This window comes from Acartia tonsa, chromosome 9 (assembly GCF_053477335.1).
Source record: "Acartia tonsa isolate MP-2025a chromosome 9, ASM5347733v1, whole genome shotgun sequence".
Lineage (NCBI taxonomy): Eukaryota > Metazoa > Arthropoda > Copepoda > Calanoida > Acartiidae > Acartia > Acartia tonsa.
Window position 1 is genome coordinate 4,430,223 of NC_137268.1, and position 121,896 is coordinate 4,552,118.

At 32.0% G+C, this 121,896-nt stretch overlaps 4 protein-coding genes across 4 annotated transcripts; all 4 read left to right on the forward strand.

The window, feature by feature from the left end:
* The first annotated feature begins 3,623 nt into the window (after positions 1–3,623).
* LOC145328051 (uncharacterized) lies at positions 3,624–7,156 on the forward strand. The gene is made up of 6 exons (XM_080171601.1): positions 3,624–3,761; positions 4,527–4,592; positions 5,768–5,860; positions 6,195–6,252; positions 6,392–6,689; positions 6,766–7,156. The coding sequence occupies exons 3-6, from the start codon at positions 5,768–5,770 to the stop codon at positions 7,034–7,036; spliced, it is 720 nt and encodes a 239-aa protein (XP_080027727.1). The 5' UTR covers positions 3,624–3,761; positions 4,527–4,592; the 3' UTR covers positions 7,037–7,156.
* Positions 7,157–8,664: 1,508 nt separating this feature from the next.
* LOC145328052 (uncharacterized) lies at positions 8,665–11,117 on the forward strand. The gene is made up of 4 exons (XM_080171603.1): positions 8,665–8,787; positions 8,882–9,542; positions 9,654–9,882; positions 10,172–11,117. The coding sequence occupies exons 2-4, from the start codon at positions 8,891–8,893 to the stop codon at positions 10,197–10,199; spliced, it is 909 nt and encodes a 302-aa protein (XP_080027729.1). The 5' UTR covers positions 8,665–8,787; positions 8,882–8,890; the 3' UTR covers positions 10,200–11,117.
* Positions 11,118–28,562: 17,445 nt separating this feature from the next.
* LOC145328053 (CD63 antigen-like) lies at positions 28,563–45,259 on the forward strand. The gene is made up of 10 exons (XM_080171604.1): positions 28,563–28,707; positions 29,536–29,629; positions 32,938–33,050; positions 33,414–33,516; positions 33,948–34,048; positions 34,696–34,732; positions 41,718–41,815; positions 42,432–42,529; positions 42,815–42,929; positions 44,046–45,259. The coding sequence occupies exons 1-10, from the start codon at positions 28,637–28,639 to the stop codon at positions 44,110–44,112; spliced, it is 897 nt and encodes a 298-aa protein (XP_080027730.1). The 5' UTR covers positions 28,563–28,636; the 3' UTR covers positions 44,113–45,259.
* Positions 45,260–45,442: 183 nt separating this feature from the next.
* On the forward strand, positions 45,443–121,671 carry rempA (intraflagellar transport protein rempA). Its single transcript, XM_080172129.1, has 54 exons — positions 45,443–45,463; positions 45,568–45,634; positions 52,630–52,734; positions 53,831–53,883; positions 54,787–54,913; positions 55,607–55,663; positions 56,315–56,408; positions 58,787–58,933; positions 59,176–59,277; positions 60,096–60,221; positions 61,031–61,116; positions 61,687–61,728; positions 62,964–63,023; positions 64,929–64,996; positions 70,379–70,479; positions 71,861–71,927; positions 75,269–75,337; positions 76,272–76,357; positions 76,952–77,057; positions 79,778–79,817; positions 80,404–80,470; positions 81,581–81,639; positions 82,965–83,044; positions 83,755–83,847; positions 84,295–84,340; positions 87,035–87,145; positions 87,951–88,060; positions 89,541–89,614; positions 90,075–90,157; positions 90,890–91,011; positions 91,298–91,359; positions 92,745–92,858; positions 93,420–93,534; positions 95,515–95,579; positions 95,977–96,089; positions 99,825–99,916; positions 100,704–100,790; positions 101,169–101,246; positions 101,740–101,853; positions 102,356–102,418; positions 102,954–103,026; positions 103,636–103,770; positions 105,340–105,434; positions 106,119–106,224; positions 110,045–110,121; positions 111,363–111,410; positions 114,037–114,098; positions 116,414–116,498; positions 116,992–117,052; positions 118,230–118,290; positions 119,434–119,484; positions 120,028–120,075; positions 120,711–120,817; positions 121,248–121,671. Exons 1-53 carry the CDS (start codon positions 45,443–45,445, stop codon positions 120,814–120,816), a joined length of 4,380 nt encoding a protein of 1,459 aa, XP_080028255.1. The 3' UTR covers position 120,817; positions 121,248–121,671.
* Positions 121,672–121,896: the final 225 nt, after the last annotated feature.

Genomic DNA, 121,896 nt, shown 5'->3' on the forward strand with positions numbered 1-121,896 from the left:
AATATAAATTCATGCTGGAATCGAAATTCTATAAACATTTCATGATTTAAATAGAAAAAGTCTTTATTCTGGTAAAAAAATACCTCTTCTTGGTCACTACACATAAAATAATGTGTCTGCTATTAAAAGGAAAGTCATCTCTCCTCCCTTTCTTTCTTTCTTCTTTCCTTTGGAATAGAAACCAAAAAAAGTGTTTCTTCACAAGAGCAAATCTATTAAAATAGGATCATTTAAAGTTTACTATATAATCCTTCTGGAGGCTGCGCCCCTATCAATTATAAGCCCTGTATTAGAAGGGATTGGAAGGGGTTTGAAAAATAAGGAAAACCTGCCCTGGACCTATGTGAAGCTTCCCTAAAATGAAGAACGCCAGTAGTTATTGAAATCTAAAGCTCCAGACAAAAAAACTAAATAATATAATAGCATTATTTAAATAACTGGTTTTATTTGTTTGTCAGTTGAAATCTCGCTAACCTCTGAACAAATTTCAATTCATATCTTTTAAAGGAAGTTTCATATAGTTCCTCTTGATGGTAATATGCGATTTTTTTTAGAATGTAATTCCTGCTATCTTTCTGCCTTTCCCTCTAAGATACTATGGGCTCATTAACAATTACCAAAAAATAACTTCAATGTATTTTAAAAAGATGTTTGCATATAATTTGTCCATATTTTTTTTTTAATCCAAGGTTTTTTTATTAGCATTTATTTTTATTCTTGAACAGGACGTGATAAATAACATCCACAAATCCCTGAATAAACCGAGGGGAATAATAAAAATCCCTATATATACGCTAAAATATTCCCCCAAAAAAACCGCTGTATTATATGAATACTGAAGGGGGAAACAACCAATATATTGATTTTTACATATTAAAAAGTAAGACGACATTTTTGTTTATTGTTAAAATCGAAGCTTTTCTAGGATTATTAAAAGCAAAGATTTTCTAATATAACGATCTGTAATGAATAGCTCTTAACGTAAATTTAGGCATGTTAGAATTGCCCTATTGATTACAAATTTGTTACGGTGATTCCTGTAATAGGTAAAATTTAGAAAGCTCATCATTACTACCCGAAGTCGATAAGTCCATAATAATCATTTCGATTTTAAACTATATTGAAACAATTTTTTCATATAATTATCATATTCATTTGATTTTTGAAAACCCATTCTTAGGACAACAAAGTATAAGTACTAGGGAAGTATCTTAATAAATCCGGTACTAAAAATGTAAGTATGTCCTTAAACACTCTACAAGTGATAATTTTCGTTTCTCATACCGTTTCAGGATTTCGATTTAATGGATGTTGTCATTCTTGTTAGTTTAAACTTTATTATAATTCCAAAAATTGTTGCTAGATGTGGTTAATAAATATTTGTAAACGTGTATACTGTATATAATAATTGGAACATGTTCAAACATTGACAAAAATTCTAAACGCAGCACAACAAAAACAATCTTTAATCATTCTATAATTAGGGTCGGTCCGTCCGTCCGTCTGGAACGAATAGCTTTTTTCGTTAATTTAGGCATGTTAGAATTTTCCTATCGAATTCAAACTTTGCATGGTAATTCCTGTAGTAGTTAGGTACGATTTAGAAAGCGTAGCAGGTAGTCTGTACAAATTATGGCACATTTAGCATTGTCAATTGAATATTACGCTTATTTTGTTGTAAAATCGCCAATAAATAAGGGTTCCAGTAATTTTAAAAACTCTTTTTACAATTAACAGAAAAAAACATAAGTTAGGAATAAATGTACCATGAAAATTATGGAAACAGCAAAACACGGTTTCATAACTTTTAGCTAAATCAGGAGTGGAGTGATAAGGGTATGAGTTTGATATACTTTAAGACTTTTTAAGAATATAATTTTGAATTAGATCTGTTTTAAGAGGATGAGTGTAAAATCTATTTAAATTGCGCGATCCGCAAGTTTGTGCAGTCTGAGAAATTTACAATTTAGATTTTAGATAATTGTTTACATATTGCAGGTATGGACTATTGGGATTGATATAGTATTGTGGTAAGCCGAAGCGTTTCAGCTCACCGGTTGCGAGTTCGAATCCAACGAGCCCTAGCCTTGAAGTATTCTACCAAAACAAACTAGCAGGATTTACTCATACAGAAATTATATATTTAACTGAATACATTTACAATGGGTGGTTACTATATATATGCAAATAGATTATAACAATAGGTTAGGTTTGAAGGGGGTGTGGGAGACAAGGGCGTAGCCCGCGGCGGTAGACATTCTGTGGGGTAAGCTGTAGTAAAAGGGAAGGCACCATCTCCCGGTTGTATAGTTGCCTGAGGGGCGCGGGGTTGCTAAGTGTCCGTGCCCCTCCCCTATTTAGCCAGTCCAATCTGACCGCTGCGCAACGGGGTCATCTGCGGTCATGAGGTGAATGGTGATATAATAGGATTAGTGCAGAAGGCTTGACGTGATAAGCCACTGCGTAGCAACTCTGTAAACTACCCGTCCGTCTGCTGCCGTATTACCACAGTATAATCAAGCACTCCTGGGCACTTTAATTTGAGAGGGAAGGTGGCAATATTTGGCTAAAAGTGAGATCAGTTGAAATTAACACTACCTTAAACAGCTAGCAATGCAGTCAAAATACGTATATAATTAGAACTAGAATAAAAAATAAAGACAAATTACAAAATATACACAAGAATTGCACAGCACACAAAAATGCGCGTAAAACTTTAGTTTTTTAGTTATATTTTGTACTATTAAATGATATGTTCTGCCAGGTTTTAGGGGCCTTGTTTTAAACGTGAATTCACAAATTTACATAATAAAACCAAATATATTACAGTTAAAAAATTTTTCTACTAAATATAACACGTAGAACAAACATTCTTAAAACAGTAAGATAGGCAAAAATAATTTGAATTCTTTTATTTGTTAACAGGGGACCTAAAATTAGTCAGGATAGTTAATAGTTATTTCTCGCATCGTATTAAAAACTTCAACTGCAATTATAACAGATGCAAAACGTCTTTACAATACTACTGGAATGTACTTGCTTTTATCTCCTAGATTATTATTCGTGCATATTTTCACATTTTGTAATCTCAATCTTAACAATTTTCTTATTACTTTATTTCAAACAGCCATTCAACCATACGCAAATAAATAATGGTATGATTAATTTAAGTCTCGAGCACGTAGAAAAATTTCACCACTGTAATTTTTTTGCAATCGTTTGTAAATATCATTCTAATTTTTATTAAATGCATATAGATTATTGTTTTAGTGCCTGTTATTGTTACCTTAAAATCTTAACCTAAAGACACACAGACATCCTTTTACTTTTAAAAGAGAGCAGTTTAATAATTCACATTTAGGAAAAGATAATCAAACTCGAGATAAAAACAAACACAAACCGGCATACAATGTAAAATAAAAATAGAATGTGATTTACTCACATACTTATAAATTATTACTTATAGCGCGTAATAAAGACTTTGATTTTTACAGTTCGAAATTTCCTAATGATAAATTTTAGCATAGTTTTTTGCGAATATTTGCATGATTTGTCATAATTATCGTTGAGCCGTGGAAACTTTCACAGACATATTTAACAATATGTTCCAGTATTAAATGGGATTAGTCACTAGTTAGATTTAAGAACTCATGGTCTTAAATCTTTTATTTTATTTCCTTTTTACATTCAAACATGTCACTTCAACATTTAATGTTTTATCTCATGTTTAAGTAACAATATAAGTTACAATATAGTAACAGGTAAGTGTCATTTGCTCAACGTGAAAACAATATATTGTTTACCTCCTAAAATGAGAAGCTTTTCTGTAATTAGGGTCGGTCCGTCCGTACGTCCGTCCGTAACGTTAGAATTGTCCTATTAATTCCAAACTTTGCATTCTGATTCCTTTAGTAGTTAGGTACGATTTAGAAAGCGTAGCAACTCTATAATCATTACAAGAATGTCCGTACGTCCATTTTAAACATGTCGTTTTTTTTACTTTTTTAACAACAAATTTTCTTGTGATCTAATCATCCGATTGATCTAATTTTTGGTATATTAATTCATTGGACAACAAAGTATAATGTTATAAGCGAAGCAACTATATAATCAAGTCCTAAAGATGTAAGTATGTCCATAAACATTATCTGTATCAAGCAGTTTTTCAACAAAATTTACTTACAATTTTGGTTTGACTCTAATACATTTATATTCTGATTATTCAGTTCTGACACTATACAAATGTTTATGTCCGTTTGTCCTACCGTTTCAGTGCTTCGCTTTTATGGATGTTGTCATCCTTGTTTTAGAGCATTTAGAATTAATAAAATTGGTCCAGAATTTATATTTATTAGAACACTTACAATTTGGATTGTATTTTTAGGTTTTTAGATTAAAAACTAACTTTAAAAAACAAATAGTTGTATTATTAATTTTTTTTATTTGTTAACCAAAATCTAAAGCTAAAGAATTTAATATGTATTGTACATATGCATTTTGGAAAAAAAAATAACTTATAATTACAGGTACCAGAAGCAGTATGATTGGGTCATTGCAAAATTTACATATTGAAAAGAGCAATTTTTCCTAAGGTAATTTTAATACTAAACCTTTTTATTTTTGTAGCGAAGCTACTCTATAATTAACATTGTTCACTGTCATTTAAGATAGATAGCTCATAGCTGAGATATTTGGTAGCGATCCCTTGGACAATGAGCATCCAGCATATAATTTATTTGGTCAGACAGTTTGTTTGTCATGCTCTAATAGACACATTAATATTTGTTTTCTTTGTTACGGAATTTTCTTGAATTATGTCATATTTTCTCTCATCCTTTTATTTTTTTATGGCAATTAAACATATGCTCCGTTTTTGCTTTGTCCGTTTGTCCATCCATGATTTTTTTTCTCCGATATGTATGGCACCTTTTAAACTTTTGGAAATATATTGAACTATTTCCCAATTAAGATTTAAACCACAAATTTGGGTTTTATAAGCACCCCCGACCATTTTGTGAGGGATATAACTCCCCCCAAACTTTTTGAACTCCAAAAAGTTATTAGTTTATACAAGAAAGGTTGGAAATAGTCCCTTTCGTAACATCGCCCCATAAGGGGCGATTCTTAGTATTTTTAAAATGGCTTTATAGGTTATTTTAGGGTTAGGTTATATTGGGTTAGGTTAGGTGATTGCACCACCTCGATTAGTATCTAACATTTATACTTGCATTTATCTATAATACAAAGTAGAACGATGTCAGTCTGTCTGTTTGTTTGTCTGTGTGTCTGTTTGTCTGTTTTTTTTGTAGCGAAGGATCTCGCTAACCGCTGAACCGATCGGGTTCTCCTTTACAGGGTAGCTTCTCATAGGTCCCGGGAAGGTTTATAACTATTTTCTTGGGGGGTGGGACACCCCAACCCCCCCATAAAATGAAAAATAACCCCCCCCAAAAAAAAATTTCTTTTTCTTTTTAAAACTAAAAATAAAATAGTGGGGTCAACTACCCCCCCCCCAAAAAAAAAAAAATTTCCCCCCCCCCAAAAAATTTTTTTTTCTTTTTTCTTTTAAATCTAAAATACGAAAATTGGTTTGATCAAACCTCTTGGGGCAAAGCCCCTAGAGGCTAGGAGCGAAGCCGCTAGTTTATAAATATAGTACCTGCTGCTACTCAATTTAGTAGATTTATACTTACTTATTGAACATAATTGTATGATTTCATTTTATTTTATGCCATCTTTGCGTGTTGTTTAAAATATTAACTCCTAGATGTCAACTTTACCCAAAACCCAAAAACCATCAAGACATAAATGCAGCTTAAAAGAGTCTAGAATAAGGTCTAGTAGCACCATAAAGGATGAGGTAAAAAAATTTGTAAATAATATCCTATATCCTATTATATAAAGTAGTAAGCGTTTTTTGGTCTGTCCAGAAGGATCTCGCTAACTGCTGAACCGATTTTGTTCTCCTTTACAGTGAAGCTTTTTAAAGGCCCTGGGAAGGTTTTTAACTATTTTTGGGAAAGGTGTCTTCACCCCCCTCCCCCCACAAAAATATCTTTTTTACTCTTTTGAAACTTAAATTTAAAATGGGATGAGGTCGACTTTTCCTTCTCCTACCTTAAGTGCCCCTAGAGGCTTCTATAAGGCGTAGCTGCTAGTTGTTTAAATAACACTAACACTTTCTAAAATTTCAGTTCGGGATCACTTTGATAGTTTTAGTTATGAAGTCAAGCTTTCATCTTTTAATGCCAGGTCTATTTTGCCTTATTTAGCTTTAAGCCTGTAACTGTGGTTATTTTTAAAATACAAATTACAAATTGAATCAATTTATAAGCAAATTATTATCTGATATAATCTCTTTCCAAAAATTATGATACATGTTTCTTTTTAGATCTTGTGTTTAAAATACGAGCAAAGGTAAAAAAATGGCTAAACATTCACAATATTGATGAAGTTCCTGAACAAACAGTATTCGCTAACATAGCTAAAATAGAATCTATGTTAAACCATATTCAAAATAATCTCATTATTCTATGCAAAGAAAATATTTCAAGGGCTGAACTTCTTAATATGATCAGAGATTCTGTAGTACAAAGAAATGAATTTTCTGTTCTTGAAATGCGGTACATTGTAGATGTTTTAAAAGATTTACACAAAGCAAACATTTCTTCAATGGAATCAATGGAAAGGTAAACTGATAAAAATTCTATGAAATTTAATTTTTGCTAATAATAAAATAATTTTTACATTTTAACTTTTGTATAGGCAAAAATCTGAGATAATTTTACTCATCAAAAAAATTGAAGAAAAAATTGATGAACAAATTGTATATAAGCCAGATATTCCATTGTTCACTTCTCAGACTTTGCTTAAACAATACAAGTTTTTGAGAGAGAAAGACAAGGATGACATCAAAAATCAATTGGTTGTGTTGGATTTGAAGAGTATAGAACCTGTATGTATTGATGTACAGAATGAAATTGAAATCATAAAAGACATTAAATCAACAGAACCAAAAATTAGGGATAAAACATGATTTATTTGAACATATTTATTTCTATGGTGTAATTTATTTCGGAATTTGAGTTGCATAGACAGCGTTTATATTTATGTTTTAACATTTTTGAGCAAATTTCTTATTTTTAGGTTCTATTAATGTATTTTCAATAAAAGTTCTGCACCACTGCATAACAGGCTATAAAGAATGACAGGCAAATAATTAGGTTAAGCTACTAAATGAAACAAGAATAAGCTTCACATCAGCCTCAATGAATGTATTTATATAAAAAAAAAGAGAAATACTGTAACATATTGATATATATTTTAACCCTTAACGGTCGGGGGGGGGGGGGCGTTGAACGCCCCCCCATCCGGTTTTTTCTATCTCATTTTCTGTGTGTGAAAGATAAAGAGCCCAAACTGCTTGACTTTTTAAGTATGGGTATGACACATAACTGAGAGTTGGAATTTTTTTAATATCTCCATCCTGGCGGGCACAGGATGCCAGCAAACCTGGCAGGGTCATCCAGGTAAAGAGCAAAAATATTTTTTTGACTAAAACAAAGCATTTATCATACCAAAATACTAAAAAATCCTCTAGTAGTACATCCTTATATGAAATACAGGTGTTCAAGTCACTTTCAGGTTCCAGGTATGATCCTGCAGGTCCTGATCCTCCAGGTCTCCAGAAATCTTTAAAAGGCTCCTGTGGCCGCAATTTTTGACTTAGAGACTTAAGCTTTTCTTACATGTCTACATAACATATTAAAATTTCATGAAGATCCGCCGCCGTTTTCCCGCCGACCGCCGACTGCGGCGGCTGGCAGCTGCCAAGTACAGCTGCGGCCGCTGAAATTTATATTTTGATATTCCTAATGTAAAATTTACATAAAAATAAACATTTTCTGGGAAAAAAATTTTCTTCTAGCTTCAAAAATAAGAAAATTACAGCCGTTTGAAATTTTTAAATAAAAAAGACCTAAAAACAAAGGTTGTTAAATAAAAGGGTGAAGGAAGCGAAAATTGACTTAGATTTATAAAAGGTCGGAAATTCATTATCAAACAGGGGACTTGCACAAAAAAATTTAGCCCTCTAGCTCTAATATGAACTAAGATAATTAGGGGGGGCGTTGAACGCCCCCCCCCCCCCCCCCCGACCGATTAAGGTGCGGCAAGGGGCCCGACTGTAAAGGGTTAATTACAAATATTTTTTTTCAGTACAAATCATGTAATATTTTATAGATTGATTTCTTCCGTAATTAAGAGTGCAGAACAGTTAGTAGAAGAAGTTGAAGATGAATTTAAAAACATTAATTACAATGCTACACTACATAATCTTAGAGACCATATTCAAATTCTTAAAAGCAAAAATGAAGTCCTTTCCAATGTTTTTGAAACTGCTTTGTTAAAACCAAAGATAAATAAAGCTCTCTTAGATGAAACTTTTCTTAATATCAAAAACAAATTATTAGAACTTGATAATAATTTTGATCAACAATTGAGCCGATTAGAAGAAAATATTAAAATTGAAAGAAACAACAATCGTTACAATTCCATTTTTGTCAGTTATTTGACTTGGTCTAACTCATCAGTCCTTGCACAGTTTAATCTTGAAATTTTAGATTCAGCCTTAAAGAAGTACAAAAACCATTTAAAGTTGCTTGATTTTTGAAAGTCTCAACATATATCAAATTTACAGTATATATACTTATTCATCATTCATATTTTTATTTCAGATATTTTAAAAATATATGTGTGTATTGTGATCTTAAGGGATAATTAGTTGAGGTAAATTTGGATGTATTCATTCCTTAAAATAAAAAGAAATTTGTAAAATTATTAGTAAAATGACAATAATATCAATTTCAATTAACTATTTTAGATTCATGAAATGGAGATAGAGTCTAACATGGAGGCAATTATTCCTACAATGTTATGTGGAGGTGTTTCTTGCTTAAGAAATGTCTATGCTTGTCTAGCAGACAATAAAAGTAGAGAACTTTTGAATGACTTGAATTCCTATCTTCATGATTTTCAGCCTACTTTCAAACATATGGAAAAACGAGAGAGTGAACTTGCCTTTAAAGCTTTTCATTTGGGTAGGGAAGCGCAGCGAGAGTTATTCAATGCCGATTCCAAACTGAATATTTCTGCCAACATGACAATACAATTTGTTGATGAATGTCAAAATCTTTTACAAGAAATACCAAACAACCCAAATAAGAAAGAGGAATTTTATAAGTACATAGAAAAACAAATGAAAAGCCTTGTTGATGAAAGTGAAAAAGACCTCAATAATGCAATCAATCAGTATGAAGAAATAAATGGTAAATTGAATCAAATTTGTAACAATGTAATGGAGTTTCATTTTAAATTAGATAAAGTAATGGTGGACCTCAAAAAAAAGGAAAAGGATGCAGTAAAATTGTCAAAGCGAAACCTTTTTGACTACTTGCGGATGGAAGACAAAAAACAAGAAAAAGCTGTTGCATCTGAATTTGCATTCCATGTTGATAATACTAAGAAGACACAGGAAAAAACTGGTAAGTTATAGTATTATATTTTTTCACTCAAATCATTAGATAATTTAGTATAATCAGAAATTAAATTCAAAACTAAAAATATTGTACACTATATTGAGCCTTTTATTTCAGACCAAATATACAAAAAATTAGAAGATATGAAACAAACAATAGAAAAAGCTCAAAGAGAGTTGGATGAATGGATTGCAATTGTCAAATTTAACAAAGCAAGCTACTCGAAGGGAAATCATGTTGCTGAACTGTATGAAATAAGCCCTGCAGCATTGAAGCAAGAATTTGTTAAGCTCCGAAATGTTTGCCTTGAGTACCTAAATTGTCCCAAACATGAAATGATTGACAAGTAAGTATTTGAAATTGTAGTTGATTAGTAATTTATTGGATTTCAACCTTGAGAGCACCCTAAAGCTTAGAGGAGAAATAAATATTAAATTAACTGTTATCATCTTTAATAGTAATTTTATTAATAAGGCTGAAGGGTATTGATCCCATCCCAAATAAATAAGACAAGAACTAGTACATATTTCCTATAAAAGCAGAACCCTATTGTTCCAGTAGTTGCATTATATTGCAAAAAAAAATTCTATTTTTAATTAAACTACATTGAAAAATTAATTTTATATATATTTTAGAATAACTGAGGACACTGAAAATTGTTAAAATGAAGCTTTCACACTGTAACAATTAATCGCTGAAAATAACATGAGATTTTATTTACTTTTACCAATTACTATGTGTAATTACTGAATGGTTATGTTTATTTCTATTGCATAGATTTTCTTTAAAATTAACAGACCTTTGTAAAAACCTGCAATATCAAAAAAATTATTGTGAAGTTTAATTAGTATGATTAATGAAAAAATATAAATTCTTTTATAGGTATACATTTTTTGGACTATTAAATGATAAAAATACAATTTCTAACTGATACAATATTCTTCTTACTATCATATTCATAAAGCTCAAATTTTCAAATTTCTTACCAAATGGTTTTATAAATTTTTTGAAAACAATATTATTACTGGTATGCAACTTCATATACCTCTTTTTACGCTGTTAATAATTGAATTATCCTTATACTAAAGTAACAGGATGTTTGTTTGTCTATGTGTGTATCTGTGTGTGCATCTGTGTGTCTGCACCGAAGGATCTCGCTAACCGCTGAACCGATTGGGTTCTCCTTAACAGGGTAGATTCTCATATGTCCCGGGAAGGTTTTTAACTATTTTGGGGGAGGGTACCACCACCCTCCCAAGAGAAATCACAATAAAATCGAGAAAATTTAAATATTTTCGCCGCATAGTGTCGCTAGCGTAGTCCCGCTGCGTAGAAGCATGAATTTAAGAGCTGATAACATAGACAAATTATTTCTCAAATTAGATATTTAAAATAAATTAAAAACATTTAAATGCCACTAGAGGCCTCTAGGGGCGTAGCCGCTAGTCTTATATAATTTACTATTATGTTTCTTATGTAATGTATGTTAAGTATTTATTTTTGTGAAATTTTTTCATTTGTACATAAAATATATATTTAGATCATGAATAAATCCATACTTTTTCTAAGTATTTCATTAAATAAGTATTCAATTAAATATTGTTTTTTTTCTCCAATGCAATGCAAAGGAAACTTGTAGGTCTTAAACCCTATTGATTTTTAAGTGGTGAAGCTACTCTATAATTCACTTTGTCTTTACGTCAGTAAGTCCCTAACGCTATGGGGAAAACGTAATTTTCTCGGCTCCTATTAAAGATAGACAAATGAAATACATTGTTTTGTCCATATGTCAGTTAATTGGGGTGCTATAACGATTCCTAGATTTTTATGTTTTTGTAATTTTTTTGACTCCTTTTCAAGACAGAGGACTAAAATTTTCAGGGATTAATTTATTTTACTTTCTACATATTTTCACCAAGTTTTATCAAGATTTGTTTTTTAATTGGGGTGCTAGATAGATTCCTAGATTTTTATGATTTTCTCTATTCCTATTCAGGATTGACGGCTGAAATTATCAGGGATATTTAATATGCTCATATTCTACATATTTCCATCAAGTTTCATTAAGATCGGTCTATTTATTGAGGTGCTAGATCGCTTCCTCGATTTTAAGTTTTCGTGATATAAAGGTTGCGCAATTTTAAAGGATTTGTGTTTTCACTATTTTATCAAGTTAAATTATTATTGCATTACACTGCTCTATAGTAAAATTTTTCCCGATATCCCTTCATCATTTCTGAGCTTTGCTACTTATGGATGTTGTCATCCTTGTTTTATTTACAAATAATTTGAAATGGGAATCCAACCCATATATGATTGCATACAACTAATAATAGTTTTAACAAGGATGACAACATCCGGATAAGCGAAGCTCTGAAACAGTAGGACAAACAAACATTAACACTTGTAGAATGTCAGAACTGAAAAATCCGATCTTAAATGTATAAATGTTGAATCAAAATTGTAAGTAAATTTGATGCTGCGCAAAATGGTACAAAAAAATTGACGTCATATGATAAAATAACCAATGAGAGGCGAGTATATATTTTATCATTGGTCAATTACAATGTATACTGACCTCTCATTGGACAACTTTATAGTATGACGTCATTATTTGTACCATTTTGCGCAGCATCAGTAAATTTGATAAAAAAACTACTTAATTACAGGATAATAATTAAGGACATACGTACATTTTTAGGACTTGATTATAGAAATACTTCTCTTATAACATTGTATTTTGTTGTCCTAGGAATCATTACTCCAAAAATCAAACCAATCGGATAACTAATCTAACCTACAACTAATAACTTTGCTTTTTGCAAGACAATGCAATAACACTTTCTCATTAGTAGCGTATATAAATCTTGAGTCCTCTAAAAGTAAATATAACAATGATGGTTGAAAAAAAAACTTTTTAAAAATATAATTTAATAAATTATGAAAATTAGCTTGTCTAAAGATTCAAAGAAAAATATTTTTTTTGAAAAAAATTTATTGACATAAAGATTGTAAGATAAAAATAACTCTTGAGAGTAAAGCTATTATGTCATGTCACATTAAATAAATATGTATAATTAAGGGTCTTTAACAATTTTTTTGTGGGAGCTTTTAAAATCTTACACTAGGGGAAGGACATTTTATTGACCTCCTGCAATGTCCAAAACAAACATGATAAACTAAACACAAATGGAAATTTTATGTTTTGATTATTCATCTTTTTTTACATTGCTGTAGTATAATTTTCAATCCTATGAACTATTTATCTATATAAGCTACTTTGTTTCAGCGATTGTATCAGAGGCTAGATAAGACTACCTTCCCCTACCTCCTCTAGCATAAGAAGTTTTAAAAACCACCCTCGATTTTATTTTAATTAGAAGATATTAAATTTGTTGGTGATGACAGACAAAGTATTGAAGATATTCACCATGCCATCAAACATTCCTAAGACTGATAATCCCAACCATAATCCTGTAAATTATATAATGCTTGACATCTTTGTTATTTTGTATTGTCTTTGTGAGGGACATGCAAGGGGGAGATAAAGGGGTTATTACGCCCCCCAAATAATTGCCCCCTCCCCCTTAAAGATTAAGAGAGGGTATTTATCCATCCCAACTGATTTCAGGGGTTGGTAATTACCCACCCCAAGCCATTGTTACCCTCAGATAACAATTTTTTGGTATACTGTTTGGTCTGCTTCATGCGCCATTTACCCCCCCCCCCCCACTCCCAATACAAATTAACCCCCCTTAAAATTTTTACCCCCCAAATAATAAAGCTTGGATGCTGCCCTTGAATTATTTGCAGTGAATTTAACAAAGTCTTTTCAGGACATCTTAGAATGAAATAAAACAAATCAGCTAAAAAAGTAAAATTCATCAGCAATGAAAAAAAAACTAAACAATGATGATAGGCAGAATCCTGTGGCACTTCCAAGGTCAACTACAAGGGTGAAGATATCTGAGACATATATAACTTGGTAATAGTCAACCTGTAATCAAGAAATTTGAATCTTATTTTCCTGTAATCTCTATGAATGTAATTTCAAATTATGTAAGATGTTCAAATTTTCTATTTGATTAGCAAACCTGTTTTGCTTTCCATATCCACAGAGAAGACATAGTTCCAGTTCCTGTTAATAAAGGTTTCAATTTGATGTCCATAGTTACACATGGTTTGGGACAATCTGGCATAATATCAAACATATCATTTAACTGAAGCTTTAACATCAAATTGTTGATTTTGTCCATAGAAGCAGATTCTATATTTTTTACATCCAAGTCAGTTTCACAAGTTTGGTTGTTATTAGTCAAGAGCCATGGTGCTTCACATCCATACAACAACATCACTTTTTCCTAAATAAATTGTTATGTTGATTATCTTTACAACAAATTAGTACATATTTATAAATAGATCTTTACAAAACTACCTTTAAAGCTTCTGTAACACATTTTTCATAGGTATTATGGTTTTCATAAATTCTGCAACTTACTCCATCATTGATAGAATTATCAGTGACAGCATATTCAACACCCACCTCAGCCCAGTCATACATGTCAACATTTCTTGGACCAACTGTAAAACTAGCTTTTGAGTCAAGATTTATCCTAACTTTGGTAAAAGTATTTGGATCTACTGCTAGTAACTTCACTGTTCTATTTGTGTGAATTCCTGTCAACATATCAGTACCAAGATCATCTAACTTTACACACATTCCAAGGTTTAGACTGAAGTATTGTTCTCCTAATTTTCCTTGATCAAAAACAATTCTAGAGTAATCATAATCAAATAACTCTTTAGTAAATGTACTGAAGTTAAGGTTTCCTGTTTTGCCCCTCCAGGTAACTTTTCTTTTATCATTTGATTTCAAGATACCACCCCAAAGATGTACCATCCAATCATATCCAAAACTCTTTGCTTTACTGTAGTTGTACTGGCTTGTTTGACATACAATCAAGTATGGTTCATATTCCATTTGCTTATTAGGAACATGCAATTTTGTAAGAGTTGTCAGGCTATAACTGTATTTCATTATTGATTGTTCCATTTGATAAAGAAAGAACACAATTGTAAAAGTTTGAAATCCCAGTCTTAATATCCTTTTGTTGAACATTGTTGCTGTTCAACTGTAAAAAAATTAATATCTTTTTAACCCTTAACGTTCAATGCCCCCCATCCGGTTTTTTCTATCTAATTTTCTGTGTGTAAAATATAAAGAGCCCAAACTTTTTAAGTATGGGTATGACACATAACTGAGAGTTGGAATTTTTTGAATATCTTCATCCTGGCGGGCACAGGATGCCAGCAAACCTGGCAGGGTCATCCAGGTAAAGAGCAAAAATATTTTTATGACTAAAACAAAGCATTTTATTATACCAAAATACTAAAATATCCTTTAGCAGTACATCCTTATATGAAATACAGGTGTTCAAGTCACTTTCAGGTTCCAGTTATGATCCTGCAGGTCCTGATCCTCCAGGTCTCCAGAAATCTTTAAAAGACTCCTGTGGCCGCAATTTTTGACTTAGAGACCTCAAATGGTGGTTTCCATTATTTGATGTTTTTCGGTGATGGTCAGAATAAGTAATTATTTTGTTATGAAAAATAAAAGTTTGTCCAAAAATTTGGTTATTATTCTAGCTTTAAAATTGGCCGCTCTACAGCTGTTTTAATATTTAGCAGCTGGCCACTAAAAAGTGGCTAAGGAGCGGTCTGGCTGCATTGACTAGAAAAAGTAATTTTCTCTAAAAATGAACATGAACCACCGGTAAAAATTGTATGTCTCTATCTGTAACAGGGGTCGAGATATAGGGGGGGGGGGGATAAATTAGCTAAATATAAGGGTTTACTACTAGATGATATTTCAGCATTTTGGTAAAATTAAATGCTTTGTTTATGTTCAAAACATATTTTTGCTCTTAACCTGGATCATCCTGCCAGGTTTGCTGGCATCCTGTGCCCGCCAGACAAACATTAAAATCGGTTTACTTACTCAATATTCATATGTGAATTTCTATATGAAAAAAGAAAACTGGGCACAAGTTACTTATAGGTTAAGTGCTTACCACATGTTACTTATTGTTTAAGCAACATGTTTAGTTTAACTCCCTTCCTTTCTATATAGATATATTAATATAATTGTAAATAACAACAATTAAGATTAATTTTTAGGTAAATAATTATTAGTAATGGTATTAAATAGATGCTATAAATATTTTTAAATTAAAACATATGATATTGAATAGCAATCTGGTTTCACAATTCGTTTATGATTAAAGACTACAAACAAAAATTGGCTGGTCTAGAGCTGTTTTAAAATATGGCAACTGGCAGCTTAAAAACGGCAAAACTACAGGTAGGAAATACAAAATCAGTCAAGGAAGGGTCAAACGGTCATGACTTTTCCATTCACAATATTCATGATATATGTCTATAGTAAAAGCTGGACAAATCAGGGAGCGGTCAAACGGTCAAAAGGTCATAACACCACTTTTCTCAGATGTTCATTAATATCTAAGCATTCACCAAAAAAATTGTAGGTCATTACCTTATACACAAAAGTCATAATGTAGAAATTAAAATTTATTTAGATTTTTTCTAATTTTGGTGCTACATAATGGACTTTGACCGGACACCACAACCAACACAGACCAGATATTATAAAATTAACTCTTGCCGACGTATAATTACAAAACTTAAAAAGTCATGAAGTCAAAGCTCTCTATCTTGCCTACGAAAAAACTGACATTGAAAAATCTAGAAAGGGGGGGGGGGCTAATTTAGCCCTTCCCCCAATCTGTAAGGGTTAAGGGTTAAGACCAGATAATAGTGTTAAAAAATTGAATAAAGTATTTTGGTGCAGCCTTACTTATACTACCTTATAATCTGGCAGTTCACCAAGGAATGATGTATATGCAGTAGTTAAACAAACAAAGAATAATTGTATATAATGAAAATGTTTATTTATTAACTGTTAATTGAAGGGGGTTTTGGTTGGTGGAGGGGGGGGGGGGGGGCGGGGGGTGTTGATTATCCTAATTCTGACCCCCTTTCTTGTTTTCTCTTTTTCTTTTTGTTAAAAAAATATAGAATTTGAATTAATTAATTTTTAAATCTAATGATTTGACAGTGAACCTAGTAATAGTGTCTAACTGTTTATCTTTGTGACGTAACAAAAATCCATCTCTTTTTTAGGGGTTTCCTTTCCCACCTCCCCTCTCATCCTTCGATATTTGTTACGTCACAAAGATAAAAAGTTAGACACTATTACTAGGTTCTTTGACAGTTCATTCAAAACTAAAGTAATAAAAACTTTTGGGCGTTCTCCTCTTATATACCCTTCCCCCTCTCCCCCCAACAGAACAACTATTTTAGGTTAGGTTTTAGGCTAGGGAGCCAAGCGCTGCGGCTAGGCAGGCAAGGAGGCCGAGCTCTGCGGCTAGGCAGGCAAGGGTGCTGAGCGCTGCGGTGTTCAACCCCTGAAATTGGTTAAATTGATTTTTTATGTATACCTATATTGGAAAATTAATAACAGACTTTATTTTTTGCATAATTTTTATTATAATCTAAAACATTATTTTGTACTTTATTACACACTTACACTAATATTTAAATCAAAAAAAAATTTAAGAATATATTTTTTGTCAGATATAAACTATGTTTATAATTAACCCTTAACAGTCGGGCCATTTGCAGCACCTATTATCTCAGCTCCTATTAGAGCTAGAGGGCTGTTTGATAATGAATTTCCGACTTTCAGTGAGTCGAAGTCAATTTTTGCTTCCTTCACCCTTTTATACTACAATACTTGTTTTTAGGTTCTTTTTTTAATAAAAAATTTCAAAAGGCTGCCATTTTCTTATTTTTGAAGCTAGAAAAATATTTTTTTTTTCAGAAAATGTTTATCTTCATGTAAATTTTATTTTAGAAATCTTAAAATATAAATTTTGGTGGCCGCATCTTTTCTTGGCAGCTGCCAGCCACTGCAGTCGGCGGGAAAACGGCGGAGGATGTTATGTAGACATGTAAGAAAAGCTTAAGTTTAAAATTTGAAGTCTCTAAGTCAAAAATTGCGGTCACAGGAGGCTTTTAAAAACTTCTGGAGACCTGGAGGATCATACATGGAACCTGAAATTAACCTGAACACCTATTTTCTATATAATGATTTACTACAAGAGGATATTTTAGTATTTTGGTAGGATAACATGCTTTGTTTAAGTAAAAAAATATTTTTGCTCTTTACCCAAATTACCCTGCCAGGTTTGCTGGCATCCTGTGCCCGCCAGGATGGAGATATTCAAAAAAATTTAACTCTCAGTTATGTGTCATACCAGTACTTAAAAAGTCACTCAGTTATAGCCCTCTAGATCTATCTTTTACACACAGACTCTCCCACCCACCCCAAACCGCCCGCTAAGGTATTAAAAAAAAATTCTATCGATTATCTAAGCCTATCCGTCCTATTATATAAAATATAAAGTTTTTTGTCTGTACGTTGAGAACTTGAGATCTTGCTGACAGCTGAAGTGATTGGGCTCTTTAAATTAAGGAGGCTTCACCCAGGCCCCTGGATGGTTTTAGGCTGTTTTTTTTTTAGATTTTTTGAATTGTTTTTAGACTATTTTATGCCCAAAACATACCCCTTAGAATACAGATTCTCTAGATACTAGGGGCGCAGCAGGTAGTTATATGTATAAAGTAGTAAGGTTTCTTTGTCTGCAGCTTAGGATTAACCACTAAACCGATTGAGTTCTCCATTTTATGTAAGTTTTTTACATGTCCCTGGATGGTTTTAGGCTACATGAGTTTTATTTTTAGGTTTGGTTTTAGGCTTTACAAATACAAAGATCCTAGGTGCTAGTCTATAATACAAAGTAGAACGATGTTTGTCCGTCTGTCTGTCTGAAACTTAAGATCTCAGTAACCGCTGAACCGATTGGACTCTAGATATATTTAAGGTTCTTCTTATTTTGATTTTCATAGACAAACCTAAGTTAATTAAAATGGGCTGTGTTGTTTTTTTATTATGATTAGTGAAATGACAACAATTTTCCACGAATGCTAAAATATAAATCATAAAGTTGATACCAGGTTCGTTAGCCGAGGTCTTCTGTCCCTCCGGTTTAACAAACTGGTTTTAATCTTACAATTTTTTTATTTTAATATCTATGGAAAGCTGTCTATAATACGATGCGATAAATAACTATTCTATGATAAATGTATTGAAGTACCTTGATATCAGTAACTATATGTCCAGTAAGATTATAAAAACCTGTAAACCTCGTAAAATTGTAACAAGGATGACGACATCCATTCAAACTTGTAGAGTATCAGAACTTAATATAAATTACGGGTCTCCAAAATTGTCAAAATTGTAGGTAATTTTGATAAAAAATTGCGTTTTATAAAATACGGTTTTAAGGACATACAAAAAAAACCAACATGGTTTAAATGGACGAACGAAGTTTCTGGTAACGAATGCAGAGTTGCTACGATTTATACATTGTTCCTATCTCATATATGTTACGAAAATAAGTTTAAAATCGATAGGACAGTTCTAAAATACCTAAAATTATCGATAATGGCAATGCGTAAAGGACGAACGGTCGTACGGACAGACTATAAGTATGGAAAAGCTTCACTTTTAAAAATTACAAATAATTGATGCAAATTTTAAGTTAAATGTATCATCAGCAAACTAATGTCATTTTTGACAAAAAAAAAATAATTTTTGACGAAAAGTCCTTTTTTAATGTGAATGAACTAAGTATAAAAATAAAGTCCTTTTAAGCCAGGGCAGGTATCTACATAGCTGCACAAAGGTGTGTTGTAAGGCATAAAATGAAAAGAGAGATAGAAGGTAGGGAGAGAGAGAGAGAGGGGGAGAACATTTTTACTGCCTATTCAAAGGAAAGAGTGGGGGGGGGAAGGGAAGTGGATCTCACTGCCGTACTGCCTGAATGCATGTGTGCGTGTGTGTGTGTGTGTGTGTGTGTGTGTGTGTGTGTGTGTGTTTATATAGTATGGTATATCTCACCAAATATCTAAACTAGTGCAACACAGATTTTTTAAGAAATTGTGATTATTAAGATCTTATTTTTTGGGTAATTTATTGTGAGTCATACTTAAATATGTCAGCGTGACTGTTAAATACTTTTTTTTATATTTATATATTTTTGTGACTGAAGAGAGCTTTTCTGCTTATAGGAAAACTACTTGTTATCTTAAAACCATTTTAGGTTTGAAGACAAAAACTTTTGATAGTTATTTTGTGAAAACTTAAATTAAATCTACATATATAATATATTATATAGTATGCTATATTATATTTCACCATCTTTCTATTTTTTAAGAAAGTGTGATTAACAAGATTTTATTTTTTTGGTAATTTATTGTGAGTCATACTTAAGTACTTTAGCGTGACTGTTGGTCTTTGTTAAATAGTTTTTTTTATATTTATATTTTTTGACTAAAGAGAGCTTTGGAAAACTACTTGTTATCTTAAAATAAAACTTTTGATTATTATTTTGTGAAAACTTTGTGAAATTAAATCTACATTAAGCAGAACTGAATCGTTAATCTAGTATTTTTTTATTTTTTTATGAAGCGTAGCTTTTTTAGTATTAAAATTATCAAAAGTTTTGGGCCTTACTTTCAAGGCTTGGTTTTGAAGGTAGGTGCTCCTAGGTTCTTACCAAAATTTTTAAAAAGCTAATTAATTAGTTTGAAATATATCTATCTATTTTTTTATTTTATTGTATACATTTAACTTTGAATAGTTCTATACAAGTTGCTATTTTACTAAGCTTTAGAAGAAAATGTTATTTATGGTTGTTTTGAAAGCACATTTGTCTACCATCTAAAAGATATTTGCACTCAAAAGCGGTTGGTTTTGAGTGTGTGTGTGTGTGTGTTTGTATGTGTTGAAACCGGCTTAAACTATGTAACCAATCCTATGCTTAGTAATAGTTAGTCCTGTTAGTTTTACCATTGTACCATAGCATGCAAGTTAATTTTATAGTGATTTTCCATCAAATAAGTGAGATTTTACACTCCTTACATTTCCTGTAATGGCTAAAGAGAAAGTGCTAAAAACACCTGTTTTATACCCTTTGCATTTCATGTTAAAATCCACCTGTTTTTTTTATATCCCCTTTCCTTATTTTGAAAAGCAATGTAATGGTTGTGCCTGAAGATCTCGCTAACCTCTAGGCTTATTTAAGTTTTCTTGATTTTATCTTTTTTTGGGTAGGGGATTTTTTTAAAGTGAAGCCCTTTAAGAAAAGGAGCAAAGCTGTTAACATTTTCTTTATTTAAAGGTGTATGTCCATTCGTTTGTCTGCCAAACTGACGGTAAAATGTCGTTAGGATAGACGTTTGTAACTTTTTGTTTATTTTCAGTTATTGTAAGTTTTTAACATTGAATTCAGAGAAAAAAAGCTAAAAAAATTAGACAATACTTAAATAGTTGCATATTTCCTTTTTGCTTAAGTTGTTACGATTTACTGTTCTTCTCATCATTAAATTACGCTATTCGCTTATTTCAGGTGTTTTTACTACACATATTCAATATAGAGACATATACTTAAAGAAAAGCTTTTCTACATCACGGTTGGTTTTTTATTAAATGAATAAGTTAGGGTACTTTTTGGCACTTTCGATATAAGTAAATGATAATAAAAAACCCATAGAATGCGATAATAACTTCAGAAAAATCGAAGAAAATAGTTTTCATACTTAATTAACGTTTTTAAGTTTTTCTTCAAAAAGTTTAGATAAGATGCCTTTAAAAGTCGTCTATGATTTTGTCAGGGATAAAAATGTAACTTTAAAATAAGAATTACAACATATTTTTTCAATTAGTACAAAGTAAAATTTTGAACATTTTATTGATAAATATATTTTTTAAAATGTGAAGTAGAAACCTGAATATTTTATCATGAAAATTGTGTTATGATTTGATTGTCTGCTAGATTACAAGAAAAAAGATACTGACAGTACTTGTTGGTTCTTTTAAAAAAATTAGGTAGATTACTTTCAGAACCCCTCTTTTTGCAACGTTATTTCAATAGAACAGAGCCGTAGTCTTAGTGTACTCAATATCTAGACAGCCAACCAATGTTTTAGAATTGTTCAATTTTTTTAACTTCTGATAAAAACAGAATTAATGGTATTTTTGTAAATATTATACCTCCAAGAAATGGCTATACTTCCCAATCATATGTTGTGTGATATTTAAGAGGAATTATTTTGATATAATGTCATTAAAATATTCGTTGAAAAAAGTGCTATTCTAGCTTATACTTTACATTTTAATGTGTATGATAATTCAAATAAAAGATAATGAAGATTTATATTATATTTAATTGTTATAATTATAAAGAAAAACCTGGAAACAGTAAAAAACTGACTTTATTTTATTGACGTAGGGAAAATTTTGTTAAATATTTGAATAAAAAAACAGTATAAAACAAAATAAATTATTTTTAATATAGTCACAAAAAGGCTTAATGAGTTTAGGAAATATTTCATTCACTAATCATGTCATTTAAACTCTATTAAACAGAATACAGTGTAAAAAGATGTTCTCATTTTAATTTTAAGTAATTTCAAATGCATTTTAATACCTTTTAATGATTTTTTTTGAAACATCTTTTTATAAAATGTTATTGATTTTTGAAGTTATATGTTAAAATGTTTTTAAATTTTGTTAACATTTTGTTTTAAATGTAGAAAATTGGTAATTCTAAACATTCAAAAAATGATTTTATTACATTTTCATCACTTAAATTGCATGTTTGATGAAATTTTCAACTGATAATTCAAGAAAAATCGTTTAAGTTTTATTATATTTTACTTTGAAATGTTAAAAAAATATAATTATTGTCAAAAATGTGGAAGTTATACTTTCCTCAAAAAAAGACCTAAAACATGCAAATTAACACGTGTAATGAGATTTTTTTTCTTTTAGGTTTAATTTTAAGTAATTATTGATATTTTTTGTAAAAGGGATTTTATATAAAAAGTTTTAAAACTCGAGTTATGTAGTGGTTCTAAAAAAGGTTGCGAATTTATGCAATTTTCTTGCAAAAAAAATTTTCTAGGATTTTAAAAATAGCAAAGGGTGTTATTAGACGTACTTACAGATACAATTGCTAAGTCATTTTGGCCAAACACTAAAATAAAGTTTTGACATCTGAGGGTCCAACCGTGACATTACATTCGTTGGTAGGTAGCGGATAGCTCTGTCCGTTAATTTATGCATGGTAGAATCCTCCAATAGATTGCACATTTTGTTTGGTAATTCCTATAGTAGTTAGGCACAATTTAGAATAATAGAAAATAAAATTTTGTAGAAATTCAGAAATTCAAGAATTATCACTGTTCTTTATTTATCTTTTTAAGCACACTTCTGATTATGTTTTGATAGTCAGTCATAGAACTTTCAATGTATTTTTAATAGTTATTTACCTCATCGAATTATAGACAGCTTTTTTGGATATTAAAATGAAAAATTCTATGATTAAAACCTTTTTTGTTAACCTCGAGGAGCAAGGGTCCGGGCTAACAAAAACTGGTACTAATTTTATGATGCTATACATAATTTTTCAACATGGCCGAGAACCGGTTCTAATCAAGCTGATATCAATCGGTTTTTTAGCCACACTATAAAGGCTTTTACAGAACAATGACCCTTTATTTAAATAAATCCATGAGAATGGCCTAAATATAAAAGCTACTGCATTGTGCCTAAGTTTTGATTCTGATGTAATTTGATATTTACAACATCTAGTAGAACTTTTTAGGTGACTAATACACTTCTCTCTGTAACTCGAGTTTGAAAACTGTGACACAACCAATGTTTGTAGCTAAAAAATCAAATTTATTACTTTTTCGACATGATCATATTTTAAATCTTGGTGGGACTAAAATTGAATTAGAAGTATTAAAGTTTGATTTCTCAAAATGCTTAATACATATTACAGATCTGCTTTCACCTAAATTCAACAATACCCAACCTTGGGTTATCTCCCTGTTTTCAACTCTTGTTTCAGGGAGAAGTTTATACAATACAAAATTAAACCTTAAATCAAATAACAAGGATAAAAGCATTCAAGCGGGCAGTTAAAATTTTTTAGAAGATTAACAAAGTTATTTTAGTTATAAACCTGAAATAAACATTTATAGATCTTAGCTTCAATTTATAATTACACAAAAGAGCTGTAATCAAGTCCTAATATAATCAAAAGGAAAAATACAAATATAGAGTAGCTTTATTAAAATTGTGAACAAATAAAAAAAATTCTATTGAATTATATATGTCATTATGTTATTTGTTTTGATGAGTCAACATAAAATAATTTTCATTAAAAAATCAGGGAGTGGTTTGAAAGAGAAATTACGCAAAATCCAAGAATTTAGATAGGTTCAGGAGCATAGGCGTCCAAGGGGGGGGGTAATGGGCCATTTGGCACCCCCAAACGATTTTGGGGGTGCCGTAGGCACCCCCAAAATTTTTTGAACAATACCCCCTCCAAAAAAAAATTACCCCTACCTTGGGGGTGCCGTAGGCACCCCCAACGATTTTGGGGGGGGTATTTAACCCCCCAAACCACTTTGGGGGGGGTAATTACCCCCCCCCCAAAATAAATGTTCTTTAAAAAAATTTTTTGGGGGGGGTATTTACCCCCCCCTTAATTGAATGTTCTTAAAAAAAAAATTTTACTGAAAATTTTTTTTTTGGGGGGGGATCTATGATGTAATTGTAAAGCACTGAAGATTCCATAAAATAGATACCTAACTAAATTAAATATTTCATTAGATAATGAAAAAGAATTTCTATAGGCGATTTCTTTTGGGAGGATGTCAGGGTGTCTCAAAACTAGTTATAAAACTTACCAGGACCTATAAGACGCTTCACTTTAAAGTATAATCATATTGGTTCATTGGTTAGTGAGTTAATTATTGTATTTTTATGTTCTAAAGAATGAGATACTACTATATATTTGAATAGTAGTGGCGCCCTTAGCATCTAAGAACTCGTGTTTTCTAAAGGGTAAAAAGGGAGGAGAAAAATAGCCTAAAACCATTCAAAGGATTGACCTATAAAAGTGTGGAACCATCATGGGATCTATGTGAAGCTTTCCTAAAAAGGAGAACTCAGTATTAAAAGTAATGAAATCTGAAGCTATAGTCAAATAAACCTTACTTACTACTTTATGTTATAGGATAGTACTTTTTAACTTAATAGATTAGGTAGGTGCTTTTTTTACATAATTAAATTACCCCCCCCAAAAATTTTACCCCCGGGGTAAATTAGTTTGGGGGGGGTAATTACCCCCCCCAACAGATTTGGGGGGAGTATTTACCCCCCCCAACAGACTTTAGGGGGGGTAATTACCCCCCCCAATCAAATTTTACCCCCGGGGTAAAAATTTTGGGGGGGGTAAAAAAAAATTTCGGCGCGCTTCGCGCGCCATTTTACCCCCCCCAAACACGAATTACCCCCCCCCCTAAAATTTTTTACCCCCCCCAAAAAAAAAAGCTTGGACGCCCCTGTTCAGGAGTATAAGGTGTTTAAGCAATTTGGCTTGGATTTGAAAATAGGAACAATTCTTAACTGTTTTGGTTGTTAAAATCTTTGGTTTTTTTAACTTATTAATTTCGCTGCTTTTCTAATCTGTTATCAAAGTTAGACGCTTGAAATTTTGTGAAAAGATTCATATGACTAATAGGCGTCCAGTATATACTTCACACTTTCCGTATGTATGTGTGTCTGCCCATCTTTTACCCTATCTCTTCCCCTCCTACTGGATGAACGAACTTGCCATAAAGCGTGTTCGATGTAGTTATAAATTTTTTCCTTTAATAATATCCACTTATATTCTTTATCCATTTATTTGCAGGTGTGCCAGGGTTCTGTTTAAATCTTTATATAATTTTCACAAACAATTGATATAGAATATACGTGGATATTATAACATAGGAAAAATTGTCTTCAATTCTGGTTGCCAACATAGATGTCACTTGATGAACGAACTGACCAATTCGTTCATCCAGTAGGAGGGGAGGGGATGGGGTAAAAAAGGTGTTTAGTGGGATACAAATTTCATTTTATTAGAGTACATGATAATCTGGTGAAAGATCCAAGTAATAATATATCCATTTTTCATACATTCTTCTTTCATAAATTTGAACAACAATGACAACATCCAAAGAAGCACATTACTTATCATATATATATAAAAAAGAAGAATAGTCAAACAAATGAACTGAAGCGCATTTCACAAGAAAGTTTATGGTGCCAACGAATAAATAATTATAAACGAAAGGGACTGACGAACAGACAAAACAAGTCACAAAAAGCTGATGATCATTCAGATGGATCCTCACAAGATATTTCAGACAACTATCTCATATAATGCCCAAGCATATCACATTTTCCCTGTAGTGACATAGATATATGGAGGGATCTAAAGGGATAAGACAATAAATTAATGTGCATCCCAAATGTTAATACACAAAATTACCCCCTCTGAAGATTGCAATTAGTGGTTGAAACGTTTGGACACTCAACCAACGAATCAAAATCCATTAAAAGTCCCCAAAGTTGTTTAACCAACGAATAAACGAACAGTGTGTTTTATAGTATAAGATTATTAGTCAAGAGAATCTTCACACAAAAACCCGAAGCCTATCTTTAGAATCCCCTTACAAAAGAAATTCAGAAAAATCAAATTAAATTATTTGTAGTGATTCATATGATGAATATTTCTAGTTTTATCAAGAATAGTTATTTCTCGTATCGTATTATAAACGGCTTTCCGCGGATATAGAATGTACAATTATAAGATTAAAACTAGTTTTTTAGCCCCGTGGTGCCGGACCTATCCACCGGATTCAAATGAATACGAGAAAGCTAATTCCAGTATAAATTCGAAACCGATTAATATCCACAGGATTAGAACCAGTTCTCGGCCATACTGAAAAATCATGTAATGCATTGCATCACAGACATTTTTTAATACCAGTTTTGTTATTTTTCATTTTAGTATCCGCGGAAAGCTGTCTATAATACGATAAATATGACTATCAATTGTCAATATTTTACGTAATTAATACAGAACCAGAATTATTCATGGTAAAATTCGTAGAATTTTTAATTGATTGTCTTTTTGTTTGTTGTTCTAGCGTGCGTATGTGTATGTGTGTGTGTGCGTGCGTGTGTGTATGTGTGTTTGTGTGTGTGAGGGCGTATGAGTGTGCGTACATGACTCATGAAAGCGTCATGCATGATTTTATAACAGACGTTATAAATAATCAAATTTATAATAGAGAAATACTTAAATATTTCATTATTTTTCTTTTTCATTAAAACCTTTAAAATAGGTGTAAAAAAAGATTTTTAAGCATAAAACCTTTTTTAATTTTTTATTCCTCCATTATGTACGAAATTTCGACGTGTTCCGTATTAATGGTTTTGTATTGCAACTTGCAACGCTTTGGGCATCATACAAATTATCTATCTATCTCACTATCTTCCTCTCTCTCTCTCTCTCTCTTTCTTTCTCTCTTCCTTTATTTGCTACTCAGTTTGTGATAGTATCTAGTCTACTATAGTTATCTACCTCTCTTACTTGCAGTGAAAATATATATTACATATACTTATAATAAAGTAAAAGGATGTTTGTTTGTCTGTTTGTTTGTGGCGAAGGATCTCGCTAACAACTGAACTGATCGGGTTCTCCTTAACAGGGTAGCTTCTCATAGGTCAAAGGAAGGTTAATAACTATTTTGGAGGAGGGTACCACCACCCTTCCAAGAGAAATGACAAAAAATCGAATTTTTTTAAAATGTGGGAGACTTCAACGTAACATAAAGAGGTATCGTAAGAATTATCGTAGAGACTTTAACAAACAAAAACATTTAAAGTGCCACTAGAGGCCTCTAGGAGCATAGCCGCTAGTTGCATATATTGCATTGGAAATTAGTGATGCAAAAAATATAGATTGTAATAGTTCTTTAAAAAAGTTGTAAACAGCTATCTTATACCAATTATATCAAGTAGTAAGGTTATTTTGTCTGTAGCTTAAGATTTCAATAACTAAAGTATTTGAGTTCTCCTTTACAGAGAAGCTTTACGGAATGGTTTTAGGATATTTTTCTGTGCCCTATCTACCTCTTTGAATACAGAACCCTCTGGATGCTAGAAGCGCATTCGCTAGTACAATTTTACAAAGTTTATTTTGTCTGCAGCTTAATATCATGCTAGCCGATTGAGTACTTTATTGTATGGAAACTCCACAGAAGTCCAAGGATGGTTTTAGGCTATTTTTCTACTTTCCTTTCTTATCCCTACGAACACACAGCTGCTAGATGCTAGGGGCGTTTCCGTCAGTGAGTTGTGATGCTTTTAGCACCAAAAGTCCGAGACATTCAAAACGAATCAATTTTTAATATATTGTCCAACCCCTATATGCCTGTGTATTATCACTAAAAAATTGCTTAATTTATTTTGTGTTAAGAAGGCTTTATCTGCTTGGAGAAGAATTTTACAGCGGCATTTGATGCGTAAATTGCCGATAGGAAGACGAAAAAAGTCTCTTAATGACGTCATAAAAATGAAGGATGAGGAGAGGAGTGGAAAAGAAAACCTGTAAAAAAAAATGGATGGATAATCTCTCGTTTTTATAACGTAACATGCTGATTTTTTGAGGGACTTTCTTATTCTTAACCGAAAATCCAAGACAGTAAAAGACTAATTTTAGATCCATATATTTCTGATTAAAGGTCACTTTTAATTTTTACAAAATATGATTAACAATAAAAAACATTTGAGATAAGATAAAGTAATGGATATATCATTACTTGGATCTTACGCCAGATTTTAATGTTCTCTGAAAAAGTGAAACTGGCAGCGGGCTAAAATAACGATTTCCTCTTTCCACTCACTTGACCCCATCCCCTTCCCTCCTACGAGTTCTATGTTAGCAAGCTAAATTGACGACATTTTCTCCCTGTCATAATATCCACGTATATATTAGATCCATTGCAAAAGTTAATATTTCAGATAAGAAGTGTAAAAAAGACTCAGAATGCCGTTGGTCCGAGGTAGCAGTATGATGTCCTTAGGGACTTGGAAGTCTAGGAGCACGAAATACCAAAGGTATGACAATTTCTCGTATTCTTTCAAATCCGGTGGATAGGAACCGGTTCTCATCCATACGAAAAAACTATGTCTCGCATCGTATTATATCCAGCTTTCTACGAATATAAAAATGTACAATCATAAGATTAAAACCAGTTTTTTTAGCCCCGAGGTGCCGAAGGCTACATTCTATATCGGCGGAAAGCTGTTTATAATAAGATGCGAGAAATAACTAATATTTCAAGGAGGTGGGGGGGGGGGGGGGCATTGTGCTTTTTATTTTAAAAAAGTCCCCAAAGTTTTATAATAATGTTTTCTTAAATTCATTAGCAACTTTGGGGACTTTTTTAAAATTTAAAGTTAAAGTTGTCTCTAATTATAAACTAGAAAATGGGTACTTTTGTGTATCATCTTTGGGTATGTACATCAATGTATCGCCCATTATCTTATCCCTGGTTAAATTTCAATAGCTAATGAGGTTATTATGTCTTTACATGAAAAAGCAGTAATTTTTTTTCATTTTGAAAAATCATTTTCATTAAAATAATTGTGATTGAATTTAGGTTTCCTATCAGAGTTATTGTTTTTAATAAGTTAATTTCACATATTGATAATTATTTTTCCAGTATGGCTGCGAAACCGATTTATATCCGCTGGATTAGATCCGGTTCTCAGCCATACTGATTAATAATGTATAGCATCGTATTACAGACAATTTTCCCAGAATAATAAAATAAAAAATCCAAAATTAAAACCAGTTTTAAAACAGGTTCTAATCTTATAATTTTCCATTTTAAAATCCAAAGAAAGATGTCTATAATACGATGCGATAAATAACTGTTTTAGGTTTCTAAACATGGCGAATGTATTCTTGTTAATAACCTCGACTATCCTCATATTCTCCAGCATTGTACTCATCAAGTTCTATCATATATCAAAGGTACGTTGAACAACAAAACAAGGATGACAACATCCATAAGAGCGAAGCTCTGAAACGTTAGGACAAACGGACATTAACACTTGTATAGTGTCAGAACTGAAATATCAGAATAGTATTGTATAAAATTGTATGTAAATTTGTTGAAAAATTGCTTGATGCAGGATAATGTTTAAGGACATACTTACATTTTTTAGGATTTGATTATAGAGTTGCTTCGCATATAATATTGTACTTTGTTGTCCCAGGAATCAGTATACAAAAAATCACATAAATCGGATAATTAAATCATATAAAAATTTGTTGTTAAAAAAGTGAAAAATTCAACATGTTGAAAATGGACATACGGACATTCTGGTAATGATTATTGAGTTCCTATGCTTTCTAAATTGTACCTAACTACTACAGGGACCACCCTAATTATGAAAAGCTATAAAATAAAAAAAAGTATAAAATTTTCAAAATTGAAAAAAGTATTTAAGAGAAGAACGCCAAAAATTATCTCCCCAATTTTTTTTTCTTTTAAAATTTAAAATAAAAAATTGGGTTATCCAATTCAACTTCCACCTCCTCAAGTGTCCCTAGATGCTTCTAGGGACGTAGCCGCTAGTAAGATATATATAAATCGCAGACCAAGTAAATTATATACTGGATGCTTATTGATAAAGTATTTGCCTATTTGGAAAAGCAGCCGAGGAATTAACGTATCCCCCTAACCTTTGTATACAGGAGGACAGACATTTTTGAAATTATAAAGTAGAGTCGCTGCTAAAAAGTAATTTTTATGGATATTGTGACACGGGAATTTTCATTGTCAATTTAGGTTGCTAATATAGTCCTCAGATGTTGGTCAGAGGAGGTCAGAGGAGGGGATGGGGTGAAGTTTTAATGGGAAGATGGAGGGTAAAGTTATATATTAGCCAGCTGGATGCAATATTTTATCAGGGTATGCGAGAATCACTCACAATGTCCACGTATTCTATATCCATTAGTGTTAGTGTGTACATTGCACTTGAAACTCAAGGCCAATATTGCAATTTTAGTATTATAGTCATTACCTTATATTGATAACATAGGGACTTTTAATCAAACTAAAAAGTTATTTAACACTTTGAAATTCTTGTATAAGACTGAGTAACAGAATGTTTGTGTAGCGAAGGATCTCTCTAACCGGTGAACCGATATGGTTCTTCTTTACAGGAGATGTTTATGCTTATTTAAGAGAGGCGATTAGCCCATGGAAAAATACACCCACAAAAATAAATTCTTTTCTGTTAAAAATTAAATTGAAAGAGTAGGGACTATTCACCCCCTCCCCTCCTTCCTTTAAGTGTCCCTAGAGGCCTCTAGAGGCGTTTCCGGTAGCATAAATAAAAAAATAAATATGTCTAAACTACTTTTATTAAAAAATTTAATTTCAAAATTTTCTTTAGTAATATTAATATACACATATTCTTAACCTATATTTTTAATAAAATGTTACTTATGCATATATTCCTGACACTTAATCGGTTTTCCAACCCCAAAAGTATTATTCCCACCTACCCCTATATAAACCCCTCCACCCATCGCCTACCACGAAAAATACCCTTAGGCCTGTTTTTGGTACAGTCTAATATAAGTTTAAGTGTTATATAAATATAGCTTAATAGTTCTATAAACATAGACAATTTTGTCCAAAAGCAGTGGGGCTAATATCTTTATTTCAATCATAAGATATGTTCAGTAAATATAATTTTCAATGGCATAAGCGCATAGCCATTGCAAGCATGTATGTATGTACTTTTGTAATGGGCTATACAAATTGCAAATGTCTGTTTGTAAATGAACGATGTACTTTGTTAACAAAGGCATTTAAAAACTAACTGAAACTAATCTGTGAGATAAACAAACAGACGAACGGACATTCCTGAATTAAAGAGTAACTTTACAAAAAAAATGATAAAAATCATCATTTAAAACAGGATATGGTGTTTTAGCATTTTTTGGTAATATTGAATAAATACCTAATTTTGATATAATTCCTTACCAAAAACACCCTCTATTATTACATATTTTGTTGTTGTATCTATCTACCCTCCCCTCTTTTATTTTCATCAACTTATGGATTGAATTTGTTCCACTGGCAAGATTTTTGGGTCTTTTGATAACTCGTTTTACCCCATCCCTTATCCTCTACCCCACTTTTGCTTTCATTACAAAATTCTTCCATCCTAACTTAACAACGCTGCTCAATAATGTAGCTCACCAAATTTACACATAAGGTGACGTTAACATGGGAAATACATATAATTAATTATGAAAATAATATATCCAAGTGCGTCTGTTGATAAAAAGAGAAAGACGCAATAAATCATTTAGCTCTTTATTTTTAATTTTTTAAGTTTAAAAATATTGTACTCGGCTATTCCTTGGCCGATTTAGGCTTTTAATCATATCCTGGCCGAGACAAATTTAGACCATTGACTAATCAAAAATCGGTTCAGTTAGAGGGATACCCAACGTCTCAATTTATTGCTACCAAAATTCTTATAACTACGTTGCAATTATATAAAAACCCGTAAATTGAGTTTAATCAAAGGAGTATACTGCACATTTAAATCACGCCCCCATCCCGTGATACAGCGTGGAATTAATTTGTCATCGACCAACTTATGAAGGTTTCATTTTTAGGACCTTGATTAAGGTTATAATAACATAAGATTATTAGGCTACTTCAGTTCTATTCTTATTGTGACACTTTTTTATTTAAACATCTTAGAAATATGCCAAAAAATATTTCACATAAAATTTGAGATAATTTTAAAAATGTTTTATTTTTCTTTCGTAAAAATACATTTTTATGCCAAAATAAAGTCTGTAAATTATACTGGTAACCAAAGTTTTACAAACATTGTTTTTCATTCTTTTTGGCTTAAAAACTTTGGGGATTTTTCAAATCTTAACACTTTGTAAAAACCTTTACTTTTCCCCAATAATTTTAGTCTACAGAAGGGTAGGTTTGTTAATTGTTTATTGTAATTGGGAGTGTACATCAATTATTTATCCATTGTCTTATCCCTTAAGATCCCTTATTAAAGTACACATCTAGATAGATACGTTGAATGAACATTTGAGAAAATCAAATATTTGTTTTAAAAGAACTAACCTTATGTACGCAAACCGAAGGAGTAGGGAAGGGAAGAAAAAAACCTAAAGACTTAAATTTAAAATATATAGAATCAGAATATACGATGCTATGACTTTTTAGTATAGCTGAATTGCGGTTAAAATCAATACTGAAAAAAAACTAATGTTACCTTTATTTGAAGTTGGACTTCTGGTCCATGTGGTTCTACGTGAACCCTGTGCTGATGATCGCCTTGGGACTCTACACCTTCTTTGTCTGTGTGTACGGGTTTCTCATCTCAAATCAGGAAAACAGGTAAGTTACAGAGAGGCAGGGGACGTAGGATTGGAATATAATATCATGGTACCTAATTTCTTTTTTTGTAAACTCGATATCTCATTCGTTGGCTAATAAACTTTAGATGCATTTATTAAATCATGATTTGATTTGTTGAGTGTCTAAATGTATCAACCAATTTTAATCAAATAATGGGTTATCCATTGCCTTATATCTTGACTTCAAATAAAGAAAAGTTTCGTTATTAAAGAGAACCATGTTATCCTGGGCCTTCGACCCTTCGGGGCTAATAAAACTCGTTTAAACTCATAATTTTGTATTGTAATATCCGCGGTAAGTTGTCTATTTTATGATTTTTTTAAGAATTAAAATATATTTCAGATGCTTAGTTGGATTGGTGGCAGTGTTTCTGTCGATCGCTTTCCTCGGCCAAATATTCTCTGTGTTCACAGCTATGGAGCTTAGAAACATCATCAATAATGAGGTAACAATTGATATATTATTACCTGGATCTTACACCAGATTTTCATGTTTTCTAATAAAGTGAAACACTAAAATAACTATTTTCTTCTATACCCCATACTCTTCTGGAATAACGCACTGGTCAATAAACGATAGGGAAAATGATAACCAAAATTGACGACAAATTTTCTCCTGTCATAAAATTCTACGTATATTCTACATCCATTGAGGTAAATTTGTATAGTGATGGATTATAGATGAGTTATCAGACTTAAAAAGACTTAATAACAACATTAAAATGTAAATAGGTACCCAAAGTTTTTCACATTTTCTTAAACATTAGGTACTTTTATTGAATTTAGCCTACACACTTTTACGCCAATACATTTAGATGTGGTATTTTTATTTATCATCATTGGGGGAGGAATGTGAAATTGATAACATATCTTTTAGGTTATCGACCCTGGAGCAGTAATCAACGACATGAAGCATTATGGAGAGTATGGTTATGAACATGTTACTGCCAAATGGGATGAAATGCAAAGAGAACTCAGGTATAGTTCAGAAAGACAGGCAAGGGTGGGGGTGGGTGTTTACCCCCCCTCCCCCCCTCCTTAAACGTTGAAACTTTTCATTACCCCCCTCAAATTGTTTTTAATATTTCACTTAAACCTGTGATAGTTCTCATTTTACTCTCTCTAAATATCTAAAAATTAAAGAAAATTACATTAGATTATCCCCCTTAAACCTTCGAAACCACTCATTTAATCCCCATCAAAATGAAAAGCTTGGACGTCCCTGGAGACATGGACAGTAAAGTAAGGAAATGTTAGACAAGGTCTTATTAAAAGAATAGATTTAAAGGTATCTTGATTCTTAACCTCCAAATTTTGAGGGTGACATTGTTCAAAGTTTTTAGTTATTACAAATCAGGTGAACTTTTCACATTTAACACAACAAAATGTAGGCTTTATCTTAATTTTACCCCCTGAATATATATTTATTTTTTGGAGGGTGGGGGGTTGTTAGAAATATTTGTACTACCCCTCCCCCCTTTTGAGACCTATTTAAACTTGGACATTCTTGAGTAGGGATATACCAAATAAGTCCGTAACTTGATAGGTAGATGCATTTATAAAAGAAAATAAGAATTTCAATAAATAATGTTTCAAAAATGTTCAACAAATCCTAATAATTTTAGATGCTGTGGTGGTATTGACTTCGACATTGGTTATCAGGTAAAAATTCTTTTAAAAACATTTTAATTATATTTGCAATTAATTTTAAAAATATTAACTACTTGCTACTTCATTTTGAAAACTGCTTTGCCAAAATCTGTTTTAGTCAATTGTTTTGCTTATATCGTACCACATCATAGGGGTAAGTCAATAGGCGATAAATTGATATACACTCTCAATATACACTCTTCTGTATAACTCTGTTGTAAATAACAAGTACAACATTGTTTATATTATGCAATATAAAATACTCAATTGTGCAAAAACGGCCGAAAGGCTGCATATTGTAAAACCTGTTTTATACACAAAAGTTGTGGATATATATAATTTGATTGCAAAACCTGTGAGGCCTCTAGGCCGTTTTTGGTTAAAATGGAAAAAAAACGGATTTTTTGGTTAATAAATCTATAATTTGGATGAAAACAAACATAAAATATATTTGATTACTCAAACAAAATTAAATTTTTGAAAAGATGTTTTTCATCAAAAATTGAACAGTTTTCTGAAAGTACACCATTCAAAACTTATTTTCATGGGCTGAAATTTTTCTCTTACTTTCGAAACAATCAAAGAACTCGGTCAAAAATAAATATTTAAAAAAATCCTTTTATAGCTGTTTACTTACTACTATTTGCAATACCTAGACTAGAAAAGAAATGATTAATATTTGTGATGTCCGCATTGTTTTTGAGTGATCCCACTATGTAATATCCAATTCAATTAACCCTTACAGATCAAGGGGGGGGGGGCTCAAAGAGCCCCCCCCTCTAGTTTTTTCAATCTCATTTTTTTTGTAGGTAAGATGGAGAGCTGTAACTTCATGACTTTTTAAGTTTAGTAATTATACGTCGGCAAGAGTTGATTTTATTAGGATATCTGGTCTGTGTCGGTCGTGGTGTCCGGTCAAAGTCGGTTGGGTAGCAAAAAAAATTTGAAAAAATTCTAAATAAATCTTAATTTCTACATTATGACTTGTGTGTATAATAGGGTGGGTCGATTTTGGACATTTTTTTCTGAGGCCAAAGCGGGGATCTGCACTCAATTTATATAGATATAATACACCTCTGGATGATTTAAAATTTATCCTAAGTCTTAAAACCGCTGACGACCAGACATAATTGTATAGCTATTTGTAAATGGGAGTCAAAAATTTATTGAATCAGAACTATGGCTTCATGGTGCTCCCTGGAAATGCCTTGAGGAGCTGAGTCAGGAACTTTTGTCCGTTTCAAAAAATCTCGTTCCTAGCCTGAGAAAATCTAAAAAACCTCTACAAATTGGACAATTCTCAATAAACCTTAATTTTTTTTGTTTTTTAGTGATTTCTAAGGCTAGGAACGAGATATTTTGAAACGGACAAAAGTTCCTGATTCAGCTCCTCAATGCCTTTCCAGGGAGCACCATGAAGCCATAGTTCTGACTCAAATTTTTTTTTGAATGTCGTCTTTGCATACTAATAAGTAATGAATTATATTTTTAAGTGGTCGTATTCTAAAACTCAATTTTTTAAAATTCTTTTTCGGTCAGAAATGTTTTTAAGGTTAATTTTATCTGTTGCATATCCCCGTTTTGTCTAATTCCGATATGAACCCACCCTAGTGTATAAGGTAGAAACCTAAATTTTTTTTGGTGAATACTTAGATATCAATGACCATATGAGAAAAGTGGTGTTATGACCGTTTGACCGCTCCCTGACCGACTTTATGACCGATTTTTGTCCGGCTTTTACTACAGACATATATCATGAATATCGTGGCTTCTATTACAGCTAGAGACCTATAATTTTTTTTGGTAAATCCTTGAGCAATAATAAACAGATAAAAATATTAATTTGCGCCGCCAATCGCCGTTTTACCGCCGTAACCGCCGAAAATGGCGTTTTCCGTTATTTGCCGTTTTTCGGCGATGATCAGAAAAAGTAATGTTTTTGTTATGAAAAATAAAAGTTCGTCCTAAAATTTGGTCATCCTAGCTGCAAAATTGGCCGCTCTACAGCTGTTTTAATATTTAGCGGCTGGCCGCTAAAAAGCGGCTAAGGAGCGGTCTGACTGCTATGATTAGAAAAAGTAATTTTCTCTAAAAATACACATGAACCACCAGAAAAAATTTTTACGTCTTTATCTGTACCAGGAGCCGAGATAGAGGGGGGGGGCTCTTTGAGCCCCCCCCCCCCCTGATCTATTAAGGTGGGAATTGGGGCCCGATCTGTAAGGGTTAACTACTAATGTAAAAACTAAGAACACATTAATTTACATTAATACATTTATTTTTAGAAAAAGTTTAAATATAAAAAAACAATAACATTCATAATTTTTTTTTTATTTTTTATATGTTAAACATCTAATTTAAAAAGGTCTGAATTTTTTCTAACAATTTGCAGTTTCATTAGAATTATTATAAAAAAATTAAGTTTCCCTCTCATTTTCTTTGTTCAAGATTGATTTGATTTTCTTACAAAAATTACTGTTTTTAAAGAAATGGAATGTATCCACTGCTAGATCATATAGGCCAAGAACAGAAAGACCAAGCCATAGTCCCAATAGAGCTTCCAACATCAACAATGAATTGAAAGGGGCCATAGTTGTATTCTTTTTCAGTTATCAAAACATTTAGATTGAAAGATATCTCATTTATTTCTGCACTTTGTTTCATTGATTCTCTTTGACGTACAACATATTTAGGTGTAGTGCAAGATTTTCTGCACAGTACTTCATCCAAAATGTTATCCCTACTTCTAAGAGGAGTGATATAATCATCAACAAACTGGCGTGAGAACTTATCATTGCCATAGAACCCTTCTGGGTATGTTTTGTTGCACTGATTATTTGGAGAGAGCCAGGGAGGTACACATCCTAGTTCCTTACCAATTTTTTTCTGTATCATGTCATCTACACACTTTTGAAAATCAAAAGATGCACCAGTGTTAGTTTCTGTTTTGCATGTTGACCTTATCTCAATATCCACAGAAATGAAACTACTTTCGCCAGGTTCCACCAGAATATTGTTACCCACATGTGATGATATATGTGGCATCACATAACTTCTATACTGCCTGTCAGTAATTAAAATTCTTAATGATTGTTGAGGATCATTACGCACAATAATCAACTTTTTAACAGGATCAAAATGAGAAATTTCTGAGCACAATCCAAATCCGGGTAAATACACAGAGTTATTTATTGGACTTGGTATATAATCGTGTGATTGTGTTTCTAAATTATGATTAGTGTACACCATTTCTAAAATTTTATCAAAGGTCAGGTTTTGATGTGCTCCCCATGATATACATGGATTCCCGTCACATTTTGTGTAAGTGTTACCCATCATCAAACTTTCCTCCAAATGATAACCAAGTTCTCTAAGCTTCTCTTTGTTAAGTTGATCTGTAGGGCATACCGTAATAAGTGGTATATCAACTTCTTTGATATGAACTTGTCTTGTTGAGTCTACTGTTGGAGGATTTAACAAGTTTTCTAATGCTGTTTTTAGCTGAACACCGAACAAGACTATAGAAGCTAAAAGTATAATGCCTTTCAAGAGATCCATTGTTTGAAAGTTTACTGAAACTATTATTTGTCTTCTCTGTTAGGTTTTGTTCAATTATAAGATATGAACACTTAGGTCAATGGTTACTTGTTGCAGGAGTGTTGATCATATTGCTATTCAGAATAGACTGTAACAACCCAAACAGCTATCCACCAACAGTTTATTTCTGGAATCCATGGAGACACACAGTTATGTGTATATATTAGGTTGAAAAGCACTCACTGGTATAAACATAAATTGTGTAATTGTTAGACATGTTAAGGATAATTGACAACATTGATAGTTAAATAAAATTGAGAAAATATACTCAAGAATAGTTTTTAAACTGATTGATATCTGCTGGGTTATAACTGATTTTCAGCCATAATGAAAAATCATTTTGTACAAATATTAAAATAAAAATCTTTACACTGATGACAGTTTTGTTAGCCTGGGCCTCTAGTTTTAATTTAATAATTCTTTACACCCCCACCTCTCCCAGGAAATATTTACCACCCTATACAGATTAGCCACCACCCTTCCATCAAACAGAAATAAAGGCTTTGACGTCCTTATCGTTTGTCATTACATTAAACATTAAATTCTTAAAATTTTCAAGAAATTGTAAAGATATAATATAAAATTAAGTTATTTTTATTAGAATTTAAAATTTTTAGTTAACTTACAAAGTTACATAAATAATATCAATAATCATCATATACCTATTTTTCAGTAACTCTAATTGGAATAAATGCATTGCACACAATTTACCAATATTGAGCATTACCATAATTTGTAATAGCAATAATGATCGTATTTTTTGGGTTATTATCTCTAATTGGATTAACCCTTAACAGTCGGGGGGTTAGAATATCTACATCCTGGCGGGCACAGGATGCAAGGAAACCTGGCAGGGTCATCCAGGTAAAGAGCAAAAATCTTTTTTTGAATTAAACAAAGCATTTATTTTACCAAAATACTAAAGTATTTTCTAGTAGTGAATCCCTATATGTAATATAGGTGTTCAAGTCAATTTAGGATTCCATTTATGATTCTCCAGGACTTCAAATTCTAAACTTACGCTTTTCTTATAAGTCTAAATAACATATTACAATTTTATAAAGATCAGCTGCCATTTTCCTGCCGACCACGGACTGCGGTGAATGGCAGCTGCCAAGTACAGCTGCAGCAGCCAAAATTTACACAAAGATAAACATTTTCTGAACAAAAAATGTTTTTCTAACTTAAAAAATAAAAATATGACAGCCATTTAAAATTTTTAAGTAAAAAATAACCTTAAAAAAATTTTTCTAAATAGTCGGAATTTCATTACCAATCAGGGGACATGCACATTCACAAAGAGCCTCCCCTCAGACTGATAAAGGTGTGGCAAGGGGCCTGAATGTTATGGGTTGGATACATTTTACCAAGTTCTTTTTTTACACTAGTGGCTATTCCTCTCAGGGGAGAACTTAAGGTGGGGGGAGGAGGGTTCGATCACCTACTTTTAGTTATAGTTTAATAGGAGATGGAGCATTGTTTTCTCCTTGTTGCTTGTTGCTACCTTCTCCCTTCTAAATTATTTTTCACTTTACCTATCTTGATCAGCCCTTACAATTTAAAGACACTACCAAGATAGAGCCATTTATCTTAGCATGCAGGTAGCTTCACTGTAAAGCAGAACTATAGCAGTTTAGGGGTTTGAACGATATTTTTGGTTATATACAAACAGACAGACAGACAGACAAACATACTTTATACAAGGTTAAGAGGTAATTCTATATCTCCTGAATTGGAATTAGTTTTAATTTATTGCCCATTGAATGGCATTACTAGAAATACCTAAATTTGTATTCAATTCTTTATTCATGTTTTGAAATCCTGTTTGTATTTTATTTTTGTTTGATTTTGATTCGCCACATCAAAGATTGCTTATTACATTTAGAGAGTTTCATTGAATTATTGAAAACAGATACAAACCGTTAATTTTATTCCCAATTGATGTTTTATCAGAAATTTATTGGAAATAAATTATGAAAACTTCTTTAAATTCAAATTTAATGCTTTTTGAATTAAATGTTATACTATATGTATGTATTTATATTGAAGTTGCGTTGACAACTGGGATAATTTATTTAGCCGTTGAAGCATATATTTTTAGGAAAGGAAAAAAAGAAAACATTTTAAGACTACAATTATGATATAAATTCGTTGTTATTGATCTCTAAATGTTCTTCAAAAGCTTCAATACAACCTAAATTAAAATTTGGGGAAGTTTTAACCCTTAACGGTCGGGGGGGGGGGGGCGTTGAACGCCCCCCTTCCGGTTTTTTCTATCTCATTTTTTGTGTGTGAAAGATAAAGAGCCCAAACTGCTTGACTTTTTAAGTATGGGTATGACACATAACTGAGAGTTGAAATTTTTTGAATATCTCCATCCTGGCGGGCACAGGATGCCAGCAAACCTGGCAGGGTCATCCAGGTAAAGAGCAAAAATATTTTTTTGACTAAAACAAAGCATTTTATCATACCAAAATACTAAAAAATCATCTAGTAGTACATCCTTATATGAAATACAGGTGTTCAAGTCACTTTCAGGTTCCAGGTATGATCCTGCAGGTTCTGATCCTCCAGGTCTCCAGAAATCTTTGAAAGGCTCCTGTGGCCGCAATTTTTGACTTAGAGACTTCAAATTTTAAACTTAAGCTTTTCTTACATGTCTACATAACGTATTAAAATTTCATGAAGATCCGCCGCCGTTTTCACGCCGACCGCCGACTGCGGCGGCTGGCAGCTGCCAAGTACAGCTGCGGCCGCTGAAATTTATATTTTGATATTTCTAATGTACAATTTACATAAAGATAAACATTTTCTGGAAAAAAAATTTTCTTCTAGCTTCAAAAATAAGAAAATTACAGCCGTTTGAAATTTTTAAGTAAAAAAAGACCTAAAAACAAAGGTTGTTAAATAAAAGGGTGAAGGAAGCGAAAATTGACTTAGACTTATAAAAGGTCGGAAATTCATTATCAAACAGGAGACTTGCACAAAAAAATTTAGCCCTCTAGCTCTAATAGGAACTGAGATAATAAGGGGGGGCGTTGAACGCCCCCCCCCCCCGACCGATTAAGGTGCGGCAAGGGGCCCGACTGTAAAGGGTTAAGGAGTATTGAAACTTTTCTTATGTTTGAAGTTTTTATAGTTGAGACTTGGGACAATTATTGTATATAAAATTCACGAAACCTAGAAGCTAACCAATAAGGTAAAAATTATTTACCCGTTTAATTAACATCCGAACCAAATATTGTGTTTTTGAGACGTAAGACATAAGCTTAAAATGTATTTATCTATCGACCAACAATTTCTAAAAGGGGTAATTTTATCCATCAGGAGGACGATATCAATGTTTCTACCATTGTCTTATCCCTTAATATACCTGCAAATGACAAACATTTTTGTTCAGCGTTGGAGAAGTACTCCGTACGGAATGACAGACAAACACAAGGTTCCTGACTCTTGCTGCCATGAGGAACATGAAGACTGTGGAGAGGACAAGAATATGTGAGTATAGGGTAGATAGATAGATAGATAGACAGACAGATAGACAGACAGACAGACAGACAGGCAGACAGACAAACACAAGGTTCCTGACTCTTGCTGCCATGAGGAACATGAAGACTGTGGAGAAGACAAGAATATGTGAGTATAGGGTAGATAGATAGATAGATAGATAGATAGATAGATAGATAGATAGATAGATAGATAGATAGATAGATAGATAGATAGATAGATAGATAGATAGATATATAGATAGATAGATAGATAGATAGATAGATAGATAGATAGATAGATAGATAGATAGATAGATAGATAGATAGATAGATAGATAGATAGATAGATAGATAGATAGATAGATAGATAGATAGATAGATAGATAGATAGATAGATAGATAGATAGATAGATAGATAGTTAGATAGATAGATAGATAGATAGATAGATAGATAGATAGATAGATAGATAGATAGATAGATAGATAGATAGATAGATAGATAGATAGATAGATAGATGGATATATATATAGATAGATGGATAGATAGATAGATAGATAGATAGATAGATAGGTACATACACTAGAAGTGAAAAGAAAGACAATTTTAAATGATTTTCTATTTTCAGTGCTCGTCCCAACGTGCATTCCCTAGAAATCTACAAGGATGGTTGTATTGCTATCATCAAATCTAAACTAAAGAATGAAGTCGAACCTTTCATGATTGGTAAGTGTTGTTATAATAGATATAGAAGATCTAGATGGTCAATTTAATGGCCCAGTAATTCGTCAAACGTAAAGTTAACCCATAATAAGTAATGCTTTTATTGTAAAAGGGTTTTCAACTTATCAGTATAAGGCAACCTAAGTTTTTGACGAAGATTAACTTAATTTTGTTTCTAGGCGATGTAATTTAACATTGAAATTTCCAGCATTAGCAATGGTAAACTTTCAAAATTTTAATGTACTTAAAATTTAATTTTGTAATTATTGTAGCATCTTAAAATTTTAGGGTATGCTTGTGTTGGAGTTGCCATAGCTATTGTTGAGATGATTACAGTTGTACTCGCATGTGCTTATGTTGCTCAGATTTCAAGAAGAAGAAGAAGGGATGAAATTTATACTAGGTAAATCTTTATAATAAAGTATGTGTGCGTGTTTGTTTGCCTGTCTGTACATACCGAAGAATCTCGCTAACCGCTGAACTGGTATGGTTCTCATATTACATTATAGCTTCTCATAGGGCCTATTTTGGCCTAGGGTACCACCACCCTCCCAAGAGAAATAGTCTCTAGAAAAAATTATCCCGTCGCCCAATTTTATACTAAGTGCCACTAGAAGCCTGTAGACTGATAGATAGATGATGATATCACACAATGTACTCTCTTGTGCATTTACATTGGCATGCTTTTATTAACTTGATCATAAACTATAGGTTCAAGTAACTAAGCTACTCTTAATTCACTTTGTCTGTCCGTCACATTCAGTTATTCAGTCTGCAACAATGAAGAAACGTAATTTTTTTGCTGAAGATAGACAGCTAAAATTTCAGTGAAGTTTGTTATTTTATATGAACATCTAGTTTATACAATGTTTTATCCGTCGATAATGCTTGTAAAGACATAAACAGTTACTTGTTTTTAGGTTTCGTGATTTTTTTATATTTTTTCCTTTGTTATGGCAGCTAAAAAACTGCTCTAAAACTCATTTTGTCAGTTTTTCAATTTCATAAAGGGAGGAGTAAGTTGCGCTAAAATTCTGTAAAATTGTGAGTTTTAATTTAAAAACAGTAGGAGAACGATAAAAATTTATGTTAACTTTAAAAAAGATTGTCTATAGTTCTTTCAATAAGAAATACACATATTTAGTGAATATTATCGTTCTACTATTATTTTTAAGCCATAAAACTCACACCTTTACGGATTTTTAGTGCAACCTATTACTCCCTTTTTCGTGCTTCGCTACTAATAGCTTAGATGTTATCCAGGGACGGAGGGGACATTGGGATGTTTATTACATTAGTCCCCAAAGTTTTATAATAGCGCTTCTTATTCGTTATCTCAACAACTTTGGGGATTTTTATGAATTTTAAAGGGTTGGTTCATTAAGTTGAGTGTCCAAAAGTTTTAACTACTGATTGTAATCTACAGAAGGGGTTAATTTGTGTATTACCATTAGGCATGTGCAGTGTATCGGCTATTGTCTTATTCCTTTAGATTCCTAATGTTATACATGTTTTTCAGAGCGGCCACAGCAGCCAGCGGAGAGGATGAATACCTGCCAGCTCTCTCCAAGGAAACCAACTTCTGACTACTCTATCAAAATACATAAATAGATCCATCCACCGAAGTGACATGTGAAAAAGTTAAAAATATAAATAGTTATTTATCGCATCGTATTAAAGACAGCTGTCCGCGGATATTAAAATGAAAAATTATTAGATTAAAGCCAGTTTTGTTAGCCCAGAGGGGCCGAAGGTCTGGGCTAACCAAACTACTATTAATTTTATGATTTTTATTTTAATTTTCGTGGAAAACAGTCAGTTTTACAATGCCATACATTAGTTTTAGGTATGGCTGAGAATCGGTTTCGAAGCCATACTTGAAAATCAATTATGTATTGAATAGATCAATTCCCAATCAGACACAAAAATCTGTCCAACCAAAAATGGAATTTCAAGCAGACAAATATTTTTTGTTCATACTTAGTCACATAAACATGAATCAATCCCATAATACGAGTTTTTAAAAATATTTTTTACACTTTAATGATTATCATATAGGCTTTTTATGTTTGTTATGTATAAATAAAAAACATGGCAATCATGGAAAAGAAACTATTTTATTAACAACTTAAAAAATTCTACTCTTTAAATAACCTATATTGACAACCTAAAAAAAATAAACTAAGGTAAATTCTATTTTTTTTATGGACAAAGCTTTCTATGAACATAATAATTTTAAACTTATAAAAATTATGTTATTTCATTTACAGCGTGCTTTTTATACTTTCAGAAAAACAATTTTCCAAATTTTTAATATTTAAAATTAAATAAAACGTAGGTAATAATTGTTGTGAATTTCTTAAACATTTTCTGTAGATTTTTTGTGAATTTAATTTTTTGTCACTAGTAAATTTAATGTTTTAGTATTTTAAATAACAAATAATGCAAATATTGTCTTCTAGAAACTTAATATTGCTCTAGAAGAAATTAGGATCTCAATTTTAATAGATTTTTAAGACATTATTTTCAAAATTTCAATTTGTCACAAAACTAAAGATGGTTAGATCTGAAAATTATTTTTTTTGTATTTTATGTTTTTGTATTTAAAATAACATTTATGTTTTAATATGTAAACTATATAAAAAGTCTTCACTTTTTTTTGTTACTAAAATCAAGTTATTTTTTTACATATTTTATTGTAATACCTAATGTAAATAAATTACTGTATTATGATTTTGATTAGTTAGAGGTCAAAGGATGGTGGCGTTGAACGCTCCCCCCCCCCTCTGGATTTTTCTATCTCATTTTCTGTGTGTGAAAGATAAAGAGCTAAAACTGCATGACTTTTTAAGTATGAGTATGACACATAACTGAGAGTTGAAATTTTTTGAATATCTCCATCCTGGCGGTCATAGGATGCCAGAAAGGGTCATCCAGGTAAAGAGCAAAAATATTTTTTGACTTAAACAAAGCATTTATCTTATAAAAATACTAAAATATCCTCTAATAGTATATCCCTATATGAAATACATGTGTTCAAGCCAATTTTAGTTTCCAGGTATGATCCTGCAGGTCTTGATCCTTCAGGTCTCAAGAAATCTTCAAAAGGCTCCTGTGGCTGCAATTTTTGACTTAGAGACTTCAAATTTTAAACTTAAGCTTTTCTTAAGGGGCGTTGCCACGAAAGGGACTATACCCGAATTTTCCCATAGATTTATCAAAGGTAATGCAATTGTAATAGGGGTGAAGTGTTTCAACCCCTAACTGGCGGTAGTTCCCGACAGAGCCCCTAGCCTAGTGATTCTATACAAAGAGGTACTTCAAGTGTTTACAGATTGAAGATTTATTCAGAACTAACTATGATTTACAAAAATACAGTATTTGCTCCAATCAACTGCCAATTTGACAAACGGCTGTTAATTTTCCGATACTAGTTAGCTCATGTTAACTTTCTTACAGCCGCGGAAATTTGGAAGGCGTCTGCAAAAACATTTAGTTAAAATAATTTCAAGGTGTTAAAAAGAATTAAATAAAACAAGTTTATGCTAATTTTTTTTTTAATTTTAAAAAGTATAATAAAATGTGTGCAAATTTTAATGATTTTACAAAGTGTATTTACATTAAAATAAATTTAGTAGGTATACATAAATACAATTTAGAATAATGGTATAATATTCACGCAACCTTTTAGGTAATTTAAAAGCACCTTCGAAATAAGACGGACTGGAAAACGTGACATTCTACGTAACAAAAGAAACGGCGGTTACGCCCTTACCATAATGGGAGCTAAGGCATTGAAATAGCCTAAAGCCCTTATAGGACATTTATGAATCTTCTCTAAAAAAGGAGAACTCAATCGGTTCTGTAGGTATCAAAATCTTAAAAGATAAACAAAAACTTATCTATGTTTCAATAAAAATGTGAATAAATATTAATGCCTTTATTTGTTGACATAACTATGCGTAAACAATTTCATATTAACTATACAAGAAATTAATGAAATATTTAAGCTCTCTAAATCGATATATTATTACTTGGATGTTGCACCAGATTTTCATTTACTCTAATAAAGTGATACTTGTAGCAAAAATAAATGTACACCCTCTTTCCACTTCTGGACGGACTTACTGACCAATAGATGAGGTCAATATTAGCAACCTAAATTGACGATAAGTTTTCACTGTCAATATGTCCACATATTCCATTTGTATATACAGGGTCATTCAAGAGAAATGATTTAAAAAAAAACTTAATTATGCATAGAAAATAAAACAATTATGTAGAATGCTTTATATATTTGGAAAACCTATTATGGGACATTTATGTTTCAAATATTTAAAAATGATTATTTCAACAAAATATGCCCTAAAAACCAGCTTTTCCAAAAGCCTTTTTTTCGAAGATTTATTGAATTAAATGTTGTTAAAAATGTGCACCTTTTTAAAATTCAAATTGCGCGGCTTGTGTTAATAGTAGAAAAATGGTATGCATACCGTTAGAATCGCCATAAGCTCTAGTTTTTTAAATATATAAAACCATTCCTGTGCTACGTATAGTATAGGAGCTTCGTGGTAAAATGTTCCAATTACCTAAAACTTTTCAATCTTTTTCTCACATTTTTCAACATAGTTTCTAAACTACAAATAGTACTAAAACGGTACTTATGTTTTCAAAAAATAGAGCTTATGGCGATTCTAATGGTATGCGTAACATGTTTTTACTATTAACACAAGCCGCGCAATTTGAATTTTAAAAAATGTGCATATGTTTTGCACAACCTTTAAATCCATAAATCTTCGAAAAAAAGGCTTTTGGAAAAGCTGGTTTTTAGGGCATATTTTGTTGAAATAATCATTTTTAAATATTTGAAACATAAATGTCCCATAATAGGTTTTCCTAATATATAAAGCATTCTACATAATTGTTTTATTTTCTATGCATAATTAAGTTTTTTTAAATCATTTCTCTTGAATGACCCTGTATATATATTCTAGCAGCTACGTCCCTAGAGACCTCTTTAGTTAATCTTAGTTATTTAATCTTTAGCTAATCTTAGTCATTTTTAAAAATTAAAAAAAAATTGGGGGTTGTATTTTTTCCAGGGGCGATTTCTCTTGAGATGGTATGGTACTCTACCCAACAAGGATGACAACATCCATAAAAGCGAAGCACAGAAACAGTAGGACAAACGGACATTAAAACCTATTTAGTGTCAGAACTGAATAATCATAATATAAATGTATATGAGTCGAAGCAAAGTTGTAAGTAAATTTGTTGAAAAACTGCTTTATACAGAATTATGTTTATGGACATACTTACATTTTTAGGACTTGATTATAGAGTTGCTTCGCTAATAACATTATACTTTGTTGTCCCAGGAATCAATATATCAAAAATCAGATTAATCGGATGATTAGAACACATAAAAATTTGTTGTTTAAAAAGTAAAAAAATCAACATGTTTAAAATGGACGTACGGACATTTTGGTAATGATTATAGATTTGCTACGCTTTCTAAATCGTACCTAATTACTAAAGGAATCACCATGCAAAATTTGAAATCAATAGGACAATTCTAACATGCCTAAATTAACGAAAAAAGCTATCCGTTACGGACGGACGTACGGACGGACGGACGGACCGACCCTAATTATAGAAAAGCTTCGCTTTTAAAAATATTTTTAAATCTCCACAGCAGTACCTATGAGTGGCTACCCTGCACACAGGAGAATCATATCGTTCAGGGGTTAGCAAGATCCTTTGGTACAAACAGAGAGATATCCTGTTACTTTAATATAATGATAAGATTTATAAATATATAAATTTTATCCATAACCAAATTAGGACGACTTTCTTTTTATCGATTTTTTCTCCCAAAAATAACATTGCATTCATAGACTTCCAAGGGGGGGGGGGGTAATGGGGCGATTACCCCCCCCCCCCCATTTAAAATTTACCCCTACCCCTACCCAACCATTTAGGAGGGGGTATTTACCCCCCCCCCCAAACAATTTTGGGGGGGTAAATAACCCCCCCAAATTAATACTAATTTTTAATCAAATTTTAATTACTCCCCCCAAAAATTTTACCCCGGGGGTAAATTTTGGGGGGGGGTAAACAAATGTTACCCCTGCCAACAGATTTCAGGGGGGGTAATTACCCCCCCCCCCCCAAGTAAATTTAACCCCGGGGTAAAAATTCTGGGGGGGTAAAAAAATTTGCGGCGCGCTTCGTGCGCTATTTTACCCCCCCCAAAACCGAATTACCCCCCCCTTAAAAAAATTTTACACCCCCCCCAAAAAAAAGCTTGGACGCCCCTGATTGCATTAGCGTTGGAATATTTATAACAATGTTGAAAACATCGAAGAAGCTGAAAGTCGCTCAATGTGACGTCATAAAAATGAGGGATTATCAATCTCTTTTTTAGGGATTTTCTTTCCCACTCCTCCTCTCCTCATCCCTCATTTTTATGACTTTCTTCGTCTTCAAAACATCTATAATGTAGGACGTACAAGCTTTTTCGGGGGGGTGGGGAGATATATCAATTTGAATGAAGTGGGATGAGAGTAAATTATACTTTCAATTACTCCTTATACACAGACTTAGCATAAAAAGCGTGCCTTATAGCTCTAGTAATAACATAATTGTATTAATTAATTATTAATAATGTTGGGGGTTTTAATTTAAGATAGACAATTTTAAGGAAAGCAACCGCATTTTAAAATAGGAAAGCAATACAATTAATATAACCAGGTAGTAAACAAGTAAAATACCGCTAAAACCAATGTTAACCAATGTATGTTAACCAATGGCTTTCTCAAAATACAACAAATGCATACCAAAATTATTTTGTTTATGTATTCAATAAACAGAAATTATATTATTGTAAAATTTATGAATTAGTTATAATACTATTATTCATATCATTAGAACGTGAATTTTTATTGAAAAAGTGAAAAAAATAAACGTGTTGATTGATAAATTTTATGATGAATTGGTTATAAAAATATATTAAGGGTTTTTACTGTCCATTAAGATCTCGCTAACCAAGAAACGAATAAATTAGTTAAGATTTATAGCAATTATCAGCAACAATAGAAACAAAAATCATTGAATTGCTGTATCTTTTTATTGTAGATTATAGTATTTATTTTCGTATCCGTGGTTAACCACACTTTAAATACAATGTGTTTTTTTATGAGAACTTTTTTTGAAAGCAATTTTACCCCACTTATAGTTATCAGAATTTAATGATTAATGGCTTATTTTCTTCGTTTTTTATAACCATTTATAGAACATCAAAAAAATATTTCAGTTATTATTAAAAAAGTACAGTAAAATTTAAAATTCAAAACTTAGGTGTCAACATCTAAAAAAGGTTTTAGCGCATTTTTCTTAAGCTCAAATCTCATACCCTTTGCTAGAAAAAATTGGATTTTCAGTAGTCCACTTTACGGGGCCAGTTCTCCCTCCCTGGTTGATATATATATAGTATATTCCAATATAGCTTCGAAATCATATGGAAAATAAATATCTGCATGATTAGAGCTAGTTCTCAGCCATGCTGAAAAATTATGTATAGCATCGGGGCTAACAAAACTGGTATAAATCTTATAATTTTATCAGCTGAAAGCAGTTCTAATACGATATTATAAACTAGCGGCTACACCCCTAGAAGCATCTAGGGGTAGGAGGGGGAAAAGTCAACCTCAGCCTATTTTGTATTTGAGTTTTAAGAGAGTAAAATAATATTTTTTTGTTTGGGGGGGGGGGTGAAGATACCCTCCCAAAAAATAGTTTAAAACCTTCCCAGGTCCTATAAGAAGCTTCACTGTAAAGGAGACTAATATCGGTTCAGTGGTTAGCGAGATCCGGATAGACAAAAAATGCTACTACTTTATATGATAGGATAAATATCATCGCGCAGTTAGAATGTTATTGTAGGCGTTTTTATTTAATTTAAAAGCTTTTTTTGAAAACAACGAAAATATAAATTTTAGTGTAGGACGTTTTAAGTGTCCTAAATTTGAGTAGAGCTTTTTATTGACAATTGCCTTGTTAAAAACTGCAAGTATTTTTAGACACACAAAGAAAACTATAAGTATCATGTAACCAATGGATTAGATGTCTTTAAAAAATAAATAATGATATGTCAGCCAGAAAAAAATAAACACAATTTAAATACCATAAGGTCTCCTCTAATAATATCAATATAATAACAGCATGTCAATAATATATCAGCCATTACCATTATTATTAATTAAAGTCATAAAGTTGAGAAAAGTCAATGAAATTGGCAGTCTTTTTCGCGCATTTATGTGCACTGCGAGATAACTGTGTATTATTGAGATATGACTATTTCAAATATTTTAAGGCCGTCTTGTGGCGGTTGAGATTCAATGCAAGCATAATCTATACGTCCCCTCGTTTGGATGTTAGCAGTCTATAAAGTTTATAAATTGTTGGAGATATTCGTTACAAGGAACATTTCACCGTAAACTGCACTAAATATGATCCTTTTAATTCCAGAAACTAGAAGGATGAGAACCCCTTTACTATAATCTATGCGCAAACAGTAGGACTTATGAGAATCATCCCTCTTACAAAAAAAAAACATTATTTACCATCAAACATTTTAGTACAAGAATTAGATTTTCCATTGGAAATTACTTATGTACCCATAGGTTTTTGGGAATTTTTTTTTTGCTTTTTTGGGGGGAGGAAAAAATAGTTTTGCATTGGTGAAACATAATTTCTCCAACCTTATACACCTAACTGACGGAAATAAGTGTACCTATCCTTGTCAATTTAAAATGAAGTTAACGCTTTTAATTTTAAGGGGGGTAAAATAGGGTGATTTTAAGTTTTGCGAGGGGTAACATATTTTTTTTTAATATTAGTAGGGTTCAATTCAGGGAATTAAAACTTGAGGGGGGTAAAACCCTCTCATCCCCCCCCCATCCCCAATGGACTTATTTTTAAATATTATTATTGAGTAGCTTCGCTTCTCTCAGTGCAACACCTACGCAAGGATTGTTATTTAAATATGTTTTTATGTTTGTTTGTCATTTTTTGTTGTTGGTTTGTTATCAAGGTTGCACCATATACGCATTATTTAGATATTTTCTGTAATAATATATTTATTATCGCATCGTATTATAGACAGCTTTCCGCAGATATTAAAATGAAAAATTTAAAGATTTAAACCAGGTTTGTAGGTAAAGATTCGAAACTGATTAATATCCGCTGGATTAAAACTGATTTTCACGCATACTAAAAAATCATGTAAAGCATCGTATTACAGACAATTTCAATATACGGGGAAATCTGTCTATAATACGATGCAACAGCTAACTATTAATGTTAATATTATTCTCTACTGTGATTATGATTATTATTTTAAATATTTATATTAAAGTGTCAAACGTTTTGTTTAGTTTAAACTGTAAATATTGAATTTTTTCTTAATTAATAAACCCATCTTAAGAGTTAAATAAAAAATTATTTCGTCAAAATTTGATTAATTCAAACTGGCAACGTTCAAACTTTTCAACCAATAGAAACTAAGTAATTTTGTTATTCATCATTAGAAAATATTTTTGTACAATTACTCTAGTTAAGAAAATATCTAAATATTTAATAAATTCTTAGTTATATTTCATCAGACAATAAATGCATAGATGTCTCACCCAGACTTGGCCAAATTGGTGGAAACTCTTTTCGTCTTCTAGCAAATTGCTTTTGGTTCTTTAGAAGGAACTTGGCTGTTGTTATATTTCCGACGCTGTTAGCTGATTTCAAACACCTAGTATAAAATTGAGACAGGGTCGCCACCTCGTGGGCAAAGTTACATATAGCTTATATCCCCTCTATTATTTTACTTTAATTTTCAGACATATAATGTCCTTGTATTTTGATTGTGCGATCAAATCGGACGGAGGAAAAATATATTCACAAAAATATTGTATAAAAAAATTTGTTTTGTTAGACCCGAGGGGCCAAAATCACGATAGAAGTACCAATTTAATTTTTAAATACATAATTTTACAAAAAAAATCGTCTAAAAAATTACTAAAAATCTATGAATATACTTTTGAAAAAAGGATCTGGAAATATTCACGTAAACTCAAGTTGGCATGGTAAACTCCCCCTCCTGGCTGTTGGGTCCTACTCAGAGGATAAAGGAGGATATGTTACTGTTTATTCAGGTCATATTCGTAAAATTAATTTTATAATTAGAAAGTAGGTCTCGGCAGCCGCGCGTCAGAGCTGTCTGTATGCCTCATGTTAACCAACCTTGAATAATTGTAAAAATCAGCTTAAAGTCTAAACCTTCCCCCCCCCCCCTCAAAAAAAGTTGTAAAGCATCAAAACAGGTTTAATTTTGAGGATTATTCGTGGCGGACGCACGGCTGCTGAGCCTTGATAGGTAGATCACCAAAAATGAGATGAAATAAATAAAGTTATATATAGACACATAGATTTTGCAGACATTTTGGAAGACATTTTTTATAAGCAAAGATTTTCTATAATTAGGGTCGGTCTGTCAGTCCGTACGTCCGTCGGTCCGTCCGAGATAGATAGCTTTTATTTGTTAATTTAAGCATGTTAGAATTGTCCTATCGATTTCAAACTTTGCATGATAATTCCTGTACTAGTAAGGTACGATTTAGAAAGCGTAGCAACTCTATAATCATTACCAGAATGTCCGTACGTCCATTTTAAACATGTTCATTTTCTACTTTTTTAACAACTAAGTTTTATGTGATCTAATTATCCGTTTAGTCTGATTTTGGTATATTGACTCCTGGGACAACAAAATAAAATATTATAAGCGAAGCAACTCTATAATCAAGTCCTAAAAATGTAAGTATGTCCATAAACATTATTCTGTACAAGCAGTTTTTCAACAAATTTACTTACAATTTTGCTTCGAACATTTATTTTCTTATTATTCAGTTCTGACACTATACAAGTGTTAATGACTGTTTGTCCTACTATTTCAGTGCTTCGCTTTTATGGATGTTGTCATCCTCGTTTATATATTTCCTAGACCTATAGCTAGCGAGATCTTAAGCTGCAGACAGACACATACAAAGAAAGAAAGACATCTTGTTACTTTTAAATAAAGAGTATATAGTTAAATAGAAGTTGTGTAATAAATATATGGCTATAAAACAAACTGATAATTAATTGATAAAGATAGATGTCTAGTAGAAATTTTAATGTGTCTTTGGGTTAAGAAAGAACTTTTAAACGTTATTTTTTTTATTTTAAATAATAATAGCTGATTAATTGTTCTAGATGATGGAGAAAAAGCAGAAGGGATTACTATACCAGAACATCCAACTGCCCAGGTTAGGTTTTGTTTTGATATCATTATTAAATTAAAAGAATAGAGGGGGCACGTGATTTGGGACCCTGTTCCGACTTCAAAATATACGGAAATATATCACTATGAAAGAATTACAGCGGCTACGTCCTTTAAAGCCCCTAGGTGCACTTAAGGGGAGAGTATAGATGGAGGGGAATTCCACTCTTTACTTTTAGTTTTTTTCCCCCCCTGATAATTACCCTCCCTGAAATCTGTTGACAGGGGTAAATATAGTTTACCCCCCCCCCAAAAAAAAAAAAAAATTTACTCCCGGGGTAAAATTTTTATGGGGGGGTAATTTAAATTTTATTTAATACTATTTTTTTTTATTGGAGATTTTTTATTTTAGGGGGGGTATTTACCCCCCCAAAATTGTTTGGAGGGGGTATATACCCCCTCCTAAATGGTTGTACGGCACCCCCAGGGTAGGGGTAAATTTTAAATGGGGGGTAGGGGGGGGGGTAAAATGAAAAAAAATTTGGGAGGGGTAATTGCCCCATTACCTCCCCCCCTTGGACGTGTATGATGTACCCCCTCCAAAACATATATTAACCTTCCCTGAACTTATGAGAAGCTTCCTTTGATGTCCTTTGATTAACATCCGTTAAATTACGGTAGCATTATGTCTTTTTCCAGTATGGCTTCGAAACTGATTAAAATCCGCACGGTTAGGACTGATTCTAGGCAATACTGAAAAGTCATGTATCGCATTGTATTATATCTACGAAATTAAAAATCATAATATTAGAACCAGTTTTGTTATCCCATGCCTTCGGCAACTCGAGGTTAACAAAATTGGTTTCAATCATATAATTGTATATTTTTATATACGCGGAAAGCTGTTTATAATGCGATGCGATAAATAAATATTATTGTCCACTTGCAGGTGACTTCAATAGCCTGGCATCCATCCAGAAAGATTCTGGCCGTTGGATGGGAAAATGGAGAACTTTTTATGTTCAATGACCAGTCCAATACCTGTATTGAGATACCTACAATTCACAATGCGGCAGGTATTATCAATTAATTGATTGATTGATTAGTCATAGTTTCTTAGGGTTTGGACCTAAGTAGTCATGGAGTAGGCTGAGACACTTTTGTATAGCCACTAGTGCTATCAAGCTCCACGTTCAAGCACATTATGACTTGACCCGCTATCTCATGAGAGCTACTCATTATTACCTCACCCTCGCCGAGTATGGCAGGTGTCCCAAATTAAGTCACCGTAATGAATGACGCTCACCGCAGAGGAGCTTGGGATAAGGGTAGTACTGATATTATGTAAGTGACTATTGAGTATCCAAACCTACTCAATAATCCCCTTCTTACACAACCAGGGGAAGTTGCGTGCATGTATTCAACTGAGAAATTCGAGTTGCCACATGGGGATTAGAGTGAAACATGAATACCTCGGCTTCTGTTTAAGATAGACAGCTAAATTTCTCTTTGTAGATTAACCTTATCAATAAACAGACAGTATTTGATTAACTTGGTCCGTAGGTCTGTAGGTAATGCTACATAAGGCTAATACAAATTTTGTATAAAAAGGTTAAGTCCTTTTTTATTTTCTAGTCATTTTTAGTGACTCTAAACGTACACTTAACAAAACACATTGTCCATTTAGCTATTCATGGTTTTTTGTTCTATACTACTTAAGGATGTTGTCATCCTTGTTATCTGATTAATAACTATTTATTGTTATTTAGTAATGTTGATGAAATGGAGTAAAGCTGGCTCAAGACTAATTACTTGCGATTATGCTGGTAAGTGGAAATTTTTTAATCTGTTAGTAGCGAAGCTACTCTTTATTTTAAAATTCCGTCTGTTCGTCTGTCTTAAACATTTTGGGGAAACGTGATTTTCTCGGCTTCTTTTCAAGAAAGAAATAGATAGAGTTTTATTATTTATGACACTGTAGTTTATGTTCTGGATGTCTATCCATGATTTTTTAGCTTACTATTTATAGATATTGTTATCCTTGGTTTTTTTTAATATCTGAAGTAATTGCTTGATATCCTTAAATCCTAAAATTATAACATCGCAGATTTTTAAAACTAACATCAAAAGTGGAGATCTTACCCCGACCTCGCCCCTCTTTTTACTCAGGAGTCCTTAAAGGCCTCTACGGGCGTAACCGCCTGCCAGTAAGTATAATTTGCCTATACAAACAAGATGTAATTGCCCTAACATAATCGATATACCATTAACTTGGATGTTGCAATAAATTTTCATGTACTCAAATATATTGATACTCACAGCTGGCTAAAATAACAATCACCCCATTCACCTCCTTCGCCCCATCTCTTCCACTCCTACTGGATGAAGGAACTGACAAATAAATAAGTTTCTTTTTAGCAAACAAAAATTGACGTTAAATATAATTATCTACATATAACATATATCTATCTATCTAGGGTCAGTAGTGGGATGGAGTTTAGATCGTAGCGGACAGTTGACAACTGTCTTCCATCATGAGCTCAAAGATCAAATTAAAACTTTGATGTTTAGGTAAGCTTTCAATTTTAATTATTTTTTTTTTTTATAATAATATAATTTTAGTTTTAATCCTTACCATCAAAATAATAAAACTATGTAAGTGTTGTTATATGTACTAATAGCTGCTCCCCTATATAGCATCTATAAAATTAAGAACTTAATCAGTCCAGGAGTTGTTGATAGTTTAAAACAAAACAAAGAACACCTACTTATTTATTTCATATAACTTTGTATTTCAAGGAAATAAAGTTTGGGAATTTTTTATTCACTCTCTAATAATAGATAATTGTTGCTATGATGTAAAATAATTGTACTATTTTAAAATAATGAATATTAGCATGGGCGTTTACAGAGAAAACTTTCAAATATGCTTTTATTTGTAAAGCCAGGGTATATATATATATTTGCTCATAATAATTCAAACTTAGAATTTATTTTATTAAACTTATTTTTAATGCGAAAAGCAGAAAGTCCTTACGTCCATTTAAAAAATGATGATTTTTAACTTTTTTTAAAAAAGTTTTTTTGCATGATACAATTATCCTATTAATCTGATTTTTGGAATAATGATCTTATGACAATAATGTACATTATTATTAGCAAAGCATCTATGAAAACAAGTTATTAGATTGAAATTAAGCCCTTTATGGTATCCTATTTTTACACAATTTTTTTGTAACAAATTTCTAATCAATTTTGTTTAGACTTACAAATTGATGTTTAAGCTTCTTATTTCAGTTTTGACATTCTGCTCGTTTGACTTAACTCCTGAATTTATATATTAGCTTTTATGGATGTTGCCATCATTGTTACTATTAATATCACATGCAGTAATATTTAACATTTCCATAACTTCCTTGATATCACACGGTTTGGCAAAAGTGTGTTAAAACTTCATCCTTTAATTTTATATTTACTAAATATGCCCTAAAACAAGTGGGAGTATTAGAAGTATAATTTGTATATTAGACCATTTTTATATTTGTAGCAGAAACCTTTTCAATTATTTATTTGTTTGTCTGTGGGTGGATAAATTAGTTTCATAGAAAACTAAAAATTATGTATTATACAAATAACAATCTAATTGTAACTAATATAACAAGGGTAAAACGTATACGTAGTAAGCTTGAAAATTAAAGAAATTTTTTTTAATAAATAGACGATGCAGGGATCTAAGGGGATAAGAGAATGACCGATAAACTTATGTAAATTCCCAATTACCCTATCTGTAGATTACAATTAGCGGTTAAAACGTTTGGGCACTTATCTTAATAAACCAACCAATCAAAATTCAACAATAAGTTGACAAAATTGTGAAGCCAACGAATAAGAAAATGTTATTATAAAACTTTGTGGACTAGTATAATAAACAGGCCAATTTATTACTTCATATCAATATATTAGTACATCTGATGTAAGATTCAAGTATTAGTACATGAGTTCTCGAAAACCGACCTGTTAATTGCATGACCCTTTTCTTACAGATATAAATCTGCCAGTGCATTTCCCCAAAATGCTAATAAAACAAATACAACTAACAGACGTACCGACACGCCCTAATAATAAACAGCTGTGCAGTTAAAATTGTATATGGTGATTACTAAACCTTTTACAATTCTTTTAGTTTTTAAAAAAATCAAATATTTGCTTGTTTTTGCAAAAATAAAATTAAATTACTTGTAGGTGTTTTATTGTTGATATTATAAAACATATTTTTGGCACGTGAATGATATCTTGAGTATTTTAAATTTTGAAACTGGCATTCAAGTGTCATTCCTTTTTTTACAATTCTGAAGAATTGCTAATTTAATTAAATCCAGCCATTTCTGAGATCTTAGTTGACAAACATTTTGACTTAGTATTTATCTATCTATTTATCTTCCTTATCTTTTTGTATGTCCTATTGATTGGCTTACCTGTCAATTACCTCGTACGAGCGAGATTGCTATCCATGACAGTTTAACAACTCAATCTTTGATTCCACGTCTTTTTTCTGGAACTCAAATGGTAATAAATTACGCCTGTTTAAGGCTAACAAATTCTCCCTACTCTAGCTACTAGTGTAGCACATCTGACATAGCTTTTACTTAACTTTATTAGAAGGATATCTAGATAACATTTATTATTTATATTCAGGGATCTAAAGTGATAAGACAATAGCCGATAAATTGATGTACATTCCCAGTGATGATACACAAAGTCACTCCTTCTGTAGATTATAGTTAGTGGTTGAAACGTTTGAACACGTTTGAACCAACCAATCATTAATAAACAAAAGTCCCCAAATTTGTTATGCCAAGAAAGCTTGTAAAACTTTGGGGACTAGTGCAATTAACAGCCCATTTTCCCCTCTCTCTCTCTCTCTGATTTACATTGATATTTCATTGTAGGTCAGTAACGAGTCCAGATGCAGGTTTGCTTGAGCTGACCGGCCTGGCGCGAGCAGCTGTTGCTGGAGACGAGCGGGCACTTGACCTCTTTTCATCATGGCGGCCCAAAACTGGCAAGGTCGGGGCATATGGCCTTGGTGAAACCAGGTATAATGTACATTTATACAAAGCATATAAAAGTTATTAAATTTGGATCGTATAACAAAGTTTTATATTAACGTTTTCATATTCTTTGGCTTAACCACTTTGGGGACCTAATAATTTTTGATAGATTGGTTCATTAATTTGAGTGTTTAAACCTTTCAACAATTAATTGTAATCTACAAATGTGTAGTTATCATCATTAGGGATGTACTGTCTTATCCCTTTAGATCCCTGTTTGTTTTTAGGGAGAACCTGAACCTGTATGTTGGTTCAAGTTCTGGCATCATTTACTACCTGAACGAGAATGGAAGTTGTATGGAGGTGCTACAGGCAGATGGAGCTATTAGGTAAGATGTACATTAATTTTATTTCCAGTATGGCTTCGAAACCGACTAATATTCGCTGGATTATAATCTGTTATACTGAAAAATCATGTATAACTTATATTATATTGAAAAATCATAAGATTAAAACCAGTTTTATTATCCCTGAGGTGTGGAAAGCTGTCTATAATACGATGCAATTATAAAACGGATCATATATATATTCTTAAAAGCCAATTTTAATTTTTTCTAGAAATTACCTTTTAAAAAATTACCATAACACTTTTTTTATTTAGTAAAATTTTGAAAACAAAGCTAGCTATGTCATTAAGCTTTGAGTTATCAGTTAACAACATTTTTTTGGCTTCCCGGATATTGGATATTAAGAATTAAAATATTCAACATATTTTTGAGAAACATTTTAATCCTCTTCTTTTAGATCCCAATTGTACCATGAATCAGCTGATGTACTGATAGTTGTGACATAGAGCCTTGTGGTTGGTCAGTTTAATATTATATTATCTGTTATTAGATCTCTGTTGTACCATGAATCAGCTGACGTACTGATAGATGTGACATGAATCAGCTGATGTACTGATAGTTGTGACAGAGAGCCTTGTGGTTGGTCAGTTTAATATTATATTATCTGTTATTAGATCTCTGTTGTACCATGAATCAGCTGATGTACTGATAGTTGTGACAGAGAGCCTTGTGGTTGGTCAGTTTTATATTATATTATCTGTTATTAGATCTCTGTTGTACCATGAATCAGCTGATGTACTGATAGTTGTGACAGAGAGCCTTGTGGTTGGTCAGTTTAATATTATATTATCTGTTATTAGATCTCTGTTGTACCATGAATCAGCTGACGTACTGATAGTTGTGACAGAGAGCCTTGTGGTTGGTCAGTTTAAAGTTGAAGGAGATGGAGGTCTCTCTGAGATCAGCAAAGTTAAGATGTCAACCAGGTATCATATACTTTCATATATTACGGGGATCTAAAGAGATAAGACAATGGCAGATAAATTGATGCACATCAACAATGATAATACACAAAATTACCCCTTCAATAGATTAAAATTAGTGTTTGAAACGTTTGAACCAACGAATAAGAAAAAGTTATTATAAAACTTTGGGGACAAGTGTAATAAACAGCCCATTGTCCCCTCTCTCTCTCTGGATATGTTCAGGATGTGTCCTTGGCCTTAGGGCATCTCCAAAAAGATCTGTTTGATATCCCTTCCCCCTGAATATTTGATTTAGTTTTGAATAACAAGGATGACAACATCCATAAAAGCATTGCTATGAAAAGGTAAAACAAAAGGACATTACCACTTGTTGAGTTTCCGAATAGAATGAGTAGAAAAGAAATTTATAAGTCTTAACAAAATTGTAAGTAAATTTGATGCAAAACTGCTAAAATACAGGATGATGTTTAAGGACACACTCTCGATTTTAGGGCTTGATTTTAGAGATCCTTTGCTTAAAACAGTGTACCTTGTTGTAATAGGAATCGGTTTTACAAAATCAGATGAATAGGATAGTTATATCACATAAAGAATTGTTGTTTGAAGGGTTGACCATCAACATGTTTTACATTGACATTCTAGTAACAATTATAGACTTGCTACGCTTACTATATCGTTTGAAATAGATAGGAAAATTCAAATTTGTCTAAATTAACGATGTTACGGAGGGAAGAAAGGATCGAATATAATCATAGAAAAGCATTGCTTTTCAAATACAAAACCTTAATATTTTTTTTTTATGTTTGCAGAAGTTCTGAATGTTGTATAACCTGGGCTGGTAAAGGATTGTTAGCAATTACTACTGGAGAATTATCTGTTAGACTTTGGAATTTAGGTAATCTATCCTTATTTATAAAGTAACAAGGATGACAACATCCATGAGTAGCGTAGCTCAAAAATTATGAATGGATATCGGGAAAAATTACTATAAAGCAGTGTCATACAATAAACATTAATTTTGATAAAATAGGGAAATCAGGAACCCGTAAAAATCACGCAACCTTAAAAATCACAAAAATTTAGGAATCGATCTAGCACCGCAATTTATAAACAAATCTTAATAAAACTTGATAAAAATATGTAGAATATAAGCATATTCAATCCCTGATAATTTCAGCCGCCAATTCTGAATAGGAATCGAAAAAACCATAGAAAACCTAAAAATCTAGGAAACGATCTAGCACCCCAATTAATAAATAAATCGCAATAAAGCTTAAGGAACTTATGTAGAATGTAAATCTAAGCAATCCATTAAAATTTCAGCACATTATCTTAGAAAGGAGTTGAGAAAATCAAGAAAACATGTAGCTGCTTGTAAATATATAAACAAAAATTTAAAAATTCTCAAGATATTTGTTTTACAAAATGTCATGAATAGGAAATAATCCTAGATTTTGCTTTTTAGATTCTGGAGATAATTTTGTTTTGACTGGCAAAACAGGACAAGGTAAAAATTTTTTTCCCAGTATGGCTTCGAAACCGATTAATATCCGCTGGACTAAAACTAGTTCTCAGTCATGCTGAAAAAAATTACAGACAATTTTCTACGAATATCAAAATAATGTCAGTTTTGTTTGCCTGAGTCTTGGGTCCCTCGGGGCTGGTTTTTATCTTAAAACATTTTATTTAACTATCCGCGGAAAGCTGTCTATAATACGATGCGCTAAATAACTAATAAATAATTAATTGGAGAAGGATAGCTCTACCCGATGAAGGAAGATGTCCATCATAACTATTTTCGGTTCGATTCGCCCCATCTCTTTATGCATTCCCCTTTGAACTGGATTTTTCTGGATTATCTATTCCAAAACTTGATAGCGATAAGGTGTTTATACAAGTGCGCCAATGTTTTTTTTATAAAATTGTTAAAAAATGACATCTGTTTGGTTTTCCTTTGCAATTAAGCTTTTTTTAGGTACAGGGAAGGTTTTTAACTATTTTGGGAGAGCGTATCTCTACCCTCCCAATTTAAAATCACACCCCCAAATTTTTTTCTGAATATTTCTTATTAAAACTCAGTTAAAAAGTAGAAGGGCGGTTGACTTATCCCCCTCCCACCTTAAGAACACCTAGAGGTTTCTTGGGGGCGTCCGTTGCCCCGAGTCTTTCTTAAAATAAAAGCTATGTCTTGCATTTTTTTCAATTAGGTGTTTGATCACGAATTTCATATGGTAAAAATATTTTTCTTTTTTAATTGTTATCCTAATAAGATAAAAGTTATGCTTGAAAATTGTTTTAATAGCTATTATTATATGTTGCATTTTTAGATAAACGGAGGAATTGCGTTCAGAATTGCGTCAGAATTTGCGTCATTTGCGTCATTTCAATTTTCAGATTTTTATTACCCGTCATCGCTCTACCCAATCTAGAGAAATATTCCCCCAAAAAAAACATTAGACTTGTTACTCTATCCTCCACCTCCCCCGTATAAGATTTACTTTTGAGATACATAGACAAATTAGCTTATATTGGTAACCTAATTTCCTCTGTCAATATATGCACGTATACTAAATCCATTATTCTGACTGTCCATCACTATTTTAAAATTAAACATTCAGAGAAAAATAAACCCACCAAAATTTTTTTTGGTGAAAGTGGGTGGTCGACTTCTTCCCCATCCCTCAAGTGCCCCAAAGGTCTCTAGGCGCGTAGCAACTAATCTTATATGTACTATTTGTTCAGGAAAGACAGAGTTTATAACAGATATGAGCTTTTGTCCAGCTAAATCAACTTTGGCAGCAGGTATATTATTAGTCTAAATAATTTTTTTATAGAACAATAGTATAATTTGTAAATGTAAAATAATGTAAATCTTTTAGAGCTTCTTAAAATATTTTCGTTTAGTTTAGGGCATGGTAGCTAGGGGCGAAGTTGATATAACTTATTGTAAAAGTATATTACATAAAAGGCACATAAAAAGTAATATTCAGTATTAGAAGTAGGAATGTAATCCTTTTAAAATGAGAACATTATTGTAATCTTTGCAGGGAGTAAGGGAGGGGACAATGGGCAATTAATTCAATTTAAGAGTATTTGCTGAAAGACCTTGAAATCCAGATTAATCCAGGAAATTTGGTGGAAATTGTAAAGTGATTGTTAATTAAATCTAGAAAACTATAAAATAAGAAGAAAGTTCCAAGAAAAAAAGCATTCATTTGAAAATTATATCACCATATACCCTCCCTTACTCCCTGAATCTTTGGATCAGATGGAAAATTTCTATTACAATGTGAAGAGATTATTTTATTGCGAGCCAGACGTTTATTTTATTGGTGTCCTAACGTTCAAGAAAGTCTTTTTATGAGTAATATTATAATAATTATCAAAAAATTGGGAGGGTTCTAATACATTCTATTTTTAAATAGTAGCTTGAACCTCATAAAAAACATTGGTATATATTTACTTACATGTGGTATAGGTTAGCCTGTGTAGAATATATAGATAGACCTATTTAAGTAAAGTAATGATTTTTTCATCTAATTTTAATCTTTATAAGATAATCTTAAAGTTAGTCTGAAGCATAATTTTAAAATTAAGTTAAGCTGTTATAACTATGTTATAATGTATATTATTTTGACTGATTGTATGATCATACTATAAAAAAAACTACACGAGTATATACTATTTATTTATCAAGGTATGTATTTATAGAAAAGTCCTGACATCTCAAGTTTGTACAGTTATAGATGTTTTTAAATGGCAAAGAAAGAAAGTTGCAGACTATCAAATTGTATATTATTTTGACTAATTGTATGATCATACTATAAAAAAAACTACACGAGTATATACTATTTATTTATCAAGGTATGTATTTATAGAAAAGTCCTGACATCTCAAGTTTGTACAGTTATAGATGTTTTTAAATGGCAAAGAAAGAAAGTTGCAGACTATCAAATTGATTAGGCTCAATATTTTATACTTTTTTTTGTTTTAAAAAATATTCCAATAGATGAATTAATGTTGGGAATGTGATCCTAGATACCTCTATTGGCATTTGAGGTGGTGGGGGGGGGGGGTCATTTTTCAATAGGCGAATTATCTTCGAATGGAGAAAGTACCCTCCTTTAAATAGTCATAAATATTCCAAGGACCTACGTGAAGTTACATTAGGAAGGGGAACCATATGACTTTACCGGTTGGAGAGATTTTTGGTACAGACAGACATCCTGTTACTTTTATAAAAGGATAAAACACGTAATATAGGGTCTAATTGATATTTGCCTCTATATTTGTCATGCTTAGTATTTCTTATGTGACACGCTGCAGGGAAATCAATCTTTAAAATACCCTTAATATATAAACTGATTTCTCGTATTCATTCGAATCCGGTGGATAGGAACCGGTTCTCATCCATACGAAAAAACTATGTCTAGCATCGTATTATATCCAGTTTTCTACGAATATAGAAATGTACAATCATAAGATTAAAACCAGTTTTTTTAGCCGGTGCCTCCGGCACCTCGGGGCTAAATAAACTAGTTTTAATCTTATAATTGTACATTCTATATCCGCGGAAAGCCGTTTATAATACGATGCGAGAAATAACTATTCTAAAATGGCACTTTGTCTGTAAAGGAGTGTCAAAATCGTATGGTGGGGTGTGTCAAAAACTCCGCACCAGGGTGTAGCAACTTATTTTAATTGTAGGTACCAGCCTTGGAAATATACTGATGTGGAAATGCTCTGAGATGAACAAAAACAGCTATTTGTCTCAGGTAGAGTTGTAGTTTTGATGTATAACATATTAACAAATGGATCAAATACTTATTTACTATCATTGGGTTTTTTAATTTGCTTAAGGATTACGGAAACAACGAAAACTAATCGATAATTACCTAATAAAATGTAAGCATCATTTTCATATATTTAAACAGATGTTAAACAGATTTACAACGAACTATTATATATTTTTTTCTTTACTTTTTAAACGTTGTCTCAAAGTCTGATAAAGCTTCATCTTTGTCGCTGTTTTCATTTATTGTAACGATAAAACTATACCAAATTTTAAAAAACATACATGCTTTCAACTTTATTTTATGTAAAATCAAGTATTTATACATTATATAGTTTAGTACTACAATAGTCCTAATGTATATTTACATATTCTCTTAAATAAATATTTTTTTTATCCACAATGAAACATAAAGATTGTTTATTTATCTAGTTTTTATTCATTTCTTTAATGGATATAGTATATGTGGATATATTGACGGGAGAAAATTTGTTGTCAATTTAGGTTGCTACAATAGTCCTTATTTATTGATTAATTCGTTCATGGGGGAGGGAATTGGGTAAAAAGAGTGCATGGGGGGTAACGTTATTTTAGCCAGCTGTGAGCATTACTTTATTAGTGAATAAGAAAATCTGGTGCAACATCTAAGTAACAATATATCGATTATTCCATTTGTCGGTTAGTAACAGAACTTTTATTTTATAGTTTTCCTCTAGTTCTTATTTACAAACTAGAGGTTATGTCCCTAGCATCTAGGGTCTCTGTCATAGACGTCCACGGGGAAGGGGTGATTACCCCCCACCCCCAAACGAATTTGGGGGTGCCGTAGGGGTATTTATCCCCCCCCCCAAACAATTTTTAAGGGGTAAATATCCCCCCCCCAAAATAAAAAATCTCTAACAAAAAAAAATTATTTTTAATACTAAATATTTAATAAAATTTAAATTACCCCCCCAAAAATTTTACCCCGGGGGTAAATTTATTGGGTTTACAAAATTTACCCTTGTCAACAGATTTCAGGGGGGATAATTACCCCCCCCCCCAAGCAAATTTTACCCCCGGGGTAAAAATTTTTTGGGAGGGGTTAAAAAATTTACCCCCCCCAAAAACGAATTACCCCCCCCATAAAAAAATTTTAACCCCCCCCCCCAAAAAAAATAAAAAGCTTGGACGCCCCTGGTCTCTGTATTCGAAGGGCCAGAGGAAAATAGCTCAAAACCATTCAATCCTGAAAATAGAATAGACTAAAACCATTACAAAACCTTTGTGAAGATTACCTAAAATAGAGAACCCAATCGGTTCAGTAGTTCTTGATATCTTAAGCTTCAGACAAAAAAAAATGTTACTGCTTTATACAATAGGACTACAACATATAAATTTCGAAATAAAAGATATTATTTATTAATAGCTTCAATGAGTAGTTAACCATTTGAAGGTATTTTTAACTTATCTTTTATAAATTGATTTTTTTATTATTTTTATTATCAGTCGATTTTGGATTGTCTTAAATCAATCCAAAAATAAATAAATACTGGTTGCTTAATTTGGACATACTTACATTTTAAGACCTAGTGATTGAGATGCCTCGCTTTATAGCATTATGCAAAATGATTCTAAGAAATAACGTCATTATTTCAGGATTTAAAGTATGAATATTCATGGTCTTTTATGTAATACTAGAGTTGGCTCAATATAACTATCTCGCTATTGGCTAGTTTTCTATAAGTACATATCTATTTATCTATTTCTCAATAAATCAATTTTCCTCCCCTGCCATTACTATCTAAAAGAAAGAAGTAAATATTTATTAATTTAAATGATTTTAATAAGATTTTTTCAATTATATTTTTTTTCACATTAACATCACCAAAGGGTTAACATGATTAAAATTTTAGTTTTAATATTTGAACATACAACGGAAGTGTCGCCACAATCGAATTCTTTTAAAACAGAATTTACTCTATTATTGACGCATATTTTTTGTTTATTAAATAAAGATTAAATACTTCAACGTAATTTAAATATAAACATGAAGTGAAAAACTTAATTCATTCCATAAACAAATAGAATAAAAGTATTATCGCTTTGGTCAATGAGAGTTAAATTAGGATTATTAAAGCACCATGAGTATTAAACACATTATCATTGGAAGACTCGAGCTCATTTATAGACGTTTATTTCCTATATAAATCTATCAAGAATCTTGATGCAATAAATCAAGCCGTTTTATAAAAAATCAGTCGAAAATATTTCATAAGGTAAGAAATATAAAAAGTTGTCGCTCATATAGGTATAGAATAGAATAGCCTACTGTTAATCTATAAGTAATCACAATTAGGGAGAGGATAATGGGCTGTTTTAATTAAACTTGTCCTCTAAGTTTTATAATAATGTTTTCTTATTTGTTAGCTTTATAACTTTTAGGACTCTTCTTGAATTTTGATTGGTTGGTTCATTAGGTTCAGTGTAATAACATTTCAACCACTAATTGTAATCTACAAAAGGGGTAATTTTGTGTATCATCATTGGGTATGTAAATCAATTAATGGGCCATCGTCTTATCCCTTTAGATCTCTGAATCCCAATACATAATATTTTGTGGGCATATCCTGCTCTGTTTGTATACGTGGAAAACATTGAAGATTAAAAAATGTTTTATAAGATGTAATTTGATGCGAATTAATATTTTGTTTGATTAATATTGGTATCATGATAAAAATTTACTATCTAGTTGGAAAGAAAAGATATTCTACAAATAGGCCCGTACAATGTTTTAGTTTTAAATACTAATATTTGTAATTTTTTTTAAATATCTTAGAATAAATTTGAAATAAGGAGAGGAGTTGGGGGGGGGGGGGGGGGAGGAGGTAATGTTTTTTCTATGTGCTCCTACCTTCAGGTGGATTTATTTCTGTGTGGCTTTACCTGCAAACTTAATAAAACCTTACTTGAGGACAAACATGAAATGAAAAAACTACCCTTCCCTAATTGGGTGTGGGGGGGGGGGGTCTCTGCTTAATAGGAACTCTAAGGAAACCCAACTACGCATTTAGTTTCAGCTGGAAAGCTTTGATTTTTCATATTCGTGCTAAGGAACCTTGTTGTTCAGGTAAATTGACGTAAAATAATTACATAATGACGGGTAAATGAATGGGACGTTGACATCAGATGGTTATGAAATACAAACAAGAACGATTATCATCAAAAACAGTTTTTTCATATAAATATAAGACCGACAAGAAGGAAAATTTCTTCATTTTTTATGCTTTTACATATAGTACCTTCTTGAGCATTGATAACTAATTTAATACTGAAAACAAGGGGGAGGGGGAGTTTTTCATTTGTTTATTACTCGATCTAGGTTAGGTTAGGTAAGTTATATTGAGTATGGGTAGCTCCACAGACGTCACCGAAACCGTCCTAATTTTGTATAACTTTTGCGGAACAAGTTCCAATTACGTCATATTTTTCTTTCCCGAAAAAGGGAGGGGGGGAAGAAAATCTCTTCAAAAGAGATGGGGAAAACCCCCTTTTCTCCCATCTCTTTTTTCTTCCCCCCTTCCCTTTTTTTTCTTTCCCCCTTCTCTTTTTCGGGAAAGAAAAATATGACGTAATTGGAACTTGTTCCGCAAAAGTTATACAAAATTGGGACAGTTTCAGTGACGTCAGCTCCACAGGGTTAGGGCACCTCAGGTATAGGCCCCAAAGGTTATACATGCTCAATAGGGTGGGTTGATTTTGGACATTTTTTTCTGAAGCCAAAGCGGGGATCTGCAAATGATTTGTATGAGTATAATACACATCTGGATGATTCAAAATTTATCCTAAGTCTTAAAACCGCTGACGACCAGACATTCAATTGTATAGCTATTTGTAAATGGGAGTAAAAAATTTATTGAATCAGAACTATGGCTTCATGGTGCTCCCAGGAAAGACATTGAGGAGTAGAATCAGGAACCAAAAATCTTGTTCCTAGTCTGAGAAAATCCAAAAAACCTCTACAAATTGGTCAATTCTCAATAAACCTTTAAAGAATGTGTTTTTTTTAGTGATTTCTAAGGCTAGGAACGAGATATTTTGAAACAGACAAAAGTTCCTGATTCAGCTCCTCAAGGCCTTTCTAGGGAGCACCATAAAGCCATAGTTTTAATTCAAAAAAATGTTGAATGTCGTCTTTGCATATTAATAAGTAATCAAATATATATTTTAGTGGTCGCGTTCTAAAACTCAATGTTTTAAAATTATTTTTCTGTAAGAAATGTTTTAAAGGTTAATTTTATCTGTTGCATATCCCCTCTTTGTCCAATTCCGATATGAACCCGCCCTAATGCTCAAAAGGCACTTTGAGTGAAAGCACTGACTTATTTGATACACTTTATCACAGTATTCAGATTCATACTATTTTTAACAGCTGCAGTCGCAGCCGCTTTTCCTGCTCTCAGACGCCAAATTTAATTAAGCATTAGAAACAGCTGGCTGTAGTATGGCTGAATCTTTCAGATGTGTAACTCATTTGAAATGTAGTTAAGTGAAATCTTCATATAAAGATAACATCAAAAAGTCATTAAATGCGTTTACACTAATCACAGTTTGTTTTTTCACTTAAAGAAACAAAAAATATATTAAGACTTAATAATCCATAACCCAGTACAAGATAATTGTAGAGTAGCCTCAAAAATATTGCAAAAATGAACGAGGCAATTATTTTATGATAAAGACACTTATAAAATCATTCGCTGACAGACTTTCTAAGAAAATACAATCTTAAATATACATTGTATTTCAGGACTGTTAAGTAATATTTGTTCAGAGGGTAAATGACCTAAAAACTTGCTATATTTTTAACCTTTTATATAAAACTAGCGGCTACGCTCCCTAGAGGCCTCTAGGTGCACTTGAGAAAGAGAGAAGGGAGGGGAGGGCCCGGGGGATCCAGCCCAATTTTCTATTCCAGATTAAAAAAGAAACAGTAACAATATTTTTTTACTCCCCCTACTATTAAATATTTAGTAATAAAAATAATCGCGAAGCGCGCCAAAATTTTCTTTGATAGGGATTTTTAATTTTGGGGAGGTATTTACCGCCCCTCCCCCTAAAATTGTTTGGAAGGAGGGGGGGTAATCACCTCTTTACCCCCTCCCTTCTTGGACGTCCCTGGGTGGTTATAACTTACCCAAAAATAGTTATAAACCTTCCAAGGACCTATGAAAAGCTACACTGTCAAAGAGAACCATATCAGGATCGCGAGATCCTTTACCATGGACAGAAAATCTTACTACTTTATATATTAGGAGATGTAGATAAAATTTAAAGTTTTTGCAAATTCTTTTTTATATTTTATGTTATTAATGCCATTTTAATTTAGGAAACCAATTGGACACCAGAGCCTATGGCCAAAGTTGGCATGGCTATCAAACAGTTAGCTTGGGGGTCTCAATATAATCTACTTGGAGTTAATACAGTTAGGTAAGATGTTTTCTCGTATTTGAATCCGGTGGATAGGAACCGGTTCTCATCCATACGAAAAAACTATGTCTAGCATCGTATTATATCCAGCTTTCTACGAATATAGAAATGTACAATAAATAAGATTAAAACTAGTTTTTTTAGCCGGTGACTTCGTCACCTCGGGGCTAAAAAAACTAGTTTTAATCTCATAATTGTACATTCTATATCCGCGGAAAGCCGTTTATAATACGATGCGAGAAATAACTGTTATAGCATAGAATATATACTAAATAAGGCATAGCCTATATAATAAAGTTAGTTTGGCTACCAAACAGTTAGCTTGGGGAACTCAATATAATCTACTTGGAGTTAATACAGTAAGGTCAGATATTTTGTAGCATAGCCTATATACTAAAGTTAGTATGGCTATCAAACAGTTAGCTTGGGGATCTCAATATAATCTACTTGGAGTTAATACAGTAAGGTAAGATATTATATTGCATAGCCTATATACTAAAGTTAGTATGGCTATCAAACAACTAGCATGGGGATCTCAATATAATCTACTTGGAGTTAATACAGTAAGGTAGGATATTATATTGCATAGCCTATATACTAAAGTTGGTATGGCTATCATACAACTAGCATGGGGATCTCAATATAATCTACTTGGAGTTAATACAGTTAGGTAAGATAATATATAGCATAGCCTATATACTAAAGTTAGTATGGCTATCAAACAGTTGGCTTGGGGGTCTTAATATAATCTGCTTGGAGTTAATACAGTAAGGTAGGATATTATATAGCATAGCCTATATAATAAGGTTGGCATGGCTATCAAACAGTTGGCTTGGGGATCTCAATATAATCTACTTGGAGTTAATACAGTTAGGTAAGGTATTATATAGCATAGCCTATATACTAAATAAGGCATAGCCTATATAATAAAGTTAGTATTGCTATCAAACAGTTGGCTTGGGGATCTCAATATAATCTGCTTGGAGTTAATACAGTAAGGTCAGATATTATATAGCATATAAGCCTATATACTAAAGTTAGTATGGCTATCAAACAATAAGCAGAATATAAATGTAAAAGTATAGACAAAATTGTATATTTGTAGTAAAACTGCTTAAATAAATGACATACTAAAATAGAAGACTTAAAAATATAGATGCTTGTACCTTATTGTAATGGGAATCAGTAATTAAAAAATTAGATGAAGAGGGTAGTTATATTATTACATAAAAATTGTTGTCAGAAAAGTTAAATCAGCATGTTTTAATTGGAGGTACGGCCATTCTGGTAACGATTATAGTGTTGTTACACTTTCTAAATCATACCTAACTCTTATAGGAATCATTATAATAAGTTTGAAATAATTTTTTCAATTTTTCAGGGAAGTTTTTATCCTCCGAGAACATCAAGTGTCATCTCATTACAATCAAAATATATTTGCCGCTCAGGTTATTTTTTTTTCAATTTATAATGAATAATACAAGTTGTAAAATGTTTGTCTGTCTGTCCCTCTGTCTTAGAAATGAGATCTTTATACTTTCTGGTAACACGAGAGCTGTAAGCCTTATTTTATGTTACTTCTTCTTTTAAAATCTAAAAAAAATCCTCTTTACCTAAAGAAGAAGAAGTGTAGCCGTTAGTTTTTATTAAAGTATTGGTACTCAGGGAGTAAGGGAGGGGACAATGGATCGAATATTCAATTTTTAGGAGTCTCAGACTTTGGGGACTGGCTTAAAGGGAATGTGCAAGAATTTAGCAGTTTCTGACTGAGTTTGGGGACTTGCGCATAGAATGCCGCTACTCGTTATGTATGTTTTGAATATTGCAGACGGTGAGAAGGGATAAGGGAAGTGGGGGCAAGGGAAATAAACACTCGTTGTGTTAGTTTGGAATGTAGCAGACGGGGAGAAGGGAGGTGGGGCAAGGGGCAAGGGAAATAAACAGAATAAAAAGGGGCAGTCATACTCATATTCTTGCTAGCAGCTGGCCGGGTCCAATAATCTTTTAATATAAAAATCACACCAAAAAACCTTAATATATTTCATCAAAAACAAGTTGTGATTTCACTTTACATGACGCTATGGAAATCTATTATTCAATTAACAATCCCTTTATAATTTCCTACAAATTTATTGGATTAAACTGGATTTTATGCCCTTTCTTTGATAACTCTTATATTGAATTAATTGCCCATTGTCCCCTCCCTTACTCCCTGATTGGTACTGCTAGTTTTCTATGCTCAACTCAATCAAGTTCCAACCCTATTCCCCCTTAAAAAAAATTGGGGACAGTGGTAATTAGAGTCCATTTTTCGCCATTCCCTGCGATTTAAATTTTGTAAATTATATTTATTTGCAAATTTGATACTTTTGAGTAAAGGTTTAAACAGATTATTAATAATTTTGCAAATCTTTAAAGGATAGTACTTATAAATTTGATTAGTGGTTTTATTTTGTGTCCACAATACCAAATTTGTATACACAATAAAAAAAACTTCCTACATTCTTATTATTTCTTATCTCTCTCTCTCTCTTTCTCTCTCTCTATCTCTCTCTCTCTCTCTCTCTCTCTCTCTCTCTCTCTCTCTCCTTCTCTTTCTATCTATCTCTCTCTTTCTCTATCTCTCTCTCTTTCTCTATCTCTCTCTCTCTCTCTTTCTCTCTCTCTCTATCTCTCTCTCTCTCTCTCTCTCTCTCTCTCTCTCTCTTTCTTTCTTTCTATCTATCTATCTCTCTCTTTCTCTATCTCTCTCTCTCTTTCTCTCTCTCTCTCTCTCTCTCTCTCTCTCTCTCTCTCTCTCTCTCTCTCTCTCTCTCTCTCTCTCTCTCTCTCTCTCTCTCTCTCTCTCTCTCTCTCTCTCTCTCTCTCTCTCTTTCTTTCTCTCTCCTGTCCTTATAGCACATGAATATAAACAGCTTTGCTTCTTCTTAAATGCGTGGAAAAGACATGAATTGGAATATGGACAAGAAAATTAAAAGAGTATTTATTTAAATCAGGATTATAAATACATTGGAGAAAAAATCTCATACCTTCTCACTAATTTTTAAAAATCATATCTTTCAGCGTGACTTATAGACAGGCGCTTGGTAAATCCGTCTATCTTGAATATCAGATGAGAAATCACATTTCCCCTATAGCATTACGGACTGACTGACAGACAGACAGAGAGACAATGTGAATTATAAAGGAACAATAATTTTGTTGGTCCATGGTGAACAGAATGAAAAGTGGTTGGAAATTGTTTTCATCATGGCTTCGAAACCGATTAATACTCACTGGATAAGATCCGGTTCCAAGCCATAAACCATGTTTCCTATCGTATAATGACATCAAGCTTTCCACGAATATAAAAATGTACTATCATAAGATTAAAACCAGTTTTGTTAGCCAGCGCCTTCGACATCCCGTAGCTAGCAAAACTGGTTTTTACACAATGATTGTATATTTTTACATCCGCGGAAAGCTGTTTATAATACAATGTGATAAATAACTATTATCTTAGCGTAGGAACAAATATGTGGGAGTTATTTTTCCATACATTTGAAAACCTTTAAGTATCTTTTAAAAATGCACATTGTTTTCTCATTTCTGAAAAGCTTTGTCTTCCCAACCTTTTAACTAACCATTTGTATAAAATTAATAGTGGACAAAATAATGCCACAGTCGTGGCGGTCATGCGTCTTGCGTCATATTGGAAGGGTGAAGATCTCAGTTTTCGCTATTTGATTTGCTATTTTTCTCTATAAGATAAAAGCGATGCTTGCTAGATTATCTAATTCGCTATAATATAAAGATAAATTTTTCTCAAATCGCCAAATCTGGGGTCTGAAATTTGCGTCACTCTTCCAACCTGACGCAAAACGCATAACCGCTACGACCGTGGCATTATTTTGCCGACTATAATAATAAAATTGTTGAATGCGAGGGACACTTAAGAAAAGGAGAATAATTTTGGCTCACTACTTTTTATCTAGTATTTAAAAAAGGCATTTTTCGGGAGGACAATTTAATAGTTATAGTTTTAAGCTTTCTATGAATCTACATATTTATGAAGCTTCACCATCGTGGAGATTCATATCCTATGCTCAGTTAAATTACGCATATAGATTGAGATCCTATTATTCGACACACAGAAAACTGTCCCGAATTTGTATTAATTTTGAGGAACAAGACTCCAGTTACGTCATATTTTTCTTTCCCGAAAAAGGGAAGGGGGAAAGAAAAAAAAGGAAGGGGGAAGAAAAAAGAGATGGGAGAAAAGGGGGTTTTCCCCATCTCTTTTGAAGAGATTTTCTTCCCCCCTTCCCTTTTTCGGGAAAGAAAAATGTGACGTCACTGGAGTCTTGTTCCTCAAAATTAATACAAATTCGGGACAGTTTTCTGTGTGTCCTATTATTCTATATACCTAGAGCTATTCTTGATATGATTTTACACTTTCTTGTTTTATATGTTTGCAACAAAAAGTGTTTTAACATATTTGCCCCATTATGGTTTAAACAATACACACATTTCTTGCAATTTAAGAATTTACAATATTTTTCACTGTATAATTTAATCAAAGGAGTGGAGTGTAAATCTGATCAGAATGATTTTAAGTGATTTACTTTGAAATAAGGCGGGAGGGAGGTCACATAAGGCTGTCCACACGTTTCAACCACTAATTGGTAATTTTGTGTACCATCAATGGGGATATGTATAAATTTTGCAGCCATTGTTTTATCCCTTTAGATCCCTGAATGGATTATGTCATCCTTGTTTTTATTTAATTAATATTTTCAAATATGTTTAGACAAGTCCAACAATGTTGACAGTGTGTTGGGATGATACTTCTGCTTTTCTCACCAGCGATATTCAAATCAGGAATTTAGTAATCAATAATTTTCAAAAGCAAATCTTTTCTTTAATAAGGTAGGTCCGTCCATACGTCCTTCCGTTACGGTTAGCTCTTTTCGTTGATTTTACATAGAATTTTCCTATTATTTTTTTACTTAGCTTGAAGATTCCTATAACACATACGTACAATTTAGAAAGCATAGCAACTATGTGATCGTTATCAGAAAGTTCGTTCGTTCATAAAAAACATTATGATTTTTACTTTTTTGACAAAGACTTTTGACTAATGATTTCTAGGGCAACACAGTTAAGCAAGGTATTTCTATAATTAAATCCTTTAAATGTATCTTGCGCAATTTCGCAACAAATTTATGTACAATATTGTTACCCCGCATTGACACTGATTAATTATTAATAGAGGAGTATTTGTAACTAATGACACAGTAATAGTTTGGAATATTATTAACATTGATTAACTATTAATAGAGGAGTGTTTGTAACTAATGATACAGTAATAGTTTGGAATATTATTAACATTGATTAACTATCAATAGAGGAGTGTTTGTAACTAATGACACAGTAATAGTTTGAAATATTATTAACATTGATTAACTATTAAAAGAGAGTGTTTGTAACTAATGACACAGTAACAGTTTGGAATATTATTAACATTAATTAACTATTAATAGAGGAGTATTTGTAACTAATGACACAGTAATAGTATAGAATATTATTAACATTGATTAACTATTAATAGAGGAGTATTTGTAACTAATGACACAGTAACAGTTTGGAATATTATTAACATTGATTAACTATTAAGAGAGGAGTATTTGTAACTAATGACACAGTAATAGTATAGAATATTATTAACATTGATTAACTATTAATAGAGGAGTATTTGTAACTAATGACACAGTAATAGTATAGAATATTATTAACATTGATTAACTATTAATAGAGGAGTATTTGTAACTAATGACACAGTAACAGTTTGGAATGGACATAGAGTGCTTGTATATGATATTCTCAAAGACAATGGAAGGTAATTTTTTGTTTTAATGTTTTAGATGAAGTAATATTCAGTCAAATGCTATGCTAATATCAAACTAACTTTAAATATTATGCTAATATCATCCGTACAGACACCTTTCTGCTATCCTTATTATACATGGTAGTGAGGATTTTGTCTGAAGCTTAAGATCACAATAACTACTAAACCGATTTGGTTATCTATTTTAGATAATTTTCACATAGGTCCTGTGATGTATTTTGTTGCAGGTTTATTTCTTTGAATAATAGCAAAAAGCAATCCAAGACTTTTTTAAAAATAAATTAGCCTAAAACATTTTGAGTCTTATGTAAAGCGGAATAACAAACATGGAAGTTTATTATTTAGATCCTATTTTAAAGTAGTACGATTAGTAGGATTTGCAAATAATATTTCATCAAATACTGAACTGATTTAAATCTCCGTTTTAGGAAAGCTTCACATAGGTCTTGAAATGGGATTACGCTCTTTTATATTTAAATAGAAGCTTTTTAATGTTTTCAGGTTATTTTTCTGCCTCCCTTTTCCCCTTTTCTAAAAAAAGATGCTAGGATTGCAGCCAGTTTGCTTAAACAAGATATTATCTAGGTTTCTACAGCAAGGAGGCTTCAATGTTCAATCAGATCTAGTAGTTGTTCATGAGAAGAGTATCCTTACTTTAGAGAATCTTAAAATCAATATTAGGACATTTCAGGTAGAACTTTCTTTATCATTTTCTCTAATTTCCGGTTATCGTTCCATTTAACAATTTTTTTTGTAAATGACAACTAATACTTCTAAACCTTTACAATATAATAAAATGTACGTGAGTTTTCAAAGGTCTAGTAAAAGTCAGGGATAAGACAATAGGCGATAAACTGATGTAGATCCCCAATTATGATAAGCAAAATTAACCCTTCTGTAGAATTGAATTATGGATTGAAACGTTTGGACACTCAACTTAATGAACCAATCTTTCAAAATTCAATTAAAGTCCTCAAAGTTGTTGAGCCAACGAAGAGGAAAACGTAATAATAAAACTTTGGGGACTTGTTTAATAAACCCATCCCTCCCTGGGAAAATTCTGTAGTTCATACAAGAAAGAGTAAATCAAACAAAATTACTCAAAAACGTTAATTTACTTTGTTCGAACATGTGACATCAGGATCGAGGTTATCAAGTCTCAGTAATGCCTTAACCCATAAACGGGTACAAACTTTTAGACAAAACTGGCTGACTGTAATGCATTGCTTGAAGGATTCGTGAATTATCTGGCTATTATTTGAACATCAAGATAACTTATAACACGACCCTATCCATTCTAAACTAAAAATACGGCTAGCCCTAAAACTAAAGAACAAATTTATATTGTGGAATAGCCATTCTATATACAAATTTATGTAATGCATAATTGTATTCAGTTTTGATATAACAAATGGTGCTTTCAGGCCTTTCAAACTATAGACTTTCATTCAAAATTTTCAATGTTTTGTTCTTTATAGTATTACATTTTAATGAAAATAATTAAATTATTAAATAATAATAGGTTTTAAAAATCATCAAAAATCTCACGTAAATACTATGTTTTTGTTATTGCGTCACTTGAAAATGCATAAGACATTTAAGTTTTTATCTAAAATCGTTTTGATAACTATTGCTATGCCATATTAAGTTATTGCGGTTGCACTACAAGCATCTAGTAATTATGTATTTAAAGGGTAGGAAAGGGAACAAAAAAGTAGCCTAAAACCATCCCAATGGATATCAATAAAATTAAAATAGCCTAATACCATCCTGGAACCTTCCCTTAAAAAAAAGGAAACTAATTGGTTCCTTTAATTTTTTGGAGGGGGAGGGGGGGAGTATTTTTTCAAAGGGGCGAAAATTCTTTTGGGTTATGAAATATCTATGAACATTTTCAGGACCTATAAGAAACTTTATCGTAAAGTAGAACTTTATTGGTCTAACGGTTAGTTAAATTCTTCGTTACCCAAAGAAAGATAAACTCATAGATGTCCAAGGGGGGGGGGGTAATGGGGTGATTACCCCCCCCCCCCCCCCAAACGAATTTTAAAATATTTTTACCCCCCCCCCCCCCAATAAAAAAGCTTGGACGCCCCTGCTCATAGACATCCTGTTACTTTTATATAAGGATGTGTACATTATTTTGTAAAATTGTCATGGCCGTTTGTGGTCCCTTTTAAGACAGAAACGTTTAGGATACAAGGTTTCTAAATAAAATATATATTACGTAATGTTTGTGATTCGTTTTATTAAACAATTGGTTTTCATATAAATCTTAAAATAAAAGATTAACAATATAGCTTTATTTTATTACAAAAGACGTACTAAGAAATGAAATAAATAAAAAGCGTAAAAAGATTAAAGAAAATAAACTTTTGCTACAAAGTTAGATTTTCTTTATAAAAATGATAACCTTTACAATGTGTTGGTCTTTGAAAGTTCAAACAAAACGATTATTGTTTTATAAAAGTAGATTTTTCTAGTTATAAAGATATGAATGGGTAGTGCTATTATTTTTAAAAGCGTAGCTTTTCTATAATTAGGGTCGGTCCGTACGTCCGTCCGTCCGAACGTCCGTCCGAGATAGATAGCTTTTATTCGTTAATTTAGGCATGTTATAATTGTCCTATCGATTTCAAACTTTGCATGATGATTCCTGTAGTAGTTAGGTACGATTTAGAAAGCGTAGCAACTCTATAATCATTACCAGAATGTCCGTACGTCCATTTTAAACATGGTGATTTTCTACTTTTTAACAACAAATTTTTATGTGATCTAATTATCCGTTTGATCTGATTTTTAGTATATTGATTCCTGCGACAACAAAGATCAATATTATAAGCGAAGCAACTCTATAATCAAGCCCTTAAAACGTAAGTATGTCCATAAACATTATCCTGTATCAAGCAGTTTTTCAACAAATTTACTTACAATTTTGCTTCGACTCTTATACTTTTATATTCTGATGATTCAGTTTAGACACTATACAAGTGTTAATGTCCGTTTGTCCTACCGTTTCAGTGCTTCGCTTTTATGGATGTTGCCATCCTTGTTAATTCATGATAAATTATCGACAAGACATGATTGGAAAGCATCAAGGGAGGGAGTAGACAATTAACTGTAAATTAGACTTGTACCAAAAGTTTTATTACAAGTTATCTTATATGTTGGCTTCTTTGAGTAGTTTCAAAATTTTGATTCTTTAGTTTTAGATTTGTAGTGTTAAACGTTTTAACTAATAATTTTAATCTGCAGTTGGGTCAATTTTGATTATCATCATTTGGGATGTACATAGTTGCTGCATCTGGCTTCACCGTAAAGAAGAAACATATCGGTTCAGCAGTTTGTGAGATCCTTCGCTACCAACAAAAATGCTAGGATAATGCTAATGATAGATATATACATTTTTAGGGAACAATCAAACAAAGTTTGAACCTTGGTGAGAGTGAAGGTAAACTTTAATTAATTTCAAATTCTAAAGTTTTTTACGTTGCATTGTCAAAAATTGTAATGTGGCGGCTTGCTTGCAGTCCGGGAGGTTTCGGGTTCGTGTCTTAACCCTACTGCACTTTACTAATTATATTTACCTGGCCCTTTATAAGGCGTTTTATTAAATGCCTTGGCCAATAAACAGACTCATCCTATTAGCACGTCAAGTTATTATGACTTTAGGGGAAGTTATGTTATTAAAAAAATATGATATTTGAAATGTTCATGAATTAGGTCCTCATAGTGACTATCGAGCATTGACTCCAACCCCCCCCCCCCCCTTAATTTTGAAATACATTAAAAATAAGGTGGGGGATATTCTATGGCTAAACAATTGAAGAGGACCTAACCTAGTTTGCGTAGCTACCCAATACACAATATAACCAAACCTAACTTGACCCAAAGTTATCAGATAACAAACACCCCCCCCCCCAACCTCCATTTTTTTCAAAATAAGAAGTGAGGTTCTGCTCTTGAATTGATAGGGAAACCGCCAGAAACAGTTCTATAATTACAGAGGACAAAATAATAAGAATTAAATTGTTTAGGAATCGGTATCTATATGGATATGAACGCCAGTTTCCTGGTCGTTGCTACCATCAATGGATGCATCAGGTTTTCTGCCATTTATTTGATTATTAATTTAAACATGGACAGAATCACAACAACCATAAAAGAGAAGCTTTAAAATCAGACTTTTTGTCAAACGAACATTTACACCTGTAGAGTGTAAGTATAACAAAATTGTAAATAAATAAAATTGCACCCATAAACGAAACTGTCTAAGGAAAAACTTACATTTTCACGTAATTGTTTAACGACATCCTTACATTTTTAAAACTTGATTATGTTTCGCTCATAACATTTTACTCTGTTGTCCTAGGAATTATGATTCAAAAAAACTGATAAATGAAAAATAAGCTATCCGTTATGAACGTCCGGAACGAAAAGAAGCTTTGCTCTAAAACAAGGATGACAACATCCATAAAAGCGAAGCACTGAAACCGTAGGACAAACAGACATTATCACTTGTATTTTGTCAGAACTGAATAAGCAGAATATAAATGTATAAGAGTCGAAGCAAAATTATAAGTAAATTTGTTGAAAAATTGCTTGATACAGGTTAATGTTTATGGACATACTTACATTTTTAGGAATTGATTATAGAGTTGCTTCGCGTATAATATTGTACTTTGTTGTCCCAGGAATCAGTATACGAAAAATCAGATCAATTGGATAATTAGATCACATAAAAATTTGTTGTTAAAAAAGTAAAAAAAATCAAAACATGTTTAAAATGGACGTACGAACATTCTGGTAATCTAAATCGTACCTAACTACTACAGGAATCACCATGCAAAGTTTGAAATCGATAGGACAATTCTAACATGCCTAAATTGATGAAAAGAGCTAACTCTCTGTGACGGACGGACGGACATACGTACGGACGGATGGACCGACCCTAATTATAAAAAAGCTTCGTCTTTAAAAATTATTTATCTTACATTTATAAATTTCAGAAATAGATCTAGTTGTTAATGATAGAATTGGATTGCAATCTTTCTACTATTCTATGTTTAACCCATATACGTTTATTTAAAATACTTAATATCAAAATGGGTGTAAAAATATATGTATATATTATATAATTATTTTTTGTAGGTTTAACTCAATATTTTTATGCCATTTTTGGTAGCCATTACAATTCTATTCTATACATTTTAGGATATGGGATTTGTCTCGACGTGAAGCAAAATCTATGGCGTATCCAAAATTCTTGCCAGGTTCTAATAAGTTTCTAAGCTAATCTACAATTATAAAATAGTAGTCAGTTGGCCGTTTATGGTCACTTGTTGCACAAAATTTATTAAAAATATATCATTATATATGTATGACAATATCATTTAATTTTTTTGTTATTTATTAATCACTTTGTATTATAAACCGGTTTCCGCAAATAATAAATAAAAAAAAATTAAGATTAATTCCAGGTTTGTTTACCCTACGGGTAAAAATACTGGGCTAACAAAAAGGTACTAGTGTTATGATTTTATTTTATCATTTTAAAAAAAATATGCTGTAATACAATACTATACATGACTTTTCAATATGGCACAGAACCGGCTCTAATCCAGCGGAAATTAACTGGATTCGAATCAATGCTGAAAAAAAAACATCCTTTGGATAAACAAGGATAAATTTTAGTCTATTTTAGGAAATCTAAACACGTAGATGCATTTCAATATGTTTTTATGTGATAAAAATAAACGAAGATGTTTGTATATTATATTGCATCAAAAATGTTTAAATCCCAAGAAAAAAATAAGTTAGACAAGAATGAGCAAAGTCATAAATACAAGCGCTAATTTAACATTTTTTATTTTGGGTTGGAGAACAGATGTCCTAAGGTAGTGGTCTACAGAGGTATTAGCCCCCAAACCCTCATTTTATCCCACCTAAATTTAATAAAATACATTAGATTACCCCCCTGAAACCTTTGAAATCCCACATTTTACCCCTACCCTCAAAATAAAAAGCGTTGACGTCCCTAGGTTGAGGAAGTAGGGGATGTAACGAAGGAATATTTTTTTATTCTATTCAAAGTATTTAAAGCTTGACTCTGTGCAATCTAAAGCGTAAGAATATCATTTTTAGAACTGTTTAAAAATAATTTGTATTTAAGCCTTAAGAAGACTTAAGTAGCATAATAAAGTAAAATATAAGTCTTTAAACTTTTTTCCAATGCATTTTGCGTTTTAGTGATATGATAAAGAATATAATATTCCTTGCAACGTCAAACGTTGAATTTTCTCTAATATTATATAATGTTTCCAGTATGGGTTCGAAACCGAATTCTAGCTGCTTGATTAGATCTAATTCTATAAAATCATGTATAGCATCGTATTACAGACAATCAACAATTTTCAACGAATATTAAAAAAAACATAAAATGATAACAAGCATTGGCTTTTTTAATGGTTTTAAAATGGTTTTAATTTTAAAATTTTTAATTTTATTATTTTCGGAAAACACTACTTTTAAGAAAATTTTAATTTTTCTCTGATCATCAACAAAAGTATAGGTCTTAATCAATCATTCTTGATTTTAGAAAGTATTTCTGATTTTGGAGAGATCATATCAGCCAAGATTAATTCCACGGCTACCAAAGTCAGCATTCTTATTGCACAGGTGAATCTTTAATCAAGTATGACAATATCTATAAAAGCGAAGCTCTTAAATTTCCACTCCAGTTCACATTACTCCTGATATATCCCTCCTAATAACTAATACGATTATATTATTGTAAACAAGGATGACAACATTCATAAAAACGAAACTCTACATACAGAAGAAAGGACAAACGAAAAATAACTCCTGTAGAGTGTCAGAACTTAATAGGTTGAATAAAATTGTACATGAATTTGTTGCAAAATTGATTAAATATAGAATAAAATATACTTTCAATTTTAGGATTTGCTTATGCCTCGCTTATGCTAGGAATAAAAATTTCAAAAATCAGATGAGTTCTTGTATTGAAAATCATGTATTGACAAACGCACATAGTAAATTATAGAACAAATGAGAAAAAACAGAAGGACATAAAGATATAAAATAAAAAAGACAAAAGACTTTTGTGGATGACCGATGGACTGACAGAAAATTGATGCTCTTGGGAAAAGGATATCTTTACAAAAAATCAGCAATCTAACTTAACCAGCAGCTAAGAAAATGACATAGCATTTGTGACTGAATGACCGACAGGCTAGGCTGTTAAGTAAATTATAGAAAGTTTTTTTTCTGCTATCACATTATAAATGAGATTTTTGGACAGAAATCTAGAAAAAAAATCTTCCAATGTTTCTTTAGAAAATCCATTAAAAAATGGCGAATTTTTTCAGTCAAGCCTGATTCCAGATCCCAAGCTGTATGTTTGGGATATAGAGAATGATGCTGTTATATTCTTCAACTTTGCTTCTGGCAAAAATGATCAGGTACATCTGACATTTGCATTGATATTATGCCCACCAATAGGCAAATGAAATTGAAAATTATGTTTTCTATATATAGGTGATTCTACAATTTTGACGAAATTTTAATAGAAATATATATTAAGTATGGCTTCGAAACCGATAGATATCCGATGGATTAGAACTGGTTCTTAGCAATGCTGAAAGTTATATTTATCATCGTAATACAGACATGTTTTCGCGAATGTTAAAATAAAAATCTTGAAATTGATACTTGTTATGTTAGGCTGGCACTCAGGGGCAAACAAAACTGGTGTTAATCTTAATAGTCTTTCATTTTAATATCCACTAAAAGCTGTCTATAATACGATGATGTTGGAAGCCATAAGGAAACTGCCTCATATTTTCATTAATACTACACCATATGTTTTTTATTATGTTAGCTAGACTTTAACAAAGTGTTTGATCTAGGATGATTCCAACAGTGTGCCTCCAAACTCAGCAAGATCTGAAAGAGGTAAAATTAAATAATTCTTATATAATGAAAGAATTTTTTCATGCATGTCGCTTAATGAAGCTTTAAATTGGTCAAGGGAGTAAAAAAGTATTAGGCGAATTCCCTCACAGTGTAGCGTGATACATGTCACCGCTTTTGGCCTACCTATTCTATTGACGTCATAGTAGAGGAAAAGAGAAAGGGAAGGGAGAAAAAACCCATAGAAAAGATATTTCCTGATGTAAATAAAATAGGTAGGCCAAAAGCAGTGACATCCCGCCGAGTTAGGGTTTCACACAATTAAAGAAATCTAACTCTACTGTAAACGAGGAAGGGTGGTTTCTGTGCTCGCTAGGCACTTTGTGGGAAGTTTTATTAATTTTGGTTAGTCATCAATTAACATCTTTCCAAATATATCTTTTACTGGTAGATTTTTCTCTATCTAGACATTTCCATCTCATAATCTTCAATATCTCTATTAGGAAATAAATTCTTGGATAAAAAGGATGACAACATCCATAAAAACGAAGCACTGAAATGGTAGGACAAACAGACATTAACACTTATATATTGTCAGAACTGAATAATCATAATATAAATGTATAAGATTCGAAGCAAAATTGTAAGTAAATTTGTTGAAAAACTGCTTGTACAGAAAAATGTTTATAAACATACTTACATTTTTAGGACTTGATTATAGAGTTCCTTTGCTTATAATATTGTACTTCGTTGTCTTAGGAATTAGTATACCAAAAAAACGGATAATTAGATCACATAAAAATTTGTTGTTAAAAAAGTAGAAAATCAACATGTTTAAAATGGACGTACGGACATTCTGGTCTGGTAATGATTATAGAGTTTCTACGCTTTCTAAATCGTACCTAACTACTACAGGAATCATCATGCAAAATTTGAAATCGATAGGACAATTCTAACATGCCTAAATTAACGAAAAAAAGCTATCTATCTCGGACGAAAGTACGGACGGACCAACCCTTATTATAGAAAAGCTTCGCTTTTAAAAATTAAAATAAAGTCCAGTATGATAACCTAAAAAAAGCAGATGCAGTAAAAAATTTCAAGTATTTTGTTTTTATGAAAGTTATATAATTTTTGTCAGGGCTCGCCAAAGCCAGTTTAAGCCCCAGTGAAATCTACAAATAATAATTTTTAGTTGGATGTCCAAACCTGTTCTTAAACAGTAAATCCGTATTTTCGGGGTTTTTTTATTTTGCACAAAAGCAGGTTTAAATGTAGCTGGTTAAAGTGTCTCAAAATTCAGCCATGTGACGTCATAAAAATAAGGGAGATGAGAGGAGAAGTGGGAAAGCAAACCCCTGAAAAATATATGGATAATCCCTCATTTTTATAACGTGGCAAGGCTGATTTTTTTAGAAAACTTGTCCAGCTAACTTTAAATTTGAGGCTTTTCCGCGGCTGAGGCAAAGCCCTGGTTTTTGTTGTTGTTTGACTAAGAATTTCAAATTTGATAATCATTTGACGTACAGACAGCCAAATTTAGATATTTACAATACGTGGGGATAAAAATTGTATTTAATAACAACAAAAATAATAGTTTTGTTGTTGTTTCCATGTTAAAATTACATTGACGTATGTTTTTTTTGTAGAATTTTGTAAAATTAAAACCACAAAATATTTTGTTTATGAAAACGTCCTTTTTAAAAGCGAAGCTTTTCTATAATTAGGGTCGGTCCGTCCGTCCGTCCGTACGTCCGTCCGTACGTCCGTAACGGATAGCTTTTTTCGTTAATTTAGGCATGTTAGGATTGTCCTATCGATTTCAAATTTTGCATGGTGATTCCTTTAATAGTTAGGTACGATTTAGAAAGCGTAGCAACTCTATAATCATTACCGAAATGTCCGTACGTCCGTTTTAAACATGTTGATTTTTTTACTTTTTTAACAACAAATTTTTATGTGATCAAATCATCCGATTGATCTGATTTTTGGTATATTGATTCCTGGGAGAACAAAGTATAATGTTATAAGCGAAGCAACTCTATAATCAAGTCCTAAAAATGTAGGTATGTCCATAAACATTATCCTGTATAAAGCATTTTTTTAACCAAATTTACTTAGAATTTTGCTTCGACTCTTATATATTTATATTCTGATTATTTAGTTCTGACAATATATAAGTGTTAATGTCCGTTTGTCCTATCGTTTCAGTGCTTCGCTTTTATGGATGTTGTCATCCTTGTTTTAACTACAATAATTTCTAAATTTAGAAGAACAATTCAAATTTCTATCTTATGGACTAAAAAAAATGAAGGGTATAGTCCCTTTCGTGGCAACGCCCCTTAAGGGGAGTATCTTCGTATTTTCACAGTAGCCTTTCTCCTATTTCTAGCCCCTAGGGGGGTGGGGGGGGGCTTAACCTTTCGGGGCCAATTGCCTAACACTGCGGGGCAATCATTAACTAACACAAGAAACATCAAATTTTCTTTTAGCATTCTTCATCATTAAAATTATGTTAGAGTAAGTCGATAATAGTTATTTATCGCATCGCTTAAAGACATATTTCCGCAGATATTAAAATGAGAAAATAAAACCAGTTTTGTTAGACCCGATACAATTAGTATTATTTTTATGATTTTTATTTTAATATTCGTTGAATATCATCAATGCCAACTGTATTTTATTTATAAATTTGAAACGGAATAATAGTTATCTTTAATATTTATTTGTGTTTAGGTTCTGGAAGAATGAAACCATCAGTGGAATTATTTGGTCGCGTAGCAGTGAACCATGCCTGGGATGCTGAGGAACCAAGGATGCTGGTTGCTGAAGCTAAATTGATTCCAGGTAAATTTTAACAAGGGCTCGGCAGTCATAGCCGCTCTACTTATAGAATGCTTACATAATAAGCTATTCAACCAATAAGCATAACAACTTTCAGCCAAATTTCCATTCGGCCACCCCAAGATCCTGTGCGTTTCCTAGCAATTTTGCATTCTGTTCTTATGTAGGGACTCGGCTGTGTTTATATTTGTGACGCTATTAGCTGAATTTAAAGATCCAATGCAAAACCATGACAGGGTCTCCGCCTTGTGGACAGAGTCAAAAGCTCATGTCCCCTCTATTATTATACTTTATTATGAACTAGTGACTGCGCCCCTAACATCAAAGGGCTCTGTATTTGGTAAGGAAAGGAAAAAATATGGCCTAAAATGATCACAAGTCTTAAATCTAAATTTAAAGTAGCTTAATGTCATCGAAACACCTAAGTAAAGCTTTCCAACATAGATAACTCAATAAGTTTAGTTGAAATCTTAAGCTTCAGTCAAAAACCTTACTACTTTAGGAATATAACTAGGGGCTTCGCCCCTATTGAGGGGGGGTAGTCGACCCCACTATTTTAATTTTAGTTTTAAAAAGAATTTTTTTTTGTGGGGGGGGGTATTTCATTTTTTGGGGAGGTTGAGGGTGTCCCACCCCCCAAGAAAATAGTTATAAACCTTTCCTGATCTATGAGAAGCTAACCTGTAAAGGAGAACCCGATCGGTTCAGCAATTAGCGGGATCCTTCGCTACAAACAAACAGACAGACAGACAAACAGACAATCATCGTTCTACTTTGTATTATAGATATAAAATAAAATTTTACTTAGGTACAGACAGACAAAGTGTACGGGCACAGTTGAATGCAAATCCTGTGCACGAGTGTACCAGTCTTGTTGTCTCCATGTTCATACTGGAGGACAGGGGCATAGTCGTTCAGGTAAGATAGATAGATATATAGATAGATAGATAGATAGATAGATAGATAGATAGATAGATAGATAGATAGATAGATAGATAGATAGATAGATAGATAGATAGATAGATAGATAGATAGATAGATAGATAGATAGATAGATAGATAGATAGATAGATAGATAGATAGATAGATAGATAGATAGATAGATAGATAGATAGATAGATAGATAGATAGATAGATAGATAGATAGATAGATAGATAGATAGATAGATAGATAGATAGATAGATAGATAGATAGATAGATAGATAGATAGATAGATAGATAGATAGATAGATAGATAGATAGATAGATAGATAGATAGATAGATAGATAGATAGATAGATAGATAGATAGATAGATAGATAGATAGATAGATAGATAGATAGATAGATAGATAGATAGATAGATAGATAGATAGATAGATAGATAGATAGATAGATAGATAGATAGATAGATAGATAGATAGATAGATAGATAGATAGATAGATAGATAGATAGATAGATAGATAGATAGATAGATAGATAGATAGATAGATAGATAGATAGATAGATAGATAGATAGATAGATAGATAGATAGATAGATAGATAGATAGATAGATAGATAGATAGATAGATAGATAGATAGATAGATAGATAGATAGATAGATAGATAGATAGATAGATAGATAGATAGATAGATAGATAGATAGATAGATAGATAGATAGATAGATAGATAGATAGATAGATAGATAGATAAATAGATTTATTTATTAATATATTCTAAATTCATTTTAATTTAAATTAATCTTAAAAGATGAATAAAGTACGTTAATTCAAAAAGCAATTTTCTTGTGGCGAAGCTACTCTAAAATCTATTTCATCTGCCCGTCCGTGAGTCATTAACGCTTTCGGGCAAATATGACTTTCTTGACTACTATTTCAGATAGAGTGATGATTTTTTGTGAAGATTCTCCTTTCAAATAACATATACTTCAAAACCTATTTAGTCTGTCAGTCCGTATGTCATGCATCAAAATACATTTTTGTATTCTTATGTTTTCTTTCTCTTTCTACAGAACATTTGTTCAATAATTCATATTGTATGTTTGTCTTTCTTTCATTATATGTGCTTTGAAACTAAAGGTTGTTGTCATCCTTGTTTCTATTTTGAATATAAATTAAGATTATTGATGAAGTATAATAATGATAAACAAAAGTGCAGATTTTTCAAGAAATATTTATTGAAATATATTCTTTTTAAAATTTAATTCTATTTATTTAATGTCCTTAAATTCATTCATATTTAACTAAATTATTTTTCCAATTAAACATAATTTAACGACAAAATAATAAATTCAAAGAAAGAAAATATCATGATTTTTGTTTAACTAACAATATTTCAGGAAAATAGCCTAAAACCACCCCAATACATATATAAATCTTCTATGAAAATTATAAGCTGTTTCATATTATTTTTAAGGATGTCTCGCCTGTGAATGAGGAATATATCAAACTGATTGGATTGAAATTGCCATACTACTTTTTGCTTCTAAGGTAAAAGTGTAATGCATGAATTTCTTTTTTTATTTAAGTCTTGATTTATATTTTAAGTATTTTATTTCAAATTTTTTAAGATTTATACTTTTTTTTTCATAAAGGGACAGCATTGTTAAAAGCGAAGCTTTTCTATGATTAAGGTCGGTACGTCCGTCCGCACGTAACATATAGCTCTTATCTTTAGAGATGCTAGAGTTGTCCTATTAATTTCAAACTTTGAATAGTGATTCCTGTAGTAGTTTAGTAAAATTAAAAAAGCATAGCAAATCTATAATTGTCACCAGACAGTTCGTACATCCATTTAAAACTTGTTTGTTTTTTTAACTTAGGTACAAAGTTATAAACAAAGCATCTCTATAATCCAAATGTAAAAATGTCCTTAAACAGTATACTCATCAATTCAATACTTCTTCACAGAATCCATATTATTTAAATTGTTTGTGTATATTTTTTTCAGCAATCCAAATGAATTCAGTAGTCCTATATCCAAGAAGATAATCAAAGATTTTGTTGGTTTAGAGAAAAGTGACAAGAAAACAAAGGAAAGTTTTTAACATTATTATCCAACTATTATCCAACATTTTGTTCAATTTTTCCAATGAATTGATTGATATTAAAAGATGAAAAGGTTATGTAATATGAATATTATATTGTTTCTTGTAGTTTAGGTTTAAAAGTACTAATGGTTATTGTGATTTTAATTTTTTTTAAATTATTAATTCATTAAATACTATTGATGCTTTATGCTCCTTAAAACAAAGGCATAGCTGCTCGTAAAAAATATCTATAATACAAAGTAGAATGATGTCTGTCCGTCCGTCTGTCTGTCTGTACGTCTGTCTGTCCGTCCCTTAAGATCTCGGTAACCACTGAACCGATCGGATTCTACTCTTCAGGGAATATACCTACTGGTCCTGTGGTGGTTTTAGGCTATTTTCTTGGGGGGTGGGACAACCCCAACCCCCCATAAATGAAAAAAATCCCCCCTCAATTTTTTAAAATTATTTAAAATTTGTGGGGGCATCTCCAGAGGTAATTATTTTTTTTCTTTAATTACCTCTTGGGGCAAAGCCCCTAAAGGCTAGGGGCGAAGCCGCTAGTTTATTATATACTAAAATTGTTAATTTCATAATTAACCAATAATTATGTGAGTCACTTAACAGATTTCTATATTAAATCTAGACAGAGTTATCCTTTAAATTTAGTTAATGATACCAATGAAATTAATACAGAAAAATAAAAATTTGATTTGTTGAAAACTAAAAAACCACTAGGATGCTATTGTAAATTTCTCTATTTATCTGAGCATTGGCAATATGGACGAGGCATTCAAAGCAATCAAGGCAATCAAATCTGAAAAAGTTTGGGAGAACATGGCGAGAATGTGTGTTAAGGTATGAAATAGCTGCAGGGCTCGACAGCCGCGCCTCAGCCGCTTGTAAGTCCCAGGCAAATCAATTTTCACAATTTAAAAAATTTGAGGCTTAGTCACTGCTGACGCTTGTCTGCCGAGCCCTTGGAATAAGTAGCAATTCAGTTTCAAGTTTTAGCATTTTTTCAAAATTTCAAAATTTATTTTTATAGGTATTTAACTATTGGTTTTTAAAAGACTACTTTCCGGATGCTTTAAATTCATTTGATTAATTATAATCATCCGAATAAAAATTGTTTTATTTGTAGACGAAAAGATTGGATGTAGCAGTTATTTGTCTTGGAAACATGGGACATGCAGCTGGTGCCAGGTACTTGATACATTCCAATCAGTTTACCTTCCCTAACTCAAACTAATTAAAGTTTGATTTTATTTGTTCAATTTGAACTTTCCGTCGCTCGTGATGAAAATACCCATAAATGCTGAATCTAAAACTTATTTACTACTAATGGCTACGCCCTTAATTAAACACTTCTATTTCTTTGTACTTTGTACCAAGGGACATCTTGGATTTTATTTTGAGGGGGTTAAAATAATGAGTTTCAAAGGTTATTATTTTTTAAAATAGTAAGGGGGATTTTAAAGTTTGAGAGGGTTAAACAGCCCTTTTCCCGAACCCTTGGACGATAATGCCTAGACCACAACCTGTTAAATTAATATTTAAAATTAAAGAGCTGTGAGACAAGCTATAAAGACCCAGGAACCACCAGAAGTGCAAGCAGCCATCCTGGCAGTTCAACTGGGTATTAATAATTATAATTGTAGAGCTGTGAGACAAGCTATAAAGAGCCAGGAACCACCAGAAGTGCAAGCAGCCATCCTGGCAGTTCAACTGGGTATTAATATTTATAATTGTAGAGCTGTGAGACAAGCTATAAAGAGCCAGGAACCACCAGAAGTGCAAGCAGCCATCCTGGCAGTTCAACTGGGTATTAATATTTATAATTGTAGAGCTGTGAGACAAGCTATAAAGAGCCAGGAACCACCAGAAGTGCAAGCAGCCATCCTGGCTCTTTATCTGGGTATTAATAATTATAATTGTAGAGCTGTGAGACAAGCTATAAAGAGCCAGGAACCACCAGAAGTGCAAGCATCCATCTTGGCTCTTTATCTGGGTATTAATAATTATAATTGTAGAGCTGTGAGACAAGCTATAAAGAGCCAGGAACCTCCAGAAGTGCAAGCAGCCATCCTGGCTCTTTATCTGGGTATTAATATTTATAATTGTAGAGCTGTGAGACAAGCTATAAAGAGCCAGGAACCACCAGAAGTGCAAGCAGCCATCCTGGCTCTTTATCTGGGTATTAATAATTATAATTGTAGAGCTGTGAGACAAGCTATAAAGAGCCAGGAACCACCAGAAGTGCAAGCATCCATCTTGGCTCTTTATCTGGGTATTAATAATTATAATTGTAGAGCTGTGAGACAAGCTATAAAGAGCCAGGAACCTCCAGAAGTGCAAGCAGCCATCCTGGCAGTTCAACTGGGTATTAATAATTATAATTGTAGAGCTGTGAGACAAGCTATAAAGACCCAGGAACCTCCAGAAGTGCAAGCAGCCATCCTGGCAGTTCAACTGGGTATTAATAATTATAATTGTAGAGCTGTGAGACAAGCTATAAAGAGCCAGGAACCACCAGAAGTGCAAGCTGCCATCCTGGCTCTTTATCTGGGTATTAATAATTATAATTGTAGAGCTGTGAGACAAGCTATAAAGAGCCAGGAACCACCAGAAGTGCAAGCTGCCATCCTAGCGGTTCACCTGGGTATGCTAGATGAAGCTGAACAGATACTTATTCAGGCTCAAAGGTTGTCAAACATAGATTAGTAAAAGTGATAAATTGATAGATGAAAAGTTTAGTAAATATTTTGATAGGAGAAATGATAGATATTTGATGGAAATATAGATGAAAGCAAAAACAGTCACATTTATGATAAACAAAATTACCTATAGTTTTGAGGCCCTTTGTGGTTTTCCTTTAAAGTGTAGTTTCTCATAGGCTCTTGGAATGTTTACTATTTTGGGCACCCTTCCATCCTTTCTTTTTAAAACTATAGATTAATTGGGATAAAGAGCTACTTCCCTTCAGGCCTCTAGGGGGGTAACCGCTAAATTAGACATATACCAAAATGTCCATTTTTTAGAAATATTGATTTAAGATTAATAATTTATATATTATTAGACATAGTTAGGGGAAAATATATCGTCAGTTTAGGTTGCTAACATGGAACACATTTATTTTTCAGTTTTTCTATCCATTAGGAGGGGGTGAATCGGGAGTATCGTTATTTTAGCCCACTGCAACTGTCACTTTATTACAGAAAAAAAAACCTGGTGTAATATCCAAGTAATAATATATCCATTCATAGATATGATATGTTGAACAAGCTGTACCAGGATAGTGGACAATGGAGCAAGGCGCTGGAAACTTGTGAAAATAATGACAGAATTCATCTCAGAAATACTTATTACAACTATGCTAAGGTGATAGATATATAATATAAATGGATATATTGACAGGAGAAAAATTTGGACCTCATTTATTGGTTAGTTTATTCCTTCAGTAGGAGAGGATGGGAGGTATCGTTATTTTAGCCAGCTGGGAGTAACACATTATTAGAGCACATGATAATCTGGTTTAAACCTTTATATCTTATGTTATTTTAAGTACTATATACAGGGTGTTTTTTTTTATTGAGTTAAAAGTATTGCTTAATTTAACCCACTTGCCATTGACAGAAATTAATAATCTATATCTTAATTTCTTCATTGATAAGGGACATTTTGTATGGGAAAAAAATATTTGGCGATTTTCAACAAATTCTGCCTTAAAAACCGGTTTTTCCAAAGTACCTATTTTTGGAAGATTTTTGGATCATGACTAATTTAAAGAGTGTGCAAAAATGGGTACATTTTTAAAAATCAAATTGCGCGGCTTGTGTTAATAGTAGAAAAATGTTATGCATACCGTTAGAATTGTCATAAACTCTAGTTTTTGGAAATATATGTATCATATTCATGCTATTTGTAGTATAGAAGCTACATTGGAAAATGTAAGAAATGTTAAAAATTTGAAGTAAGTTGGAACATTTTACCACGTAGCGATCCTAAACTATACGCAGCACAGGAAGAGTTCTTAAAAACCTAAAAACTAGAGTTTATGACGATTCTAACGCTATGCATAACATTTTTCTACTTTTAACACAAGCCGCGCAATTTGATTTTTAAAAATGTACCCATTTTTGCACACTCTTTAAATTAGTCATGATCCAAAAATCTTCCAAAAATAGGTACTTTGAAAAAACCGGTTTTTAAGGCAGAATTTGTTGAAAATCGCCAAATATTTTTTTCCCATACAAAATGTCCCACATCAATGAAGAAATTAAGGTATAGATTATTAATTTCTGTCAATGGCAAGTGGGTTAAATTAAGCAATACTTTTAACTCAATAAAAAAAACACCCTGTATATATAATATATAAATTTTTGTGATGACAAAAAAGTGCGTGCATGTATAATATATAGATACAAAGTTTTGTTTATTTGAAAATAATATAATTTTGACATTTTATGCCTAGAATAACTTATCTTGATAGAGTTAATAAATTTATTATATTCTTCCATCATGTTATTTCAGGGAAGTTTGTTATTGTTTAAGGCAGTTTTAAGGCTTTTTAGCGAGATATGATTCCCCATCCCCCAAGAGATATGAAAGCAAATAAAATATTCCTTACAAAAGATTAAGTGTGTGTTGACAAATTGGAGCACCTCCAACTCCATAGTACCACAACACACTCAAATTGTAGAAAAGTTTATTTTTGGACACCCACACGTAAAACCAAATAAACGTACCAATATATGGCTTCCCTATGACATTTTTGTTTTATTATAAAAGTTATGTTAGTGTATAATTTGTATGGATTTGTCGGCTTTACAGCCACTCATTAATTTAGTTCTAAATTACTGAAAAGATAATTTTCTATTTTGTTGTTAGTTAAGATTTTTATGTAGCTGTGTTTAGTGCCACAGGAAAATGGGGATATATATGTCATATGGCCTACCTATTCTATTGACGTTATAGTAGAGGGGAAGAAAAGGAAAGGTGCGAAAACCTCTAGAAAAGACATTGGGTATATGGTATTTTCTGACGTCAAAAGCAGTGACATGTATCCCCATTTTGCTAGAGCACTATAGACTGCTACGATTATAACATTTAAAGCATTAAATAAAAGAAATGCTATATGCAACTCTACCCACGGATCGGCGACCCTATGCCGACTTTCAATTTGGTCTTTCAATATCAGCCAATAGCGTGAGAAATATTGACACAGCTACAAAAGAACAGAAAGCAATTTACTTGCAGATAAAAAAGGTCACTATATACCATTTAGGCCAAGGGAGTGGTCTGGGTTATAACTCTATGTTTATTATTTTAGCCATCTAATCTAAAAATAACTTTCTTTAGCATTTGGAAGCGATGGGTGATCTAAATTCTGCAATTCCAACATTTGAAAGATCTGAAACTCACAGGTAGATTACTAAATATTATCATAGACATCTTTCCGCGGATATTAAAATTAAAAAAAGACTAAAACCATTTTGAAGCCCCGAGGGGCCGACGGCCCTGGCTAACAAACCTAGTTTTAATTTTATGATTTTGATATTTAATATTTGTGGAAAATTGTGTATAATATGATGCTATACATGCTTTTTCAATATGACTGAGAACTGGTTCTAATACATCGGATATTAATCGGTTTCAAAGCCATTATCGAAAAATAATTCTACATATATATTAAAATAATATTCAAGGTTTTAAAATTGATTATATTAAACTTTAAGTCACATTAAATATTTGCCTTTCTGATATTTTATTTGTTGAATTTAAATATTGTTTATTTTAATGAATTATTTGATTTTTTGTAAGGTTTGAAGTCCCCCGGATGTTATTTGATGACATCCAAGCCCTGGAGGCGTATGTGTACAAGTGTGAGGATCCAGCTATCAGAAGATGGTGGGCACAGTATATGGAGTCTACAGGTACATGTAACATCCAGGTTTTAGGCCATTATTTGGAATCTTGACAAAGTGTCTCAAAAATCAGCCATGTGACGTCATAAAAATGAGGGAGATGAGAGGAAAAGTGGAAAGGAAACCCTTACAAAAGAGATTGATAATCACTCATTTTTATTATATCACAAGGCTGATTTTTTTGGACACTTTGTCCAGTTATATTTTTTAAATATTTTAATATACTCATATTTAATATACTAATGAGGCTTTTATTTTTATAGTTTAAGAATAAATTAATTAATTTTATAAAAATAAGAAAGGAGGGGGGGGGGTAAATTTCGTTTGTTGATTATTGATTTAGGTCAGGTTAGGTTGGGTTATATTGGGTACTGGGTAGGCTGCATGGTTAGGGCCCCCTGCATAGAAAAAACTACCCCGCCCTTACTATAGGGGCTGTATGAGCTCAACCGGTCACTTGTTAGCTAGTACTATTACTATAAAAGTTTGTGCAATATCCCTTCTTCTTTTTGTGGACCACAAACGCAACTTTACAAAGCGTCTCAAAAATCAGCAACGTGACGTTATAAAAATGAGGGAATATCCATCTCTTTTTTAGAGGTTTTCTTTCCCACGTGACCTCATATGGATGGTTTTTCAGACTCTTTGAAAATTTACCCACAAACAACTTTTTTGTAGAATAAAACTTTTAGGGATACTTTCTTTTGTTTAGATTAGGTTAGGTAAAGATTAGATAAGTCTCAAACTCAGGTGCTGTAAGAATATATTAGTTATAACTAAACAAGTTTCTTAGTTTTCTTCAAATTTGAAAATTTGAAAATTTAGCAGAGAGAGATTGTTTTGAAGTTTTTAAATTAAGCATATTGTTCATAAACGATGTCGGGCATTGTATTTTTTACCTTTGATCATTTTGAATAAAAAATAAGCAATTAAAAATATTGAATCAACTTTTTTTTATTTTGCGCAAACTTGCATGTGTTTTGATAAAATAAAGTTTTTAGTTGTATTTAAAGTATGGAGATACTGCATTCAAGGAAAGTTTGTTTCTGATCGATATTTTGATAATCAAAGATGATCGTTTTTGAAGAAAAATTGTAATTTTTAGACAGGCAGATTATTGTAGAAGATAATTTTATTTTTCAATTAAGTTTCTTTGAAAGCTATATCCCTATTTTATTTTGCTTGTTATACAATAAATTATAATACTATAGTTTTGACTATGTTTTTTATGCTTTTTCTAGCTTGCTTTTTAACAGTGTGCTTTTTAGTGGGCCTTGGCATTTTTCCTCGGGAAAGTCTTGCGCCTACCAAATTAGCAATAGGTACTGTTTTTCATTATTTTTTACATTTTGATATTGTATTTATATATAATTGCACACACTAAAAAGGGTATGTCAGTCAAAAAATCACTTCCTTACCTCATGACAAACATTTTTGAAAAGACTATTCATTTATAGGCTCAGAGAAATAGCTGCATTAAAATAAAATTGCGCTATTTACTATTTTCTGTTCAAGGAAATGCGAATTACTTTTGTTTGAATGAATGAACCTGTTTGTAAAAGTTTGAAATACAGAGCATGTGCAGTGAATAATGGTATTCTATAAAATAGAATACAATAATTGAGAGAAATTTATACCTGGATCAAATAAATGGAAAGTAAGCAGGTAGCTTGCCTGCAGAACTCCAGGTATATCCAGCAATCCAGCCAGGCATAGACGCCCAAGGGGGGGGGGATACCCCCCCCCCAAATAAAAAAGCTTGGACGCCCCTGCAGCCAAGGTTATATGAAAGCCCAATTTATATGGGGCTATTGGATGATGATAACTTATCCTTTTTTAATCTTTATATTTCTTGCCTTTTATTGGTTGTTGTAGAGTACGGTAGACTCGCCACACATAAACAATTCGCAGGGAAAACAACGTTTTAACCCTTCAGAATTTAGCTTTATGTATAAACAAAAACATACCCGTATTAAATATAGCAATCGGTCCGTTCTTTATACTTTTAAAAGCTTCCAAAGTAAAAGTGGAAGACATTTGCAAAGAAACTTTTTCCAGTATGGCTTTGAAACCGATTAATATCGACTGGATTAGAACCGGTTCTAAGCCATATTGGAAAATCGTGAATAGCATCGTATTACAGACAATTTTCCACGAATATTTTAACAAAGATCATAAAATTAACACCAGTTTTGCCAGCTAACAAATCTGGTTTCAATCTTATAATTTCTCATTTTAATATCCGCGGAAACTGTCTATAATTCAATGCGATAAATAACAAATCTATTTCGCCATTCAATCAAAACTGATTCAGAATATCTTTCCCTCATTATTGAGTAATTAAAGTTGAACTTGAAATGAAGTCTGTCTGTTGACTAATTTAAACTTTCAAAGTCAAATTGCATACAAACTATATTTCTCTAAACTTGTAACTTCCATTCATGATTCTCAACACAGGGAGGGAGAAGACATCGGAATGTAAATTATTCTCTCTAATTCGTCTTATAAACTTTGGGTACTTTTGTCAAATCTAGATGTTGTGGTTCAAACTATCAAAAAGTGTAAAAATGCTTGAAAGACTCTAAGCGAAGACCATTCATTCGTTTCTTGGTTTAACATTCAAAACAATGAATAAAACAAAAATACTTTAATAGTTATTTCTCGCATCGTATTATAGACAGCTTTCCGCGGATATAGAATGTACAATTATAAGATTAAAACCAGTTTTTATATCCCCGAGGTGCCGAAAGCACGGGCTAAAAAAACTGGTTTAAATCTTATGATCGTACATTTTTATATTCGTAGAAAGCTGGATATAATACGATGCTAGACATAGTTTTTTTTGTATGGATGAGAACCGGTTCCTATCCACCGGATTCGAATAAATACGAGAAAAAGTATTTAATAAATATTACTTAGTTATTATTATCTATTATTTGCTATATGTATCTTTAAATTCTTGCTTTTATAAAACTTTTCCTAACTATCTTATATTTCAGTGCATATTCAAATTATTCAAAAGTATTGCATTTCTTTGAAATTCAATAAATTTTTCCTTTTAGTTTTTATATATTTGGTTTGGTAGGTAAAAAGGTACATAATACCAAATTTCAAGGAAAACTACCCAAAATAGGTAAAACTTGTCAATGACAATAATATACCCTAAAAGTTATAGCTTAATAGTCTTAATAGTTAATGAGATCTTAAAGGACAAATTTTTATAGTGGATAGTATAGTTTTTGAAATACCATAAGATAAAGTATGCCTTTTACATAGGTGAGCCTATATTACTGTAAAACCGTCCCAAGTTAAATAGACCTGTCTAGTATATTAACTGTACACTTTCACATACTCTTCTTCTCTGGAAAAAATGAATGTATTTGTAAATTGTCACAATAAAGTGGTAATTGCACGAAATGCATTTTGTGAACTACATAATTTTTCCTGTCCAATAGTTTAAACTACATTTATTAAATTTTCTACCATGTAGTTTTAAAGATTTCCGAAAATAGTATTTTTGTGATATACCTATGCAATATACCTAGGCAATTTTCAAAAAAAAACTGCATGACTACTAATTTAGTGATGTCTAATTGTTTGTTATTCATTGTAATACAAAAAGGACCTATGTGAAGCCTCTCTAAAACGGAAAACTCAGTCAGTTCAGTAGTTATTGAGATATTAAGCTTCAGACAAAAAAACTTACTACTACATGTAAAAATTCAACATTTTTTTTTAATTTAGGAGAAATGGACACAGCCTTGCATTACTACAACCTTGCTAAAGATCATCTCTCCCTAGTCAGAGTATATTGCTATTGTGACAACCTTGAGAAGGTATTATATAATTACAACAACCTTGCAGTAAAGATCATCTCTCCCTGGTCAGAGTATATTGCTATTGTGACAACCTTGAGAAGGTAGTATATATAATTACAACAACCTTGCAGTAAAGACCATCTCTCTCTGGTCAGAGTATATTGCTATTGTGACAACCTTGAGAAGGTATTATATATAATTACTACAACCTTGCTAAAGATCATCTCTCCCTGGTCAGAGTATATTGCTATTGTAATAACCTTGAGAAGGTATTATATATAATTACTACAACCTTGCAGTAAAGATCATCTCTCTCTGGTCAGAGTATATTGCTATTGTGACAACCTTGAGAAGGTATTATATATAATTACTACAACCTTGCTAAAGATCATCTCTCTCTGGTCAGAGTATATTGCTATTGTGATAACCTTGAGAAGGTATTATATATAATTACTAGCGTCTACTCCCCTAGAGGCCTCTAAAGGCCCTAGATGAGGGGGGGGGGGGGGGAGGTAAGAAGTCGACTCTTCAACTTTCAATTGCAGTTAAAAATAGAAAAGGTCATTTTTTTCTAGGAACGATTTATCTTGGGAGGTTGGTGGTACCCTCCCACAAAATGATTATAAACTTTCCTGGGACCTTTGAGAAGCTACCCTGTAAAGGAAGATGGTGGTTTTGCAAATATTTAGATTTCGTTCTCTAACCCTATAACAAAGCTTATATATAATTAGGGTAGGTCCTTCTGTACGAAACATATAGCTCTTATTGTTAATTTAAGCATGCTATAATTGTCCTACCTATTTAGGCTGCTGAGATAGCAAGTGAGACTGGGGATAGAGCAGCTTGTTATCATTTAGCAAGACAATATGAAAATATTGATAATCTAAGCGAGGTAATTTTAGGTTCAAAAAAGTTTTATTTTTTCAATATTAGCACACCTTTTCAGTCATTTACTCCGTCTGTCCAAACGTTTGTAAAGTAGCTACGGTGTGATCAATATTAAGTTATAATTTATAAATGCTTTGAAAAGTACGTGAAGAAAGTTGCTCAAATAATTCGCATTTGAACGTCATAAAAATGAGAGGAGAAAAAGGAAAGAAAAACCCTAAAAAATAGATGAATAATCTATCATTTTTATGACATCACATGCTGATTTTTTGAAAGGGTAAATTATAAAACCATTTCAGTATCTGTCATGATGAACATTTCCTCTTATCCTTTAATTAATAGGTAATTGATATTATTTTCTACAATAAATTAATAATTTCAGGCAATCCATTTCTTTACTCGAGCTCAGGCCTACAGCAATGCTATTAGAATATGTAAAGAACAAGGCTTAGATGATCAGGTCAAATACTTTATTTTCTTTTTTTAATTTACCGTATGGTATCGTATTACAGACAATTTTCGAATAATTACAAACAAATAATGAAATAAAATCATAATATTTCAACAACAAAAAAGCCAGAGCTAACAAAACTGTTTTTATCTTATATTTTTGTCATATCCGCGAAAAGCTGTCTATAATACGAATCAATAAATAAATATTCCAAATTTTTTTATTATTTACTGTCTTTACTCTTTTCTCTTATCTATTTTTTTATGTATCGCATCGTATTATAGACAGCATTCCGCGGATATTAAAAAGAAAAATATAAGATTAAAAATGGTATTAATTTATTATTATTTTCATATTAATATTCATGGTAAATTGTCTGTAATACGTTGCTATATAATATTTTTCAGTATGACAACCGGTTCTAATCCACCGGATATTAATCAGTTTCGTAGCCATACTGGAAATGAATTCCTTTATTAATGATACAACATTTTTATGTCAGGTTTGGAACCTGTCACTACTTGCCTCTCCAACAGAAAAGCTTGATGCTGCCAGATATTTTGAAACTATTGCGGATCATAAACAGTATGACAAAGCTGTCATTCTTTATCAAAAGGTAATAATTATTTATTATGTTGAGTCCGAAAAGCAGTAACGAATAGAGATAGAGGACTGTTTTTACCGTAAGCTTTGTGATAGCCTCCATGATATTATTGCAGATATCTGTTTTACTCAATGGGAAGATTTGCATAGCGGTTTTTGTCCGACATTTGTAATAGTTATTTCTCGTATCGTATTATAAACGGCTTTCCGCGGATATAAAATGTACAATTATAAGATTAAAACTAGTTTCTTTAGCCCCGTGGTTCCGAAAGGCACCGGCTAAAAAAACTAGTTTTAGTCTTATGATTGTACATTTCTATATTCGTAGAAAACTGGATATAATACGATGCTAGACATAGTTTTTTCGTATGGATGAACGATGAAAACAAATTCTGTCCTATCTAACTTGAACTCTGGGTGTTATTTAGCGTATCTTGAAAAATCTATAATTCAACATTTATTTTAAGCAAATACGCTTTCAACCATGCCTATACTGTTGATTCTTTCGTTTTTAGGCTGGCTACCTTGGTAAAGCTCTTGATCTTGCATTCAAAACAAACCAACATAATGCACTACAGGTTAAATAAAAATTTTAATCTAACAAAAATCTTAAGGAAGCTATATTCCTGTAAAGCTTTGAAACTGATTATTATCCTCTTGATTAGAACCTGTTCTGATACATTAACAGACAATTTTGTCAAAGTTTGTGTTTGACTTGCTGTCTACGGAGAGAGGGGGTATTTGACTGTAAATAAAACATGTATCCAATGTTTTTACCCACCTCAAATTATTCCTGGGCTCAAAAAATCTGGGTTCTATTTTGATTGGTTGGTTACACGCGAGTAGTGTCCAAACTCTCCAACTAATATGTTTGATCTATATAACCTACGTGACTACATGGCTACTTAGGTAAAAACCCTAAGAAACTATGGCTAATCAATCAATCAATACAACCTATCAACTTCGGGGACATACATTTATTTATGGTTTATTGTCTTATAACTTAAGATACCTGCTCGCTATACCTTTGGTTACACCTTTTTTTTTAAAAAAAGCCCATAAAATTTAAATGTATTAAACTTATTAATAAAATAATGAAATAATTGTGTTTAGTTTATATCTGAATCCTTGGATAGTACAACAGACCCGGTGCTATTAAACAAGACGGCGGATTTCTTCTTACAAGGTATCTATAATACAAAGTAGCTTGATGTCTGTCCGTCTGTCCGTCTGTCTGTCCGTCTGTCTGTCCCTTAAGATCTCGGTAACCACTGAACCGATTGGATTCTACTCTTTAGGGTATATACCTATTGGTCCTGTGGTGGTTTTAAGCTATTTTCTTGGGGGTGGGACACCCCTAACCCCCACAAAAACAAAAAAAATCCCCCCCATTTTTTTTTGTAAGAAATATCCTTGGTCCTTTGTAGAAGATTTCCTTTGTAGAAGATTTCCTTTGTGGAATATTTTTTTTTTACAAATTTCACCTTACTCTTTTTTACCAACTCTTGGGGCAAAGCCCCTAGAGGCTAGGGGCGAAGCCGCTAGATCTTATTATATAATCAAAGCTAAATTAAAGTATAATATAGAGCAGAGCATATTTGCATAGAGATAGGGGACAATTGGCTGTTTATTACATTAGTCCCCAAAGTTTTATAAATTTTAATAACTTTTTCTTATTCGTTGGATTAACATCTTTAGGGGCTTTTAATTGATTTTGATTGGTTGGTTCATTAAGTTGAGTGTCCAATAGGTATATATTATTTATTCTATTGATTAAACATAAATTTATATTTAGGTGGACAGTATAACAAAGCTGTAGAGATGTACGCTACAGCCAAGAATTATCACCAGGCCTTGGATCTGTGCTTGAATCATAATATCTCAGTAACTGAGGAGATGGCGGAGAAACTGGTTATTCCTAAAGATGAAGGTATATCTAAGGATAGGGAAGATATGAGGATATAAAGATAGGTGTAAGGGAGGGAACTGACATTGGGCTTTTGATTCGTTTTCATATTCGTTGGCTTAACAACTTTGGGAACTTTAGTTGAACTTTAATTGGTTGCTTACTTTGGCAGGTGTCGCACCTTAGTTGAACTTTAATTGGTTGCTTACTATGGCAGGTGTCGCACCTTAGTTGAACTTTAATTGGTTGCTTACTATGGCAGGTGTCGCACTTTAGTTGAACTTTAATTGGTTGCTTACTATGGCAGGTGTCGCACTTTAGTTGAACTTTAATTGGTTGCTTATTATGGCAGGTGTTGCACTTTAGTTGAACTTTAATTGGTTGCTTATTATGGCAGGTGTCGCATATTAGTTCAACTTTGCATAAATTGCTTTAGAAGCATTTTTTGGTTACTTTTGGTTGACTTCATTGAAGTACGTAGAAGGTGGAGATTTTATACCCATTTCCCCCCCAAAAAGGAAAAATAATAAGACGTCCATGTCACCAACACATTCTCTAATTTGTTGGCTAACGTATTAAATCTATATTGGATGCTTCAAACAAACTTTAAAATAGATTTAATCTAAAAAAAGGGATACTTTGTTTATCATTATTTAGAATGTACATAAATTTTTCGAGCATTGTCTTATCCTTGTCTTATTTCAAAGAAAGTTAAACTGCAAATAAAATGCATGATCTCATGGTTCAAGTTTTATAAACTTAATTTTAAAAATAATTAATTTGTATAATCTTGGACCGTGCGACAATCTTTTTTTGATGATTTTTCCTTATTATTTTCCTTAATATGTCAGATTATGAATCAAAATGTAATACATGAAATGTCGTAATAGAATCATATTATTATATTGAAAATATTACGCAAAACTAATTTTCGGATATTATTTTTGTTCCTTGTTATATCTCTGAATTCAAAATAACAAAAAAAAAAGGTAAAACGGTATGCTCTTTTCGTTTATTTAGACATGTTAGAATTGTCTCATTGGTTTCAAACTTTGCATGGTAATAGTTAGGTACGATTTAGAAAATGCAGAAACTCTATAACCGTTATCAGAAAATTCGTACGTCTATTTAAAACATACGAATTTTGAACTCTTTTGAAAACAACTTTTTGTAGCATATCATTATCCTATTCACCTGATTTTTTTAACACTGATTCCTAGGACAACACAAGGTATTATATTTTAAACGAGGCGTCTCTATAATCAACTCATATAGAAGTATGTTCTTAGATTTTATTTTGTAATTTTGTTAAGACTTAAACATTTTTATTCTGCTTATTAAGTTCTAATACAGTACAAGATTTATTCATTGTTTGTTTCTTCTTCAGAGGTGGATTCTTAAAAAACTTTTGCCTCACTAAAAATTATTTGCCTTACTAAAATTAGTGCTGCTCTCTAAAAATTTATAAGGGATTATTTTGCCTCACTATTTTGCCTATTTATGTGAGGCAAAATGCCAAAAAAGTTTTTAAGAATCCACCTCTGATTTCAGAGCTTTGCTTCTATGGATGTTGTCATCCTTGTTTTTATTTAGGAACTGAGGAGGAGAGATTGAATGCTTTGGATAAGGTGGCAGAGGCTTGCTTTCTACAGGGAAATTATCATCTGGCTACTAAGAAATGGACACAGGTAGATAGATAGATAGATATATAGATAAATAGATAGATAGATAGGTGGATAAGGTGGCAGAGGCTTGCTTTCTACAGGGAAATTATCATCTAGCTACTAAGAAATGGACACAGGTAGATGGATAGATAGATTATAGATAGATAGGTGGCAGAGGCTTGCTTTCTACAGGGAAATTATCATCTGGCTACTAAGAAATGGACACAGGTAGATAGATAGATAGATTATAGATAGATAGATAGATAGACAGATAGAAAGATAATGTGGCAGAGGCTTGCTTTCTACAAGGAAATTATTATCTAGCTACTAAGAAATGGACACAGGTAGATAGATAGATAGATAGATAGATAGATAGGTGAATAAGGTGGCAGAGGCTTGCTTTCTACAGGGAAATTATCATCTGGCTACTAAGAAATGGACACAGGTAGATAGATACACAGATAGATAGAAAAGGTAGCAGAGGCTTGCTTTCTACAGGGAAATTATCATCTTGCTATTAAGAAATGGACACAGGTAGATAGATAGATAGATAGATAGATAGATAGATAGATACATACATATGTACATAGATAGATGAATAGATAGATAGATAGATAGATAGAGCGCCAAAAGATACCAAAATATATGACTTACTGGACTTCCCTTCCTACAATTACTTGTTAAATTTATTATTATTATTACTTATAGGCTGGTATGAGAAGCAAGGCTATGAAGGCACTTCTGAAATCTGGAGACACAGAGAAAATTATTTTCTTTGCTAATGTTTCAAGACAACCAGAAATTTATGTTCTAGGCATCATTATACACAAATCAACATTTTTTCTACCCAAAATAGGGGTTTAAACAAGTATTGCAACATAAGTAGCGAAGCACAAAAATTAATAAAATGGATAAACGCACAAAATAACTTAAAAAACAGATATTTAGGTTACATAACAAAAAAAAAGAAAGAATGTACAAAAACTCAAATAAAACTTTAAAGCATTACCGACTAACAGACGGACAAAACAATCTACAGATCTATAGGCGCACATGACATAGGAATATGCAATGAAAATTTCACCTCTCTATCTTTAATAGCGGCCGAGAAAAACACATTTCTCTCATAGCATTATGGACTGACTTATTTATTGACAGAGAGGCAAAGTGAATTAGAATTATAGAGTAGCTTCCATATTAAAAAGCGAATATCATATTACAAAATGTGAAACTACAACTAATCCGCGTATACACGTATACGATTTTGTGTTATGCAATGTTATTGTTTATGTTACGTTCGATCATTCATATGTAAGGTTTACCATTTTGAAGAGTAAAGATGCTATGAAATTATTTTTAATTCGTTATTTCGATGGTATTAAAAAAATGAAAAAAAATATTTCTAATGACATTTAAGGGACTTGCAATCAGAGGTGAATTCTTAAAAACGTATCGCTGAAAAATCTTCTAAAATCATATTTAAAAATCTCCAAAAATTGGATAAAATCGTGTATTAATAATCTTTCTCTTTTTTTGATACCTTTCTTTAATTTTATAGATAAATTTAATGATGTACTACCGTTGACAAGTCAGCGATATTTCTTTTTTAAGAATCCACCTCAGGTTTTTAGCTTTATTTTACTACATCTATTCTAAATCTGTTGTCTCTTGTTGTCTTTGATGTCGATACCTTTTAATTTGTTAGGTAAGAATTACATAATTCAAGCAAACAAACGCAAAGTGTTTCAAGGGACATTCCTGTAATATTTTTTCAAAAAAAAGTAGCTTAAAACCATGTCTGGCCAGTAGGTTTATTCTCTGAAAAGCACTGAAGGTTCGGTAGTTAGGGAAATCTCAAAAGACAAACCATTGCAATTATATTCACATAAATGTAACAGGATATCTTACTGTCTGTTTGATCTCGATAACCGCTGAACCTATATGAACCTATATTCCTTTATGTCGTAGCTTCTCATAGACCTTGGGTAGATTTGGAAGAGGGTACTACTATCCTCCCAAGAGAAATGCCCCGACTCCCACTTCTTTTAAAGACGAAGCCCAATCTGTCCCACTGTGACGAAGACGATATCCTTTTCTCCCATCTCTTTTGAAGAGATTTTCTTCCCCCCATTCCCTTTTTCTTTTCCCTTTATATAACGTCATATAGGAATTGTCTTCCTCACAGTGGGACAGATTGGGCTTCGTCCTTGTAAAGCTATAATTAAAGGTGGGTTATCCACTTTCTCTCCAAAAACCTCCCCCCAGTGCCCCTAGAGGCCTCTAGGGGGTGTATCTGATAGTAATAGTATATAAAAGAATGCCAGAAAATGAAATATTTTTGTTTTAATTTATATAAAATCAAATAAAAGAGTTTCCCTTTGAAAGTGTTAAAACAATGTTGATATTTGATGGGTGCGGGAATCTATTTTAGATTCTTATGACGCAAATACTCGCAAGATAATGTTTTTGTTTTTATTCACGCGGATAATAACAAAAACTTAAGGTTACACTCTCTGTAAATCAAAATATGTAAATAGAGAAAAAGAGACAAATACCTACATAGATTCATACAAAAATAAGACTGCGATTAAAATTAGAGAAATTATTTGAAAACTTTTAAAATATTACATGTAAAAGAAACAGACTTACTGAAAAATAGAATAGATTTTGTAACTGGACAAAGTGTCTCAAAAAACAGTCATGTGACGTCATGAAAATCAGAGAGATAAGAGAAGTAGTTGGAAAGAAAACCCCTAAAAAAGAGATGGATTATCCCTAATTTTTATGACGTAACATGGCTGATTTTTAATACACTTTGTTCAGTTACATAGATTTCAGAAGAAGGTAGGGAGGGATATAAACCATTATATATAGAACTCGTATTGCTCGTTTAGAAGCCAGGAAAAGTAAAAAAATGATAACATCCATATGTAGCTGACAAATTTTAGATGATAATACTGTCAAAGTTATTTAAAGTGCAGAGCTGGATCTTTAAATCGTTTATAGGTGATTTAAACCGGGGCGATTCATTCAGCGCGCCATCAAATTATTAAATACCAATCTTTAAATTGAAATGGCATGGGCGATTCAGCGCGGTCAGTTGCGCCGAACCGGCGCGGCAATGGTACTCAACTAGTGGCATTGCCGCGCTAACTCGGGGTGATTCATATTTAATAAATAAATATTTTTTTAAAATTAGTTTAATATTTTATTGCAAAACTATCGTGAAAACATTTTATAATTATTTTTAAAATAAATTTTATATTTTTTTTATATAAAACACCATACTGACCCAGTTTAAGTTAAAAAATTGTATCGGCACGTATCGATATTTTAGTGAGTGCGCAGGCGATTAAACAGCACCGCGCCGAAAATCTTATAAAAATCCATGTTTTATAGGCGCGCTGTGGCTAACCACCAGCGCACCTACGGTTCACCTCTAAATCGTTCCGATTCAGCGCACTATAAAAACGATTTAAAGATCCAGCTCAGATGTTGAGTGTTAATAAATCATGAACAAATTAATATGTGAGGAAATAACGAAACATAAAGGGTGTTTAAAAAAAAACCAATCGCTCACAATTTGAACCACCATAAGTACTTCAAATCTTGGAGATAGACCCCATAATGTTTAGAGTTTTTGAAGGGGCATGTAAAAACCTTTCTTTAGACACCTTAAATAGGTTTTTACCTCAATCCTAGCCGATTTGGGATAAAAAAGGCAGACCCATCCAACATTGAGGCATGGCGGCTCTGTTTAAATCTAGTTCTTGATGTTTGTCAGGTCTTTCTTTTTGATGCCAAATTGGCTAGGATTATGTTAGAAACCTTGTTAAGGTGTCTAGAGAAAGATCTTTACATGCCCCATCAAAAACCCCAAACATTATGGGGTCTATCTACAAGATTTCAAGTACTTAAGACGGTTTGTTCTTTTTTTAAAGAGACAAATTTGTCTTAATTTTATTATAAAATATGCACTTTCGGCGTAGGGCAAATTTCTCTGCAAGGGCTAGGTTTCGAGCTCTAGTGCTCGGGAAGGGTGAGTAGATTTAAGATTCAATATTGTTTTATTATTTTCATTGCTTGGGCATGAATTGTACTATTTTTTTATTAGTTTTGGACCAAAACTGTAAAGTTTATATTGAAAAAAGTGAAGCGATTGGTTTTTATTTAAACACCCTTTATACTTTTCTATGATTTGAAATTTGTTACTTGAATCATAACTGACAGGTCAACGGTCCAAGTAAATTATATTCTGGTTTCTTATACAATGGGGAATCTTTTAAAAAACTAGCCGTTTATCTTAAATAACAGCAGAGAAAATCACGTTCACCTGAACAAAAAACAAACAATAAATGCTATGTTTAAGTCAAGCTGCCTTTAATTGGTTATAATGGATGTAGAATATATGTGGATATGTTAACAGGGAAAAATTTGTCGTCAATTTAGTTCGCCAATAAGGAACTCATTTATTGGTCGTTCATATAGTTACCTTATACCAAAGGGAGGGATAGGGTAAAGGGGGATGAATAAGGGTCTCATAATTTAGCCAGCTATGTGCCAGAGTAGATAATCTGTTACAACATCCAAGTAATAATGTATCCATTGTTATAATGATTTTGTTGTAATATTAGCTGGAAACTATCTACAATCTCTGGACTGGAGAAATAATCCAGAAATTATGAAAAATATCATCAGTTTTTATACTAAGGTATGTTTTTAAAAGCGACGATTTTCATTATTTTATCGTTAATCTAGGCTAATTAAAATTGTAAAGCTCTTTACAGTGCATACAAAAAATTACCTCATATTAGACTAGTCCATTATACTAAACTAGCGGCTTCGCCCCTAGCTTTGCCCCAAAGGCCAAAAGGTGTGATTAAACCATTTTTTTTTTGAATTTTAGATTTAAAAGAAAAATTTGTAAAAAATTTCTTTGGGGGGGAGAATTTTTGTTTTTTTTGGGGGGGAAGTCGACCCCACTATTTTAATTTTAGTTTTAAAAAGAAATTTATTTTTTTTAGGGGGGGGGGGTATTTTTTCATTTTTGGGGGGGTTGGGGGTGTCCCACCCCCCAAGAAAATAGTTATAAACCTTCCCGGGACTTATGAGAAGCTACCCTGTAAAGGAGAACCCGATCGGTTCAGCGGTTAGCGAGATCCTTCGCTACAAACAGACAAACAGACAGACAGACATCGTTCTACTTTGTATTGTAGATTACTAGTATGACATAATTCGGGATTTTTCGGCTAAAAGTTTTTAATTTTAGTGCCTATACAAGAGGAGATAAAAGTAAAAACTTTTGGCCAAAAAATGCCGAATTACGTCATATTAGAATAATGGACTATTTTAATGTGACGTCATTTTATATAGGCAATATAAAGAGCTTTAGAAAGTGTCCTTTTGATTGCAACAATTTTGGTGATTTTTGTAACAGTTAGCGTTAGGTATACTTTAGCTGGCGTAGCAACTCTATAGGCATTCTCGGAAGGTCATATTTAACATGTTTTTTTAGTTATGTTGACACTAATGTTTTCATTTAAGAATTATCATATCATCTTTATTTTTAAGTGGTAAATCCTAGGACAATATGTTAAAATGCTATACTCGCGTTCAAGGACGTCCAAGCTTCATATTAAAGCATCATTCGTTTTGACAATTGTACAACAAAGAAACGTCGATTAAAAAATTGATACGTCATACGTAAATGTTCTAAATTATCTCTAAAAAAATCCTGAAAATGTAAGTATGTCCTGAAACATTATCCTGAATTTAATTAAGTAGTTTTTCAACAAATACACTTACAATTTTGTTTCTACTTTTATACATTTAAATTTTGATTATCCAGTTCTGACACTCTACAAGTATTTATGTTCGTTTATCCTATTGTTTTAGAGCTTCACTTTTTTGGATGTTGTCATCTTTGTTATAGTGCAATTTGAATTGTTTTAGGGACGTGCACCACAGTTGCTTGGCGGATTTTATGAGGCTTGCGCACAGGTAATATTCAGAGTTCTAAAGGGATAAGACAATGACCGATAAATTGTTTTACATCCCCAAGATTAAACATTGAATTATCCATTCTGTAGCTTCATATTTGTAGTTGTAAAACGTTTGGACATTCAACTTAATGAACCAATTTATCAAAATTACATAAAAGTCCCCAAAGTTGTAAGTCAACAAATAAGAAAACGCTATTATAAAATTTGAGTGCTTAGTATTTACAAAGTAAATCTAATTTTTATATCAAGGGTCGGCATCTGCACGACCACGTTTAAGGGGATAATTTAAAGACATTTGAGTGCTTAATATGGATTGCCATATTAGGAACAGGTTTATACGTCCATTTGATTTAAAAGTTGATGAAAAAGTAATGGTGCGTTTCTCTTTCTTCTTATTACAAACTAGCGGCTACGCCCCTGGAATAAAATGTTTCTCTTGGGAAAGTGGTGGTTCCCTCCCCTTACATAGTTATAAACCTTCCCAGGACCTATCAGATGCTATATTGAAAAGGAGAACCATATCGGTTGAGAGGTTAGCAATATTCTTAGGTACAGACAAACAGACACACAACATACGCAAAGACAAACAGCCAGACAGAAATCCTGTTACTTTTATATAAAGATATAACTGATGTTTCTCCAAAAGAGGATTTCTTGAATGAATACGCACTGTTACCAAGCAAAAAATAATATATATAACCAGTACAACACCCACTTACGGTAAACAGAAAAAGGGATAAGTGATTCAAAAGATTATTGAAATAAAATGAAGAATATTTTCTTCAAAATAAATAGAATATATCTCACGTTTGTATGTCATCTACAATAAAAGTACTATAGATGTCTCATCCAGACAACTACCTGGCCCAAGTGGTTGAGACCATTTTGGTCTTTTAGTAAATTGCTTTCTGTACTTTTGTACGCAATTTGCTGTGGTTATATTTTTGGTTTTATTAGCTACAAAACCCAATACAAAATCGAGGCATGGTCCTCGCCCTGTGGGCAGAGTTATATATAGCTTATGCTACCTTAATTCTTTTTTTTTAATTCATCCATGATCCTTTGCTATATTTTTTTATATACTAGTCTATGCTTCTGAATGACAGTATTATTATATGAGGAAAGTGGTATTTTTGGTTAGATAAATATATAGAGCACTTGTCACATGTGTGTAGAAACCTATTTTTACTTCACTGCTAAGATGGATAAATGTTAGGGTATAAATTTTAAAAAATATATATTAAAGGCTGGTTTCAAAATTAATCCTTATGATAAAGTAACAGGATGTTTGTCTGTCTGTTTGTTTGTTCCGTAGGATCTCGCTAACCGCTGAACCGATATGGTTTTCCTTTAAAGGGTAGCTTCTCTTAGGTCCTAAGAAGATTTATAGGGGGGGGGGGAGTTTTGACACATTTGCGTAAACCTGGAGTATATGCTTTATCTTTGGACTGAAAGGATAGGTTATTAAAGATAAAATCATTCTTATATGATGAAATACACGCAACTTTAAGATTTTTTTTTTGGATAGGCCTCATATATTTCATCATATAAGAATAATTTTATCTTTAATAACCTATCATCTCAGTCCAAAGATAAAGCCTATACTTTAGGTTTACGCAAATGTGTCAACCCCCCCCCCCCCCTATTTTTGGGAGGGTACCAAGTTAAACCCTCCCAAGAGAAATCGCCCACACAAAAAATTTACCTCCTCCCCCCTCCATATATTTTTTCTTTTTCTTTAAAAAACTAAAATTCAACCCTCCCATATTTGGATTTTGATCATTAATTGAGTAGCATTAAAACAATATGAAACATAAAAAAAAATAATGGTCCAGTGATTACTGAGATCTTCTTGGGCACACATCCATTAGTTTTATTCATATTGAAAACTAGCAACTGCAGCCATTGCATTTAGGGCTATGTATTAGAAGAGGATTAGAAGAAAATAACTTTAACTATGTTATGGCTCAAATCTAAAACATAAAATAGACTAAAACCAGCCTAGCTTCCTTAGAAAAGATAACTAAATCAGTGGTTATCGAAATCCTATATTCCACAGATGAAATAAAAATTACTAACTTATTAAATGAAATAAGAACCCCTTTAGCTATGAGGTCAAAGAATAGGTATTTATATAACTATTTTTATAACTACAATGCATGAATGCAGAGAACCTTAATATTAACAGGTGCAAACTGGTTATTTTTTGTTTCCATTTTGATGCCTTAGTTTGCTGTTATAGGTATTCATTCTAATAATGACTTGCATTTATTTGAACCTATACCTGTGGATTTAGACACGGGTTAATACAATTATATACAGCATTCATCTTTATCAAATTAGGTATAGGGGCGTCGTAGCTCAGTGGTAACGCACTGAGTTACGGTGATGAGAGTTCGAGTTCTAGTCCCCATGTGACAACTCGAATTTCTCAGTTGAATACAGTTGGCAAGCATAGAACTCCCCCCCCTCGCTTTTTAAAAAATTTTATTTAAAATTTTTTAAATATAACAACGTCAAACGGCGTCAAATAAAATGACTGCTATAAGTCTTTTTTATTGTATGACGTAATTTTTTTATATGCTATAAGCTATAATCTTTTTTTCTAATATATTTGATTTCAGGTTGAAATAGACGAATATCAGAATTATGAGAAGGCTCTTGGTGCATTATCTGAGGCGTACAGGTTCTATCCTTTTTATACTAGCAGCCTCTAAGGGCACTTGAGGTTTGTTGGGGGCGGGGGGGAGGAGATTGTCGACCCCTCCTCTTTTAAATTAGTATTAAAAGAAAAGATAAAAAAAATTTGTTGTTGAAGGAATTTTTTCAAGGGCGATATAAACCTTCCTTGGATCTATGAGGAGCTACACTGTAAAGGAGAATAAAAGCGGTTCAGTGGTTAACGATATGCTTTGTACCCATATACACAGACACACTACAAATGGATTTAAATTATACGTTAAAGTTAGGACAATTTTAGTTTGAACCAACCAATCAAAAATGGATTAAAATACCCAAAATCATGTGACACTGTTTCATATGTGATCACACTTCCTATTAATTTATATAAACACCTAATATCTGGGAATGCCTATCCCTGTAAATATGTTTGGGGTGGGAAAAAGTATCAATATGCCCTCTTCCTCCATATAGGAGTGTCCATTAACCATTGAATGGTGTTACAAGTGAACACCTTAATAAATTATGACATGTGAATGGCCATTCTGTCGTTGTATTTTGGAAATTTACAACATTGCTTATAACGTAAGCATAATAGGCTCTCAATTGGATTGGTCTTCCTTATAGCGCACACAGAAATTATGCTAAGAAAGGCTGTATAAATCTAGTATTTTTTTAACTATTTTGTTTCAAAATTTTTAATGATAAAAAGGATTTTGTTTCTAACTTTTAAAAAGATGTACATATTTTAAATAACCGTAAGAAAGTTATTTTTTAACTTTAAATTAACTAAGGCAAAAAAGTTGCTCTATGTAAAAATTGTAAGTCACCTAGCGGCAAAATATTAAACTACTTAAATAATAAAAAAAAAAACAATATTATACTATTTTTTATCGTGCTGTTATTTTATCTACTAGAGGCTTCGCCCATTTCTTGGTATGATTTAAAATAAAAATTTTTAAAAAAAATTGGGTAGGGGGGATTTTTTTTGGGGGGGGGTTAGTCGACCCGACTATTTTAATTTCAGTTTTAAAAAGAATTTTTTTTAAAGGGGGGGGATATTTTTCATTTTTATGGGGGTTGGGGAAGTCCCAACCCCCATAAAAATAGTTATCAACCTTCCTGGGACCTATGAGAAGCTAAATTGTACAGGAGAACCCGATCGGTTCAGCGGTTAGCGAGATCCTTCGCTACAAACAAACAGACAGACATCATTCTACTTTGTATTATAGATAAGTAGCGTAACTTTGAAAATATTTCTACGCAAGGATAACATTAACATCTTTTGTAAGAGCTGAGAAAAAAAGTTTCAAAGAAAGTGACTAAAAAGCTGCTTAAATATGTCCGACCACAATGGATGTTAATACTTAATTATGCTCCACATTGATGGGAATGTTGTCAAGAAGTTTCAGATGTATATCTTTTAAAGTATCTCTAAAACGTTTCTGACAGATAGACGGATGTTTTTAAGTGTATAACAGCGAACCCCCTTTTATACAGGGTGGTTTTTTTTAATGGAACAAAAGTATTGCATAATATAACCCACTTGCCATTGACAGAAATTAATAATCTATATCTTAATTTCTTCATTGGGTTGGGGAGTTTTGTATAAAAAAAAATATTTAGCGATTTTCAACAAATTCTGCTTTAAAACCGGTTTTTCCAAACAACCTATTATTGGAAGATTTTTTAATCATGACCAATTTAAAGGGTGTGCAAAAATGCATACATTTTTAAAATTAAAATTGTGCGGCTTGTGAGACCAGTAGAAAAATGTTATGCATATCGTTAGAATCGCCATAAACTCTAGTTTTTGGAAATATATGTATCATATTGATGCTATTTGTAGTATAGAAGCTACGTTGGATAATGTTTAAGTAAGTTGGGACATTTTGCCACGTAGCTCCTAAACTATACGTAGCACAGTAATAGTTCTTAAACACCCAAAAACTAGAGTTTATGACGATCTCAACGATATGCATAACATTTTTCTACTATTAACACAAGCCGCACAATTTGAATTTTAAAAATGTACGCATTTTTGCTCACTCTTTAAATTGGTCATGATCCAAAAATCTTCCATAAATAGGTACTTTGGAAAAACCGGTTTTTAAGGCATAATTTGATGAAAATCGCTAATATCTCAATAAAGAAATTGAGATATAGATTATTAATTTCTGTCAATGGCAAGTGGGTTATATTAAGCAATACTTTTGTTCCATTAAAAAAAAACACCCTGTAGAATATTATAAGAAGTTGCTGTATTATAAAGCTGCACTAATTGAAAAAAAAAATAGTTTTTTGATGAAATTTTATTTTCAGGTGCCTATCAAAATCTGAAGATGAAAGCAGATTAAACGAGTTAAAACGAATGATAGAACCTGTGAAACTGTTTGTTGACATTCAGGTTACTATACCCTACAATAATTGATAAAAGACAGACATTTTTTCTAGGATGGCTCCGAAACCGATAAATATACACTAAATATAACACTAAAAGCATAGTATTTTGGAAATATTTCATAAATATTAAAATAAAATTTTAAACCAGTTTTGTTAGCCCGGGCTTTTTGCCTCTTGGAGCTAACAAGACTAGCATCGTATTACCTACAAAATTTTCCAAGAATATTAAGAATTTAAGATAAAATTATAATAAAAAGAAAAAAACATGTATAGCATCGTATTACAGACAAATCCCATTAATTTAAAATTTAAAGAAAATTAATACCAGTTCGTTAGCCCGGACCTTCGGCCCTCTAAGCCAGTCTAGGGGATAACAAATCTTTTTATCTCTTTTTGCCACTTCCTTTTAAAGTTTTCGCTGTATTCGGACTTCGTTTTAATTTTTCGTCCTTGTTGTGGAAAAGGGATAGTTTCGGTCTAAATAACTTACTTTTCAGGCGTTATATGAAAGCAATCCAGCCGCAGCCATTGAAAAGTGCAAAGAATTTATGACCAACGGTAAACATTTAATCTTTATATCATAACTGCTTTTCATAATACTAGCTGCTACGCCCATAGCCTTTAGGGGCATTGTATTCGAAAAGTCAGAAAGTTGCAAAAAAAATTGTTTAAAACCACCCCAAAATTTAAATTTCTAATAAGAATGTCCTTAAACCACTACATGCCTATGTGAAGATTCCCTAAAGGGAGAATGTAATCAGTTCAGTAATAAAGATCTTTAGCTTTAGACAAAAAAAACTTTACTACTTTATATAATAGGATTGATAAGGAATAAATAGGAATAAAATGACTAATACTAGGCATAGGATAAAACAGAAGAAACTAATATAATTAAACAAAATTAAAATCTTTATTTTTATAATTTAAATTCCTATTATCCCCCTCTAAATGCTCAAAAAGAAATAATAAATTTGAAATTATTATTAGGAGAAAACTTAAATGAAATATTATGCAGGGAGTAAGGGAGGAGACAATGGATCGAATATTCAATTTTTAGGAGTCTCAGACTTTGGGGACTGGCTTAAAGGGAATGTGCAAGAATTTAGCAGTTTCTGACTGAGTTTGGGGACTTGCGCATAGAATGCCGCTACTCGTTATGTATGTTTTGAATATTGCAGACGGGGAGAAGGGATGAGGGAAGTGGGGGGGAAGGGAAATAAACACTCGTTGTGTTAGTTTAGAATGTAGCAGACGGGGAGAAAGGAGAAGGGAGGTGGGGGCAAGGGAAATAAACAGAATAAAAAGGGGCAGTCATATTCTTGCTAGCAGCTGGCCGGGTCCAATAATCTTTTAATATAAAAATCACACCAAAAAACCTCAATATATTTCATCAAAAACAAGTTGTGATTTCACTTTACATGACGCTATGGAAATCTATTATTCAATAAACAATCCCTTTATAATTTCCTACATATTTATTGGATTAAACTGGATTTCATGCCCTTTCTTTGATAACTCTTATATTGAATTAATTGCCCATTGTCCCCTCCCTTACTCCCTGAATATTATGAGAGTAAATAATTAATTTCTCACTTTAAGAAATGCAAGTCGCTTCACGTCACCTAGAATATATTATTCATTACCAAAAGAAAAAAATAGGGTAGTCTAATTTTATTAATAGGCCATGTTTTTTAAGAGAGATTTAAATTAATCTAAATTTTTCTATGTTTTCTAGGTACATTTGAGATGGTTAGAAGAGGTGATCTTTACGGTTTTATGATTGAACACTATGCAAGGTATTTTTTATTTAAAAACTGGCTGCTTAAATCAAAAACAATAGCGTAAAACCATTCCGGGGAATATATGAATCTTTTTTGAGATGTTAATTAGCTAATAAAATGTTTAGCTTCAGACAGAAAAAATCTTTCAATTTATCATTATATCAATGCTTTGCTTATCTCTGGGTGAAAAGTAAGTTTTGTAATTTTCTAAAAACAATTGATAACATAATATAGGTTAAAAACCTTACAAGTATTTTTAACGGATTTTTAAAGTCTAATTTATAATGAGATTGTTAAATCTTATTAAATGAAAAACATAGGGGCGTACAAATGATAAAAAGATTATAAAATCTAAAAGCAAAAAGCAAAGCTAGTCTACCACAAATAGATATTTTATTACTTGGATGTTGTACCAGATTTTCATGTACCCCCTATCCATCCCCTTTAATCTAATCTCTCCTCTCCTACTGGATGAACGAACTGACCGACAAATGAGGTCCATATTAGCAAGCTAAATTGTCGACAAGTTTTCTCCTGTCAATATATCAACCTATATCCTATATCCATTCTACCACAAGAATATGCTTCCGACTAGGAATGGCTTGGTTGCAATTATTAATTGTGTATAAATGCAAGTATTGTCTATACCAGGGCTCTACAGCCTCGCGTAAACCGCGTATAAGCTTCAGGGAAATCGTAATTTTATAACTTTAAAATTCAGCTGTATGAATAAAACTGTTCCTAAACAGACAATCCATCTTTTCAAATTTCCCTTTTTTGTACACAATCGTCTTTTAATTTGAGGCTCAGGCGCGGCTGTCGAGCCCTGGTCTCTATATCCCAACATAAGAATAATTTATTTTTATGTCGGTGACATGTCAGTCATAGTCCCTTTTATTTAATTGCATAAGGTCGACATAAATAAGTTTAAAGGATGCCATGGTACAGGGTCTTTTAAGAGAAATGTATTTTTTAAATCACGAAATCTTCGTGCGATTTTTAGTGAAATTCAGGGGCAACGCTTAGTAGTAATGGCGACCTTTTTATCTCCCTCCCCCCCCCCCCCCAAAAAAAAGTATTTAAGATTTATTTCGCTTGTTGGCTATAAAAAAAACACTATTATTTTAATGAAAATCGAATTAATATGTATTTTTTTAGAAACAACCAATATAAAGCTGCCTACACTCTAATTGAAGATATGAGGTTAAGGTAAGCAATTTTATTTTTTAAAACAGGGAGGGAAGGGGAGGCGTTGGGCTGTTTATTACACTAGTCCCCAAAGTTATATACTAATGTTTTTATTCGTTGGCTTATTAGCTTTGGAGACTTTTATTGAATTTTGATTGGTTATTTCATTAAGTTGAATATCCAAACGTTTCAACCACTTATTATAATCTAGAAAAGGGTAATTTTATTTTTCATCATTGGGTAATGGGAGTAAATCGAATTATCGGCTATTTTCTTATCCACAGCAACATTATTTTAGATTTATATTCTTATTCATGATGTAGTAGGAAAATAAATTTTACAATTTTTTTATGGATTTAAATAACTTATCAAAACACTACCTTAATTATAATATTTTTATACTTTTGTTTACTGTTTATTAAGCCAAATTTAAGTGTTTTATTTTTGATTAATTAACTGAATGTACAAAATATGAGACATAACAAAACTGCCCACACATATGAATTTTCAAACTGTGCTTATTATGCATCTTTAAATAAATTTAATGATTTAATAAATTCTCAGAATTCCAAATGTGAATACAGTTTACTACATCAACCTTCAAACAATAAGGTGACTTGTTATTTGTTAAGTTACTCCATAGCTTACTTTGTCCATCTGTACGACTAGAAAAACGAAAATTTCTCAGCTTCAATTAAATATATAAAACTGGAGTTTCTTGTAAAGATTTTGTTTACCTATGCGCATCCAGAAAATACTTGATTTTCTACTTCACTGTCCCAGTATAATTTACTCAACTTAAAAAACCTACACGCTTTATCCCCTTATTGTCATCTTCAAAGGGAATTATTTTGTTTATTATAAGTGAGGGAAGTAGTTAGTTATAAAATTTAATACTCCTTTTTTAATTAAAATTAGTTTAACAAGCTTACTAAGATGATTACTCTGGCTAAAATGTTGTTGTCTTGATATTTTTATCCTGTAAAGGATGTGAAAAAGAAAAAGATTCTCCACAAAGGCTAGGTGTGTGCAGTGGTGAATAGATTCAAAATTCAATAATGTTTATTCATTGGACTTTTTTCTTGAACTTGTATTGAAAGTATTGCAGTACTCTGGAGTGGTGAGTAGATTCAAAATTCAATAGTGTTTTCTCATTGGACTTTTTTTCTTGGACTTATATTGAAAAGAGTGAAGCGATTGGTTTTTTTTAACACCCTTTATATTCATCAAATTTGTTATCTTTCCAGGAGTATTGAGGATAGTCTAGGCGTAGAGATACTTGGTAGATCCTCTGGTGACCAGATGAATGATGATGATGATGAGATACTGGATGAAACTGACAGATTTGCCTGAGATGAATATTAGGGTTGGGCCGGATATCCGGTGTGGCCGGATATCCGGCCATTTTCAATATCCGGCCGGATACCGGATATTGAAACTATCCGGCCGGATATCCGGCTCTATAATTTTTTATACTTTACACCAAAAATCTCTGCTTTTTAAAATTTTAAATGGCTATAATTTTCTTATTATTGAAGCTAGAAGAACATTTTTTCTGAACAAGTTTAACTTTATGTAAATTTATAAAAGATTTTTGAAGAAATTTTTTTTTGCTACTTTAGTATCTGGTAATTTGGCCGGTTATCCGGCCGGATATCCGGTAATTTGGCCGGATAACCGGATATTTGCCGGATATCCGGCCGGTTACCGGATATCCTGCGTTTGAAATCAGCCGGATATCCGGTATCCGGTATCCGGCCAAAAAAGTATCCGGCCCAACCCTAATGAATATATGTCCTTGTCTATTGTACAGAAATACATTGAAAAAAGCAGATTGTTGGGCCTTAAATTACGACTTTATTGAGATTGAAAACTTATTCATAACATTCTTAAATATTATTTTATTACAGACAGTTATATACAAAATGAAAAAAGAAAATACATTGAATTAATTCTTGTAAGCTAAGACCAATAAGAATGTGAAATTAAGTTTTACTAAAATATTTTTAAGAGAATTGGTAAAAGAAAATCACGAATAATTTAATTGTGAGTGTTATTTTTATATAAATGTAATTTAAGCGCTAGTATACTTAACAAACGTATTTTTATGCAGTAATAAGGGCATTTTTATAATGTATTTTTATCATGAGTCTAATTATCATATTATTATTATTGACCACAGATACTAAAATAAAATTATCAAAATTAGTTGTAAGATTTCTATCTACGTTTCTGCGGAAAATTTGTATTAAAAAACATTGTAAATGTGATTTTATCAGAATCTATTTGTGTCAGTGGGAATTAACAGATTTATTTAGGCATATGTATTTTATTATAGCATTTAAGGGCATTGTATTTAAAGAGGTAAATAATAATTGTACAGAAATACAGCCTAAAGCCATCTTAAGGATACCATCTAAAAAGTAGAAGATT

What these genes read in the sequence shown, in the direction of transcription:
- LOC145328052 (XM_080171603.1), top strand. Translation starts at nt 8,891, where the DNA reads ATGGAGATAGAGTCTAACATGGAGGCAATTATTCCTACAATGTTATGT. An exon ending in GAAGACACAGGAAAAAACTG is followed by an intron (nt 9,543 to 9,653) that starts GTAAGTTATAGT and finishes CTTTTATTTCAG; the next exon opens with ACCAAATATACAAAAAATTA. An exon ending in AAACATGAAATGATTGACAA is followed by an intron (nt 9,883 to 10,171) that starts GTAAGTATTTGA and finishes TATATATTTTAG; the next exon opens with AATAACTGAGGACACTGAAA.
- rempA (XM_080172129.1), top strand. Translation starts at nt 45,443, where the DNA reads ATGCCAGAAAGGGTCATCCAG. An exon ending in CTTGGAGTTAATACAGTTAG is followed by an intron (nt 70,480 to 71,860) that starts GTAAGATGTTTT and finishes TCAATTTTTCAG; the next exon opens with GGAAGTTTTTATCCTCCGAG. An exon ending in ACAGTATATGGAGTCTACAG is followed by an intron (nt 96,090 to 99,824) that starts GTACATGTAACA and finishes TTTTTAATTTAG; the next exon opens with GAGAAATGGACACAGCCTTG.
- LOC145328051 (XM_080171601.1), top strand. Translation starts at nt 5,768, where the DNA reads ATGTCAACTTTACCCAAAACCCAAAAACCATCAAGACATAAATGCAGC. An exon ending in CTTTCATCTTTTAATGCCAG is followed by an intron (nt 6,253 to 6,391) that starts GTCTATTTTGCC and finishes GTTTCTTTTTAG; the next exon opens with ATCTTGTGTTTAAAATACGA. An exon ending in TCAATGGAATCAATGGAAAG is followed by an intron (nt 6,690 to 6,765) that starts GTAAACTGATAA and finishes ACTTTTGTATAG; the next exon opens with GCAAAAATCTGAGATAATTT.
- LOC145328053 (XM_080171604.1), top strand. Translation starts at nt 28,637, where the DNA reads ATGCCGTTGGTCCGAGGTAGCAGTATGATGTCCTTAGGGACTTGGAAG. An exon ending in ATCTCAAATCAGGAAAACAG is followed by an intron (nt 33,051 to 33,413) that starts GTAAGTTACAGA and finishes AATATATTTCAG; the next exon opens with ATGCTTAGTTGGATTGGTGG. An exon ending in GAAACATCATCAATAATGAG is followed by an intron (nt 33,517 to 33,947) that starts GTAACAATTGAT and finishes CATATCTTTTAG; the next exon opens with GTTATCGACCCTGGAGCAGT.